The following is a 144,179-nucleotide window of genomic DNA, read 5'->3' as shown; positions in this document are numbered from 1 at the left end:
CTAGTTCTAGACTCTCCAGCCAGGGGAAACAACCTCTCAGCATCTACCCTGTCAAGCCCTCTCAGAATTTTATATGTTTCAATGAGATCACCTCTCATTCTCCTAAACTCCAGAGAGTATCGGCCCATTCTACTCAATCTCTCCTCATAGGACAACCCTCTCATCCCATCAACTGCTGCACTGGTTAAGATCAGCAGTTTGAACCTGGGTCTTCTGCTCTCCGTGGCTCAGTCTCACACTGGGCCATGCATTTGCATACTCAACCAACAAGGGGAGATATTTTTTACAGGGTTTGTTTTAGCTCAGTGATTGTCCGCACTGATAATTGCTGCTCGGAGCTTTATCCGGGTTTCCCCAAAGTCTCCTCTTTTACAAAGGAGATGTGGGAGCTCCAGGCTCAGTCACCTGAGCTCGTCTTCCATGGCTCACGTCCAGCCTTAGACATTCCTTTCCTGACTGCACCCTGTCAACACTTGTCAGCGGGCACACCCAGCTATTAACCTGCAGCTAATTTGGTTTCCAATGTCCAAAACAGAGCTGAATTCTCCCCTCCCCCAGATTTCTCCCCCTTCTCTTCCCTGTGCCCTGTGGTGTCCGTGTTTTGGCCACTCTGGCCCCGAGCCCATCGCTTCCATTTCCCCTTTTCTCTTCTTTTCTCTTTACCCCCCCTCGGACCCTCTCTCTGGTCATCAAGCCTCCTTTCATTTCTCCCCTCTCGGGTACTCCGCACCCCCCCCACCCACCGAATCCCTACCCCAACCTGTCAGCACTGCTCGACCTCCCTACTCTCCTGCTGCCATCCCAGGCTTGACTCCCTCTTCGATAAGCCTACAGCTTCCCTCTGAACCTCCCTTTGCATCCTCTGAAGGGCCCATCGAGGCACTCGTCGCTGCCTCCTTACGAGCAGCAGCACCAACTGCTCCATCCTCCTCTCTCACCGACTTTCCTGCCCAGCGCCCCCGCTGGAGGCTAATGTTGCCAATCTCCTTCCCGCCCCACTCACCCCTCCCAGTGCTGACCCTGTGGCCTTATCAAAGTTACAAATAATATCCTATGTGACTGTGACGATGGTAAACTATCCCTCCTCATCCTTCTCGACCTGTCTGCACCCTTTACACGTTTAACCACACCGTCCTCTTCCAATGTCTCTCCTCCATCGTCCAGCTGGGTGGGACTGCACTCGCCTGGTCCCATTTTTATCCATCCAGTCGTAGCCAGAGAATCACCTGCAATGGCTTCTCCTCCCACTCCCGCACCGTTACCTCTGGAGTCCCCCAGGATCTATCCTTGGCCCCTCCTATTTCTCATCTACATGCTGCCCCTTGGCGACACCATATGAAAACACAACATCAGATTCCACAAGAATGCTGACGACACCCAGCTCCACCTCACAACCACTTCCCTCGACCCCTCCTCTGTCTCTCATTTGTCACACTGCTTGTCTGATGGATGAGCAAAAATTTCCTCCAACTGAATATTGGTTAGACCGTAGCCATTGTCTTTGGTTCCCGCCACAAACTCTGTTCCCTCGCCACCAAATCCCTCTCCCCGACCACTGTCCGAGGCTGAACCAGACCATTCGCAACCTTGGCCTCCTATTTGACCCTGAGATGAGCTTCTGACCCCATATCCCCTCCATCACCAAGACCACCTAATTCCACCTCCGTAACATCGCCCGTCTCCACCCCTGCCTCAGCTCATCTGCTGCTGAAACCCTCATCCATGCCTTTGTTACCTCCAGACTCCAATGTTCTCCTGGCCATCATCCCATCTTCCACCCTCTGTAAACTCCAGCTCAAAATTCTGCTGCCCTGTATTCTAACTCGCACCAAGTCCCCTTCACCCATCACCCCCTGTGCTCACTGACCTACATTGGTTCTGGGAACACCTCGATTTTAAAATTCTCATCCTTGTTTTCAAATCCCTCCATGGCCTCACCCCTCCCTATCTCTGTAACCTCCTCCAGCCCTACAACCCTCCGAGATCTCTGCGCTCCTCCAATTCTTGCCTCTTGCACATCCCCGATTTTAATCGCTCCACCATTGGCGGCTGTGCCTTCAGCTACCTGGGCCCTAAGCTCTGGAATTCCCTCCCTAAACCTCTCCGCCTCTCTCTCTCTCTCTCTCCTTTAAGACGCTCCTTAAAATCTACCTCTTTCTCCAAGCTTCTCGTCACCTGTCCTAATGTCTCCTTATGTGGCTCGGTGTCAAATTTTGTTTGAGAATCACTCACGTGAAGCACCTTGGGATGTTTTATATAGGCGCGATATAAATGCAAGTTGTTGTCATCTTAAAGCAAACACATGAACACGCTCAATAACTGAAGAACAATGGGAACAACAACACTGAGACAATCAAACACTTTCTGCTTTGTACTGTAGCCGAGGTCTTAGGGGCGATGTGTAAAATGTTGGTACACAGAGATTCTCTGAGCACTTCCATTGAACTTAGGCTGCAGGCAGGGTGAATAAGAGGGTTGTGAATCTTTGGAATTCTCTACGCCAGAGGGCTGTGGATGCTCACTCGTTGAGTATATTCAAGGCTGAGATCGATAGATTTTTGGGATCTAAAGGAATCAAGGGATATGAGGATCAGGCAGGAAAGTGGAGTTGAGGTTGAAGATCAGCCATGATCTGATTGAATGGCGGAGCAGGATCGAGGGGCCGAATGGCCTACTCCTGCTCCTATTTCTTATGTTCTTAAGAGGGTGCATACTCAAAGGGAGTGTACAGAAAAAATAACAGTGTATATAAAGTGTAACAGAGTGTATGGAATAACAAGAGTATATACGGACAGTAACAGAGTGTATACACAGACTAACAAGAGTATGTACACAGAGTAAAAGAAATGTATACAATAACAGTACCTGTCTATACACAGAGAATTTGCATCAGAGTACAGAGACTATAATAGTATCTCTGTTTTTCTGCCTCTGTCTCTCCCTCTGTCTTGGAAGGGTAGTGAACAGTGAGGAGGATAGTGATAGACTTCAAGAGGACATAGACAGGCTGGTGGAATGGGCGGACATGTGGCAGATGAAATTTAACGCAGAGAAGTGCAAAGTGATACATTTTGGTAGGAAGAATGAGGAGAGGCAATATAAACTAAAGGGTACAATTTTAAAGCGGGGGCAGAAACAGAGAGACCTGGGGGTATATGTGCCCGGGTCATTGAAGGTGGCAGGGCAGGTTGATAAAGAGGTTAAAAAAGCATCCGGGATCCTGGGCTTTATAGATAGAGGCATAGAGTACAAAAGCAAGGAAGTTATGATGAACCTTTATAAAACACTGGTTCGACCACAGCTGGAGGATTATGTCCAATTCTGGGCACCACACTTTAGGAAGGATGTGAAGGCTTTAGAGAGGGTGCAGAAAAGATTTACTAGAATGGTTCCAGAGATGAGGGACTTTAGTTACGAGGATGGACTGGAGAAGCTGGGGTTGTTCTCCTTACAGCAGAGAAGGTTGAGAGGAGAGGGAATCATGAAGGGTCTGGACAGAGTAGATAGAGAGAAACTGTTCCCATTGGCAGAAGGGTTGAGAACCAGAGGACACAGATTTATGGTGATTGGCAAAAGAACCAAAGGGGACATGAGGAAAAACATCTTTATGCAGTGAGTGGTTAGGATCTGGAATGCACTACCTGAAAGGGTCGTGGAGGCAGATTCAATCATGGCCTTCAAAAGGGAATTGGATAAGTACTTGAAAGGAAAAATTTGCAGGGCTACTGGGAAAGGGCGGGGGAGTGGGACTAACTGGATTGCTCTTGCAGAGAGCTGGCAGGACTCAATGGGCCGAAAGGCCTCCTTCCGTGCTGTAAGCACTCTTTGATTCTGTGTCTTTGTCCATCTACCTGTCTCTGTCATCCCTCTCTCTCAAATCCCAGCAGACTGTCACTGAAACTCTGCAACCAGCCACACTTCCTTATTTAACAATGTAATCACTGAGACAGAATGCTAGGCTAGGTGGCATGTGTCTGGAACAAAACACTGTGCCAACTTAGCTAACAATATTTACACACACCACAAAAAAGGAAATAAATGCCTGACAGTTGACTTGAGCATTGTGCTGAATATTTATGTCTCATTACTCACAATACAGCAGGCTGCAGCAAGGTTGTGGGGCACCGAGGCTGCAGAGGGTAGCAGGTCTCCCCTATGCCATTCTCCTTCTCTTCATTCCCTTTCATATAAGGGTGAAGCCCGATGACAGCCTTTAAATGGGAGAGATTCTGAGGAAGCAGGAATCATCCTGATGATTCTGTACTGTTTAGTCCCATTCCCCTGCTCTTTCCCCAAAGCCCTTCAAGTATTTATCCAATTCCCTTTTAAAAGCTATTATTGAATCTGCTTCCACCGCCCTTTCAGGCAGCGCGTTCCAGGTCATAACAACTCTCTGCGTAAAAAAATGTTTCCTCATCTACCATCTGGTTCTTTTGCCGATCACTTTAATTCTGTGTCCTTTGGTTACCAATCCTTAAGAACATAAGAAATAGGAGCAGGAGTAGGCCATACGGCCCCTCGAGCCTGCTCCGCCATTCAGTAAGATCATGGCTGATCTTCGACCTCAACTCCACTTTCTCGCCCGATCCCGATATCCCTTGATTCCCTTAGTGTCCAAAAATCTGTCGATCTCAGTCTTGAATATACTCTGATGTGGAGATGCCGGTGATGGACTGGGGTGGACAAATGTAAGGAATCTTACAACACCAGGTTATAGTCCAACAAATTTATTTTAAAATCACAAGCTTTCGGAGATTATCTCCTTCGTCAGATGAATGAATGAAAAGGTTCTCAAATCGCATATCTTATACTATGTTGGGACAGCATCACACCAATCAAAAGGTGTCGTTGTTATTCAAACAGGCCAGTCACGGAGAACAGCACGTCCCAGTACACTCGATATACATTGTGTCTATTACACAGGCAGGCAGAAAGAAACTCAAAATGGCAGAGAGAGAAAATTTTAAAAAACATATAAATTTTTTCCCCCTTTTTGCTGGTGGGGTTACGTGTAGCGTGACATGAACCCAAGATCCCGGTTGAGGCCGTCCTCATGGGTGCGGAACTTGGCTATCAACTTCTGCTCGACGATTTTGCGTTGTCGTGTGTCTCGAAGGCCGCCTTGGAGAACGCTTACCCGAAGATCGGTGGCTGAATGTCCTTGACTGCTAAAGTGTTCCCCGACTGGGAGGGAACCCTCCTGTTTGGCGATTGTTGCGCGGTGTCCGTTCATCCGTTGTCGCAGCGTCTGCATGGTCTCGCCAATGTACCATGCTCCGGGGCATCCTTTCCTGCAACGTATGAGGTAAACAACGTTGGCCGAGTCACAGGAGTATGAACCATGTACCTGGTGGGTGGTGTCCTCTCGTGTGATGGTGGTATCCGTGTCGATGATCTGGCAAGTCTTGCAGAGGTTGCCGTGGCAGGGTTGTGTGGTGTCGTGGACGCTGTTCTCCGAAAGCTTGTGATTTTAAAATAAATTTGTTGGACTATAACCTGGTGTTGTAAGATTCCTTACATTTGAATATACTCAATGACTGAGCATCCACAGCCCTCTGGGGTAGAGAATTCCAAAGATTCACAACCCTCTGAAATTTTTCCTCATCTTGGTCCTAAATGGCCGACCTCTTATCCTGAGACCATAACCGCTAGTTCTAGACTCTCCAGCCAAGGGAAACAGCCTCTCAGCCTCTACCCCGTCAAGCCCATGAAGAATTTTATACGTTTCAATGAGATCACCTCTCATTTTTCTAAACTCCAGAGATTATAGGCCCATTCTACACAATCTCATAGGACAACCCTCTTATCCCAGGAATCAATCTAGTGAACCTTCGTTGCACCCCCTCTAAAGAAAGTATTTCCTTCCTTAGGTAAGGAGACCAAAACTGTACACAGTACTCCAGGTGAGGTCTCACCAGAGCCCTGTATAATTGCAGCAAGACTTCCTTACTCTTGTACTCCAACCTCCTTGCAATAAAGGCCAACAGACCATTTGCTTTCCTAATTACTTGCTGTACATGCATGTTAACTTTTTGTGATTTGTGTACAAGGACACTCAAATCCCTCTATTAACATTTCTTAGTCTCTTACCGTTTAAAAAATATTCTGCCGTTGGAAATAGTTTCTCCTTATTTACTCTATCAAAACCGTTCATGATTTTGAACACCTCTATTAAATCTCCTCTTAACCTTCTCTGCTCTATGGAGTACAGTGCTTTGCATAGGAACCTGAGTGAGAGCATGGGTACAGGCCCAGCCGTTCTGCAGAACAGTGCTGCCGTCTCACATTGCTGCTGTTGCTCATTGGTGAAAGTGATGAGGTTGTTAACCCTGGTGTATAATGTACCTGTGCCTCCTTTGATACGTCTGTGAGCAGCACACAACTGGCCTGAGTGCCAGGACACTTTGGAACTGAGGCTCATGGTCACCTTGCCAACCGCACTGTTATTGTTGAGGTCTCTGTAGGTTTAGAGCAGATGGCACAGCTCTATAAATGCCTCACTGCTAAATCTGAAGCAGCATCCTCGGTCATTGCCAGATAGTAGATGCGATGGGTGGCATATTAATGAGTGCGGACAACAGACCTCTGATGCCATTTGAAATCTCCAGTAGTCCTTCTGTACTCCTGCTCATCACCCTTTACTAAACCAAGTGACAGAGGCACTGAAAGCAATGTCTGTTGGTGTGAGCTCTCTGACTGCAGTTGCTGTAACACACCACAGCCAGACAGTAACTTCATGACCGACGTTCAGCGGACGAGAATTGCAGGAATTTTGGGACCCCCAGAACTGCTGGCCAATACTGTAAAGTGTCAGCCATGGCTCAGTGGTAGCACCCTCACCTCTGAGTGAGAAGGTTGTGGGTTCAAAAACTTGAGCACAAAACCTAGACTGACATTCCCAGTGCAGTACTGAGGGAGTGCTGCACTGTCAGAGGGTCAGTACCAAGGGAGTGCTGCACTGTCGGAGGGTCAGTACCAAGGGAGTGCAGCACTGTCGGAGGGTCAGTACCAAGGGAGTGCTGCACTGTCGGAGGGTCAGTACCAAGGGAGTGCAGCACTGTCGGAGGGTCAGTACCAAGGGAGTGCTGCACTGTCGGAGGGTCAGTACTGAGGGAGTGCTGCACTGTCGGAGGGTCAGTACTGAGGGAGTGTCACAGATTTAACGATTGGGATCAGATCCCAGGCACTGAGATGAATTATAGAACCCCGACTGCCAATGTGGCTGAGGCCAGCTCAGCCAGCACACACCACAGATACAATCTGGGCTCTTCCTCGACTGCATGATTCAGTACCACACCAAGGTGGAGATTTACCCACTGAGGGACTCTTTAGAGCAAGACATTGGATTGTAAACTGGGTGAGGAAGCACCAAAGGAACTTCCTCCCATGACATCTGAACTTGTCCAAAAGTTGGCAAAATTATTATTGAGCAATTTCTATTAGTGTTTTTAAGTTTTTCAAACAGTGGTTCCATCAGACATTCAGGAACTGGACTGATTTCAGTCAAATGTTTGTCCAGGTTAAGATAACACTACAAAAATGGCTTTAAAGAAAGGCAGCTGTGTATTTTTACACCATTTCATTACATGTCTCAGAAACATCCCAAAACACTTCACAGTCAGTGAATTACTTTTAAATTAATCACTTTATGTATAAAAAGGCAGCAGCCATTTTTGGAACAGCAAGATTCCAAATAGATCAGTGTGGTTAATGACGAGTTAATCTATTTTTGGTGCTGTTGGCTGCGGAGCTAAGCAGATGCAAAGTGAATTCCTTGCTCTTTTATTTGAAAAGTGCTGTTTGTTGAGGGCTAAATAGTGACCAGGGCACCAGGGAGAACTCGTTCTGCTTTCTGGTTTTGGTACAGGAAGCCGTTCAAGTGGGGGGAGTAAAAAGGAAGGTGTTTGTAGTAGGCGACAGTATAGTTAGGGGGATAGACACTGTTCTCTGCAGCCAGGAGCATGAGTCCCGAAGGCTGTGTTGCCTACAGGATGCCAGGATAAAGGACATCTCCTCCGGGCTGGAGACGAACTTGGAGTGGGAGGGGGAGGATCCAGTTGTCGTGGTCCACGTAGGTACCAACGACATAGGTAGGACTAAGAAAAAGATTCTGTTGAGAGAGTTTGAGCAGCTAGGGACTAAATTAAAAGGCATAACCACAAAGGTAATAATCTCTGGACGATTACCTGAGCCACGAGCAAATTGGCACAGGGTAAATCAGATCAGAGAGATGGATGCATGGCTCAAAGATTGGTGTGGGAGAAGTGGGTTTCGATTCATGGGGCATTGGCACCAGAACTGGGGAAAGAGGGAGCTGTTCCGTCGGGACGGACTACACCTGAACCGTGCTGGGAGCAGAGTTCTAGCGAATCGAATAAACTAGGGAAGTGGATAGGGCTTTAAACTAAATAGAGGGGGGAGGGTCCCAGTGGAGAGAAATCTAGAATGCTAAAGAGAAAAGACAAGGAAGCAGTGCAGGAAAGTGATTGGGGTAAGGATAACTAGATTGTGTCAGGAAGGGACAGAGCGTACAAACAAAAGAGTGCACTAACAAATAGGGTCCGGGTAAGAAAAAATGGTAATAAGACAAATAGGACCATAGTAAAAAAAAAAGGGGAATATGTCGAAAAATGTTAAAAGGACAGATCTAAAGGCACTGTATCTGAATGCACGAAGCATTCGTAATAAGGTAGACAAATTAACAGCGCAAATAGATGTAAACAGCTATGGTATAATTGCGATTACGGAGTCATGGCTGCAGGGTGACCAAGGCTGGGAGCTGAATATCCAAGGGTATTCGATATTTAGGAAGGACAGGCAAAAAAGGAAAAGGAGGTGGAGTGGCTTTGTTAGTAAATGATGAAATCAGAGCAATAGTGAGAAAGAATATAGAACTACAGACATACTTGCTCTCGAGGCAGTACAAAGAAGGTTCACTCGGTTAATCCCGGGGATGAGGGGGTGGACATATGAGGAGAGGTTGAGTGATTGGGACTTTACTCATTGGAGTTCAGAAGAATGAGAGGCGATCTTATTGAAACATATAAGATTGTGAAGGGGCTTGATCGGGTGGATGCGGTGAGGATGTTCCCAAGGATGGGTGAAACTAGAACTAGGGGGCATAATCTTAGAATAAGGGGCTGCTCTTTCAAAACTGAGATGAGGAGAAACTTCTTCACTCAGAGGGTGGTAGGTCTGTGGAATTTGCTGCCCCAGGAAGCTGTGGAAGCGACATCATTAAATAAATTTAAAACAGAAATAGACAGTTTCCTAGAAGTAAAGGGAATTAGGGGTTAAGGGGAGCGGGCAGGAAATTGGACATGAATTTAAATTTGATGTTAGGATCAGATCAGCCATGATCTTATTGAATGGCGGAGCAGGCTCGAGGGGCCGATTGGCCTACTCCTGCTCCTATTTCTTATGTTCTTATGTATAGAACCATAGAAAAGATACAGCACAGAAAGGGGCCATTCGGCCCATCGTGTCCGCGCCGGCTCGAAGAACAACCAGGTGCCCATTCTAATCCCACCTTCCCGCACCCGGTCCGTAGCCCTGCAGCTTACAGCACTTTAGGTGCAGGTCCAGGTACTTTTTTAAAGAGTTGAGGGTCCCTGCCTCTACCACCAATTCGGGCAGTGAATTCCACACACCCACCACCCTCTGGGTAAAAAAAGTTTTTCCTCATGTCCCCTCTAATCCTTCCACCAATCAGCTTATTGGCTCAGAAAATCAAGATGTAGAATCAGTCTGGGTGAAGTTAAGAAGCACCAAGGGACAGAAAACACTGGTGTGAGTTGTCTATATGCCTCCAAACAGTAGTGGTAATGTAGGGGATGGTTAAACAGGAAATTAGAGACGCGTGTAACAAGGCTACTACAGTAATCATGGGTGATTTTAATCTGCATATAATCTACTGGCCAAACCAAGTTAGCAATAATACTGTGGAGGATGAATTCCTGGAGTGTTTACGAGAGGGTTTTTTAGATCAGTATGTTGAGGAGCCAACCAGGCAACAGGCTATCCTAGATTGGGTATTGTGCAATGAGAAGGGGTTAATTAATAATCTTGTTGTGCGGGGTCCTTTAGGGAAGAGTGACCATAACATGATAGAATTCTTCATTAAGATGGAAAGTGAAGTAGTCCAATCTGAAACTAGAGTCTTAAATCTAAACAAAGGTAACCACAAACGTATGAGGAGTGAGTTGGCCATGATAGATTGGGAAGCTTCATTAAAAGGCATGACAGTGGATAGGCAATGGCTAACATTTAAGGAACGAATGCATGAATTGCAACAATTATACATTCCTTTCTGGCGCAAAAACACAAAGGGAAAAGCGGCCCAACCATGGCTAACAAAAGAAATTAAGGATAGTATTAGATCCAAAGGGGAGTCATATAAAGCTGCCAGAAAAAGTAGCAAGTCTGAGGATTGGGAGCAGTTTAGAATTCAGCAAAAAAGGACCAAGAGATTGATGAAGAGGGGAAAAATAGAGTATGAGAGTAAACTTGCAAGGAACATAAAAGTGGACTGTAAAAGCTTCTACAAGTATGTAAAAAGAAAAAGATTAGTGAAGATTACAGTCAGAAACAGGAGAATTTTTAATGGGGAACAAGGAAATGGCAGAGCAATTAAACAAATACTTCGGTTCTGTCTTCACGGAAGAGGACACAAATAACTTCCCAGAAATGCTAGGGAACCAAGGGACTAGTGAAAAGGAAGAATTAAAGAAAATTAGTATTAGTAAAAAAAATTGTGCTGGAGAAATTAATGGGACTGAAAGCCGATAAATCCACAGGGCCTGATAATCTGCATCCCAGAGTACTAAAAGAGGTAGCCATGGAAATAGTGGATGCATTAGTTGTCATCTTCCAAAATTCTATAGATTATGGAACAGTTCCTGCAGATTGGAGGGTGGCAAATGTAACCCCAGTATTTTAAAAAGGAGGGAGAGAGAAAACAGGGAACTACACTAACATCGGTAGTGGGGAAAATGCTAGAGTCTTAGAGGACACTTAGAAAATATCAACGGGAATAGACAAAGTCAACATGGATTTATGAAAGGGAAATCGTGTTTGACAAACCTACTGGAGTTTTTTGAGGATGTAACTGGTAGAATAGATAGGGGAGAACCAGTGGATGTGGTTTATTTGGATTTTCGGAAGGCCTTTGATAAAGTTCCACATAAGAGGTTAGTGTGCAAAATTAAAGCACATGGGATTGGTGGTAATATACTGGCATGGATTGAGAATTGGTTAACAGACAGGAAACAGAGAGTAGGAATAAATGGGTCTTTTTCCGGGTGGCAGGCAGTGACTAGTTGGGTACCGCAGGGATCAGTGCTTGGGCCCCAGCTATTCACAATATATATCAATGATTTGGATGAGAGAACCAAATGTAGTATTTCCAAGTTTGCTGACGACACAAAACTAGGTGGGATTGTGAGTTGTGAGGAGGATGCAAAGAGGCTTCAAGGCGATTTAGACAAGTTGAGTGAGTTGGCAAATACATGGCAGATGCAGTATAATGTGGATAAATGTGAAGTTATCCACTTTGGAAGGAAAAAACAGAAAGGCAGAGTATTATTTAAATGGTGATAGATTGGGAAATGTTGATGTACAAAGGGACCTGGGTGTCCTTGTACAGTCACTGAGAGCACACATGCAGGTGCAGCAAGCAGTTAGGAAGGCAAATGGTATGTTGACCGTCATTGCAAAAGGATTTGAGTGCAGGAGAAAGGATGTCTCACTGCAGTTATACAGGGCCTTGGTGAGACCACACCTGGAGTATTGTGTGCAGTTTTGGTCTCCTTACCTAAGAAAGGATATACTTGCCATAGAGGGAGTGCAGCGAAGGTTTACCAGACTGATTCCTGGGATGGCAGGACTGTCGTATGAGGAGCGATTGAGTCGAGGAGAGAGTGATCTGTATTGACTCGAGTTTAGAAGAATGAGAGGGGATCTCATTGAAACATATAACATTCTGACAGGGCTAGACAGACTGGATGCAAGGAGGATGTTTCTCCTGGCTGGGGGGTCCAGAACGAGGGGTCACAATCTCAGGATATGGGGTAGGACATTTAGGACTGAGATGAGGAGAAATTTCTTCACTCAGAGGTTGGTGAACCTGTGGAATTCTCTACCACAGAAGGCAGTGGAGGCCAAGTCACTGAATATATTTAAGAAGGAGCTAGATAGATTTCTGGACACAAAAGGCATCAAGGGGTATGGGGAGAGAGCGGGAATATGGTATTGAGATAGAGGATCAGCCATGATCATATTGAATGGCAGAGCAGGCTCGAAGGGCCGAATGGCCTACTCCTGCTCCTAGTTTCTATTTTTCAATGTTTCTATGTTTCTTCAAAACAGTGCCGTGGGATCTTTTACGCCCACCTGAGAGGGTAGACGGGCCTCGGTTTAACGTCTCATCCAAAAGGTGGTAGAAAGTACTCCCTCAGTACTGCGCTGGAGTGTCAGCCGAGGTTGTTTGCTCAAGTTTGGAGTGGGACTTTGAACCCACAATCTTCTGACTCATTACAGAGTGCTACCCATTGAGTTAAGCCAACAGATGACCTGTGTCACATGTGTCTCAGACTGAAGTGTGATGGAATCTGGGAGGAGTTTTGGATCCAATTGACTCTTCCTCAATTTCACATTCTTTAAAGGATATTCACTCGATCAATTCTGTTTCTCAACAAGGAACACCAGCCCTTCCTGAAATCTGAAGGATGTGGCTATTTTTACAGGCAGCCACCCCTCAGTGAAAGTATTTGTGGAATAGGAATATGACTGAGCTAGCTATCAAGATAAACAGATAACTGGTTTACCAAAACCCCTTGAACTGGATTAATGCTGTTCCCTATGTTGAATGATGAGATTGGATCATTGACGAAGATTGTATCCCTAGAAGAGGAATTGTGTGCAATAAGAGTGAATGGAAAGGGGTTTGTTCCATTGAGATTCTGTAAAATGGGAGTGAATGGAAAGAGGGCTGGCCAATTCCCACAAGTGGAAAGAAAGGGCAACCAAAGCTCGAGCTCCCTGGATGACTAAAAACACAGAGTTTAAAATGAAACAGAAAAAGGAGGCTTATGATAAATGTCAGATTCATAAATTAGTAGAGAACCAGGCTGAATACAAAAAGTACAGGGGAGAACTGAAAAAGGAAATAAGAGGGGCAAAGAGAGAGTATGAGAATAGATTAGCAGGTAACATAAAAGTGAACCCAAACGTATTTTATTAACATATAAATAGTAAAAAGGTAATCAAATGAAGGGTGAGGCCGATTTATGGACCAAAAAGGAGATCTTCCTCTGGAGGCAGAGGGTTATGGCTGAGGTACTAAATGAATACTTTGCATCTGTCTTCACCAAAGAAGAGGGTGCTGCCAATGTCACAGGAAGGAGGAGGTAGGAGAGAAATTGGTTAGGATAAAAATAGATAAAAAGAAGGAAAGTGGTCAAAGTAGAAAAGTCACCCGGTCCGGATGGAATGTATCCGAGGTTACTGAGGGAAGTAAGGGTGGAAATAGAGGAGGCTCTGGCCACAATCTTCCAATCCTCGAGGACGAGAGGATTACAAATGTTACACCCCTGTTCAAAAAAGGAGGAAGGGATAAACCCGGCAATTCCAGGCCAGTCAGACTAACGTAGGTGGTGGGGAAACTTTAAGTGACAATAATCCGAGACATAATTAATTGGCATTTGGAAAAATATGGGTTAATAAATGAAAGTCAGCACGGATTTGTTAAAGGAAAATCGTGTCTGAATATCTTGATTGAATTCTTTGATGAAGTAACGGAGAGGGTTGATGAGGGCAGTGCGGTTGATGTTGTGTATGTGGACTTTCAAAAGGCATTTGATAAAGTGCCACGTTATTAGAAAAATTGAAGCCCACGGGATTAAAGGGGCAGTGGCAGAATGGATACAAAATTGGCTGAGTGACAGAAAGCAGAGAGTAGTGATGAACGGAGAGTAGTTTTTCAGAATGGAGGGAAGTATACAGTGGTGTTCCCCAGGGGTCAGTATTAGGACCACTGCTCTTTTTGATATATATTAATGACCTGCACTTGGATATAGAGGGTATAATTTAAAGTTTGCAGATGACACAAAACTCAGAAATGTAGCAAACAAAGTGGAGGATAGTAACAGACTTCAGGAGGACACAGACAGACCGGTGAAATGTCAGACACATGGCAGATGAAATTTAACACAGAGAAGTGTGAAGTGATTCATTTCACTAGGAAGAATGAGGAGAGGCAATAAAAACTAAATGGTACAATTTTAAAGGGGGTGCGGGAACAGAGAGATCTGGGGGTGTACATTCACAGGTCTTTAAAGGTGGAAGGAGAAGTTGAGAAGGCTGTTAAAAAAGCATATGTGATCTTTGACTTTATAAATAGAGACATAGGGGCCGATTTTCGGATGGCAGAGCGGGTGCGTTGGGGGCAAGGGGGCTCGTAAAATGGTGGAATCCCGGAGCGGGTTCGGAGCCCGGCTCCAACCCACTGAATTCCGGGTTCCCCAGTGACACGTTCGGGTGCGCGCGCAGCTCCCGAATGCGGGACTCCCACCGGCAATTAAAGCCGGCGGGATGCTGCTTTACATAGTTGGGTAGATAGTTGAGGTACTTGAGAGACTTCACTGAGTGGAGATTTTGGCAGGGGTGCAATTTTGAAGGATCCTCAGCGTGTTTCCCGTGCTGTGGGAAACACTCCCTGTTGGAGCAGACGTGTTTCAGCCAGCAGCCAGTGGGAGATGCAAAGGATTATTTGACAGGTGGGGGGAAAACCTCATTTATTGCAGCAGGGCACTTTGTCACTTCAGACAAAGTTTTGGCTGCAACACCTTTGTCTTTTCACTCAAAATTATTAATTTATACCCAAAACTCTGCTGTGCAAACACATTTGCCTACTTTGCGGACCCCCTCAAACTCACACCGTCAGGATGGGGGGGGCGCCATGGCTGCATTCATCACTTCATCCGAGGACGAGCAACATCACCGGCCTCGCCAGGCACGGCGTCCACCTCCGCCACCTGGAGCTCCACAACACAGTGCTCCGCCACACGCACCTGTACAACAGCACAGGGGGCAACAACAGAGAGAACGGCGTTGCAGGAGGCACTACCCTCGCCACGGGGTCTACAGACCGAGGCTCGGCTTCCTGGACCTCTCTGAGGAGCAGTGCATACGGAGGCTCAGAGTGAGTCACCAGGTAGTCGCAGACATCTGCAGCCTCCTTCATGCCGAGCTGCTCCCGGCTGGGCCCGAGCAGCATCTCCTTACCTGTCGCTGTCAAAGTCACCACTGCCCTCAACTTCTTCGCCTCCCGATCGTTCCAGGGTGTCACTGGGGACATCGCCGGGGTCTCTCAGTCGTCTGCACACAAGTGCATAAGGCAGGTCACCGACGGCTTGTTTCGCAGGGCCTCGCACTACGTCAGCTTCCCCGTGGATGACCTCAGCCAGACGGAGAGGGCAGTGGGATTCCACGCTGTGTCTGGCTTCCCACGGGTGCAGGGTGTAATCGATTGCACCCATACAGCAATACGAGCACCTCCACACGAGCCAGGACTGTTCATCAACAGGAAGGGCTATCACTCCATCAACACTCAGCTCATCTGTCTCCGTTCCAGTGCTGGATGGCATCGTTCTCTTTCTCTTTTTCTCGCCCCCCCCCCCCCCACCCACTCACATTGCAGCCAGCCCGTCAATCAGACGAGCTGCCGGGTGCGAAACCTGGAGAGGACGTTAACCACTTAATCAATGTGCGATCGCGTTGGAAACGGTAAGTTTGGTTCATGCGGGTTTGCCACGCGCCCAATCACCCCCGCTGCTGCCGTCCCGCCTCCCCGCTAATCAGCCAATATCGGGGCCCTAGTGTCCTCCTCACAGCTTACTTTCCCACCTAGCTTTGTATCGCCAGCAAACTTGGATACATTACACTCAGTCCCTTCATCTAAGTCATTAATATAGATTGTAAATAGCTGAGGCCCAAGCACTGATCCTTGAGGCACCCCACTAGTTACAGCCTGACAACCTGAGAATGACCCGTTTATCCCTACTCTCTGTTTTCTGTCCATTAACCAATCCTCTATCCATGCTAATATATTACCCCCAACCCCATGAGTTGTTACGCAAGGTGAGTTACACCTTATGTAACAATCTTTTATGAGGCACCTTATCAAATGCCTTTTGAAAATCCAAATATACGACATCCACTGGTTCCCTTTTATCTACCCTGCTAGTTACACCCTCAAAAAACTCTAATAAATTTGTCAAACACAATTTCCCTTCAATAAAACCATGTTGACTCTGCCTAATTTTGACAGAGTAACTAAGGAGTAGCCGTTTCCAGTGGCAGAAGGGTCTGCAACTTGAGGACACAGATTTAAGATAATTGGCAATAGAACCAGAGGGGACATGAGGGAAAAAAATTTACACAGCATGTTGTTATGATCTGGAATATATTGCCTGATAGGGTGAAGATATAATAACTCAATAATTACTTTCAAAAGGGAATTGGATAAATACTTGTTGGGGGAATAATTTGCAGGGCAATGGGGAAAGAAGTAGCGAGTGGGACTAATTGGACAGCTCTTTCAAAGAGCCGGCAAAGGCACAATGGGCAGAATTTCTGTGCAGTATCATTCTATGATTCTATGATAATGGGAGTGAACGGCAATGTTTGATGGGACAGTGTAGAGGGAGCTTTACTCTGTATCTAACCCTGTACCTGCCCTGGGAGTGTTTGATGGGACAGTGTAGAGGGAGCTTTACTCTGTATCTAACCCTGTACCTGCCCTGGGAGTGTTTGATGGGACAGTGTAGAGGGAGCTTTACTCTGTATCTAACCCTGTACCTGCCCTGGGAGTGTTTGATGGGACAGTGTAGAGGGAGCTTTACTCTGTATCTAACCCTGTACCTGCCCTGGGAGTGTTTGATGGGACAGTGTAGAGGGAGCTTTACTCTGTATCTAACCCGTGCTGTACCTGCCCTGGGAGTGTTTGATGGAACAGTGCAGAGGGAGCTTTACTTTGTATCTAACTCGTGCTGTACCTGCCCTGGGGGTGTTTGATTCTCTATATTCCGCTCTCTCTCTGTATTCCCGTCTCTCTCTGTATTCCCGTCTCTCTCTGTATTCCCCTCTCCCTGTATTCCCGTCTCACCCTGTAGCCCCCTCACCCTGTAGCCCCCTCACCCTGTAGCCCCCCCATCCTGTAGCCCCCTCAGCCTGTATTCCCGTCTCTTCCCGTATTCCCATCTCTCCCTGTAGTCCCATCTCTCCCTGTAGTCCCCTCCCTCTCGATTGCCCTCTCCCCGTATTCCTGCCCCTCTATTCCCCTCTCTCCCTGTATCCCCTTCTCTCCCTGTATCCCCCTCTCTCTCTGTGTACTCCTCTCTCTCTGTACTCCCCTCTCTCTCACTCTGTACTCCCCTCTCTCTCACTCTGTACTCCCCTCTCTCTCACTCTGTACTCCCCTCTCTCTCACTCTGTACTCCCCTCTCTCTCTGTACTCCCCTCTCTCTCTCTCTCCCTCCCTGTATTCCCCTCTCTCCCTATATTCCCCTCTCTCTCTCTTTCTGTATTCCTCTCTCTCTCTCTGTACTCCCCTCTCTCTCTCTCTCTGTACTCCCCCCCTCTCTCTCTGTACTCCCCCCTCTCTCTCTGTACTCCCCCCTCTCTCTCTCCCTGTATTCCCCTCTCTCTCCCTGTATTCCCCTCTCTCTCCCTGTATTCCCCTCTCTCCCTGTATTCCCCTCTCTCCCTGTATTCCCCCCTCTCTCTCTCTCTGTATTCCCCTCTCTCTCCCTGTATTCCCCTCTCTCTCCCTGTATTCCCCTCTCTCTCCCTGTATTCCCCTCTCTCTCTGTATTCCCCTCTCTCTCTCTCTGTATTCCCCTGTCTCTCTCTCCCTGTATTCCTCTCTCTCCCTGTATTCCCCTCTCTCCATGTATTCCCCTCTCTCCATGTATTCCCCTCTCTCTCCCTCTGTATTCCCCTCTCTCTCTGTCTGTACTCCCCTCTCTCTCTCTCTCTCTCTGTACTCCCCTCTCTCTCTCTCTCTGCACTCCCCTCTCTCTCTCTCCCTGTATTCCCCTCTCTCCCTGTATTCCTCTCTCTGTATTCCCCTCTCTCCCTGTATTCCTCTCTCTCTGTATTCCCCTCTCTCTCTCTCTGTATTCCCCTCTCTCTCTCTGTATTCCCCTCTCTCTCTCTCTCTCTGTATTCCCCTCTCTCTCTGTATTCCCCTCTCTCTCTCTCTCTCTCTCTCTGTATTCCCCTCTCTCTCTCTGTATTCCCCTCTCTCTCTCTCTCTCTCTGTATTCCCCTCTCTCTCTCTGTATTCCCCTCTCTCTCTCTCTGTATTTAAACTGTATTTATTCATTCACGGGATGTGGGTGTCGCTGGCGAGGCCAGCATTAATTGCCCATCCCTAATTGCCCTCGAGAAGGTGGTGGTGAGCCGCCTTCTTGAACCGCTGCAGTCCGTGTGGTGAAGGTTCTCCCACAGTGCTGTTTGGAAGGGAGTTCCAGGATTTTGACCCAGCGACAATGAAGGAACGGCGATATATTTCCAAGTCGGGATGGTGTGTGACTTGGAGGGGAACGTGCAGGTGGTGTTGTTTCCATGTGCCTGCTGCTCTTGTCCTTCTAGGTGGTAGAGGTCGCGGGTTTGGGAGGTGCTGTCGAAGAAGCCTTGGCGAGTTGCTGCAGTGCATCCTGTGGATGGTACACACTGCAGCCACAGTGCGCCGGTGGTGAAGGGAATGAATGTTTAGGGTGGTGGATGGGGTGCCAATCAAGCGGGCTGCTTTATCTTGGATGGTGTCGAGCTTCTTGAGTGTTGTTGGAGCTGCACTCATCCAAGCAAGTGGAGAGTATTCCATCACACTCCTGACTTCTGCCTTGTAGATGGTGGAAAGGCTTTGGTGAGTCAGGAGGTGAGTTACTCGCCGCAGAATACCCAGCCTCTGACCTGCTCTCGTAGCCAAAGTATTTATATGGCTGGTCCAGTTAAGTTTCTGGTCAATGGTGACCCCCAGGATGTTAATGTTGGGGGATTCGGCGATGGTAATGCCGTTGGATGTCAAGGGGTGGTGGTTAGACTCTCTCTTGTTGGAGATGGTCATTGCCTGGCACTTATGAGCCCAAGCCTGGATGTTCTCCAGGTCTTGCTGCATGCGGGCTCGGACTGCTTCATTATTTGAGGGGTTGCGAATGGAACTGAACACTGTGCAGTCATCAGCAAACATCCCCATTTCTGACCTTATGATGGAGGGAAGGTCATTGATGAAGCAGCTGAAGATGGTTGGGCCGAGGGCACTGCCCTGAGGAACTCCTGCAGCAATGTCCTGGGGCTGAGATGATTGGCCTCCAACAACCACTACCATCTTCCTTTGTGCTAGGCATGACTCCAGCCACTGGAGAGTTTTCCCCCTGATTCCCATTGACTTCAGTTTTACTAGGGCTCCTTGGTGCCACACTCGGTCAAATGCTGCCTTGATGTCAAGGGCAGTCACTCTCACCTCACCTCTGGAATTCAGCTCTTTTGTCCATGTTTGGACCAAGGCTGTAATGAGGTCTGGAGCCGAGTGGTCCTGGCGGAACCCAAACTGAGCATCGGTGAACAGGTTATTGGTGAGTAAGTGCTGCTTGATAGCACTGTCGACGACACCTTCCATCACTTTGCTGATGATGGAGAGTAGACTGGCCGGATTGGATTTGTCCTGCTTTTGTGGACAGGACATACCTGGGCAATTTTCCACATTATCGGGTAGATGCCAGTGTTGTAACTGTACTGGAACAGCTTGGCTCGAGGCGCAGCTAGTTCTGGAGCACAAGTCTTCAGCACTGCAGCTGGGATGTTGTCGGGGCCCATAGCCTTTGCTGTATCCAGTGCACTCAGCTGTTTCTTGATATCACGTGGATTGAATCGAATTGGCCGAAGACTGGCTTCCGTGATGGTGGGGATATCGGGAGGAGGCCGAGATGGATCATCCACTCAGCACTTCTGGCTGAAGATGGTTGCAAACGCTTCAGCCTTGACTTTTGCTCTCACGTGCGGACTCCGCCATCATTGAGGATGGGGATGTTTGCAGAGCCTCCTCCTCCCGTTAGTTGTTTAATTGTCCACCACCATTCACGACTGGATGTGGCAGGACTGCAGAGCTTTGATCTGATCCGTTGGTTGTGGAATCGCTTAGCTCTGTCTATAGCATGTTGCTTCCGCTGTTTAGCATGCACATAGTCCTGAGTTGTAGCTTACCAGGTTGGCACCTCATTTTTAGGTACGCCTGGTGCTGCTCCTGGCATGCTCTTCTGCACTCCTCATTGAACCAGGGTTGATCCCCTGGCTTGTTGGTAATGGTAGAGTGAGGAATATTCGGGCCATGAGGTTACAGATTGTGCTGGAATATAATTCTGCTGCTGATGGCCCACAGTGCCTCATGCATGCCCAGTTTTGAGCTGCTAGATCTGTTCTGAATCTATCCCATTTAGCACGGTGGTAGTGCCACACAACACGTTGGATGGTGTCCTCAGTGCGAAGACGGGACTTCATCTCCACGAGGACTGTGCGGTGGTCACTCCTACCAATACTGTCGTGGACAGATGCATTTGCGACAGGTAGATTGGTGAGGACGAGGTCAAGTAAGTTTTTCCCTCGTGTTGGTTCGCTCACCACCTGCCGCAGGCCCAGTCTAGCAGCTATGTCCTTCAGGACTCGGCCAGCTCGGTCAGTGGTGGTGCTACCGAGCCACTCTTGGTGATGCACATTGAAGTCCCCCACCCAGAGTACATTTTGTGCCCTTGCTACCCTCAGTGCTTCCTCCAAGTGGTGCTCAATATGGATGAGGACTGATTCATCAGCTGAGGGAGGACGGTAGGTGGTAATCAGCAGGAGGTTTCCTTGCCCATGTTTGACCTGATGCCATGAGATCTCATGGGGTCCAGAGTCAATGTTGAGGACTCCCACGGCCACTCCCTCCTGACTGTATATCACTGTACCGCCACCTCTGGCCGGTGGGACAGGACACACCCAGGGATGGTGATGGAAGAGTCTGGGACGTTGGCTGAAAGATATGATTCTGTGAGTATGGCTATGTCAGGCTGTTGCTTGACTAGTCTGTGGGACAGCTCTCCCAATTTTGGCACAAGTCCCCAGATGTTAGTAAGGAGGACCTTGCAGGGTCGACTGGGCTTGGTGTTTTGCCGTTGTCGTGTCCGGTGCCTAGTGATCAGATGCCGGGTGGTCCGTCCGGTTTTATTCTTATTATGACTTTTCGTAGCGAGATTTTACAACTGAGTGGCTTGCTCGGACATTTCAGAGGGTGATTAAGAATCAACCACATTGCTGTGGGTCTGGAGTCACATTTTGGCCAGACCGGGTAAGGGCGGCAGGTTTCCTTCCCTAAAGGACATTAGTGAACCAGATGGGTTTTTCCGACAATCCAGTAGTTTCATGGCCATCATTACTGATACCAGTATTTTAATTCCAGATTTTTAATTAATTAATTGAATGTAATTAATTAATTGAATTTCAATTCGCCAGCTGCCGTGGCGGGATTTGAACTCATGATTCTGGATTTTAGTCCAGGTCTCCAGATTACTAGTCCAGTAACATAACCACTATGCTACTGTACCCATACCCCTCTCTCTCTCTCTCTTTTTATATATATATTCCCCTCTCTCTCGCTCTCTCTCTCTCTGTGTTCCCCTCTCTCTCTCTCTCCCTCTGCGTTCCCCACCCTCTCCCTCTGCGTTCCCCACCCTCCCCCTCTGCGTTCCCCACCCTCCCCCTCTGCGTTCCCCACCCTCCCCCTCTGCGTTCCCCACCCTCCCCCTCTGCGTTCCCCACCCTCCCCCTCTGCGTTCCACACCCTCCCCCTCTGCGTTCCACACTCTCCCTCTCCCTGTCTGTATTCCCCACCCTCCCTCTCCCTGTCTGTATTCCCCACCCTCCCTCTCCCTGTCTGTATTCCCCACCCTCCCTCTCCCTGTCTGTATTCCCCACCCTCCCTCTCTGTGTTCCCCACCCTCCCTCTCTGTGTTCCCCACCCTCCCTCTCTGTGTTCCCCACTCTCCCTCTCTGTGTTCCCCACTCTCCCTCTCTGTGTTCCCCACTCTCCCTCTCTGTGTTCCCCACTCTCCCTCTCTGTGTTCCCCACTCTCTCTCCCTGTATTCCCCTCTCTCTCTCTCTCTCTCCCTGTATTCCCCTCTCTCTCTCTCCCTGTCTGTATTCCCCACTCTCTCTCTCTCTCCCTGTATTCCCCACTCTCTCCCTGTCTGTATTCCCCACTCTCTCCCTGTCTGTATTCCCCACTCTCTCTCTCTCTCTGTATTCCCCTCTCTCTCTGTATTCCCCTCTCTCTCTGTATTCCCCTCTCTCCATGTATTCCCCTCTCTCTCTGTACTCCCCTCTCTCTCTGTACTCCCCTCTCTCTCTGTACTCCCCCCTCTCTCTCTCCCTGTATTCCCCTCTCTCTCCCTGTATTCCCCTCTCTCTCTGTATTCCCCTCTCTCCCTGTATTCCCCCCTCTCTCTCTCTCTGTATTCCTCTCTCTCCCTGTATTCCTCTCTCTCCCTGTATTCCCCTCTCTCCATGTATTCCCCTTTCTCTCCCTCTGTATTCCCCTCTCTCTCTGTATTCCCCTCTCTCTCTCTCTGTATTCCCCTGTCTCTCTCTCCCTGTATTCCTCTCTCTCCCTGTATTCCCCTCTCTCCCTGTATTCCCCTCTCTCCATGTATTCCCCTCTCTCTCCCTCTGTATTCCCCTCTCTCTCTGTCTGTACTCCCCTCTCTCTCTCTCTCTGCACTCCCCTCTCTCTCTCTCCCTGTATTCCCCTCTCTACCTGTATTCCCCTCTCTCCCTGTATTCCTCTCTCTGTGTTCCCCTCTCTCCCTGTATTCCTCTCTCTCTGTATTCCCCTCTCTCTCTCTGTATTCCCCTCTCTCTCTCTCTGTATTCCCCTCTCTCTCTCTGTATTCCCCTCTCTCTCTCTCTCTGTATTCCCCTCTCTCTCTGTATTCCCCTCTCTCTCTCTCTCTCTCTCTGTATTCCCCTCTCTCTCTCTGTATTCCCCTCTCTCTCTCTCTCTGTATTCCCCTCTCTCTCTCTGTATTCCCCTCTCTCTCTCTCTGTATTTAAACTGTATTTATTCATTCACGGGATGTGGGTGTCGCTGGCGAGGCCAGCATTAATTGCCCATCCCTAATTGCCCTCGAGAAGGTGGTGGTGAGCCGCCTTCTTGAACCGCTGCAGTCCGTGTGGTGAAGGTTCTCCCACAGTGCTGTTTGGAAGGGAGTTCCAGGATTTTGACCCAGCGACAATGAAGGAACGGCGATATATTTCCAAGTCGGGATGGTGTGTGACTTGGAGGGGAACGTGCAGGTGGTGTTGTTTCCATGTGCCTGCTGCTCTTGTCCTTCTAGGTGGTAGAGGTCGCGGGTTTGGGAGGTGCTGTCGAAGAAGCCTTGGCGAGTTGCTGCAGTGCATCCTGTGGATGGTACACACTGCAGCCACAGTGCGCCGGTGGTGAAGGGAATGAATGTTTAGGGTGGTGGATGGGGTGCCAATCAAGCGGGCTGCTTTATCTTGGATGGTGTCGAGCTTCTTGAGTGTTGTTGGAGCTGCACTCATCCAAGCAAGTGGAGAGTATTCCATCACACTCCTGACTTCTGCCTTGTAGATGGTGGAAAGGCTTTGGTGAGTCAGGAGGTGAGTTACTCGCCGCAGAATACCCAGCCTCTGACCTGCTCTCGTAGCCAAAGTATTTATATGGCTGGTCCAGTTAAGTTTCTGGTCAATGGTGACCCCCAGGATGTTAATGTTGGGGGATTCGGCGATGGTAATGCCGTTGGATGTCAAGGGGTGGTGGTTAGACTCTCTCTTGTTGGAGATGGTCATTGCCTGGCACTTATGAGCCCAAGCCTGGATGTTCTCCAGGTCTTGCTGCATGCGGGCTCGGACTGCTTCATTATTTGAGGGGTTGCGAATGGAACTGAACACTGTGCAGTCATCAGCAAACATCCCCATTTCTGACCTTATGATGGAGGGAAGGTCATTGATGAAGCAGCTGAAGATGGTTGGGCCGAGGGCACTGCCCTGAGGAACTCCTGCAGCAATGTCCTGGGGCTGAGATGATTGGCCTCCAACAACCACTACCATCTTCCTTTGTGCTAGGCATGACTCCAGCCACTGGAGAGTTTTCCCCCTGATTCCCATTGACTTCAGTTTTACTAGGGCTCCTTGGTGCCACACTCGGTCAAATGCTGCCTTGATGTCAAGGGCAGTCACTCTCACCTCACCTCTGGAATTCAGCTCTTTTGTCCATGTTTGGACCAAGGCTGTAATGAGGTCTGGAGCCGAGTGGTCCTGGCGGAACCCAAACTGAGCATCGGTGAACAGGTTATTGGTGAGTAAGTGCTGCTTGATAGCACTGTCGACGACACCTTCCATCACTTTGCTGATGATGGAGAGTAGACTGGCCGGATTGGATTTGTCCTGCTTTTGTGGACAGGACATACCTGGGCAATTTTCCACATTATCGGGTAGATGCCAGTGTTGTAACTGTACTGGAACAGCTTGGCTCGAGGCGCAGCTAGTTCTGGAGCACAAGTCTTCAGCACTGCAGCTGGGATGTTGTCGGGGCCCATAGCCTTTGCTGTATCCAGTGCACTCAGCTGTTTCTTGATATCACGTGGATTGAATCGAATTGGCCGAAGACTGGCTTCCGTGATGGTGGGGATATCGGGAGGAGGCCGAGATGGATCATCCACTCAGCACTTCTGGCTGAAGATGGTTGCAAACGCTTCAGCCTTGACTTTTGCTCTCACGTGCGGACTCCGCCATCATTGAGGATGGGGATGTTTGCAGAGCCTCCTCCTCCCGTTAGTTGTTTAATTGTCCACCACCATTCACGACTGGATGTGGCAGGACTGCAGAGCTTTGATCTGATCCGTTGGTTGTGGAATCGCTTAGCTCTGTCTATAGCATGTTGCTTCCGCTGTTTAGCATGCACATAGTCCTGAGTTGTAGCTTACCAGGTTGGCACCTCATTTTTAGGTACGCCTGGTGCTGCTCCTGGCATGCTCTTCTGCACTCCTCATTGAACCAGGGTTGATCCCCTGGCTTGTTGGTAATGGTAGAGTGAGGAATATTCGGGCCATGAGGTTACAGATTGTGCTGGAATATAATTCTGCTGCTGATGGCCCACAGTGCCTCATGCATGCCCAGTTTTGAGCTGCTAGATCTGTTCTGAATCTATCCCATTTAGCACGGTGGTAGTGCCACACAACACGTTGGATGGTGTCCTCAGTGCGAAGACGGGACTTCATCTCCACGAGGACTGTGCGGTGGTCACTCCTACCAATACTGTCGTGGACAGATGCATTTGCGACAGGTAGATTGGTGAGGACGAGGTCAAGTAAGTTTTTCCCTCGTGTTGGTTCGCTCACCACCTGCCGCAGGCCCAGTCTAGCAGCTATGTCCTTCAGGACTCGGCCAGCTCGGTCAGTGGTGGTGCTACCGAGCCACTCTTGGTGATGCACATTGAAGTCCCCCACCCAGAGTACATTTTGTGCCCTTGCTACCCTCAGTGCTTCCTCCAAGTGGTGCTCAATATGGATGAGGACTGATTCATCAGCTGAGGGAGGACGGTAGGTGGTAATCAGCAGGAGGTTTCCTTGCCCATGTTTGACCTGATGCCATGAGATCTCATGGGGTCCAGAGTCAATGTTGAGGACTCCCACGGCCACTCCCTCCTGACTGTATATCACTGTACCGCCACCTCTGGCCGGTGGGACAGGACACACCCAGGGATGGTGATGGAAGAGTCTGGGACGTTGGCTGAAAGATATGATTCTGTGAGTATGGCTATGTCAGGCTGTTGCTTGACTAGTCTGTGGGACAGCTCTCCCAATTTTGGCACAAGTCCCCAGATGTTGGTAAGGAGGACCTTGCAGGGTCGACTGGGCTTGGTGTTTTGCTGTTGTCGTGTCCGGTGCCTAGTGATCAGATGCCGGGTGGTCCGTCCGGTTTTATTCTTATTATGACTTTTCGTAGCGAGATTTTACAACTGAGTGGCTTGCTCGGACATTTCAGAGGGTGATTAAGAATCAACCACATTGCTGTGGGTCTGGAGTCACATTTTGGCCAGACCGGGTAAGGGCGGCAGGTTTCCTTCCCTAAAGGACATTAGTGAACCAGATGGGTTTTTCCGACAATCCAGTAGTTTCATGGCCATCATTACTGATACCAGTATTTTAATTCCAGATTTTTAATTAATTAATTGAATGTAATTAATTAATTGAATTTCAATTCGCCAGCTGCCGTGGCGGGATTTGAACTCATGATTCTGGATTTTAGTCCAGGTCTCCAGATTACTAGTCCAGTAACATAACCACTATGCTACTGTACCCATACCCCTCTCTCTCTCTCTCTCTCTTTTTATATATATATTCCCCTCTCTCTCGCTCTCTCTCTCTCTCTGCGTTCCCCTCTCTCTCTCTCTCCCTCTGCCTTCCCCTCTCTCTCTCTCTCTCTCCCTCTGCCTTCCCCTCTCTCTCTCTCCCTCTGCCTTCCCCTCTCTCTCTCTCTCTCCCTCTGCCTTCCCCTCTCTCTCTCTCCCCCTCTGCCTTCCCCTCTCTCTCTCTCCCCCTCTGCCTTCCCCTCTCTCTCTCTCCCCCTCTGCCTTCCCCTCTCTCTCTCTCTCTCCCCCTCTGCCTTCCCCTCTCTCTCTCTCTCTCCCCCTCTGCCTTCCCCTCTCTCTCTCTCTCTCCCCCTCTGCCTTCCCCTCTCTCTCTCTCTCTCCCCCTCTGCCTTCCCCTCTCTCTCTCTCTCTCCCCCTCTGCCTTCCCCTCTCTCTCTCTCTCTCCCCCTATGCCTTCCCCTCTCTCTCTCTCTCTCCCCCTCTGCCTTCCCCTCTCTCTCTCTCTCTCCCCCTCTGCCTTCCCCTCTCTCTCTCTCTCTCCCCCTCTGCCTTCCCCTCTCTCTCTCTCTCTCCCCCTCTGCCTTCCCCTCTCTCTCTCTCTCTCCCCCCTCTGCCTTCCCCTCTCTCTCTCTCTCTCCCCCTCTGCCTTCCCCTCTCTCTCTCTCTCTCCCCCTCTGCCTTCCCCTCTCTCTCTCTCTCTCCCCCTCTGCCTTCCCCTCTCTCTCTCTCTCTCCCCCTCTGCCTTCCCCTCTCTCTCTCTCTCTCCCCCTCTGCCTTCCCCTCTCTCTCTCTCTCTCCCCCTCTGCCTTCCCCTCTCTCTCTCTCTCTCCCCCTCTGCCTTCCCCTCTCTCTCTCTCTCTCCCCCTCTGCCTTCCCCTCTCTCTCTCTCTCTCCCCCTCTGCCTTCCCCTCTCTCTCTCTCTCTCCCCCTCTGCCTTCCCCTCTCTCTCTCTCTCTCCCCCTCTGCCTTCCCCTCTCTCTCTCTCTCTCTCCCCTCTGCCTTCCCCTCTCTCTCTCTCTCTCTCCCCCTCTGCCTTCCCCTCTCTCTCTCTCTCTCCCCCTCTGCCTTCCCCTCTCTCTCTCTCTCTCCCCCTCTGCCTTCCCCTCTCTCTCTCTCTCTCTCCCCCTCTGCCTTCCCCTCTCTCTCTCTCTCTCCCCCTCTGCCTTCCCCTCTCTCTCTCTCTCTCCCCCTCTGCCTTCCCCTCTCTCTCTCTCTCTCCCCCTCTGCCTTCCCCTCTCTCTCTCTCTCTCCCCCTCTGCCTTCCCCTCTCTCTCTCTCTCTCTCCCCCTCTGCCTTCCCCTCTCTCTCTCTCTCTCTCCCTCTGCCTTCCCCTCTCTCTCTCTCTCTCCCCCTCTGCCTTCCCCTCTCTCTCTCTCTCTCTCTCCCCCTCTGCCTTCCCCTCTCTCTCTCTCTCCCCCTCTGCCTTCCCCTCTCTCTCTCTCTCCCCCTCTGCCTTCCCCTCTCTCTCTCTCCCCCTCTGCCTTCCCCTCTCTCTCTCTCCCCCTCTGCCTTCCCCTCTCTCTCTCTCCCCCTCTGCCTTCCCCTCTCTCTCTCTCCCCCTCTGCCTTCCCCTCTCTCTCTCTCCCCCTCTGCCTTCCCCTCTCTCTCTCTCCCCCTCTGCCTTCCCCGCCCTCCCCCTCCCCCTCGATTCCCCGCTCTCTCCCTCGATTCCCCGCTCTCTCCCTCGATTCCCCACTCTCTCTCTCTCTCTATTCCCCACTCTCTCTCTCTATTCCCCACTCTCTCTCTCTCTCTATTCCCCACTCTCTCTCTCTCTCTATTCCCCACTCTCTCTCTCTCTCTATTCCCCACTCTCTCTCTCTCTCTATTCCCCACTCTCTCTCTCTCTCTATTCCCCACTCTCTCTCTCTCTCTATTCCCCTCTCTCTCTCTCTATTCCCCTCTCTCTCTCTCTCTTTGTATCCCTCTCTCTCTCTCTCTGTATCCCCCTCTCTCTCTCTCTCTGTATCCCCCCCTCTCTCTCTCTCTCTGTATCCCCCTCTCTCTCTCTCTCTGTATCCCCCTCTCTCTCTCTCTCTCTGTATCCCCCTCTCTCTCTCTCTCTCTGTATCCCCCTCTCTCTCTCTCTCTGTATCCCCCTCTCTCTCTCTCTCTGTATCCCCCTCTCTCTCTCTCTCTCTGTATCCCCCTCTCTCTCTCTCTCTCTGTATCCCCCTCTCTCTCTCTCTCTGTATCCCCCTCTCTCTCTCTCTCTGTATCCCCCTCTCTCTCTCTCTCTCTGTATCCCCCTCTCTCTCTCTCTCTCTGTATCCCCCCCTCTCTCTCTCTGTATCCCCCTCTCTCTCTCTCTCTCTGTATCCCCCTCTCTCTCTCTCTCTGTATCCCCCTCTCTCTCTCTCTCTCTGTATCCCCCTCTCTCTCTCTCTCTCTGTATCCCCCTCTCTCTCTCTCTCTCTGTATCCCCCTCTCTCTCTCTCTGTATCCCCCTCTCTCTCTCTCTCTGTATCCCCCTCTCTCTCTCTCTGTATCCCCTCTCTCTCTCTCTCTCTCTCTTTATCCCCCTCTCTCTCTCTCTCTCTCTCTTTATCCCCCTCTCTCTCTCTATCCCCCTCTCTCTCTCTGTATCCCCCTCTCTCTCTCTCTGTATCCCCCTCTCTCTCTCTCTCTCTGTATCCCCCTCTCTCTCTCTCTCTCTCTGTATCCCCCTCTCTCTCTCTCTCTCTGTATCCCCCTCTCTCTCTCTCTCTGTATCCCCCTCTCTCTCTCTCTCTCTGTATCCCCCCTCTCTCTCTCTCTGTATTCCCTGCTCTCTCCCTGTATTCCCCTCTCTCCCTCCCTGTATTCCCCACTCTCTCTCCCTGTATTCCCCACTCTCTCTCCCTGTATTCCCCACTCTATTACCCAGTTCGTAATCTTTTTGAATTTGTATTTCCACCTCCTGGATTTCCCAGCCATTAGGACCTGCTGCTCTACTGGATTACATTAAGTGGAGATGCCGGTGATGGACTGGGGTTGACAATTGTAAACAATTTTACAACACCAAGTTATAGTCCAGCAATTTTATTTTAAATTCACAAGCTTTCGGAGGCTACCTCCTTCCTCAGGTGAACGATCCGCATCGTTCACCTGAGGAAGGAGGTAGCCTCCGAAAGCTTGTGAATTTAAAATAAAATTGCTGGACTATAACTTGGTGTTGTAAAATTGTTTACAAGGATTACATTAAGACTCGACTGCTGGGACTCTGCTCTGCTACTCAGTCACTTCAAATGTTTACAATAACTTTTTCTGGCCGACAGCCCATTCCCTCACCTGCTGTTGTAATCCGCTGATCGGCTGACTGTACATGAGCACACTGCGAGTTTCTCAGCTTTATTCTCTCCAGTCCCTTTCTCCACATTCCCCTCTCTATTCCCCTCTCCTCTGTGCACTACATGTCAATTACATTTCGCATCCAATGGGAGCTTAATGATTAACCAATTGCAGCTTTACACCTCTCATCACAAGCTCCCTCCATATCTGCAATCCCCTGTACTGACATTTTATAATCACTTCTTTATCAGCGAAGTGAGGCCACACCCCAGTTGCTATGGTAATGCAGCAATATTTGATAACGATTGGCCCTCCAGACTTTGGGATGAGTCCAAGAATCATCTCCTCCCCCTCCAGCCTATAAATTATCAGACTCTGCTTGTTTACTGAGGCTTGCTATGTTACATTCAGTGAATCAATGACCAACTACTCTGCACTGTTATCAATAATCTGTATTGCGTGTAATGCAATGAGGCACCCTAGAGTGTAATGAAGTGTAATTATGTCCAATGTGTTCATTGAACTGCTCTTGATGTAACCTGAAAATTGCATAATCTGTATTGTGTACATTTGGAATGTGATATGACAACTGTATTGTATGTATTCCTGCAAATTTTATGAATAAAGTATATTTTTTGAAAAAAAACTATTCTGCATTCTGCCTATTTCAGCCTGCTTTTTCTGGCGCTTCACCACATCATAGAATACAGTGCAGGGGGAGGCCATTCAGCCCATTTTGTGCCTGTGCTCGCTTTTTGAACGAACTATCCATTAATCCCACATCCGTGCTCTGTGCAAACAATGTGGACTTGGTTGGTATAGATTATCATCCAGTGCAATGAATGGGGGCTCGGTTCATAGTATCACAGTAGGTACAGCACAGGAGGAGATCATTCGGCCCACCGTACCTGTGCTGGCTCTTTGAAAGAGCTATCCAATTAGTCCCATTTCCCCATAGCCCTGTTAATGCTTCCCCTTCAAGAATTTATCCAATTCCCTTTTGAAAGTTACTACTGAATCTGCTCCCACCGCCCTTTCAGGCAGTGAATTCCAGATCATAACAACTCGCTGCGTAAAAAAATTTCCTCATCTCCCCTCTGGCTCTTTTGCCGATCACCTTAAATCTGTGTCCTCTGGTTACCGACCCTTCTGCCACTGGAAACAGTTTCTCCTTCTTTACTCTATCAAAACCCTTCATGATTTTGAACACCTCTATCAAATCTCCCCTTAACCTTCTCTGCTCTCAGGAGAACAATCCCAGCTTCTCCAGTCTCTCCACATAACTGAAGTCCCTCATCCCTGGCACCATTCTAGTAAATCTCTTCAGCACCCTCTCTAAGGCCTTGACATCCTTCCTAAAGTGCGGTGTCCAGAATTGAACACAATACTCCAGCTGAGGCCTAACCAGTGTTTGATAAAGGTTTAGCATAACTTCCTTGCTTTTGTACTCTATGCCTCTATCAATAAAGCCCAGGATCCCATATGGCAGAGTTCAGCACGTGAGTGCAAAAGACAAGGCTGAAGCGTTTGCAATCATCTTCAGCCAGAAGTGCCGAGTGGATGATCCATCTCGGCCTCCTCCTGATATCCCCACCATCACAGAAGCCAGTCTTCAGAAAATTCGATTCACTCCATGTGATATCAAGAAATGGCTGAGTGCACTGAAAATAACAAAGGCTATGGGCCCCGACAACATCCCGGCTGTAGTGCTGAAGACTTGTGCTCCAGAACTAGCCGCACCTCTAGCCAAACTGTTCCAGTACAGCTACAACACTGGCATCTACCCGACAATGTGGAAAATTGCCCAGGTATGTCCTGTCCACAAAAAGCAGGACAAATCCAATCCGGCCAATTACCGCCCCATCAGTCTACTCTCAATCAGCAGCAAAGTGATGCTCAGTTTGGGTTCCGCCAGGACCACTCAGCTCCAGACCTCATTACAGCCTTGGTCCAAACATGGACAAAAGAGCTGAATTCCAGAGGTGAGGTGAGAATGACTGCCCTTGACATCAAGGCAGCATTTGACCGAGTGTGGCACCAAGGAGCCCCAGTAAAATTGAAGTCAATGGGAATCAGGGGGAAAACTCTCCAGTGGCTGGAGTCATGCCTAGCACAAAGGAAGATGGTGGTGGTTGTTGGAGGCCAATCATCTCAGCCCCAGGTCATTGGTGCAGGAGTTCCTCAGGGCAGTGTCCTAGGCCCAACCATCTTCAGCTGTTTCATCAATGACCTACCCTCCATCATAAGGTCAGAAATGGGGATGTTCGCTGAAGATTGCACAGTGTTCAGTTCCATTCGCAACCCCTCAGATAATGAAGCAGTCCGTGCCCGCATGCAGCAAGACCGGGACAACATCCAGGCTTGGGCTCATAAGTGGCAAGTAACATTCGTGCCAGACAATTGCCAGGCAATGACCATCTCCAACAAGAGAGAGTCTAACCACCTCCCCTTGACATTCAACGGCATTACCATCACCGAATCCCCCACCATCAACATCCTGGGGGTCACCATTGACCAGAAACTTAACTGGACCAGCCATATAAATACTGTGGCTACAAGAGCAGGTCAGAGGCTGGGTATTCTGCGGCGAGTGACTCACCTCCTGACTCCCCAGAGCCTTTCCACTATCTACAAGGCACAAGTCGGGAGTGTGATGGAATACTCTCCACTTGCCTGGATGAGTGCAGCTCCAACAACACTCAAGAAGCTTGACACCATCCAGGTCAAAGTAGCCCGCTTGATTGGCACCCCATCCACCACCCTAAACATTCACTCCCTTCAGCACTGGCGCATCATGGCTGCAGTGTGTACCATCCACAGGATGCACTGCAGCAACTTGCCAAAGGTATTAAGGGATATGGGCCAAAGGCAGGTATATGGAGCTAGATCACAGATCAGCCATGATCTTATCAAATGGCGGAGCAGGCACGAGGGGCTGAATGGCCTACTCCTGTTCCTATGTTCCTATGACTTCTTCGACAGCACCTCCCAAACCCGCGACCTCCACCACCTAGAAGGACAAGATCAGCAGGCACATGGGAACAACACCACCTGCACGTTCCCCTCCAAGTCACACACCATCCCGACTTGGAAATATATCGCCATTCCTGCATCATCGCTGGGTCAAAATCCTGGAACTCCCTACCTAACAGCACTGTGGGAGAACCTTCACCACACGGACTGCAGCGGTTCAAGAAGGCGGCTCACCACCACCTTCTCAAGGGCAATTAGGGATGGGCAATAAATGCCGGCCTCGCCAGGGACGCCCACATCCCATGAACGAATAAAAAAATATATAATTTTTAAACAGCCTTTTCAACTTTTCCTGCCACCTTCAAAGATTTGTGTACATATACCCCCAGGTCTCTCTGTTCCTGCACCCCCTTTAAAATTGTACCATTTAGTTTATATTGCCTCTCCTCATTCTTCCCATCAAAATGTATCACTTCACGTTTCTCTGTATTAAATTCCATCTGCAATGTGTCTGCCCATTTCACCAGTCTGTCTATGTCCTCCTGATGTCTGTTACTATTCTCCACATTGTTTATATACCCAAGTCCAGGTCATTAATATATATCAAAAAGAGCAGTGGTCCTAATACTGACCCCTGGGGAACACCACTGTAAGCTTCCCTCCAGTCTGAAAAACAACCAGTCGCCACTACGCTCTGCTTTCTGTCCCCGAGCCAATTTTGTATCCACGCTGTCACTGTCCTTTAATCCCATGGGCTTCAATTTTGCTGACAAGTCTATTATGTGATACTTTATCAAATGCCTTTTCAAAGTCCATATACACATCAACCGCACTCCCCTCATCAACCCTCTCTGTTACCTCATCAAAGAACTCAATCAAGTTTGTTAAACACGATTTTCCTTTAACAAATCCGTGCTGACTTTCATTTATTAACCCAGATTTTTCCAAGTGTCAATTTATTTTATCCCAGATTATTGTCTCGAAAAGTTTCCCCACCACCTTGCTGTTTGTACCTTACATTCAGGCAATCGTTAAATTGATAATGGTTATATATGTAAATAATAAACTGAAGTGGAAGTAAACCAATGTGCAGATGGAGGAGTGATTCCAGTGACATCACCTGCCTCTGTGCTGACATTATCAGTGAGAACAGACAGCTCACAAAATTCAGAAAAGATATCAGGGATATGAGATACTATGTAAAACCTTTTAAATAGGGGTCACCTTCCCCAATAGGTACTGAGTCAAACAGATCAGTAGGTCCCAAGCTTGGTTCTAAACTGGCTGATCTGATCCAGGTACTGGTAAGTTTCAATCATCAGGTACTGGAGACCCCGCCTGGCTTTGGTCAGGAATCACCCACTCTGCGCACAGGGACGATTTGGCAGCAATCTCCTCAATCACCTCACCACCCATTTCTCAAGGTGGACTTAGTTTGTGACGTCTTCCACAGCCAAATAGCCTGCGCTCAACGTCTTGACTCATGAATGCAAAAAATCACCAATTGGGTGTTACCTTAAGGTGGCCGGTGCATGTAGCACCATTTCAGCACGACACAGCGTCTTCAGGAGAGAAACAGACAAAATTGTGTAATAGAAACAGAGCATGCTGGAGCTCAGTAAGTCAGGCAGCATCACTCGCTGTGCTTCTCCAGCATGTTCTGTTTTTATTTCAGATTTCCAGCATCTGCAGTATTTGGCTTTTCAGACACAAATTGTGTGTTGGGGGAAGGGGGGTTGGGGGGAGAGAAAAGAGAGGACTAATTCCAGAACATTTCTGCAGCAGGAAATGCATGGATTGGGACTGAATGGAAGTGACTGGCTGGATTGGAATCCTGTGCTGGCATTCTGTTTGCTGCAGGTACAGGACTGAGCAAGGATCCGGATAATTGAGAGCTGCATTCCCACCGGCTGTGAGGCAGGTACTGACAGGCACCTTTATATCATGGCTCGAGTGGCCCTGTACATCTGGCAAACTTCCTGTTCTCCATAACTGACTTACTGGAGGGTAGGGTTGCCAACTCTGGTTGGAAGTATTTCTGGAGGTTTCATCACGACCTCCCGTCTCCAACCGCCCTACCCAGTAAAACAGCCCCCTTCTCCTAATAACTAATACATCAAAGTGCGCAAAGAAAATGGGGAAAAACCCAATTTTTTTTCTGCACCTGTATTTTTTTCTCCCCAATTGCTCGCAGCAGTGTCCAGGAGATTAATCTTTTAATTCCTGGAGACTCCAGGACAATGCTGGAGGGTTGGTGACCCCACTGGAGAGGGACGGGGCTCCCCCTGCCCTTCCCTTCCCATCCCATCCCATACCTGTCCAAGAATTAACAGAACATGAAAGGGAACTTTATTCACACCAATGTAAACGCTGCTTCTCTTGCTCGTCCTCCCTGCGCTTATTTAATGAGCAGCTGCCTTTGAATTGTTTGCTGTGATGTATCAGCAGCCCTGACTGTGTAGTTTGGTGAAAGTTTGTTCTGCTGGCTGTGGGAGTTGCTGCCTCTCTGTCCCCACCACACCCTGCTGCCAGTGACGAGCTCTTTTCGCCGGATGTGGAGGTCCAGGTTCCTCCGGTGTACAACACTTTGTTTCCTGGATCCGAGCGGCGGCAGGTCGCGTCCCTCGGGTGGACCCCCTGCGCATTGAGATCGGGCTGGTTTGGGGCCAGAGCCGAGTGAAACCCCCACCCTCAGCCGACCAGCAGCTCAGGTGCAAACCAGCAGGTACAGGGATCGAGTGGCCCCGGGCAGGTACAGGGAGGTGGCCCCGGGCAGGTACAGGGATCGAGTGGCCCCGGGCAGGTACAGGGAGGTGGCCGTGCTCCACAGCCCGTGTGCGGTCAGCGAGCAGATTGTAAACTCCCAGCTTCACACACTCCGGGACTGCTCTCCAGATGCGTACGTGAATTACCCGTGTCCCTGTTAGTATTACTAACTCGGGTTTGTGTGCGGGTAGGTAGCTGTGTCACTAACTCAGGTGTGCGTGTACAGGTAGGTAGGTACTTGTGTCCCTCGGTGTCACTAACTCAGGTGTGCGTGTACAGGTAGGTCGGTACTTGTGTCTCTCGGTGTCACTAACTCAGGTGTGCGTGTACAGGTAGGTCAGTACTTGTGTCCCTCGGTGTCACTAACTCAGGTGTGCGTGTACAGGTAGGTCGGTACTTGTGTCTCTCGGTGTCACTAACTCAGGTGTGCGTGTACAGGTAGGTCGGTACTTGTGTCTCTTGGTGTCACTAACTCAGGTGTGCGTGTACAGGTAGGTCAGTACTTGTGTCCCTCGGTGTCACTAACTCAGGTGTGCGTGTACAGGTAGGTCGGTACTTGTGTCTCTCGGTGTCACTAACTCAGGTGTGCGTGTACAGGTAGGTCGGTACTTGTGTCTCTCGGTGTCACTAACTCAGGTGTGCGTGTACAGGTAGGTCAGTACTTGTGTCCCTCGGTGTCACTAACTCAGGTGTGCGTGTACAGGTAGGTAGGTACTTGTGTCTCTCGGTGTCACTAACTCAGGTGTGCGTGTACAGGTAGGTAGGTACTTGTGTCTCTCGGTGTCACTAACTCAGGTGTGCGTGTACAGGTAGGTAGGTACTTGTGTCTCTCGGTGTCACTAACTCAGGTGTGCGTGTACAGGTAGGTCGGTACTTGTGTCTCTCGGTGTCACTAACTCAGGTGTGCGTGTACAGGTAGGTAGGTACTTGTGTCTCTCGGTGTCACTAACTCAGGTGTGCGTGTACAGGTAGGTCGGTACTTGTGTCTCTCGGTGTCACTAACTCAGGTGTGCGTGTACAGGTAGGTCGGTACTTGTGTCTCTCGGTGTCACTAACTCAGGTGTGCGTGTACAGGTAGGTCGGTACTTGTGTCTCTCGGTGTCACTAACTCAGGTGTGCGTGTACAGGTAGGTTGGTACTTGTGTCCCTCGGTGTCACTAACTCAGGTGTGCGTGTACAGGTAGGTCAATACTTGTGTCTCTCGGTGTCACTAACTCAGGTGTGCGTGTACAGGTAGGTCGGTACTTGTGTCTCTCGGTGTCACTAACTCAGGTGTGCGTGTACAGGTAGGTCGGTACTTGTGTCTCTCGGTGTCACTAACTCAGGTGTGCGTGTACAGGTCGGTAGGTACTTGTGTCTCTCGGTGTCACTAACTCAGGTGTGCGTGTACAGGTAGGTAGGTACTTGTGTCTCTCGGTGTCACTAACTCAGGTGTGCGTGTACAGGTAGGTCGGTACTTGTGTCCCTCAGTGTCACTAACTCAGGTGTGCGTGTACAGGTAGGTCAGTACTTGTGTCTCTCGGTGTCACTAACTCAGGTGTGCGTGTACAGGTAGGTAGGTACTTGTGTCTCTCGGTGTCACTAACTCAGGTGTGCGTGTACAGGTAGGTTGGTACTTGTGTCCCTCGGTGTCACTAACTCAGGTGTGCGTGTACAGGTAGGTCAATACTTGTGTCTCTCGGTGTCACTAACTCAGGTGTGCGTGTACAGGTAGGTCGGTACTTGTGTCCCTCGGTGTCACTAACTCAGGTGTGCGTGTACAGGTAGGTTGGTACTTGTGTCCCTCGGTGTCACTAACTCAGGTGTGCGTGTACAGGTAGGTCAATACTTGTGTCTCTCGGTGTCACTAACTCAGGTGTGCGTGTACAGGTAGGTCGGTACTTGTGTCCCTCGGTGTCACTAACTCAGGTGTGCGTGTACAGGTATGTAGGTACTTGTGTCTCTCGGTGTCACTAACTCAGGTGTGCGTGTACAGGTAGGTCAGTACTTGTGTCTCTCGGTGTCACTAACTCAGGTGTGCGTGTACAGGTATGTAGGTACTTGTGTCTCTCGGTGTCACTAACTCAGGTGTGCGTGTACAGGTAGGTCAGTACTTGTGTCTCTCGGTGTCACTAACTCAGGTGTGCGTGTACAGGTAGGTAGGTACTTGTGTCTCTCGGTGTCACTAACTCAGGTGTGCGTGTACAGGTAGGTCGGTACTTGTGTCCCTCGGTGTCACTAACTCAGGTGTGCGTGTACAGGTAGGTACTTGTGTCCCTCGGTGTCACTAACTCAGGTGTGCGTGTACAGGTCGGTACTTGTGTCTCTCGGTGTCACTAACTCAGGTGTGCGTGTACAGGTAGGTCGGTACTTGTGTCTCTCGGTGTCACTAACTCAGGTGTGCGTGTACAGGTAGGTAGGTACTTGTGTCCCTCAGTGTCACTAACTCAGGTGTGTGTGTGCAGGTAGGTAGGTACTTGTGTCACTAACTCAGGTGTGCGTGTGCAGGTAGGTAGGTACTTGTGTCATTAACTCAGGTGTGCGTGTACAGGTAGGTACTTGTGTCCCTCGGTGTCACTAACTCAGGTGTGCGTGTACAGGTAGGTACTTGTGTCCCTCGGTGTCACTAACTCAGGTGTGCGTGTACAGGTAGGTCGGTACTTGTGTCTCTCGGTGTCACTAACTCAGGTGTGCGTGTACAGGTAGGTAGGTACTTGTGTCCCTCAGTGTCACTAACTCAGGTGTGCGTGTGCAGGTAGGTAGGTACTTGTGTCACTAACTCAGGTGTGCGTGTGCAGGTAGGTAGGTACTTGTGTCACTAACTCAGGTGTGCGTGTGCAGGTAGGTAGGTACTTGTGTCACTAACTCAGGTGTGCGTGTGCAGGTAGGTAGGTACTTGTGTCTCTCGGTGTCACTAACTCAGGTGTGTGTGTACAGGTAGGTAGGTACTTGTGTCCCTCGGTGTCACTAACTCAGGTGTGCGTGTACAGGTAGGTAGGTACTTGTGTCCCTCAGTGTCACTAACTCAGGTGTGTGTGCACAGGTAAGTACTTGTGTCCCTCAGTGTCACTAACTCAGTTGTGCTGGTAGGTCCCTGTCGGTGTCACTAAGTCGGGTGTGCGCACACAAGCACGTAGATCAGTGCCTGTGTCTCCATCAGTGTCACTACGACCGAAACAACAGCAACTTTTCATTCATATCATGCCTTTAACATAATTAGACAGAAATGGACATCAAGTCAAAGAAGAAGATATTAGGAGGCTGAAGCCAGAGTAGCCAAAGATGAGCAGAAGGGAAGGATGCTGAAAAGGCCAGAGTTGGTGGAATGGGCAGTTTCAGGGGATGGAAGGACTAGAGGAGGTTACACAGATAAGTTGGGCCAAGACCATGAAGGGATTCAAACATGAGGATGAAAATTTTAAATTGGAGATGCTGGGGGACCAGAAGTCAATGTACTTCAGCAAGGACAGATGCGATAGGTGAGCGGGGCTTTGGTGTGGAATAGGATACGGGCAGCAGAGTTTTTGATGAGCTGTAGTTTACAGAGCGTGAAGGATGGGAAGCCGGCCTGGAGAACATTGCAATGGGTGAGTCTGGAGGTGACAAGGGCACCTATGAGAGTTTCAGCAGCAAATAGGCTGAGGTGGGGGCAGGGGTGGGAGGTGTTACGGAGGTGGAGGTAGGCGATCTTTGTGATAGAGAGAGCATGGGGTTGGAAGCTCAGCTCGGGCTTGAATAGGATGGTAAAGTTGCGAACCATCTGGTTCGGCCTGAGACAGTGGATAAGGCTGCAGGAGTTCCTCAGGGCAGTGTCCTAGGCCCAACTATCATCAGTTGCTTCATCAATGACCTTCCCTCCATCATAAGGTCAGAAGTGGGAGTGTTCATTGATGATTGCACAGTGTCCAACTCCATTTGCAATCCTCGGATAATGAAGCAGTCCGTGCCTGCATGCAGTGATACCTGGACAACATCCAGGCTTGGGCTGATAAGTGGCAAGTAACATTCACGCCAGACAAGTGCCAGGCAATGACCATCTCCAACAAGAGACAGTCTAACCACCTCCCCTTGACATTCAACGGCATTACCATCGCCGAATCCCCCACCATCAACACCCTGGGGTCACCATTGACCAGAAACTTAACTGGACCAGCCACATAAATACTGTGGCTACAAGAGCAGGTCCGGGGCTGGGTATTCTGCGGCGAGTGACTAACCTCCTTACTCCCCAGAGCCTCTCTACCACCTACAAAGCACATTAGGAGTGTGATGGAATGCTCTCCACTTGCCTGGATGAATCCAGCTGTAACAACACACAAAAAACTTATCATCCAGGACAAAGCAGCCCGCTTGATCGGCACCTCATTCACCCCCTCTTCCTGCGGCGCACCGTGGTTGCAGTGTGTACTGTCTACAGGACGCACTGCAGTAATTTGCCAAGGATTCTTCAACAGCACCTCCCAAACCTGTGACTTCCACCACCTAGAAGGATAAAGGCAGCGAGCGCATGGGAACACCACCACCTCTGGGTTCCCCTCCAACTCACACGCCATCCTGACCTGGACATATATTACTGTCTGTTCTTCGTCACAGGGTCAAAATCCTGGAACTCTCTACTTAACAGCATTGTAAGAACACCTTCACGGCATGGGCTGCAGTGGTTTAACAAGGAGCCGGCAGACCACCATCTGCTCACGGCAAACAGAGATGGGGAATAAATGCCGGCCTTGTCAGCGAATTTTAAAAATGTCTGGATGACTGGAAGCGGAGAACACAGGAGAGAGGTCTTGAGGAAAAGAAAGGAAGATGGAAGAAATGGGCTCAGGTTCAGAGCAGCAGCCAAAATGCGCGTGCGAATGAACACTGCGGGAATTCAGGTCACATAGGCATAGCACAGATTAGGAGAGACACGTCCTTGTAACATGACAGGGAGGAGCCGACATGAGAGAGTCCAAAGTTGGCTGAAGTCCAGAGGTGGGATGAAGTTGATTTATAGACAGTGCGGAGTCAGTGCAGAGCATCGATGAGCCAAGTCCACGCGACAGTTGTGGAGAGGGAGTGAATCCAGGAGCTGTTTTAGGGTTAGCGTAACAGTGGGTGCGTTGCTGGACGTTGTCCAGTGGGAAACAAAGGGCCAAGAAGGAGTGGCGAATTGACCATGAGCCTGACTCGGGTGTGTGTGGTGTGTACAGGTAGGTGCCTGAGTCCCTATTAGTGTAACTATTTTGTGTGCGTTTGTGTCGGTGGCTACTTGTGTCTCTGACAATACCACTAACTCAGGTGTGCACGCAGCTTGGTAGCTGTGCCCCTGCCAGTGTCACTAACTTGGGTGTGTGTGTAGGTACTACATAGAACATCTTTCCTATAGTATGAAGCCCAAATCTGCACATAGTATTCCCAACTTAGTGGTATAAACTGGGCGACATGGACATGTTGGGCCGAAGGGCCTGTTTCCATGTTGTAAACTTCTATGATTCTATAGAGGTCAGAGGCTGGGTATTCTGCGGCGAGTGGCTCACCTCCTGACTCCCACAAGCTTCTCCACCATCTACAAGGCACAAGTCAGGAGTGTGATGGAATACTCTCCACCCGCCTGGATGAACCATGGCCGATTAAATTTAACGCAGAGAAGTGCGAAATGATATACTTTGGAAGGAAGACTGAAGAGAGGCAATATAAGCTAAAGGGTACAGTTCTAAAGTGGGTGCAGGAGCAGAGAGACCTGGGGGTATATGTGCACAAATCGTTGAGGGTGGCAGGATAGGTTGAAACAGCAGTTAAAAAAGCATACGGGATCCTGGGCTTTATAAATAGAGGCATAGAGTACAAAAGCAAGGAAGTTATGTTGAACCTTTATAAAACACTGGTTCAGCCACAATGGAGTATTGTGTCCAATTTTGGGCACCGCACTTTAAGAAGGATGTGAAGGTCTTTAGAGAGGGTGCAGAAAAGATTTACTAGAACAATTCCATGGATGAGGGACTTCAGTTACGTGGAGAGACTGGAGAAGCTGGGATTGTTCTCCTTAGAGCAGAGAAGGTTGAGAGGAGATTTGATAGAAGTGTTCAAAATCATGAAGGGTTTAGATAAAGTAAATAAAGAGAAACTGTTCCCATTGCAGAAGGGTTGGGAACCAGAGGACACAGATTTAAGGTGATTGGCAAAAGAACCAAAGCCGACATGGGGAAAAACTTTTTTACACAGCAAGTTTTAATGATCTGGAATGCACTGCCTGAAAGTGTGGTAGAAGCAGATTCAGTCGTGGCTTTCAAAAAAGATTTGGATAAATACTTGAAGGGAAAAATTTTGCAGGGCTACAGGAAAAGAGTGGGGGAATGGGACTAACTGGACTTCTCTTACAAAGAGCCGGCACGGGCTCGATGGGCTGAATGGTTACATGATTCTGTGTATGTGTAGGTATGTACCTGTGTCCCTCGGTGTCACTAACTCACGTGTTTGTGTGTGTGTGTGTGTGTGTGTGTGTGTGTGTGTGTGTGTGCGCGCGTGCAGATAAGTACCTGTGTCCCTCGGTGTCACTAACTCAGGTGTGTGTGCGCGTGCAGGTAGGTACCTGCATCCCTCGGTGTCACTAACTCAGGTGTGTGTGTGTGTGTGTGTGTGTGTGTGTGCAGGTAGGTACCTGTGTCCCATGGTGTGTGTATGTGCAGATAGGTACATGTATCCCTCGATGTCACTAACTCAGGTGTGTGTATGTGCAGATAGGTACCTGTGTCCCATGGTGTGTGTGTATGTGCAGATAGGTACCTGTGTCCCTCGGTGTCACTAACTCAGGTGTGTGTATGTGCAGGTGAGCTGGAGCAGTGGATGGGACATGGCGCACCGTTCTCAATCTTCGTCCTTCGGCAATGTAGACAATGATCCCAGCTACATCCCTCCTCACTACAAGGAGTATTACCGCATCGCCATCGATGTCCTGGCTGAGGAGGGAATCGATGCCTACTATCGCTTCCTGGCAGAAGAACAGGGGGTGGATTTCCTCAGCAGCACAGAGATTGAGCACATTAATAAGCACCTGACGAAACCCCCGATACCCTTGGATGAGCTTGAATTTGCGGGGGGTAGCTATGACTCTGATTCATCGGGCACCTACTGGCCCGTCAACACGGACATTGCTGCCCCAGCGCTGGATCTGGGTTGGCCCAACGCTCACATGTGCAGGGGACCTTCAGATGTCACCATCTTCGTCCACCCGCCAGCCCCTGACACTCTGAGCATCAAGGAGGAAGCCAGGAGACTGATCAGGTCAGCTACCCAGGTGAGGAGGTCAAAAACCTGGGCAATGAGAGTGTGGGAAGGTAATGGTTCAGGCCTCATTCACCTCTGACAATTCAATGCTGAGCCATCGGGAAAGAGGAATGTTCTTGCACACTGTCCCCAAACACATACTTAGTGTCACCATCTCCTTTAACACTCATACACTGAGCCTTAGCATCACCTTTAACACTCACTGTAGAATCATAGAAAGATACAGCACAGAAGGAGGCCATTCGGCCCATCGTGCCTGTGCCAGCTCTTTAAAAGAGCTATCCAATTAGTCCTACTCCCCTGCCCTTTTTCTCATAGCGCTGCAAATTTTTCCCATTCATGTATTTATCCAATTCCCTTTTTGAAAGTTATTATTGAATCTGCTTCCACCACCTTTTCGGGCAGTGAATTCAAGATCATTGGAACTCGTTGCGTAAAAAAAAATTTCTCTTCATCTCCGTTCTGGTTTTTTTGCCAATTAAATCTGTGTCTTCTGGTTACCGACCCTCCTGCCACTGCAAACAGTTTCTCCTTATTTACTCCTCTAAAACCCTTCATGATGTTAAACACCTCGATCAAATCTCCCCTTAACCTCCTCTGTTCTAACAGAACAACCTCAGCTTAACGTAACTGAAGTCTCGCATTGCAGGTACTATTCTAGGAAATCTCTTCTGCACCCTCTCTAAGGCCTTGACGTCCTTCCGAAAGTCTGGTTCCCAAAATTGGACATAATACTCCAGCTGGGGCCTAAGCAGTGATTAATAATGGTTTAGCATAACTTCCTTGCTTTTGTACTCTATGCCTCTATTTATAAAGCCCAGGATCCCATATGCTTTTTTAACAGCCTTCCGAACTTGTCCTGCCACCTAAAAAGATTTGTGTACATACACCCCCAGGTCTCTCTGTTCCTGTTCTCCCTTTAAAATTGTACCATTTAGTTTATATTGCCTCTCCTCATTCTTCCTACCAAAATGTATCACTTCACACTTCTCTGCGTTAAATTTTATCTGCCATGTGTCTGCCCATTTCACCGGTCTGACTACGTCCTCCTGAAGTCTGTTACTATCCTCCTCATTGTTTACTACATTTCTGAGTTTTGAGTCATCTGCAAACTTTGAAATTATACCAAGACCAGGTCATTAATATATATCAAAAACAGCAGTGGTCCTAATACTGACCCCTGGGGGTCACCAGCACTGTAAGCTTCCCTCCAGTCTGAAAAACAACCGTTCACCGTTGGTCTCTGTCCCCTAGCCAATTTCATATCCATGCTGCCACTGCCCCTTTAATCCCATGGGCTTAATTTTGCTAACAAGTCCATGATGTGATACTTTATCAACCGCACTACCCTCATCTACCCTCTCCGTTACTTCATCAAAGAACTCAATCAGGTTAGTCAAACACGATTTGCCTTTAACAAATCTGTACTGGTTGTCATTTATGAACCCATATTTTTCTAAATGACAATTAATTTTGTCTCTGATTATTGTTTCTAAAAGTTTCCCCACCACCGATGTTAGGCTGACTGGCCTGTCATTGCCAGATTTATCCCTCTCCCCTTTTTCAAACCGGTGTGTAACATTTGCGATCCTCCAATCTTCTGTCCTGACCCCTGGAATAACGGTCTGTTAACAGACAGGAAACAGACAGTTTCCTGTCTGTTAACCAATTTTCAATCCGTGCCAGTATATTACCACCAATCCCATGTGCTTTAATTTTGCACACTAATCTCTCATGTGGGACTTTATCAAAGGCCTTCTGAAAATCCAAATAAACCACATCCACTGGTTCTCCCTTATCTATTCTACCAGTTACATCCTCAAAAAACCTCCAGTAGTTTTGTCAAACATGATTTCCCTTTCATAAATCCATGTTAACTTTGTCTAATCCCGTTGATATTTTCTAAGTGTCCTGTTATCACATCCTTTATAATAGACTCTAGCATTTTCCCCACTACTGATGTTGGGCTAACCGGTCTGTAGTTCCCTGTTTTCTCTCTCCCTCCTTTTTTAAATAGTGGGGTTACATTTGCCGCCCTCCAATCTGCAGGAACTGTTCCATAATCTATAGAATTTTGGAAGATGACAACTAATGCATCCATTATTTCCATGGCTACCTCTTTTAGTACTCTGGGATGCAGAATATCAGGTCCTGGGGATTTATCGGCTTTCAGTCCCATTAATTTCACCAGCACTTTTTTTTACTAATAATTTTCTTTAATTCTTCCTTTTCACTAGTCCCTTGGTTCCCTAGCATTTCTGGGAAGTTATTTGTGTCCTCTTCCGTGAAGACAGAACCAAAGTATTTGTTTAATTGCTCTGCCATTTCCTTGCTCCCCATTATAAATTCTCCGGTTTCTGACTGTAAGGGACCTACATTTGTTCCCTGGTTGGCTCCTCAACGTGCTGGTCTAAAAAACCATTTTGTACACACTCCAGGAATTCATTCTCCACAGTATTATTGCTAATTTGGTTTGGCCAGTCTATATGTAGGTTAAAGTCACCCATGATTACTGTTGTACCCTTGTTGCATGCATCTCTTATTTCCTGTTTGATCCCATCCCCGACATCACTACTGTTTGGAGGCCTATAGACAACTCCCACCAGTGTTTTCTGCCCCTTGGTGCTTCTTAACTCCACCCAGACTGAATCTACATCTTGATTTTCTGAGCCAATATCCTTTCTCACTATTTCTGATTTCATCCTTTTCCTTTTTGCCTGTCCTTCCTAAATATTGAATACCCTTGGATATTCAGCTCCCAGCCTTGGTCACCCTGCAGCCATGACTCTGGAATTGCAATTATATCATATCCGTTTACATCTATTTGCGCTGTTAATTCATCTACCTTATTACGAATGCTTCGTGCATTCAGATACAGTGCCTTTAGATTTGTCTTTTCATAATTTTTAGACATCTTAACATTTTTAACATCTTACCCGGACCCTATTTGTTAGTGCACACTTTTGTTTGTACGCTCTGTCCCTTCCTGACACAATCTGGTTATCCTTACCCCAATCACTTTACTGCACTGCTTCTTTGTCTTTTCTCTTTAACATTCTAGATTTCTCTCCACTGGGACTCTCCCCCCTCCTCTATTTAGTTTAAAGCCCTATCCACCTCCCTAGTTATTCGATTTAGAATCATAGAAGTTGGCCCTTCGGCCCAACATGTCCATGTCGCTCAGTTTATACCACTAAGCTAGTCCCAATTGCCTGCACTTGGCCCATATCCCTCTATACCCATCTTACCCATGTAACTGTCCAAATGCTTTTTAAAAGACAAAATTGTACCCGCCTCTACTACTGCCTCTGGCAGCTCGTTTTGCTGGAATTCTGGTCCCAGCATGGTTCAGGTGTAGTCCGTCCCGACGGAACAGCTCCCTCTTTCCCCAGTACTGGTGCCAGTGCCCCATGAATCGAAACCCACTTCTCCCACACCAATCTTTGACCATGCATCCATCTCTCTGATCTGATTTACCCTGTGCCAATCTGCTCGTGGCACAGGTAATAATCCAGAGATTATTACCTTTGTGGTTCTGCTTTTTAATTTAGTCCCTAGCTGCTCAAACTCTCTCAGCAGAACCTTTTTCTTAGTCCTACCTATGTCGTTGGTACCTACGTGGACCACGACAACTGGATCCTCCCCCTCCCACTCCAAGTTTCTCTCCAGCCCGGGGGAGATGTCCTTTATCCCGGCACTGGGTAGGCAACACAGCCTTCGGGACTCATGCTCCTGGCTGCAGAGAACAGTGTCTATCCCCCTAACTATACTGTCGCCTACTACAACCACCTTCATTTTTACTCCCCCCACTTGAACGGCTTCCTGTACCATGGTGCTGTGGTCAGTTTGCTCGTCCTCCCCGCAGTCCCCGCACTCGTCCACAAGTGTTGCAAGAGCTTCAAATCTATCGGTCAAGCGCAGGGACTGAGGCTCCTGCAATACCACCTCCTGGATCCCCGTAGCTGCCTCACTCGCAGTCACACCCTCCTGTCCCTGACCACGTGTCATTTCTAAAGTACTTAATCTAAGGGGTGTGGCTGCCTCCTGGAGCAAAATGTCCAGGTAGCTTTCTCCCTGCCTGATGTCACGCAATGTCTGCAGCTCAGACTCCAGCTCCTCAACTCGGAGCCGAAGTTCCTCGAGTTGCAGACACTTACTGCAGATGTAGTCGCCCTGACAAAAATGTCAGCCCACAGTCACTACCAATCACTTACCTGCCTCACCTGTGACGTCACACTGCAGTTTTCTCTTGTTGCAGGTCCGCCGCCGCCTCGGTCCCCGCTCTCGGTCCGCCGCCGCCTCGGTCCCCGCTCTCGGTCCGCCGCCGCCTCGGTCCCCGCTCTCGGTCCGCCGCCGCCTCGGTCCCCGCTCTCGGTCCGCCGCCGCCTCGGTCCCCGCTCTCGGTCCCCGCTCTCGGTCCCCGCTCTCGGTCCGCCGCCGCCTCGGTCCCCGCTCTCGGTCCGCCGCCGCCTCGGTCCCCGCTCTCGGTCCGCCGCCGCCTCGGTCCCCGCTCTCGGTCCGCCGCCGCCTCGGTCCCCGCTCTCGGTCCGCCGCCGCCTCGGTCCCCGCTCTCGGTCCGCCGCCGCCTCGGTCCCCGCTCTCGGTCCGCCGCCGCCTCGGTCCCCGCTCTCGGTCCGCCGCCGCCTCGGTCCCCGCTCTCGGTCCGCCGCCGCCTCGGTCCCCGCTCTCGGTCCGCCGCCGCCTCGGTCCCCGCTCTCGGTCCGCCGCCGCCTCGGTCCCCGCTCTCGGTCCGCCGCCGCCTCGGTCCCCGCTCTCGGTCCGCCGCCGCCTCGGTCCCCGCTCTCGGTCCGCCGCCGCCTCGGTCCCCGCTCTCGGTCCGCCGCCGCCTCGGTCCCCGCTCTCGGTCCGCCGCCGCCTCGGTCCCCGCTCTCGGTCCGCCGCCGCCTCGGTCCCCGCTCTCGGTCCGCCGCCGCCTCGGTCCCCGCTCTCGGTCCGCCGCCACTCTGCGGAAAAAGTTGGGAAAAGCAAGGCAAAGCAGCACCTCCTTCACTGAACTCCCACACTCACCAAACTCTCAAGCTGCTCACTCTGTGCCCGCTGCACTCAGACCCCTACAGTCACTTTCTGACTCAGTGCGTCATGGTATATTCATGATTTAACCCTGCACCCTCCAGCACTGCCTGTTCTTGTTGCCTCACTGCTGAAGAATGATGAATTGATGGTTTGTTCTGGGTTTGTCTCTCCCTGCAGGTTATTGCGATTGTAATGGATATTTTCACTGATATAGATCTGTTTGATGAGGTGCTGGAGGCCGCCTGCCGTAGGATCCCTGTCTACCTTCTGTTGGATGAACTGTTCTCTCATCACTTTCTGGACATGGTCAAGAAATGCAAAGTTAATCTGAGCCACATACACGTAAGAACCGGTTACGTTTAATCTAGTTTAACACGGAGCTCTGGTGGGGCTCGTTTTTAAAGATCGGGGGATTGGGTAGTGTGCTGTTTTAGACATAGACCTTTCACCACTGGGATCAATGCTCAAATACAGCCCACGCTGATGGGACAATGTCTTATCTGTCTGCTGACCGTAAGGGTTGGTGTGAAATGAATGTGTGCAATCTGAGCACACATCCTAGTGAGTGTGCACAGGTGTGTCCTCGAGATTTGATGAAGCTCTGGGTGGATGTGATCAGCAGTGGGTTGGGTCAATTGTTGACACTCACTTCTTGAGTTAGAAGGTTGTGGGTTCAGTTATTGAATCATACAAAGATTACAGCATGGAAGGAGGCCATTTGGCCCATCGAGTCCGTGCGGCTCTATGCAAGGGCAATCCAGTTAGTCCCACTCCCCCGCTCTATCCCCGTAGCCCTGCAATTTTTTTCCTTTCAAGTACTTATCCAGTTCCCCTTTGAAGGCCATGATTGAATCTGCCTCCACCATCCCCTCGGGCAGCGCATTCCAGATCCTAACCACTCGCTGTGTAAAATAGTTTCTCCTCATGTCACCTTTGGCCCTTTTGCCAATCACCTTACAGCTATGCCCTCTGGTTCTTGACCCTTCCGCCAATGGGAACAGTTTCTCTCTATCTACTCTGTCAAGACCCTTAGTAATTTTGAATACCTCGATCAAATCTCCTCGTAACCTTCTCTGTTCCAAGGAGAACAACCCCAGCTTCTCCAGTCTATCCACGTAGTTCCCACTGCTCGATAAGCTTAGAATCTAGGCTGATACTCCAGTGCAGTACTAACGGAGTGCTAGCTTGGCAGAGTTACTGTCTTTGGAGTTTGAAGATTCCATTGCACCATTTTTGAAAGTGCATGGAGCTCACCCAATGTCCTGGCCAATGTTTCTCCCTCAACCAGAACCAGCAGCAACACAATAACTGCTCATTCATCTCAGCTCTGTTTGTGGGACCTTCCTGTGTGAAAACTAGTTGCAGCATTTGCCTCCATAACAACAGTGACTGATCTATAAACAATTCATTGTGCGTGGTGTGTTGGGGAATTGCTCCGAGCTGTGAGAAAGTACTATATAAATGCAGGTCATTCTTTAACGTTAATAGTAACTGAAAGGGGCTTTTCCCCACAAAGGTCCGTGTCCCTGAGCGCATTTCACTCCCCCTTACCTTTGCTTCCTTAGCACTGTAACATTTAAGTAGCACCTCCCCCTCCCAATTCCTAAATTAGTGCAGGCTCCTGTCAACTGATTAAAAGTCAGGAACCGCCCAATAGATTAGGTACAGAGCGAAGAGATTTAAAATTAGGGATACCTTGGCAGGGTAGATACAAGTCTACAAAGACTAGATGGGATAGTAAGGGTATGGAGAGCGGGATTAGACTAGGTAGAATATTAAAGGGTATGGGGAGTGAGCAGGAGAGTGGGATTAGACTGTGGGATAGTAAAGGATATGAGGGTGAACAGGAGAGTGGGATCAGAATAGATGCGATATTAAAGGATACAGAGAGTGAGCAAGGGAGTGGGATTAGACCAAATGGATTCGGGATGCGGAAGTACAATTTCAAAATTTGCGGATGACACTAAATTGGAGGGGTGTAGTTAATAAGAACATAGGAACAGGAGGAGGCCATTCAGCCCCTCGAGCCTGTTCCATGGCTGACCTGTGACCAAACTCCATATCTCCGCCTTAGCCCATATCCCTTAATACAAACATTTATTTGGTTCTCACCATTTAAAAAATATTCTGTTTTTCTATTCTTCCTACCAAAGTGAATAACCTCACATTTCCCCACATTATACTCCATCTGCCACCTTCCTGCCCACTCACTTAACCTGTCTCTATCCCTTTGCAGACTCTGTGTCCTCCTCACAGACCATAAGAGATAGGGATAGGAGTAGGCTGTTCGGTCCCTCGAGACTGCTCCGCCATTTAATGAGATCATGACTGATCTGATTTTTACCTCAACTCCACTTTCCTGCCCTTTCCCCATATCCTTTGATTCCCTTGCTGATCAAAAATTTGTCCAACTCAGCCTTGAATGTATTCAATGACTCGGCCTCCACAGCTTTTTGGGGTAAAGAATTCCAAAGATTCACGACCCTCTGGGAGAAAAAATTCCTCCTCATTTCCGTCTTAAACGGGCGACCCCTTATTCTGAGACTATGCCCCCTAGTTTTAGATTCCCCCATGACGGGTAACATCCTCTCAGCATCTACCCTATCGAGTCCCCTCAGAATCTCGAATGTTTCAATAAGATCTCCTCTCATTCTTCTAAACTCCAATGAGTATAGACCACAGCTTACTTTCCCACCTCACACCTTACTTTCCCACCTAGCTTTGTATTGTCAGCAAACTTGGATACATTACACTCTTATCTACCTGTACTGCCACCCCTGAAGGTGGCAGTGCAGGTAGATAAGGTTGTGAAGAAGGCACACTGAATGCTCTCCGTTATTAGCCGAGGTATAGAATATAAAAGCAGGGATGTAATGATGGAACTGTATAAAACGCTGGTAAGGCCACAGCTGGAGTATTGTGCGCAGTTCTGGTCACCACATTACAGGAAGGATGTAATTGCTCTGGAGAGAGTGCAGAGAAGATTTACAAGAATGTTGCCAGGGCTTGAAAATTGCAGCTACGAGGAGAGATTGGATAGGCTGGGGTTGTTTTCCTTGGAGCAGAGGAGGTTGAGGGGAGACTTGATTGAGGTGTACTAAATTATGAGGGACCCAGATAGAGTAGACAGGAAGTACTCCTAGAGAGTTTCCCCTAACAGAGAGTTCAAGAACTAGAGGACGTAAATTTAAGCTGATTGGCGGAAGGATTAGAGGGGATATGAGGAAAAACTTTTTTACCCAGAATTGGTGGTAGAGGCAGCGACGCTCAACTCTTTTTTAAAAAAAAAATGTACCTGGACCTGCACCTAAAACATTGCAGGGCTACAGACCGGGTGCTGGAAGGTGGGATTAGAATGGGCACCTGGTTGTTCTTCGAGCCGGCGCGGACACGATGGGCCGAATGGCCCCCTTCTATGCTGTATCTTTTCTATGGTTCTACACTCGGTCCCTTCATCTGTGTACAGTTCTGGTCACCCTATTATAGAAAGGATATTATTAAACTAGAAAGAGTGCAGAAAAGATTTACTAGGATGCTACCGGGACTTGATGGTTTGACTTACAGGGAGAGGTTAGACAGACTGGGACTTTATTCCCTGGAGAGTAGGAGGTTAAGGGGTGATCTTATAGAAGTCTATAAAATAATGAGGGGCATAGATAAGGTCGATAGTCAAAATCTTTTCCCAAAGGTAGGGGAGTCTATAACGAGGGGGCACAGATTTAAGGTGAGAGGGGAGAGATACAAAAGGATCCAGAGGGGCAATTTTTTCACTCAAAGGGTGGTGAGTGTCTGGAACGAGCTGCCAGAGGCAGTAGTAGAGGCGGGTACAATTTTGTCTTTTAAAAAGCATTTGGACAGTTACATGGGGAAGATGGGTATCGAGGGATATGGGCCAAGTGCAGGCAATTGGGACTAGCTTAGTGGTATAAACTGGGCGACATGGACATGTTGGGCCGAAGGGCCTGTTTCCATGTTGTAACTTCTATGATTCTATGATTCTATGATTCTATGATCTAACCCATTAATATAGATTGTAAATAGCTGAGGCCCAAGCACCAATCCTTGCGGCACCCCACTAGTTACAGCCTGACAACCTGAAAATGACCCGTTTATCCCTACTCTCTGTTTTCTGTCCATTAACCAATCCTCTATCCATGCTAATATATTACCCCCAACCCTATGAGCCCTTATCTTGCGCAACAACCTTTTTTGTGGCACCTTTTTTGAATGTCTTTTGAAAATCCACTGGTTCCCCTTTATCTACCCTGCTAGTTACATCCTCAAAAAAAAAGCAAATAAATTTGTCAAACTCGATTTCCCTTTCATAAAACCATATTGACTCTGCCTAATCATATTATTATGTTCTACATGCTCTGTTACCACATCCTTAATTATGGATTCCAGCATTTTCCTGATGACTGTTGTCAGGCTAACTGGCCTGTAGTTCCCTGTTTTCTCTCTCCCTTCTTTCTTGAATAGCGGGGTCACATTTGCTACCTTCCAATCTGCTGGGACTGTTCTAGAATCTCGAGAATTTTGGAAGATCACAACCAATGCATCCACTATCTCTGCAGCCACCTCTTTTAGAACCCTAGGATGTTGGCCATCAGGTCCAGGGGATTTATTAGCTTTTAGTCCCTGTAAACCTGTACTCTATTGTTCTGGCTATCTATCCCAGTGGAACTCCTGTTAACCTGTACTCTACTGTTCTGGCTATGTATCCCAGTAAAAGAAAGAAAAACTTGCATTTATATAGCATCTTTCACAACTTCAGGACATCCCAAAGCTCTTCACAGCCAATTAATTACTTTTTGAAGTGTAGTCACCGTTTGTAATATAGGAAACGCGGCAGCCAATTTGCACACAGCAAGATCCCACAAACAGCAACGTGATAATGACCAGAAAATTTGTTTTAGTGATGTTGGTTGAAGGATAAATATTGGCCCTGGACAGAACACCCCAGCTCTTCTTCGAAATAGTACCATGAGATCTTTTACGCCCACCTGAGAGAGCTCGGTTTAATGTGTCAGCCGAAAGACGGCACCTCCGATAGTGCAGCGCTCCCTCAATACTGCACTGGAGTGTCAGCCTAGATTTTGTGCTCCAGTCGACGGAGTGGGAATTGAACCCACGACCTTCTGACTCGGAGAAGAGAGTGCTACCAACTGAGCCTCTGTAAATCGGTAAATCTGTACCCTACTGTTCTGGTTATCTATCCCAGTAGAACCCCTGTAAACCTGTACCGTACTGTTCTGGTTATCTATCCCAGTAGAACCCCTGTAAACCTGTACCGTACTGTTCTGGTTATCTATCCCAGTAGAACCCCTGTAAACCTGTACTATACTGTTCTGGCTATCTATCCCAGTAGAAAAATGCTTGAAGAATGTGGATACCGAGTGAAAGGAAATATTGACAAGGGTGACCAAAAGTTTGGTCAAAGTGGTTGAATTTAAGGAGGGTCTCAAAGGAAGAGAGGGAGATGAAGGGGTTTAGGGAGAGAATTCTAGAGGGTGAGCTGAGGTGGCTGAAGGCACCGCTACCAATGGTGGACTGAAGGGAGAGGGCTGCACAAGAGGCCAGAGTCAGAGGAAGAGATTTGTTGTTGGAGGAGGTTACTGGGATGGAGAGTGATGAGATCATGGAGGGATTTAAACACAAGGTTGAGAATTTTTAAATTTGAGGTTTTAGGGGACCTTCCAGAGTTGGGGAACTTCTAGGCAATAGTAACCCAAAATGGTGGCGTTTAAGGTTAGGCTTATCATGAAAAAGAGAATCATACAGCACAGAAGAGGACATTCAGCCCATCGTGCCTGTGCCAGCTCTTTGAAAGAGCTATGCCTCTGGTCTTTTCCCATAGCCCTGCAAATCTTCTTTTCAAGTATATATCCAATCCCTTTTGAAAGTTATTATTGAACCTGCTTCCCCCACCCTATCAGGCAGTGCATTCCAAATCATAACTGTAAAAAATTTCTCCTCATTTCCCCTCTGGTTCTTTGCCAATTATCTGTGTCCTCTGGTTACCGAACCTTCTGCCACTGGAAACAGTTTCTCCCTATTTACTCTATCAAAGCCCCTCATAATTTTGAACACCTCTATTAAATCTCCCCTTAACCTTCTCTGCTCTAAGGAGAACAATCCCAGCTTCTTGAGTCTCCACATAACTGAAGTCCCTCATTCCTGGCACCATTCTAGTAAATCTCCTCTGCACCCTCTCGAAGGCCTTGATATCCCTCCTAAAGTGCGGTGCCCAGAATTGGACACAATCCTCTTGCTGAGGCCTTACCAGTGATTGATAAAGATTTAGCATAACTTCCTTGCTTTTGTATTCTGTCTCTGTTTATAAAGCAAAGGATCCCATATGCCTTTTTAACAGCCTTATCAACTTGTCCTGCCACCTTCCAAGATTTGTGTACGTAAGCTTGGTTCTCTACTGAATTATGAACCTGACATTTATTATAAGCCTCCTTTTTCTATGTCATTTAAATCTTTATATCTTTAATCATCCAGGAAGCTCTAGCTTTGGATGCCCTTCCTTTCCTTCTCGTTTGAATGTGTCTAGTCCGTACCCGAACTCTTTGAAGGTCTCCCTTTGCTCATTTACTCTATTACTTGCTAATCTTTGATTCTAATCCACCTGGTAATGAGGAAAAACTTTTTTTACCCAGAGGGTGGTGGGTGTATGGAATTTGCTGCCCGAATTGGTGGTAGAGGCAGGGACCCTCAACTCTTTTTAAAAAGTACCTGGACCTGCACCTAAAGTGCTGTAAGCTGCAGGGCTACGGACCGGGTACCGGAAGGTGGGATTAGAATGGGCACCTGGTTGTTCTTCGAGCCGGCGTGGACACCATGGGCCGAATGGCCCCCTTCTGTGCTGTATCTTTTCTATGGTTCTATGGTCCAAATCCCTTTTCAATTCACTGAAATTAGCTCGCCTCAGTTGAGTATTTTCACCTTTGATTTTTCCTTGTCCTTTTCCATAACTATTCTAAACCTAATGATATTATGATCACTGAAACATGCTCCACTTGCCCCACTTCATTCCACTAGAACTAGATCCAGCACTGCTTCCTTCCTTGTTGGGCTGGAAACATACTGCTCAAGAAAGTTCTCTGGTATACATTTCAGCAATTGCTTCCCCTCTTTGCCCTTTACATTGTTACTTTCCCAGTCTATATTGGGATAATTGAAGTTCTTGCATCTTTCTGCAATTTGCCTTCAAATTTGCTCCTCTATCCCCTTCCCACTATTTGGTGGCCTATAGTATACACACTATTTGGTGGCCTATGGTATACTCACTATTTGGTGGCCTATAGTATACAAGTAGCTCCTCTATTGTTCCTTAATTCTAACCAAATAGATTCTGTCTTTGAAACTTCAAGTACATCATCCCTTTCCAGTACTGCAATAATATCTTTGATCGATAATGCCACCTCCGCTCCTTTTTTTCCTTCCCTATCTTTCCTGAATACAATGTAGCAATGATTATTAAGTTCCCAATTCTTTCTCTTGTTTGAGCTGGGTCTCCATTATTGCCATATATCATAGTCCCATGTACCTACAGCTCACCAACTTTATTGACCACACTCCGTTCATTTACGCACATGCACTCCAAACCCGCCTTAGTCTTCATTGCATTTTCCACCTCTCTGATTCCTCCTGTTTCTGAACCACTCTTTATTCCAATGCGGTTTGTCTCTCCCAGTTCTCTGTGCACCTTGCACCTCCTCTCTAATGCTTCATCCTGATGCCCCACCCCTGCCAAATTAGAATGATTCCCTTAAGATAATAGCAAGCGTGTTACCGATTTTTGCCACTTCTTCATCATTTCACCTTGTCTGAAGATCACGCGGGCCTGGTGCCTTGTCACTGACTCTTGCTTACTGTGCAGGGGAGGCTGCCATGGTCTGCTTCACGTATAGGGGAGAGGAACCCATTTACTAGATTCACTAGCACTTCATCACTTGATATCCTATCAGCTTAGGGATCGTTCAATGGCCCCATAACCTTCTTATGGTTGCTATTTTCACTGAAATGTTTGTCATTTCTTTTCCTATTCCCTGTTGTCCTAACTTCATTTTGTACTTTAGCTCTTGATTAGTTTCTCAACCTCTTTTATCTTGTTATTATAATAGTTACAGCCCACCGAGCTGACTAGCTCATCGCTTGAAAATCTCTCTCGCCCTTATTCCCACAGTAGTTCCATTGTTGCTCACAACATTTTTTTCCCTCAGCGACACACCTTCCCTGGTAGTGTGTATCTGTTCTGTACTCCGTGTATAGTCTGTCTAAATACCATTCACTTTTCTTTCACACTGTTTCCCTCTCGCATCACTGTCCAGTCCAGTTTCGTGAGCTCACGCTATCATGTCTTTCTAATGTTTCTATTGTATTCATGTAGAAATGTGATGTGATGCATTTTGGTAGGATGAATGAGGAGAGGCAATATAAACTAAATGGTACAGTTTTAAAGGGGGTGCAGGAACAGAGAGACCTGGGGGTGTAGAAATGAAAAAGGAAATAAGGGCAAAGAGAATGTATGAGAATGGATTAGCCGGTAACATAAAAGGGAACCCAAAAGTCTTTTAAAATCAGATAAATAGTAAAGGGGTGGTTAAAGGCAGGGTGGGGCCGATTTAGGGACCAAAAAGATCATCTTGTGGAGGCAGAGGGTATACTGAGGTACTAAATGAGTACTTCATATCGGTCTTCACTAGAGAAGAAGAGGCTGCCATTGTAACAGTAAAGGAGGAGGTAGTAGCGATATTGGATAGGATAAAAATAGATAAAGAGGAGGTACTTAAAAGATTGGCAGCACTCAAAATAGAAAAGTCACCCAGTCCGGATGGGATGCATCCTAGGTCACTGAGGGTGGAAATTGCAGAGACTCTGGCCACAATCTTCCAATCCTCCTTAGATATGGGGATGGTCCAGAGGACTGGAGGATTAAAAAATGTTACACCCCTGTTTTAAAAAAGGGGAGAGGGATAAAGCTGGTAACTACAGGCCAGTCAGCCTAATGTTGGTGGTGGGGAAACTTTTGGAGACGACAATCCAGGACAAAATGAATTGGCACTTGGAAAACTTTGGGTTAATAAATGAAAGCCAGCACAGATTTGTTACATGCAAATTGATGAAGTAACGGAGAGGGTTGATGAGTGTGGTATGGTTGATGTTGTATATATGCACTTTGAAAAGGCATTTGATAAAGTACCACATAGTAGGCTTGTGAGCAAAATTGAAGCCCATGGGATTAAAGGGGCAGTGGCGGCATGGATACAAAATTAGCTAAGGGACAGAAAGCAGAGAGTAGTGGTGAATATTAACTTGATATTCATTGCTACAATGTATTCAGGAAAGATAGTGGAGAGTAGTATTTCAGACTGGAGGGAAGTATACAGTGGTGTTCCCCAGGGGTCAGTATTAGGACCACTGCTCTTTTTGAGATATATATTAATGACCTGGACTTTGGAGTACAGGGCATAATTTCAAAGTTTGCAGATGATACAAAACTCGGAAATGTAGTAAAGAGTGAGGAGGATAGTAACCGATTTCAGGAGAACATAGACAGACTGGTGAAATGGGCAGACACGTGGCAGATGAAATTTAACGCAGAGAAGTGTGAAGTGATACATTTGGTAGGAAGACTGAGGAGAGGCAATATAAACTAAATGGTACAATTTTAAAGGGGGTGCAGGAACAGAGACCCCTGGGGGTGTGTGTACACAAATCTTTGAAGGTGGCAGGAAAAGTTGAGAAGGCTGTTAAAAAAGCATACGAGATCCTGGGCTTTATTAATAGAGGCATAGAGTACAAACGCAAGGAAGTTATGTTGAAATTTATAAAACACTGGTTAGGTCCTAGCTGGAGTATTGTGTTCATTTCTGGGCACCACACTTTAGGAAGGATGTCAAGGCCTTAGAGAGGGTGCAGAAGAGATTTACTGGAATGGTGCCGGGGATGAGGGACTTCAGTTATGTGGAGAGACGGGAAAAGCTGGTGCAACTGAAGAGCCTTGACCTGCAGGGCTACGGACCAAATGCGGGAAAGTGGGATTAGGCTGGATGGCTCGTTTCTCAGCCGGTGCTGGGATTGTTCATCTTAGAGCAGAGAAGGTTAAGGGGAGATTTGATGGAGGTGTTCAAAATCATGAACTGTTTTGATGAGAGTAAATAAGTGGCAGAAGGGTCGGTAACCAGAGGACACAGATTTAAGGGAATTGGCAAAAGAACCAGAGGCGTCATGAGAAAATAAAAATTTATGCAGAGAGTTGTAATGATCTGGACTGCACTGCCCGAAAGAGTGGAGGAAGCAGATTCATTATCCAATTCCCTTTTGAAAGTTGTTAAATATTTTTGAAGGGGGAAAAGTTGCAGGGCTAAGGGGAAAGAGCAGGCGAGTGAGACTAATTGGATAGCTCTTTCAAAGAGCTGTCACAGGCATGCTGGGCCGAATGGCCTCCTTCTGAGCTGTATCATTCTGTGATTCGAAACAGTACCCGAGGATTGGACTAATATAACACCAATCTTTTTTTAAAAAAAAGGCATATGGAGGTAATGAGACCAACAATGCAGTGTGCAGCAGCAGTAAGGAAAGCTAACTGAATCTTGGGATGCACAGCTAGAGGAATAGAGCACAAATCCCAGGAAGGGATATTGAATCTGTACAAGGCACTGGCGTGGAGTAGTGTGTACTACAGAAAGGATATCTAGATATTGGAAGCAGCACACAAAAGAACAATCAAACGGGAGAATTTATACTGGGGAACAAGGAAATGGCAGAGCAATTAAACAAATACTTTGGTTCTGTCTTCACGGAAGAGGACACAAATAACTTCCCAGAAATGCTAGGGAACCAAGGGATTAGTGAGAAGGAGGAATTAAAGGAAATTAATATTAGTAAAAAAAATAGTGCCGGAGAAATTAATGGGACTGAAAGCTGATAAATCCACAGGGCCTGATAATCTGCATCCCAGAGTACTAAAAGAGGTAGCCATGGAAATAGTGGATGCATTAGTTGTCATCTTCCAAATTCTATAGATTATGGAACAGTTCCTGCAGATTGGAGGGTGGCAAATGTAACCCCAGTATTTTAAAAAGGAGGGAGAGAGAAAACAGGGAACTACAGACCGGTTAGCCTAACATCGGTAGTGGGGAAAATGCTAGAGTCTTAGAGGACACTTAGAAAATATCAACGGGATTAGACAAAGTCAACATGGATTTATGAAAGGGAAATCATGTTTGACAAACCTACTGGAGTTTTTTGAGGATGTAACTGGTGGAATAGATAAGGGAGAACCAGTGGATGTGGTTTATTTGGATTTTCAGAAGGCCTTTGATAAAGCTCCACATAAGAGGTTAGTGTGCAAAATTAAAGCACATGGGATTGGTGGTAATATACTGGCATGGATTGAGAATTGGTTAACAGACAGGAAACAGAGAGTAGGAATAAATGGGTCTTTTTCCGGGTGACAGGCAGTGACTAGTGGGGTACCGCAGGGATCAGTGCTTGGGCCCCAGCTATTCACAATATATATCAATGATTTGGATGAGGGAACCAAATGTAATATTTCCAAGTTTGCTGACGACACAAAACTAGGTGGGATTGTGAGTTGTGAGGAGGATGCAAAGAGGCTTCAAGGCGATTTAGACAAGTTGAGTGAGTGGGCAAATACATGGCAGATGCAGAATAATTTTTTTTATTAGTTCATCGCTGAATGGATGGGCATCGCTGGCGAGGCCGGCATTTATTGCCCATCCCTAATTGCCCTCGAGAAGGTGGTGGTGAGCCGCCTTGAACCGCTGCAGTCCGTGTGGTGACGGTTCTCCCACAGTGCTGTTAGGAAGGGAGTTCCAGGATTTTGACCCAGCGACGATGAAGGAACGGCGATATATTTCCAAGTCGGGATGGTGTGTGACTTGGAGGGGAACGTGCAGGTGGTGTTGTTCCCATGTGCCTGCTGCTCTTGTCCTTCTAGGTGGTAGAGGTCGCGGGTTTGGGAGGTGCTGTCGAAGAAGCCTTGGCGAGTTGCTGCAGTGCATCCTGTGGATGGTACACACTGCAGCCACAGTGCGCCGGTGGTGAAGGGAGTGAATGTTTAGGGTGGTGGATGGGGTGTCAATCAAGCGGGCTGCTTTGTCCTGCATGGTGTCGAGCTTCTTGAGTGTTGGAGCTGCACTCATCCAGGCAAGTGGAGAGTATTCCATCACACTCCTGACCTGTGCCTTGTTGATGATGGAAAGCCTTTAGGGAGTCAGGAGGTGAGTTACTCGCCGCAGAGTACCCAGCCTCTGACCTGCTCTTGGAGCCACAGTATTTATATGGCTGGTCCAGTTAAGTTTCTGGTCAATGGTGACCCTCAGGATGTTGATGGTGGGGGGATGCAGCGATGGTAATGCCGTTGAATGTCAAGGGGAGGTGGTTAGACTCTCTCTTGTTGGAGATGGTCATTGCCTGGCACTTGTCTGGCGCGAATGTTATTTGCCATTTTTGCGCCCAAGCCTGGATGTTGTCCAGGTTTTGCTGCACGCGGGCTCGGACTGCTTCATTATCTGAGGGGTTGCGAGTGGAACTGAACACTGTGCAATCATCAGCGAACATCCCCATTTCTGACCTTATGATGGAGGGAAGGTCATTGATGAAGCAGTTGAAGATGGTTGGGCCTAGGACACTGACCTCAGGAACTCCTGCAGCAATGTCCTGGGGCTGAGATGATTGGCCTCCAACAACCACTATCATCTTCCTTTGTGCTAGGTATGACTCGAGCCACTGGAGAGTTTTCCCCGATTCCCAGTGACTTCAATTTTACTAGGGCTCCTTGGTGCCACAGTCAGTCAAATGCTGCCTTGATGTCAAGGGCAGTCACTCTCACCTCACCTCTGGAATTCAGCTCTTTTGTCCACGTTTGTACCAAGGCTGTAATGAGGTCTGGAGCCGAGTGGTCCTGGCGGAACCCAAACTGAGCATCGGTGAGCAGATTATTGGTGAGTAAGTGCCGCTTGATAGCACTGTCGACGACACCTTCCATCACTTTGCTGATGATTGAGAGTAGACACCCCTGTAAGCACTGACTCACTCCTGGACACTCTTGTAAGCACTGACTCACTCCCGGACACCCCTGTAAGCACTGACTCACTCCCGGACACCCCTGTAAGCACTGACTCACTCCCGGACACCCCTGTAAGCACTGACTCACTCCTGGACACCCCTGTAAGCACTGACTCACTCCCGGACACCCCTGTAAGCACTGACTCACTCCCGGACACCCCTGTAAGCACTGACTCACTCCCGGACACCCCTGTAAGCACTGACTCACTCCCGGACACCCCTGTAAGCACTGACTCACTCCCGGACACCCCTGTAAGCACTGACTCACTCCCGGACACCCCTGTAAGCACTGACTCACTCCCGGACACCCCTGTAAGCACTGACTCACTCCCGGACACCCCTGTAAGCACTGACTCACTCCCGGACACCCCTGTAAGCACTGACTCACTCCCGGACTCCTTGGGAACACCTCTCACAAACCCTCATGCCTATGGACCTGGTTTGAAATCAGATCAGCCATGATCTTATCGAATGGCAGAGGAGGCTTGCGGGGCTGAATGGCCTACTCCTGCTCTTAATTCGTATGTTTGTATGAAAACATGGGGCAGAGCGATTTAAGGTGTTGTTTGCAAATGGAGGCACTATGTTATTATAAATGTCTTTGTCAGTGGAAATTCGGCCAACTGATCGCTTGCTCAGCATGATGACTCACCTCCGTATTGCTGCTGAGTAATTGTGCTCGTACAGCTCTTCTCTCCACCCAAGGCGTGTTTCCTGTCAGGATAAGTAACTTTCAGGTGCAGCTGCTCTCCGAGGAAGGAGCAGTGTTGGCACAGATCCGGCTTGGATCGTCGTGGGATATTGGCGTGTCTTTCTTGATGGATGCCTAGTCCCATATAGCCCAGGACTGACTGAGCAGTCCTGGGCTGTCCTGGTGTGTGAGCATCAGCAGCATTTTATTTGCCCCACCTAGTGAGCATGCCAGGTGATTGGTACCTTCTCAAAGGGTTGGCTCCTTAAAGGGACAGGATTTAGCAACAAATGAGAATGCATGATGATTTTGTCAGCAAAAGTGCAGTTCCGATACAGTCTTTCCCTTTTAGTTTAATACTTTTAGTTTGATTTTTCTCTTTGTTAAAGGCACATTGCTTCCAGATTTTCATGTTTAAATAAATGGTGGGATATTCAACCAAAAGTACACCATAGATTTTTTTTATTCGTTCATGGGATGTGGGCGTCGCTGGCAATGCTGGCATTTATTGCCCATCCCTAATTGCCCTTGAGAAGGTGGTGGTGAGCCGCCTTCTTGAACCGCTGCAGTCCGTGTGGTGACGGTTCTCCCACAGTGCTGTTAGGAAGGGAGTTCCAGGATTTTCACCCAGCAATGGTGAAGGAATGGCGATATATTTCCAAGTCGGGATGGTGTGTGACTTGGAGGGGAACATGTAGGTGGTGGTGTTCCCATGTGCCTGCTGTCCTTGTCCTTCCAGGTGGTAGAGGTCATGGGTCTGGGAGGTGCTGTTGAAGAAGCCTTTGCGCGTTGCTGCAGTGCATCCTGTGGATGGTACACACGGCAGCCACGGTGCGCCGGTAGTGAAGGGAGTGAATGTTTAGGGTGATGGATGGGGTGCCAATCAAGCGGGCTGCTTTGTCCTGGACGGTGTCGAGCTTCTTGAGTGTTGTTGGAGCTGCACTCATCTAGGCAAGTGGAGAGTATTCCATCACACTCCTGACTTGTGCCTTGTAGATGGTGGAAAGGCTTTGGGGAGTCAGAAGGTGAGTCACTCGCCGCAGAATACCCAGCCTCTGACCTGCTCTTGTAGCCACAGTATAGGGCTGGTCCAGTTAAGTCAATGGTGACCCCCAGGATGTTGATGGTGGGGATTCGGTGATGGTAATGCCGTTGAATGTCATGGGGAGGTGGTTAGACTCTCTCTTGTTGGTCATTGCCTGTCACTTGTCTGGCGCGAATGTTACTTGCCACTTATCAGCCCAAGCCTGGATGTTGTCCAAGTCGTGCTGCATATGGGCATGGACTACTTCATTATCTGAGGGGTTGCGAATGGACCGGAACACTGTGCAATCATCAGTGAACATTCCCACTTCTGACCTTATAATGGAGGGAAGGCCATTGATGAAGCTGTGCTTGGCCCTGTCCACATCCACACATACAAGCTCTTTCCACATGCTGTTTATCCCCTTTGCCTACCTCTTTAGCTAATGGATGTTAAGGCCAATTGGAGCTCCTCCAGCACTGCTCTGGCTGAGGGAGGCTGACTCGGTACAGACTGGGTAGTGAATCGGGAACTTGCCTGCATGGTTTGGAACCACAGCATAGAAATACATAGTACAGCAAAGAAACAGACCATTCGGCCCAACTGGTCTATCCCGATGTTTATGCTCCACACGTGCTTCGTTCCAGCCTACTTCATCCCACCCTATCAGCTCATCCTTCTATTCCTTTCCCCTCGTGTTTATCGAGCTTTCACTTAAATGCATCTATGCTAGTCGCCTCAACTACTCCTTGTGGTAGTGAGTTCCACATTCTCACCACTCTCTGGGTAAAGAAGTTTCACCTGAATTCCTTTATAGGGAGAGAGTAGGGCCTCTTAAGGATCAACAAGGTCATCTATGTGCGGAACCACAAGAGATGGGTGAGATCCTGAATGAATATTTCACATCGGTATTTACGGTTGAGAAAGGCATGGATGTTAGGGAACTTGGGGAAATAAATAGTGATGTCTTGAGGAGTGTACATATTACAGAGAGGGATGTGCTGGAAGTCATAACGCGCATCAAGGTAGATAAATCTCCGGGACCTGGTGAAATGTATCCCAGGACGTTATGGGAGGTTAGGAAGGAAATTGCAGGTCCCCTAGCAGAGATATTTGAATCATCGACAGCTACAGGTGAGGTGCCTGAAGATTGGAGGGTAGCAAATGTTGTGCCTTTGTTTAAGAAGGGCGGCAGGGAAAAGCCTGGGAACTACAGACCGGTGAGCCTGACATCTGTAGTGGGTAAGTTGTTAGAGGGTATTCTGAGAGACAGGATCTACAGGCATTTGGAGAGGCAGGGACTGATTAGGAACAGTCAGCATGGTTTTGTGAGAGGAAAATCATGTCTGACTAATTTGATTGAATTTTTTGAGGGGGTGACTAGGCGTGTGGATGAGGGTAACGCAGTGGATGTGGTATACATGGATTTCAGTAAGGCCTTCGATAAAGTCCCCCACAGGAGACTGGTCAAGAAGGTACGAGCCCATGGAATCCAGGGTGCCTTGTCACTTTGGATACAAAACTGGCTTAGTGGCAGAAGGCAGAGGGTGATGGTCGAAGGTTGTTTTTGTGACTGGAAGCCTGTGGCCAGTGGGGTACCACAGGGATCGGTGCTGGGTCCCTTGCTGTTTGTGGTCTACATTAATGACTTGGATATGAATGTAAAAGGTATGATCAGTAAGTTCGCTGATGATACAAAGATTGGTAGGGTGGTAAATAGTGAGGAGGATAGCCTCAGTCTGCAGGACGATATAGATGGGTTGGTCAGATGGGCGGAACAGTGGCAAATGGAATTTAACCCGGAAAAGTGCGAGGTGATGGACTTTGGAGGGACTAACAAGGCAAGGGAATACACAATGAATGGGAGGACCCTAGGCAAGACAGAGGGTCAGAGGGATCTTGGTGTGCAAGTTCACAGATCCCTGAAGGCGGCGGAACAGGTAGATAAGGTGGTAAAGAAGGCATATGGGATACTTGCCTTTATTAGCTGAGGCATAGAATATAAGAGCAAGGAGGTTATGATGGAGCTGTATAAAACACTGGTTAGGCCACAGCTGGAGTACTGTGTGCAGTTCTGGTCGCCACACTACAGGAAGGATGTGATCGCTTTGGAGAGGGTGCAGAGGAGATTCACCAGGATGTTACCAGGGCTGGAGCGCTTCAGCTATGAAGAGAGACTGGGAAGATTGGGTTTGTTTTCCTTGAAGCAGAGGAGGCTGAGGGGGGACATGATTGAGGTGTACAAAATTATGAGGGGCACAGATAGGATGGATACTAAGGAGCTTTTTCCCTTCGTTGAGGGTTCTATAACAAGGGGACATAGATTCAAGGTAAAAGGCGGGAGGTTTAGAGGGGATTTGAGAAAGAACTTTTTCACCCAGAGGGTGGTTGGAGTCTGGAACTCACTGCCTGAGAGGGTTGTGGAGGCAGGAACCCTCACAACATTCAAGAAGCATTTGGATGAGCACTTGAAATGCCATAGCATACAAGGCTACGGACCAAATGCTGGAATATGGGATTAGAGTAGACAGGGCTGATGGCCGGCGCGGACACGATGGGCCGAAGGGCCTCTATCCGTGCTGTATGACTCTATGACTCTATGGCTGTGCAGTAGACGTGGTCTACATGGACTTTAGCAAAGCCTTTGACAAGGTACCGCATGGTAGGTTGTTACATAAGGTTAAATCTCACGGGATCCAAGGTGAGGTAGCCAATTGGATACAAAATTGGATTGACGACAGAAGACAGAGGGTGGTTGTAGAGGGTTGTTTTTCAAACTGGAGACCTGTGACCAGCGGTGTGCCTCAGGGATCGGTGCTGGGTTCGCTGTTATTTGTTATTTATATTAATGATTTGGATGAGAATTTAGGAGGCATGGTTAGTAAGTTTGCAGATGATACCAGGATTGGTGGCATTGTGGACAGTGAAGAAGGTTATCTAGGATTGCAACGGGATCTTGATAAAATGGGCCAGTGGGCCGATGAATGGCAGATGGAGTTTAATTTAGATAAATGTGAGGTGATGCATTTTGGTAGATCAAATCGGGCCAGGACCTACTCCGTTAATGGTAGGGCGTTGGGGAGAGTTATAGGACAAAGAGATCGAGGAGTACAGATTCATAGCTCCTTGAAAGTGGAGTCACAGGTGGATAGGGTGGTGAAGAAGGCATTCGGCATGCTTGGTTTCATTGGTCAGAACATTGAATACAGGAGTTGGGATGTCTTGTTGAAGTTGTGCAAGACATTAGTAAGGCCACACTTGGAATACTGTGTACAGTTCTGGTCACCCTATTATAGAAAGGATATTATTAAACTAGAAAGAGTGCAGAAAAGATTTACTAGGATGCCACCGGGACTTGATGGTTTGACTTATAGGGAGAGGTTAGACAGACTGGGACTTTTTTCCCTGGAGAGTAGGAGGTTAAGGGGTGATCTTATAGAAGTCTATAAAATAATGAGGGGCATAGATAAGGTAGATAGTCAAAATCTTTTCCCAAAGGTAGGGGAGTCTATAACGAGGGGACATAGATTTAAGGTGAGAGGGGAGATATACAAAAGGGTCCAGGGGGCAATTTTTTCACTCAAAGGGTGGTGAGTGTCTGGAACAAGCTGCCAGAGGCAGTAGTAGAGGCGGGTACAATTTTGTCTTTTAAAAAGCATTTGGACAGTTACATGGGTAAGATGGGTATAGAGGGATATGGGCCAAATGCAGGCAACTGGGACTAGCTTAGTGGTATAAACTGGGCGACATGGACATGTTGGGCCGAAGGGCCTGTTTCCATGTTGTAAACTTCTATGATTCTATTCTCGGATTAATTAGTGACTATCTTATATTTATGACCTGTAGTGGAGGCACATTTATTGACTAAGCCACAAAAGGACATTTATTATGGGTTCAATAATAATTAGAAGTTACTGAAGGTTTACTGATTATGGGTGCAGTAAAAAGCCCAGTGCTGCTGGAGGAAGCCCAGTGCCGACATACAGTGCTGCTGGAGGAAGCCCAGTGCCAATTATACAGTGCTGCTGGAGGAAGCCCAGTGCCAATTATACAGTGCTGCCGGAGGTAGCCCAGTGCCGACATACAGTGCTGCTGGAGGAAGCCCAGTGCCGACATACAGTGCTGCTGGAGGAAGCCCAGTGCCGACATACAGTGCTGCTGGAGGAAGCCCAGTGCCGACATACAGTGCTGCTGGAGGAAGCCCAGTGCCGACATACAGTGCTGCTGGAGGAAGCCCAGTGCCGACATACAGTGCTGCTGGAGGAAGCCCAGTGCCGACATACAGTGCTGCTGGAGGAAGCCCAGTGCCGACATACAGTGCTGCTGGAGGAAGCCCAGTGCCGACATACAGTGCTGCTGGAGGAAGCCCAGTGCCGACATACAGTGCTGCTGGAGGAAGCCCAGTGCCGACATACAGTGCTGCTGGAGGAAGCCCAGTGCCGACATACAGTGCTGCTGGAGGAAGCCCAGTGCCGACATACAGTGCTGCTGGAGGAAGCCCAGTGCCGACATACAGTGCTGCTGGAGGAAGCCCAGTGCCGACATACAGTGCTGCTGGAGGAAGCCCAGTGCCGACATACAGTGCTGCTGGAGGAAGCCCAGTGCCGACATACAGTGCTGCTGGAGGAAGCCCAGTGCCGACATACAGTGCTGCTGGAGGAAGCCCAGTGCCGACATACAGTGCTGCTGGAGGAAGCCCAGTGCCGACATACAGTGCTGCTGGAGGAAGCCCAGTGCCGACATACAGTGCTGCTGGAGGAAGCCCAGTGCATGAGTGAAAGCTGGGGATTGTATTTTTGTTGTTGTACAGCAGGAAGCGAATTGAGACTGACTGATTTCCCTTACTGCTGTCAGAGATGGGACTTTAAATCCAATCAGACCAGGATTTGTAGGATCAGCTCCAGAGTGAAAAACCATAAGAGATAGGAGCAGGAGTAGGCCATTCGGCCCCTCGAGCCTGCTCCACCATTTAATGAGATCATGGCTGATCTGATTTTTACCTCCACTCCACTTTCCCGCCTTTTCCCCATATCCTTTGACTCCTTTGCTGATCAAAAATTTGTCTAACTCAGCCTTGAATGTATTCAATGACTCGGCCTCCGCAGCTTTTTGGGGTAAAGAATTCCAAAGGTTCACGACCCTTTGGGAGAAGAAATTCCTCCTCATTTCCATCTTAAACGGGTGACCCCTTATTCTGAGACTATGCCCCTTAGTTTTAGATTCCCCCATGAGGGGTAACATCCTCTCAGCATCTACCCGATCGAGTCCCCTCAGAATCTTTGTATGTTTCAATAAGATCTCCTCTCATTCTTCTAAACTCCAGTGAGTATAGACCCAACCTATTCAATCTTTCCTCATAAGACAACCCTTCCATACCCGGAATCAACCTAGTGAACCTTCTCTGAACTGCCTCCAATGCAAGTATATCCTCCCTTAAATAAGGGCACCAGAACTGTACGCAGTACTCCAGGTGTGGTCTTACCCGCACCCCGTACAGTTGTAGCATGACTTCCCTGCTTTTATACTCCATCCCCCAGAAATAAAGGCCAATATTCCATTTGCCTTCCGGATTACCTGCTGCACCTGTATGTTGACTTTTTGTATTTCATGTACGAGGATGATCCAGATCCCTCTGTACCGCAGCATTTTGTAGTATTTCTCCATTCAAATAATATTTTGTTTTTTTATTTTTCTGCCCAAAGTGGATGACTTCACATTTTCCCACATTATATTCCACCTGCCAAATTTTTGCCCATTTGCTTAATCTGTCAATATCCCTTTGCAGACACTTTGTGTCCTCATCGCAACTTGCTTTTCCACCTATCTTTGTATCATCAGCAAATTTGGCCACAAGACACTCTGTTCCTTCATCCAAGTCATTGATATATATTGTAAATAGTTGAGGCCCCAGTACTGATCCCTACGGCACCCACTAGTTACAGATTGCCATTTTGAAAATGACCCTTTTATCCCGACTCTTTGTTTTCTGTTAGTTAGCCAATCCTCTATCCATGCCAGTATATCACCCCCAACACCATGAGCTCTTATCTTGTGCAGTAATCTTTTATGTGGCACCTTATCGAATGCCTTTTGGAAATCCAAATATACTGCATTCATTGGTTCCCCTTTTCCCACCCTGCCCGTTACTTCCTCAAAGAACTCTAATAAATTTGTCAGACACGATTTCCCCTTCATAAAACCATGTTGACTCTCCTTGATTGTATTATAAGTCTCCAAATGTCCTGCTGCTATTTCCTTAATAATGGATTCTAGCATTTTCCCAATGACAGATGTTAGGCTAACTGGTCTATAGTTACCTGCTTTCTGTCTCACTCTCTTCTTGAATACGGGTGTTACGTTTGCGGTTTTCCAATCCGCTGGGACCTTTCCAGAATCTAGTGAATTCTGGAAGAATACAACCAATGCATCCACTATCTCTGTAGCCACTTCCTTTAAGACCCTCAGATGCAAGCCATCAGGTCCAGGGGACTTGTCAACCTTTAGACCCATCAGTTTAGCTAGTACTTTTTCTCTAGTGATAGTGATTGTTTTTAGTTCCTCCCTCCCCTTTGCCCCTTGATTTTCTACTATTATTGGTATATTATTAGTGTCTTCTACTGTGAAGACAGATACAAAATATTTTTTCAATTCCTTGTTTTCCATTATTATTTCCCCAGTCTCATCCTCTAAGGGACCAATGTTTACGTTAGCTACCCTCTTCCTTTTTATATACTTGTAGAAGCTTTTACTGTCAGTTTTAATATTTCTTGCTAGTTTACTCTCCTAATTTATTTTCTCCCTCTTTATTATTCTTTTAGTCATCCTTTGCTGGTTTTTAAAGTTTTCCCAATCTTCGGACTTACCAGTAATCTTTGCCATTTTGTATGCTTTTTCTTTTAACCTGATACCATCCTTGACTTCCTTAGTCAGCCATGGTTAGTTCACCCTTTTTGAGGAGTCTTTCCTCCTCACGGATATATTTTTGTTGCGAGTCATAAAATATCTTTTTAAATGTTTGCCACTGCTTATCCACCATCATACCATCTAATCTGTTTACCCAGTCCACTTTAGCCAATTCCGCCCTCATTCCTCTATCATTGCCCTTATTTAAGTTTAATACAGTAGTTTCAGACCCAAGATCCTCGCTCTCAAACTGGATGTGAAATTCTATCATGTTATGATCACTGCTTCCCAAGGGATCCTTTACTTTGAGATCATTAATTAATCCTGTTTCGTTACCCATTACCAGATCCAAAATGGCCTGTTCCCTGGTTGGTTCCCCGACCTATTGGTCTAAGAAACAGTCCGTAATACACTCTATGAACTCCTCCTCAGGGCTATTTTTGCCAATTTGATTTGTCCAATCTATGTGAAAGTTAAAATCGCCCATGATTATTGCATTATCTTTTTTACAAGCCCCCCTTATTTCCTGATTAATATTTTGCCCTACAGTGTAGCTACTGTTAGGGGGCCTATATACTACTCCCATGATTTATTTCCCATGCTATTTCTTATCTCCACCCAAATTGATTCGACATCTTGATCATCTGAGCCAAGATCATTTCTCACTATTATACCAATTTCATCCTTTATTCCCAGAGCTACCCCACCACCTTTACCTTTTTTCCTATCCTTCCGAAATGTTAAATAACCCTGAATATTTAGCTCCCAACCTTGGTCACCTTGCAACCACATCTCTGTAATGGCCACGAGCTCATACCCATTTGTTTCTATTTGTGCCGTCAATTCACCTATCTTATTACGAATGCTGCGTGCATTCAGATAAAGAACCTTTAATTTTGTCTTGTTTACTGCAGTGTGGCACCTATTCTTCTCCCTTTCCAGTCCCATTCTTAACCAGATACTTCTCCAGCTCCTTTTAATTTATTTCATTAACAAACATCATCTGTTTCATGTTGGCAGTTGTCCGATACCCAAGGGGGCAAAATTCTCGTAATCTGGGTGCTCATTTCAGGCTATTTCCTATTTTCTATGTTTCTATAAAAGCGGGAACAGGGTACTGAGTTAGACGATCAACCATGATCATTTTGTATGGCGGAGCAGGGCCGAATGGCCTACTCTTGCTCCTTTTTTTTTCTATGTGTTAAAGGAATCCATCAGTGCGAGAATGCATTCGGCAAACTATTTTTATTTGGGAAAGGGAGGAGCCAGGACAACACTGTGTCATTTCCAGTCCTCTGATGCCATACAGTTTGCATCCTTGTATGGTGTGTTGGACTTTTAATTAAAAGCTTTTAAATATAAATTTTGTATCGGGTTTAATTTGTGTGATGTGTAAGAAGTTGTGAGGTTGTTGGTGCATTTTTAGTCCTGATTAAGTTATACACCTTGTGATGCCCCCCCCCCCCCCACCATTTTCTTTTATGCATTATTAAGGGGTGGGTAAGACCCAGAGTACAGAACACCACCAAAGGTGAGAAAAGTAAGATTCCAGTCCTCGTAAATCAAGAAGCTGTGGTTATGTGGCACCAAGTTTAGGAAGAAAGGGTGACCAGGTGAGGTAAGCAGTTCTATAGTTTTGAGCCTGTGGAAAGGAATGAGTTTGAGTAGGAGACAGAGCGACTATTCTTGATTTCAACATAGTGAGGCAATGGGGAGGTGAAAGTTCAGAGAGACACTGGCCACACTATGGTACAGTAGACAGAGGCTGGAGGGGAAGCGAGAGCTACCTATCAGATAATGGGTTTTTCCTTAGATCTCTCCTCCTTTCATACGGGTGCTGTCGGCAATCAGATGGTGCCAGTTGGGAGTCCTTTTTGGTGATGAATCCTGTAAAACCTGATCTTGGGGTTTGAGCCTTTCCTAACTGGATACAGATGTTAAGTAACGCTGGTTGGATGAGTCAAGTCTTGTTATTTTGATTTTTTTTTTGCGTATTTATGTTCAGTTTTTCAAGGTTAAAGATAAGGCAGCTCATCACAGTTTAAATGGTGAACGCTTGGCACAGTCCCAGGTGACATGAAGGGTTGGACTCCAGTGCTCTCCCACTCTGACCAAATGCCAACTACTTAAGAGCATCCCTTAAGTGATCAATGGACAGTCCACTTCCTACTTGTGCGTGATATCCTGGGTACTTTCTGGTCTGTATGACTCCATGCCAACCCGTGTGATGCATTTACCCAAGAATCGTTGGAGAGGGCTCAGACAAGGTAGAGGTTTGGCAGTTGCTTGGTTGACCCTGAGTTATTATTCACTTCACCAGCCTGTCTTCTATCTGAGTGCAGGTCTGTTCTGCTCCTGGTCTCAGACATTTAGAGATCATATAGTAACTATTCAGCGTATTAAGCTCGTCCCATCTTTAAGTGCACGTCCAAGTTACTATTTAGGTACCACTATTAACAGGGGACTCTGGCAGAGCATCAATATTTACAGAGTGCACAACAGTGGGGGGGTCACTATTTACGGAGGATTTTCGGGAGTGTGTCACCATTAGAGGGGATTCCTGGGAAGATGCTACTATTACGGGGTTCCTGAAAGTATGTTACTATTTATAGGGGGTCTCTGGGATTCTGCCACTATTTACAGACAGTCCCTGGGCGTTTGTTACTATTTACAGGGGTCCTGGGAGTGTGTCAATGGGCCGGATTTTGCTCTGAGTGGCAAACAAAAGGCACCGATCATTTGTTAGACTTGCATTGCCCATAGACTTTCCATGGGCTTTTGCACGGTAACTCCCTCTCATCAGGCCCTCAGTCCAACATGGCCCCTTCTGCAAGGCATCTGGGAACTGTGTGAACGGGGCAAGCAACTGTGTATCTCCTCAACCAACCAGATTGAAGCATCATTAATAAGCAGCACAGAGTCTGAACCAGGAAGTGGAAGTTAGGATAGTAAATTCAATGTCAAATCAGGTACAGAAAGTGAAATAGAGAGGGTAAGAAATATTGAATTCAGAGACAGAGACAAAGAAAAAGTAAAAAAAAAAATTTTAAAAAATATGTCCAACATAGGAACAGGAGTAGGCCATTCAGCCCCTCGAGCCCGCTCCGCCATTTGATAAGATCATGGCTGATCTGTGATCTAACCCCATATCCCTTAATACCTTTGGTTGGCTATCCATCTCAGATTTAAAATTAGCAATTGAGCTGGTATCTATTGCCATTTGCGGAAGAGAGTTCTACCACCCTTTGTGTGTAGAAATGTTTTCTAATCTCACTCCTGAAAGGTCTGGCTCTAATTTTTAGACTGTGCCCCCTCGTCCTAGAATCCCCAACCAGCGGAAATAGTTTCTCTCTATCCACCCTATCCGTTCCCCTTAATATCTGATAAACTTCGATCAGATCACCCCTTAACCTTCGAAACTCTAGAGAATACAACCCCAATTTGTGTAATCTCTCCTCGTAACTTAACCCTTGAAGAAGGTGCGGTGCCCAGAACTGCTCACAGTACTCCAGGTGCGGTCTAACCAGGGTTTTGTATAGCTGCAGCATAACTTCTGCCCCCTTGTACTCCAGTCCTCTAGATATCAAGGCCAGCATTCCATTAGCCTTCTTGATTATTTTCTGCACCTGTTCATGACACTTCAATGATCTATGTACCTGAACCCCTAAGTCCCTTTGGACATCCACTGTTTTTAACTTTTTACCATTTAGAAAGTACCCTGTTCTATCCTTTTTTGATCCAAAGTGGATGACCTCACATTTGTCTACATTGAATTCCATTTGCCACAGTTTTGTCCATTCACCTAATCTATCAATATCGCTTTGTAATTTTATGTTTTCATCTACATTGCTTACAATGCCACCAATCTTTGTGTCATCGGCAAACTTAGATATGAGACTTTCTATGCCTTCATCTAAGTCATTAATAAAAATTGTGAATAATTGAGGCCCCAAGACAGATCCCTGCAGGACTCCACTAGTCACATCCAACAACAATTAAAATCTAAAGAAATGAGAATCCATGCATGTAAAAGTTAATATTCAGTGCCAGAGAGGTTGTTTGGTAGTCATTAAGACTGACCAGTTTGTCAGTATTTACAGGGGGTCACCAGTATTGTGTTAATATTTACAGGGTGTTCTTCAAACAATTATTTGCAAACCATGGCGTCCTTTTACATTCCTGCGCAATAGCTTGTACCTTAAGAGCAATAGTGATAGGGGATTCCATAGTTAGGGGAGCAGGCAGGCGTTTCTGCAGCCGCAGACGTGATTCCAGGATGGTATGTTGCCTCCCTGGTGCCAGGGTCAAGGATTTCACTAAGCGGCTGCAGAACATTCTGGGGCAGGAGGGTGAACAGCCAGAGGTCGTGGTCCATATTGGTACCAACGACTTAGGTAGGAAGAGGGATGAGGTCCTGCGAGCAAATTTTAAGGAGTTAGGAAAGAGATTAAGAAGCAGGACCTCAAAGGTAGTAATCTCCGGATCGCTCCCAGTGTCATATGCTAATGAGCATAGAAATAGGAGGATAGAGCAGACGAATGCCTGGTTGGAGACATGATGCAGGAGGGAGGGCTTTAGATTCCTGGGGCATTGGATCTAGATCTGGGGAAGGTGGGACCTGTACAGGCCGGTCGGGTTGCACCTCAACGGAGCTGGGACTAATGTCCTCGCGGGGAGATTCGCTAGTGCTGTGGTGGAGGGTTTAAACTAATTTGGCAGGGGTATGGGTACCAGGATGTAGCATTGGAAAGAAGAAACAAGGGGCACAAAGGATCAGGGGAGAAAGATAGCACTAGAGCAAGTAATAGTACAGTATTAGGCGGGATCAGCCTAAGAGAGAGTACAAGAAAGTCTAAGACGGGTTTGCAGTGCATGTGTGTAAACGCATGAAGCGTGGTAAACAAGGTTGGTGAGCTGCAGGTGCAAATAGCCACATGGGAATATGATATCATGGTGGTAACAGAGACCTGGCTCAAAAAAGAGCAGGATTGGGTACTAAATATTCCTGGATACAAGGTGTTCAGGAAAGATAGGGAAGGAAAGAAAGGAGGTGGGGGGATGGCAGCATTGATGAAGGAGAATATTGCAGTGCTGGAGAGAGAGGATATCCTGGAGGGGTCAAGGACAGAATCTGTTTGGTTCGACTTAAGAAATAAAACAGGTGCCATTACACTACTGGGTGTATTCCATAGGCCACCAACTAGTGGGAAGGATATAGAGGAGCAAATTTGCAGGGAAATTACAGAGAGATGCAAAAGTTATAGAGCAATGATAACTGGGGACTTCAAATATCCTAATATAGACTGGGATAGTAATAATAATATAAGGGGTACACAGGAATTTTTGAAATGTGTTCAGGATAACTTTCTTGACCAGTACATTTCTGGCCCAACGAGGAAGGAGGCATTGCTGGACTTGGTTCCAGGGAATGAGGCGGGCCAAGTGGAGCAAGTGTCAGTGGGGGAGCATTTAGGGAGCAGCGATCATAGTACCATAAGGTTTAGAATAGCTATGGAAAAGGACATGGACCACTCTAAGGTAAAAATACTCAATTGGACAAGAGCCAATTTCAATGGGATGAGAACAGATCTGGCCCGGGTAAATTGGAATCAAAGATTGACAGGCAAAACTGTAATTGAACAATGGGTGGCCTTTAAGGAGGAGATGATTCGCGTTCATCCGAGGCACATTCCCATGAGGTAGAAAGGTAGGGCAACTAAAGCTAGAGCTCCCTGGATGACAAAAGAGATAGAGAGTAAAATGAAACGGAAAAAAGGGGGGTATGACAGATGTCAGGTTGATAACACAAGTGAGAACCAGGCAGAATTTAGAAAGTTCAGGGCGGAAGTGGAAAAAGGAAATAAGAGGGGCAAAAAGAGAGTATGAGAATAGACTGGCTGCCAACATAAAAGGGAATCCAATAGTTTTTTTTTATTCGTTCATGGGATGTGGGCATTGCTGGCAAGGCCAGCATTTATTGTCCATCCCTTATTGCCCTTGAGAAGGTGGTGGTGAGCCACCGTCGTGAACTGTTGCAGTCCGTGTGGTGACGCTTCTCCCACAGTGCTGTTAGGAAGGGAGTTCCAGGATTTTGACCCAGCGACGATGAAGGAACGCCGATAGATTATCAAGTCGGGATGGTGTGTGACTTGGAGGGGAACGTGCAAGTGGTGTTGTTCCCATGTGCCTGCTGCCCTCGTCCTTCTAGGTGGTAGAGGTCGCGGGTTTGGGAGGTGCTGTTGAAGAAGCCTTGGCGAGTTGCTGCAGTGCATCCTGTGGATGGTACACACTGCAGCCACAACGCACCGGTGGTGAAGGGAGTGAATGTTTAGGGTGGTGGATGGGGTGTCAGTCAAGCGGGCTGCATTGTCCTGGATGGTGTTCGAGCTTCTTGAGTGTAGTTGGAGCAGCACTCATCCAGGCAAGTGGAGAGTATTCCATCACACTCCTGACTTGTGACTTGGAGATGGTAGAAAGGCTTTGGAGAGTCAGCAGGTGAATCACTTGCTGCAGAATACCCAGTCTCTGCCCTGCTCTTATAACCTCAATGTTTATGTGGCTGGTTCAGTTAAGTTTCTGGTCAATGGTGACCCCCCCAGGATGTTGATGGTGGGGGATTCGGCAATGCTAATGCCGTTGAATGTCATGGGGAGGTGGTTAGACTCTTGTTGGGGATGGTCATTGCCTGGCAATTGTTTGGTGCGAATGTTACTTGCCACTTATCAGTCCAAGCTAGGATGTTGTCCAGGTCTTGCTGCATGTGGGCACGGACTGCTTCATTATCTGAGGGGTTGCAAATGGAACTGAACACTGTGCAATCATCAGCGAACATCCCCATTTCTGACCTTATGATGGAGGGAAGATAATTGATGAAGCAGCTGAAGATGGTTGGGCCTAGGACACTGCCCTGAGGAACTCCTGCAGCAATGTCTCATAGGTTCGTACCAACGACATAGGTGGGACTAAGAAAAAGGTTCTGCTGAGAGAGTTTGAGCAGCTCGGGATTAAATTAAAATGCAGAACCACAAAGGTAATAATCTCTGGATTATTAATTGAACCACAAGTAAATTCATAGAATCATAGAAAATAGGAGCAAGAGTAGGCCATTTGGCCCTTCGGGCCTGCTCCGCCATTCATAATGATCATGGCTGATCGTCTAACTCAGTACCCTGTTCCCGCTTTTTCCCCATATCCCTTGATCCCTTTAGCATTAAGAAATATATCTATCTCCTTCTTAAATATATTTAATGACTTGGCCTCCACTGCCTTCTGCGGTAGAGAATTCCACAGGTTCACCACCCTCTGAGTGAAGAAATTTCTCCTCATCTCGGTTCTAAATGGCATACCCCGTATCCTGAGACTGTGACCCCTGGTTATGGATTCCCCATCCATCGGGAACATCCTCCCTGCATCTAGTCTGTCTAGTCCTGTTAGAATTTTATATGTTTCGATGAGATCACCTCTCATTCTTCTAAACTCTAGTGAATATAGGCCGAGTCGACCCAATCTCTCCTCGTACATCAGTCCTGCCATCCCAGGAATCAGTCTGGTAAACCTTCGTTGCACTCCCTCCATGGCAAGGACATCCTTCCTCAGATAAGGAGACCAAAACTGCACACAATACTCCAGATGTGGTCTCACTAAGGCCTTGTACAACTGCATTAAGACATCCCTGTTCCTGTACTCAAATCCTCTTGCAATGAAGGCCAACATACCATTCGCCTTCCTAACTGCTTGCCGCACCCGAATGCTCGCTTTCAGCGACTGGTGTACAAGGACACCCAGGTCTCGTTGCACCTCCCCTTTTCCCAATCTATCACCATTCAGATAATAATCTGCCTTTCTGTTTTTACCACCGAAGTGGATAACCTCACATTTATCCACATTATACTGCATCTGCCATGTTCTTGCCCACTCACCCAACTTGTCTAAATCACATTGGAGCCTCTTTGCATCCTCCTCACAGCTCACATTCAACCCCAGCTTTGTGTCGTCTGCAAACTTGGAAATGTTACATTCAGTTCCCTCATCCAAATCATTGATATATATTGTGAATAGCTGGGGCCCAAGCACTGATCCCTGCGGTACCCCACTAGTCACTGCCTGCCACCTGGAAAAATGCCCGTTTATTGCTACTCTCTGTTTCCTGTCTGTCAACCAATTCTCAATCCATGCCAGTATATTCCCCCCAATCCCATGTGCTTTAATTTTGCACACTTGTGTGGGACCTTATCAAAAGCCTTCTGAAAATCCAAATACACCACATCCACTGTTTCTCCCCTATCTATTCTACTAGTTACATCCTCAAAAAACTCCAGTAGATTTGTTAAGCATGATTTCCCTTTCATAAACCCATGCTGACTTTGTCCAATCCCGTTAATGCCTTCTAAGTGTTCTGCTAGCACATCTTTTAGAATAGACTCTAGCATTTTCCCCACTACTGATGTTAGGCTAACTGGTCTGTAATTCCCTGTTTTTTCTCTCCCTTTTTTAAATAATGGGGTTACATTTGCCACCCTCCAATCTGTAGGAACTGTTCCAGAGTCTACAGAATTTTGGAAGATGATCACCAATGCATCCACTATTTCCAGGGCCACTTCCTTTCGTACTCTGGGATGTAGATTATCAGGCCCTGGGGATTTGTCAGCCTTTAGCCCCATTAATTTCCCAAGCACTTTTTTTTACTAATACTGGTTTCCTTCAGTTCCTCCCTCTCACTAGACCTTGGTTCCCTAATATTTCTGGCAGGTTATTTGTGTCCTCCTTTGTGAAGACAGAACCAAAGTATGTGTTTAATTGTTCTGCCATTTCTTTGTTCCCCATTATAATTACCCCCATTTCTGACTGTAAGGGACCTACATTTGTCTTCACTAATCTTTTTCTCTTGTCATATTTATAGAAGCTTTTACAGTCAGTTTTTATGTTCCCTGCTAGTTTACTCTATTTTTCCCCTCTTAATCAATCTCTTTGTTCTCCTTTGCTGAATTTTAAACTGCTCCCAATCCTCAGGCTTGCCGCTTTTTCTGGCAATTTTATATGTCTCCACTTTATACTATCCCTAATTTCTTTTGTAAGCCACGGTTGAGCCACCTTTCCTGTTTTATTTTTGCGCCAGACAGGAATGAATAATTGTTGTAATTCCTGCACACGTTCTTTAAATATTAGCCATTGCCTATCCACCGTCATCCCTTTTAGTAAAGTTCCCCAATCTATCATCGCCAACTCACACCTCATACTTTCATAATTTCCTTTATTTAGATTCAGGACCCTAGTTTTGGATTGAACTACTTCACTCTCCATCTTAATGAGGAATTCTATCATGTTATGGTTGCTCTTCCCTAAGGGACCCCGCACAACAAGATTGTTAATTAATCTTTCTCATTGCACAATACCCAGTCTAGGATCACCTGTTCTCTAGTTGATTCCTCAACATATTGGTCGAGAAATCCATCACGTACACACTCCAGGAATTCCTCCCCCACAGTATTATTGCGAATTTGCTTTGACCAATCCATATGTAAATTAAAGTCACCCATGATTTTCGCTGTACCTTTCTTGCATGCGTCTCTAATTTCCTGTTTAATGCCCTCCCCTACATCTCCACTACTGTTTGGGGGCCTATAGACAACCCCCACCAACGTTTTCTGCCCCTTAGTGTTTCTTAGCTCCACCCATGCAGATTCCACATTGTGATTTACCGAGCCAATATCCTTCCTCACTATTGCATTGATTTCCTCCTTTACTAACAACACTACCCCACCTCCTTTCCCTTTTTGCCTGTCCTTCCTAAATATTGATTACCCCTGGATGATCAGTTCCCATCCTTGGTCACCCTGCAGCCATGTCTCCGTAATCGCAACTATATCATGACCGTTAATATCTATCTGCGCTGTTAATTCATCTACCTTATTGCGAATGCTCCGCGCATTAAGACACAATGCCTTTAGACATGTGTTTTTAAGATTGCTAGTCATCTTAGTTTTATTTTGCACTATGGCCCTATTTGTTTTTTGCCCTTGTTTTCTCTGCTTTCCACTATTGCTTCTTCCCTTTCTGTCGTTTTTTTCTATCCTTGTTTCCCCCTCCTCTGTCTCCCTGCTCAGGTTCCCATCCCCCTGCCATTCTAGTTTAAACCTTCCCCAACAGCACTAGCAAACACCCCCGCGAGGACATTGGTCCCGGTCCTGCTCGGGTGTAACCTGTCCCGCTTGTACAGGTCCCACTTTCCCCAGAACCGGTCCCAATGTCCCAGGAATCTAAATCCCTCCCTCCTACACCATCTCTGCAGCCACGCATTCATCTGGTCTATTCTCCTGTTCCTATTCTCACTAGCACGTGGCACTGGGGTAGTAATCCTGAGATCACTACCTTTGAGGTCCTGCTTTTAAATTTATCTCCTAACTCCTTAAATTCACCTTGCAGGACATCATCCCTTTTTGTAAACTTATGTCGTTGGTACCGATACACGGACAGGTGCATCTGTGACAGATAGATTGGTGAGGACGAGGTCAAGTAGGTTTTTCCCTCGTGTTGGTTCGCTCACCACTTGCCGCAGGCCCAGTCTTGCAGCTATGTCCTTCAGGACTCGGCCAGCTTGGTCAATAGTGGTGCTACCGAGCCACTCTTGGTGATGGACATTGAAGTCCCCCACCCAGAGTACGTTTTGTGCTCTAGCTACCCTCAGTGCTTCCTCCAAGTGATACTCAACATGGAGGAGGACTGATTCATCATCTGAGGGAGGGCAGTAGGTGGTAATCAGCAGGAGGTTTCCTTGCCCATGTTTGATCTGATGCCAAGAGATTTCATGGGGTCCGGAGTCAATGTTGAGGACTCCCAGGGCCACTCCCTCCTGACAGATCTAGTCTTCTACGGCATGTAAACAGTAAACGGATAGTAAGAGGAGAGGTGGGGCCGATTAGGGACCATAAAGGAGATCTGCTCATGGAGGCAAAGGGATTGGCTGAGGTACTAAATGAGTACTTTGCATCTGTCTTTACCAAGGAACAAGATGCTGCCAGAGTCTCAGTAAAGGAAGATAGTTGAGATACTAGATGGGCTAAAAATTGATAAAGAAGAGATACTTGAAAGGCTAGCTGTACTTAAAGTAGATAAGTGACCCGGTCCGGATGGGATGCATCCTAGATTGCTGAAGGAAGTAAGGGTGGAAATTGTGGAGGTACTGGCCATAATCTTCCAAACATTCGTAGATACTGGGGTGGTGCCAGAGGACTGGAGAATTGCAAATGTTACACCCTTGTTCATAAAAGGGTGTAAGGATAAACCCAGCAACTACAGGCCAGTCAGTTTAACCTTGGTGATGGGGAAACTTTTAGAAATGGTAATCCGGGACAGAATTAACAGTCACTTGGACGAGGGTAGATTGATTAGGGAAAGCCAGCACAGATTTATTAAAGGCAAATTGTGTTTAACTAACCTGATAGTTTTTTGATGAGGTAACAGAGAGGGTAGATGAGGGCAATGCAGCTGATGTAGTGTATATGGACTTTGATAAAGTGCCGCACGGTAGGCTTAGCATCAAGATTGCAGCCCATGGAATAAAGGGGGCAGTAGCAATATGGATACAGAATTGGCTAAGGGACAGGAAACAGAGAGTGGTGGTGAACGGTTGTTTTTCGTACTGGAGGGAGGTGTACAGTGGTGTTCCCCAGAGGTCAGTGCTGGGACCACTGCTTTTCTGGATATATATTAATGACTTGGACATGGTGTACAGGGCACAATTTCAAAATTTGCAGATGAAACAAAACTTGGAAGAGTACTAAACAGTGAGGAGGATAGTGACAGACTTTAAGAGGATATAGACAGTCTGGTGGCATGGGCGGACACGTGGCAGATGAAATTTAATGCAGAAAAATGCGAAGTGATGCATTTCGGTAGGAAGAACGAGGAGAGGCAATATAAACTAGAGGGCACAACTCTAAAAGGAGTACAGGAACAGAGAGATCTGGGGGTATATGTGCACAAATCTTTGAAGGTGGCAGCGCAGGTTGAGAAAGCGGTTAAAAAAGCATACAGGATCCTGGGCGTTAGAAATAGAGGCATAGAGTACAAAAGTATGGAAGTCAAGATGAACCTTTATAAAACACTGGTTCGGCCACAACTGGAGTATTGTGTCCAGTTCTGGGCACCGCACTTCAGGAAAAATGTGAAGGCCTTAGAGAGGGTGCAGAAGAGGTTTACTAGAATGATTCCAGGGATGAGGGACTTTAGTTGGGTGGATAGACTGGAGAAGCTGGGGTTGTTCTTCTTGGAACAGAGACGGTTGTGAGGAGAATTGATAAAGGTATTCAAAATCATGAATGGTCTAGACAGAGTTGATAGAGAGAAATTGTTCCCATTGGCGGAAGGGTCAAGGACCGGAGGACATAGATTTGAGGTGATTGGCAAAAGAACCAAAGGTGACATGAGGAAAACCTTTTTTACACAGCGAGTGGTTAGGATCTGGAATTCATTCCCCGAGAGGGTGGTGGAGGCAGATTCAATCATGGCGCGGGAGTGGGACTAGCTGGATTGCTCTTGCATAAAGCCGACGCGGACTCGATGGGCCAAATGGCCTCCTTCCGTGCTGTAACCTTTCTATGATTCTATGATTCACACAAGCTGCATTCTTAGTTGCAGTTCCTGGTGATACTATGCAAACATTGCAACTAACGCTGGACAAACCCTAGGCATGTGACCTTGCAAATTGTCAGTAATCTGTCTCCCTGCAGGAAGTGTTGATTTGGTTTACAGTGTGCACAGTGCGTGTTTTGCAATTGTTTGATGACACTTAAACTGGGTGTGTTCATTTGAATGCCACAGGCTTTTGTTGCTTAGATTATTTACGATGAATATTTCATTGCTGCTCAGTTAGAATTCAAAGTCAGCTTCACACTGTTCGTACACTGGCATACCCGTGTCCTCCAGCACCTTCTCACTTTCTGTGAGTGCTTGAACTATTTAAGGACATGTGACATCCTTTTCTATGCGGTCATCTCCCCAAATGTCTCTCACAACTGGAGTATTGTGTCCAATTCTGGGCACCGCACTTTAGGAAGGATATGAAGGTGCAGAAAAGATTTACTAGAATGATTCCAGGGATGAGGGACTTCAGTTACGTGGATAGACTGGAGAAGCTGGGGTTGTTCTCTTAGAGCAAAGAAGGTTAAGAGGAAATTTGATAGAAGTGTTCAAAATCACGAAGGGTTTAGATAAGGGGAAACTGTTCCCATTGGCAGAAGTGTCGAGGACACAGATTTAAGGTGATTGACAAAAGAACCAAAGGTGACATGAGGAAACACTTTTTTACGCAGCAAGTAGTTATGATCTGGAACACGATGCCTAAAGGATGGTGGAAGCAGATTCAGTCGAGGCTTTCAAAAAGGAGTTGGGTAAATACTTGAAGGGAAAAAAATTGCAGGGCTACAGGGAAAGAGCGGGGGAATGGGACTAACTAGATTGCTCTTACGGCACGGGCTCGATGGGCCGAATGGACTCCTTCTGTGCTGAAACCATTCTATGATCCTATGATTCTGTTTCTCTGCTCAGTGCCCACACTGTAATGCACCTTAGGGCATTTTGTTATGACAAAGACCCTGTAGAAATGTAAGTTGCTTCAGGGAATTCCAATTATCTTACATTGCTCCAGGTGAGTTAGTAAGAGTATGTATCATAGTAGGTACAGCACAGGAGGAGGCCGTTCAGCCCATCATGCCTGTGCCGACTCTTTGAAAGAGCCATCCAATTAGTCCCACTTCCCCGCTCTTTCTCCATAGCCTTGTAATTTCTTTCCCTTCAAGTATTTATCCAATTCTCTTTTCAAAGTCACGACTGAATCTGCTTTCATCACCCTTTCAGACAGCGCATTCCAGCTCATTACAAATCGCTGCGTTAAAAAAAAAATGTTTCCTCAGCTTGAGTACTGAGTACAGTTCTGGTCACCACATTACAGGAAGGATGTGATTGCACTAGAGAGGGTACAGAGGAGATTTACGAGGATGCTGATTACCACCTACCGTCCTCCCTCAGCTGATGAATCAGTCCTGCTCCATGTTGAGCACCACTTGGAGGAAGCACTGAGGGTAGCAAGGGCACAAAATGTACTCTGGGTGGGGGACTTCAATGTCCATCACCAAGAGTGGCTCGGTAGCACCACCACTGACCGAGCTGGCCGAGTCCTGAAGGACATAGCTGCCAGACTGGGCCTGCGGCAGGTGGTGAGCGAACCAACACGAGGGAAAAACTTACTTGACCTCGTCCTCACCAATCTACCTGTCGCAAATGCATCTGTCCATGACAGTATTGGTAGGAGTGACCGCCGCACAGTCCTCGTGGAGATGAAGTCCCGTCTTCGCACTGAGGACACCATCCAACGTGTTGTGTGGCACTACCACCGTGCTAAATGGGCTAGATTCAGAACAGATCTAGCAGCTCAAAACTGGGCATCCATGAGGCGCTGTGGGCCATCAGCAGCAGCAGAATTGTATTCCAGCACAATCTGTAACCTCATGGCCCGGCATATTCCTCACTCTACCATTACCAACAAGCCAGGGGATCAACCCTGGTTCAATGAGGAGTGTAGAAGAGCATGCCAGGAGCAGCACCATGCGTACCTAAAAATGAGGTGCCAACCTGGTGAAGCTACAACTCAGGACTACGTGCATGCTAAACAGCGGAAGCAACATGCTATAGACAGAGCTAAGCGATTCCACAACCAACGGATCAGATCAAAGCTCTGCAGTCCTGCCACATCCAGTCGTGAATGGTGGTGGACAATTAAACAACTAACGGGAGGAGGAGGCTCTGCAAACATCCCCATCCTCAATGATGGCGGAGTCCAGCACGTGACTGCAAAAGACAAGGCTGAAGCGTTTGCAACCATCTTCAGCCAGAAGTGCCGAGTGGATGATCCATCTCAGCCTCCTCCCGATATCCCCATCACGGAAGCCAGTCTTTGGCCAATTCAATTCACTCCACGTGATATCAAGAAACGGCTGAGTGCACTGGATACAGCAAAGGCTATGGGCCCCGACAACATCCCAGCTGTAGTGCTGAAGACTTGTGCTCCAGAACTAGCTGCGCCTCTAGCCAAACTGTTCCAGTACAGCTACAACACTGGCATCTACCCGACAATGTGGAAAATTGCCCAGGTATGTCCTGTCCACAAAAAGCAGGACAAATCCAATCCGGCCAATTACCGCCCCATCAGTCTACTCTCAATCATCAGCAAAGTGATGGAACGTGTCGTCGACAGTGCTATCAAGCGGCACTTACTCACCAATAACCTGCTCACCGATGCTCAGTTTGGGTTCCGCCAGGACCACTCGGCTCCAGACCTCATTACAGCCTTGGTCCAAACATGGACAAAAGAGCTGAATTCCAGAGGTGAGGTGAGAGTGACTGCCCTTGACATCAAGGCAGCATTTGACCGAATGTGGCACCAAGGAGCCCTAGTAAAATTGAAGTCAATGGAATCAGGAGGAAAACTCTCCAGTGGCTGGAGTAATACCTAGCACAAAGGAAGATGGTAGTGGTTGTTGGAGGCCAATCATCTCAGCCCCAGGACATTGCTGCAGGAATTCCTCAGGGCAGTGTCCCAGGCCCAACCATCTTCAGCTGCTTCATCAATGACCTTCCCTCCATTATAAGGTCAGAAATGGGGATGTTCGCTGATGACTGCACAGTGTTCAGTTCCATTCGCAACCCCTCAAATAATGAAGCAGTCCGAGCCCGCATGCAGCAAGACCTGGACAACATCCAGGCTTGGGCTGATAAGTGGCAAGTAACGTTTGCACCAGATAAGTGCCAGGCAATGACCATCTCCAACAAGAGAGAGTCTAACCACCTTCCCTTGACATTCAATGGCATTACCATCGCCGAATCCACCACCATCAACATCCTTGGGGTCACCATTGACCAGAAACTTAACTGGACCAGCCATATAAATACTGTGGCTACGAGAGCAGGTCAGAGGCTGGGTATTCTGCGGCGAGCGACTCACCTCCTGACTCCCCAAAGCCTTTCCACCATCTACGACGCACAAGTCAGGAGTGTGATGGAATACTCTCCACTTGCCTGGATGAATGCAGCTCCAACAACACTCAAGAAGCTCGACACCATCCAAGATAAAGCAGCCCACTTGATTGGCACCCCATCCACCACCCTAAACATTCATTCCCTTCACCACCGGCGCACTGTGGCTGCAGTGTGTACCATCCACAGGATGCACTGCAGCAACTCGCCAAGGCTTCTTCGACAGCACCTCCCAAACCCGCGACCTCTACCACCTAGAAGGACAAGAGCAGCAGGCACATGGGAACAACACCACCTGCACGTTCCCCTCCAAGTCACACACCATCCCGACTTGGAAATATATCGCCGTTCCTTCATTGTCGCTGGGTCAAAATCATGGAACTCCCTTCCAAACAGCACTGTGGGAGAACCGTCACCACACGGACTGCAGCGGTTCAAGAAAGCGGCTCACCACCACCTTCTCAAGGGCAATTAGGGATGGGCAATAAATGCTGGCCTCGCCAGCGACACCCACATCCCGTGAACGAATAAAAAAAAATGTTGCCAGGACTGGAGAATTTTAGCTGTGAGGAAAGATTGGATAGGCTGGGGTTGTTCTCTTTGGAACAGAGGGGGCCGAGGGGTGATTTAATTGAAGTGTATAAAATTATGAGGGCCCTAGATAGAGTGGTTAGGAAGGACCTAATTCCCTTAGCAGAGAGGTAAATAACCAGGGGGCATAGAGTTAAAGTGATTGGTAGAAGGATTAGAGGGGAGCTGAAGAGAAATTTTTTAACCCAAAGGGTGGTGGGGGTCTGGAACTCACTGCCTGAGAGGGTGGTAGAGGCAGAAACCCTCAACTCATTTAAGAAGTACCTGGATGTGCACCTGAAGTGCCGTAACCTACAGGGCTACGGACCAAGTGCTGGAAAGTGGGATTAGGCTGTGTGACTAATTTTCGGCCGGTATGGACACGATGGGCCGAATGGCCTCCTTCTGTGCCATAAATTATCTGTGATTCTATGTCGCCTCTGGCTCTTTTGCTTGATCACCTTAATTCTGTGTCCTCTGGTTACAGACCCTACTGCCACTGGAAACAGTTTCTCCTTATTTACTCTATCAAAACTGTTCATGATTTTGAACCCCTCTATCAAATCTCCCCTTAACCTCCTAAGGAGAACAACTCCAATTTCTTCACCTAACTCAAGTCCCTCATCCCCGGCACCATTCTAGTAAATCTCTTCAGCACCCTCTCTAAGGCCTTGACATCCTTCCTAAAGTGCGGTGCCCAGAATTGAACACAATGCTCCAGCTGGGGTCTAACCAATGTTTTATAAAGGTTTAGCATAACTTCCTTGCTTTTATACTCTATGCCTCTGTTAATAAAGCCCAGGATCCCAAATGGTTTTTTAAGAGCCATCTCAACTTGTCCTGCCACCTTCAAAGATTTGTGTACATATCCCCAGGTCTCTCTGTTCCTGTGCTCCCTTTAAAATTGTACCATTTAGTTTATATTATCTCTCCTCATTCTTCCTACCAAAATGCATCACTTCACACTTCTCTGTGTTAAATTTCATCAGCCATGTGTCTGCCCATTTCACCAGTCTGTCTATGTCCTCCTGAAGTCTGTTACTATCCTCCACATTGTTTACTACATTTCTGAATTTCATGTCATCTGCAAACTTTGAAATTATACCTTCTATAGTCAAGTCCAGGTCAATAATATATATCTCAAAAAGAGCAGTGGTCCTAATACTGACCGCTAGGGAACACCACTGTATAGAGTCATAGAAGTTTACAACATGGAAACAGGCCCTTTGGCCCAACATGTCCATGTCACCCAGTTTATACCACTAAGCTAGTCCCAGTTGCCTGCATTTGGCCCATATCCCTCTATACCCATCTTACCCATGTAACTGTCCAAATGCTTTTTAAAAGACAAAATTGTACCCGCCTCTACTACTGCCTCTGGCAGCTCGTTCCAGACACTCACCACCCTTTGAGTGAAAAAATTGCCCCTCTGGACCCTTTTGTATCTCTCCCCTCTCACCTTAAATCTATGCCCCTCTCGTTATAGACTCCCCTACCTTTGGGAAAAGATTTTGACTATCTACCTTATCTATGCCCCTCATTATTTTATAGACTTCTATAAGATCACCCCTTAACCTCCTACTCTCCACGGAAAAAAGTCTCAGTCTATCCAACCTCTCCCTATAAGTCAAACCATCAAGTCCCGGTAGCATCCTAGTAAATCTTTTCTGCACTCTTTCTAGTTTAATAATATCCTTTCTATAGTAGGGTGACCAGAACTGTACACAGTATTCCAAGTGTGGCCTTACTAATGTTTTGTACAACTTCAACAAGACATCCCAACTCCTGTATTCAATGTTCTGACCAATGAAACCAAGCATGCTGAATGCCTTCTTCACCACCCTATCCACCTGTGACTCCACTTTCAAGGAGCTATGAACCTGTACTCCTAGATCTCTTTGTTCTATAACTCTCCCCAACGCCCTACCATTAACGGAGTAGGTCCTGGCCCGATTCGATCTGCCAAAATGCATCACCTCACATTTATCTAAATTAAACTCCATCTGCCATTCATCGGCCCACTGGCCCAATTTATCAAGATCCCGTTGCAATCCTAGATAACCTTCTTCACTGTCCACAATGCCACCAATCTTGGTGTCATCTGCAAACTTACTAACCATGCCTCCTAAATTCTCATCCAAATCATTAATATAAATAACAAATAACAGCGGACCCAGCACCGATCCCTGAGGCACACCGCTGGTCACGGGCCTCCAGTTTGAAAAACAACCCTCTACAACCACCCTCTGTCTTCTGCCGTCAATCCAATTTTGTATCCAATTGGCTACCTCACCTTGGATCCCGTGAGATTTAACCTTATGTAACAACCTACCATGCGGTACCTTGTCAAATGCTTTGCTGAAGTCCATGTAGACCACGTCTACTGCACAGCCCTCATCTATCTTTTTGGTTACCCCTTCAAAAAACTCAATCAAATTTGTGAGACATGATTTTCCTCTCACAAAACCATGCTGACTGTTCCTAATCAGTCCCCGTCTCTCCAAATGCCCGTATATCCTGTCTCTCAGAATACCCTCTAACAACTTACCCACTACAGATGTCAGGCTCACCGGTCTGTAGTTCCCAGGCTTTTCCCTGCCACCCTTCTTAAACAAAGGCACAACATTTGCTACCCTCCAATCTTCAGGCACCTCACCTGTAGCTGTCGATGATTCAAATATACTTCCCTCCAGTCTGAAAAACAACTGTTCACCACTACTCTGTCACTTTGCCATGTTTGTATCCACATTGGTGTTGTCCCTTTAATCCCATGGGCTTTCATTTTTTCCGTTACCTCATCAAAGAACTCAATCAAGTTTGTCAAACACGATTTTCCTTTAACAAATCCGTGCTGACTTTCATTTATTAGCCCAGACTTTTCCAAGTGCCAATTAATTTTGTCCCGGATTATTGTCTCAAGAAGTTTCCCCACATTAGGCTGACTGGTCTGTAATTGCCGGCTTTATCCCTCTCCCCCTTTTTGAACAGGGGTCTTAACATTTGCAATCCTCTAGTCCTCTTGCACTGCCCCCATATCTAAGGAGGATTGGAAGATTTGCCAGAGCCTCCATAATTTCCACTGTTATTTCCCTCGTAACCTAGGATGCATCCCATCTCGACCTTTGAGAACTGCCAATCTTTAAAGTACCTTCTCTTTATCTATTTTTAGCCTATCCAGTATCGCTACTACATCGAGTTACATCGAAACAGCAACACGCCTTTTGGCCCGCTGCTCTATGCCGTTTATGCTCCACATGAGCCTCCTCCCTCCCTCCTTCATCTAACCCTATCTGCATATCCTTCTATTCCTTTCTCCCTCATGTGTTTATCCAGCTTCCCCTTAAATGCATCTATACTATTTGCCTCAACTACTCCTTGTGGGAGCGTGTTCTACATTCTTACCACTCTGGGTAAAGAAGTTTCTCCTGAATTCCGTATTGGATTTATTAGTGACTATCTTATATTTAGTTTTGGACTTCCCTACAAGTGGAAACATTTTCTCTACGTCTACCCTATCATTATCTTGAAGACCTCTATCAGGTCACTCCTCAGCCTTCTCTTTTCTAGAGAAAAGAGCCCCAGCCTGTTCAGCCTTTCCTGATAAGTATATTCTCTCAGTTCTGGTACCATCCTTGTGAATCTTTTTTGCACCTTCTCTATTGCCTCTATATCCTTTTTATAATATGAAGACCAAAACTGTGCGCAATACTCCCAAGTGTGGTCTAACCAAAGTTCGATACAAGTTTAACATAACTTCTCTGCTTTACAATTCTGTCCCACTAGAAATGAACCCCAGTGCTTGGTTTGCCTTTTTTATGGCCTTATTAACCTGTGTTGCTACTTTTAGTGATCTCTATATCTGTACTCCAAATCCCCTTGGCTCCTCTATCTCATTTAGACTCTTATTATCCAAGCAGTACATGGCCTCCTTATTCTTCCTACCAAAATGCACCATCTCACACTTACCTATATTGAAATTTATTTGCCAATTACGCGCCCATTCTGCAAGTTTATTAACGTCCTCTTGCATTTTGACGTATTCTTCCTTTGTATTAACTGCACCCCTCCAATTTGGTGTCATCTGCAAATTTTAAAATTGTACTTCCAATTCCGGAATCCAAATCGTTAATGTAAATTGTGAACAGTGGTCCCAGCACCGATCCCTGTGGAACACTACTTCCCACCTTTTGTCAGTCTAAGTAGCTACCATGAGAACGTAAGAACATTTGAGATAGGAGCAGGAGTAGGCCATTTGGCCCTTCGAGCCTGCTCTGCCATTCAATCAGATCATGGCTGATCTGATTCTGGCCTCAACTCCACTTTCCCTCCTGTTCCCCATAACTTTTGATTCCCTTGCTGATCAAAAATTTGTCTAACTCAGCCTTGAATATATTCAAGGCTATGACTCGGCCTCCACCACTCTTTGGGGCAAAGAATTCCAAAGATTCACAACCCTCTGAGAAGAAATTCCTCCTCATCTCCGTGTTAAATGGGCGACCCCTTATTCTGAGACTATGCCCCCTAGTTCTAGATTCCCCTATGAGGGGAAACATCCTCTCTCGGCATTTACCCTGTCAAGCCCCCTCAGAATCTTGTATGTTTCAATAAGATCTCCTCTCATTCTTCTAAACTCCAGTGAGTATAGACCCAACCTGTTCAATCTTTCCTCATAAGACAACCCTTCCATACCCGGAATCAACCTAGTGAACCTTCTCTGAACTGCCTCCAATGCAAGTATATCCTTCCTTAAATAAGGGCACCAGAACTGTACGCAGTACTCCAGGTGCAGTCTCACCAGCACCCTGTACAGTTGTAGCATGACTTCCCTGCTTTTATACTCCATCCCCCTTGAAATAAAGGCCAATCCATTTGCCTTCCGGATTACCTGCTGCACCTGTATGCTAACTTTTTATGTTTGATGTACGAGGACACCCAAATCCCTCTGTACCGCAGCATTTTGTAGTCGTTCTCCGTTTACATAATATTTTGCTTTTTTATCTTTCCTCCCAAAGTGGATGACTTCTCATTTTCCCACATTATATTCCATCTGCCAAATTTTTGCCCACTCGATTAACCTGTCAATATCTCTTTGCAGACACTTTGGGGGTGATTTTAACCCCAGTTGTTTTTTGGATCGCGACCGCAACCCAGCTTTATTTCCAGGTTTAACGTTGGCACATAAAAGTACAGGCTTCTCAGTGGGAGTTCAAAGTCCGAAAATTTTGCAGTTGCAACCCAAAAAAATTATTTTCAACTCCCACCCGCCCGTTCTTGGGGTTTAAAATCACCCGCTTTGTGTCCTCCTCACAACTTACTTTTCCACCTATCTTTGTACCATCAGCAAATTAGGCCACAGTACACTCGCTTCCTTCATCCAAGTCATTGATATAGATTGTAAATAGTTGAGGCCCCAGCACTGATCTCTAATAGGGTAATAATAGTGGGGGATTTCAACTTCCCCAATATTAACTGGGATACTCAGAGTGTAAAAGGCTTAGAGGGTACAAAATTCTTAACGTGCATCCAGGAGAGCTTTTTGAGCCAGCATGTAGAAAGTCCGACAAGAGAGGGGGTGGTACTGGACCTAATTCTGGGGAATGTGGCCGGCCAAGTGGAAGAAGTGCTAGTAGGTGAGCACTTTGGTGACAGTGACCATAATTTGGTGAGATTTAAGGTGGTCATGGAAAAGGACAGGGAGGGGCCGGAAATAAAGGTTCTAAATTGGGGGAAGGCCGATTTTAATAGGATAAGGCAGGATCTGGCCAAAATGGACTGGGATCAGCTGCTTGTAGGAAAATCCGCATCGGAGCAATGGGAGTCTTTCAGAAGGGAGATTGAGACCATACAATGGCAACATGTTCCCGTAAAGGTCAAGGGTGGTTCCAAGAACTCCAGGGAACCTTGGATGTCAGGGGATATACGAGAATGGATTAGGAAAAAAAGGAGGGCTTTTGGCAGATACAAAAGGCTAAAGACGGAGGAAGCCCGAGAGGAGTACAAAAAGTGCAGGGGGATACTTAAAAAAGAAATTAGGAGATCAAGGAGGGGCCATGAAATAACACTGGCGAGCAAAATAAAGGAAAATCCTAAGATGTTTTATAAGTATATTAAGGGTAAGAGGATGACTAGGGAAAAAATAGGGCCCATTAGGGACAAAAATGGCAATCTGTGTGTGGAGCCGGCAGATGTAGGAGGGGTTCTAAATGAATTTTTTGCATCTGTTTTCACTATGGAGAAGGACGACGTCGACATAGAAATACGGCAGGGGGACTGTGATATACTCGAACATATTAACATCGAGCGGGAGGAGGTATTGGCGGTTTTAGCAGGCCTAAAAATGGATAAATCCCCAGGCCCGGACGAAATGTATCCCAGGCTACTGTGTGAGGCAAAGGAGGAGATTGCGGGGACTCTGACACATATATTCAGAACCTCTCTGGCCACAGGGGATGTGCCAGAGGACTGGAGAACCGCTAATGTAATACCATTATTCAAGAAGGGGAGTAGGGAAAAACCGGGGAACTACAGGCCAGTGAGCCTAACATCAGTGGTAGGAAAATTATTGGAAAAAATTCTGAAGGACAAAATTAGTCTCCACTTGGAGAAGCAAGGATTAATCAGGGATAGTCAACATGGCTTTGTCAAGGGAAGATCATGTCTGACTAATTTGATTGAATTTTTTGAGGGGGTGACTAGGAGTGTGGATGAGGGTAACGCAGTGGATGTGGTATACATGGATTTCAGTAAGGCCTTCGATAAAGTCCCGCACAGGAGACTGGTCAAGAAGGTACGAGCCCATGGAATCCAGGGTGCCTTGGCACTTTGGATACAAAACTGGCTTAGTGGCAGAAGGCAGAGGGTGATGGTCGAAGGTTGTTTTTGTGACTGGAAGCCTGTGGCCAGTGGGGTACCACAGGGATCGGTGCTGGGTCCCTTGCTGTTTGTGGTCTACATTAACGACTTGGATATGAATGTAAAAGGTATGATCAGTAAGTTCGCTGATGATACAAAAATTGGTAGGGTGGTAAATAGCGAGGAGGATAGCCTCAGTCTGCAGGACGATATAGATGGGTTGGTCAGATGGGCGGAACAGTGGCAAATGGAATTTAACCCGGAAAAGTGCGAAGTGATGCACTTTGGAGGGACTAACAAGGCAAGGGAATACACAATGAATGGGAGAACCCTAGGCAAGACAGAGGGTCAGAGGGATCTTGGTGTGCAAGTTCACAGATCCCTGAAGGCGGCGGAACAGGTAGATAAGGTGGTAAAGAAGGCATATGGGATACTTGCCTTTATTAGCCGAGGCATAGAATATAAGAGCAAGGAGGTTATGATGGAGCTGTATAAAACACTGGTTAGGCCACAGCTGGAGTACTGTGTGCAGTTCTGGTCGCCACACTACAGGAAGGATGTGATCGCTTTGGAGAGGGTGCAGAGGAGATTCACCAGGATGTTACCAGGGCTGGAGCGCTTCAGCTATGAAGAGAGACTGGGAAGATTGGGTTTGTTTTCCTTGGAGCAGAGGAGGCAGAGGGGGGACATGATTGAGGTGTACAAAATTATGAGGGGCACAGATAGGATGGATACTAAGGAGCTTTTTCCCTTCGTTGAGGGTACTATAACAAGGGGACATAGATTCAAGGTAAAAGGCGGGAGGTTTAGAGGGGATTTGAGAAAGAACTTTTTCACCCAGAAGGTGGTTGGAGTCTGGAACTCACTGCCTGAAAGGGTTGTGGAGGCAGGAACCCTCACAACATTCAAGAAGCATTTGGATGAGCACTTGAAATGCCATAGCCTACAAGGCTACGGACCAAATGCTGGAATATGGGATTAGAGTAGACAGGGCTGATGGCCGGCGCGGACACGATGGGCCGAATGGCCTCTATCCTTGCTGTATAACTCTATGACTCTATGACTCTACAGCACCCCACTAGTTACAGATTACCATCCTGAAAATTACCCCTTTATGCCGACTCTCTGTTTTCTGTTAGTTAGCCAATCCTCTATCCATGCCAGTATATCACCCCCAACGCCATGAGCTCTTACCTTGTACAGTAACCTTTTATGTGGCACCTTATCGAATGCCTTTGGGAAATCCAAATACACTACATCTACTGGTTCCCCTTTATCCACCCTGCCCGTTACTTCCTCAAAGAACTCTAATAAATTTGTCAAACACAATTTCCCTTTCATAAAACCATGTTGACTTTCCTTGATTGTATTACGAGTCTCTAAATGTCCTGCTGCTACTTCCTTAATAATCGATGCTAGCATTTTCCCAATGATAGATGTTAGGCTAATTGGTCTATAGTTACCTGCTTTCTGTCTCACTCCTTTCTTGAACAAGGACATTACATTTGCGGTTTTCCAATCCAGAATCTAGTGAATTTTGGAAGATTACAACTAATGCATCTACTATCTGGAAATCCGTTTCCAGTGGTGTGCCACAGGGCTTGGTGTTGGGTCCCTTGCTGTTTGTGGTATATATTAATGATTTGGACTTGAATGTTGGGGGCATGAAATTTGCAGATGACACAGAAATTGGCCGTGTAGTTGATAGTGAAGAGGATAGTTGTACACTCCAAGAAGATATCAATGGGTTGGTGGAGTGGGCGGAAAAGTGACAAATAGAGTTCAACCCGGAGAAGTGTGAGGTAATGCACTTAGGGAGGGCAAGCAGTAAAAGGGAATACGCAATAAACAGGAATATATTGAGAGGGGTAGAGGAAGTGAGGGACCTTGGAGTGCATGTGCACAGGTCCCTGAAGGTGGCAGTACAGGTAGATAAAGTTGTGAAGAAGGCATACGGAATGCTCTCTGTTATTAGCCGAGGTATAGAATACAAAAGCAGGGATGTAATGATGGAACTGTATAAAACGCTGGTAAGGCCACAGCTGGAGTATTGTGCGCAGCTCTGGTCACCACATTACAGGAAGGACGTAATTGCTCTGGAGAGAGTGCAGAGAAGATTTACAAGAATGTTGCCAGGGCTTGAAAATTGCAGCTACGAGGAGAGATTGGATAGGCTGGGGTTGTTTGCCTTGGAGCAGAGGAGGTTGAGGGGAGACTTGATTGAGGTGTACAAAATTATGAGAGGCCTCGAGTAGACAGGAATGAATCCAAAACTCGGGTCCTGAATCCGATGGCTGGGGAGTCCAGAACCAGGGGTCACAGTCTCAGGATATGGGGTATGCCATTTAGAACCGAGATGAGGAGAAATTTCTTCACTCGGAGGGTGGTGAACCTGTGGAATTCTCTACCACAGAAGGCAGCGTAAGCCAAGTCATTAGATGTATTGAAGAAGGAGATAGATATATTTCTTAATGCTAAAGGAATCGAGGGGTATGGGGAAAAAGCAGGAACAGGGTACTGAGTTAGATGATCAGCCATGATCATTTTGAATGGCGGAGCAGGCCCGAAGGGCCGAATGGCCTACTCTTGCTCCTATTTTCTATATTTCTATATGAAGCAAGGGTAAAAACCAAACCATCAATTTTAAACAAGTAAATAAACCCAATAGGATAAATTTACTAAGCTGAGAGGTAAAAGAAACTAAATTGATATTTATGGTGATTCAGTTAGCAATAAAGATAAATAAATAACTGCTATGTAAACATAAAAGTCAAGAGTCCAAAAATCTATCGATCTCAGCCTTGAATATACTCAACGGCTGAGCATCCACAACCCTCTGGGGTAAAGAATTCCAAAGATTTACGACCCTCTAGAGTGAAGAAATGCCTCCTCATCTCAGTCCTAAGTGGCTGGAAAGGAACCTGGAAAGGGAGGATGAACAACTAGTTGTCATGGTCCATGTTGGGACCAACAACATAGGAAAGAACAGGGACGAGGTCCTGCTAAGAGAAGATCAGGAACTAGGAGCTAAATTAAAGCATATATTGGCCTTTGAGGGGGTGCAGTATGACACCGAGGCTAAATGGATTAGATTATGACACCAGAATGACACCGAGGCTAAATGGATTAGATTATGAGGAAACGTTGCATAGACTAGGCTTGTACTCCCTTGAGCGTAGAAGGTTAAGGGGTGATCTAATTGATGTGTTTAAGATGAAAGGGGAGTCCAGAACAAGGGGGGGTGGGGGCATCACCTTAAAATTAGATCTAGGCCATTCAGGAGTGATGTCAGGAAGCACTTATTCACACAAAAGCTAGTGCAAATTTGCAACTCTCTCCTCCAAAACACTGTTGTGGCTGGGGGACAATTGAAAATTTCAAAACTGAGATTGATAGATTTTTGTTTGGTAAGGGTATTACGGGATATGGAGCAACAGCCGGTAAATGGAGTTGAGATACAGATCAGCCTGATCTAATTGAATGGCAGAATAGGCTCGAGGGGCTAAATGGCCTCCTCCTGTTCCTGTGTTCTACCTGGGGCTATTTACTAGTACCCATCTGTGATTGTTTAACAGGGAATGAAGAGTTTCCCCCAGAAATTATGTGGTTAATGGCGCTGCCTGGTGCCATACAGACCAGGAATGTCTAGGTTTCATTCTCGGCCCGTGCTGAGTCTGGTGATCTCAGCTAGGGGGAGTACTAAATTCACCTCATCATTCCTGGAGAAAATTGAGCAATGGTCCCCCTTCTGTTCACTTTCCAGTGGGCCCAGCTGGAAAGTACACAGGTGAGGAGAGAATGGTGAAATCCCGATGATTGATTAAACTACCAACACTTGCCACCCAGGCTCACACATTGCTGGTGAAGCCACATTTATTGCCCAGGAATAGGGTGGTGATTGTTTTGAAATCGAGTGACTTGCTAGGCCCCTCTTTGGAATCAACCATGAAGTGTTAGACTGGAGTCACGTGTAGGCTAGATCATGTTGGGCTGGAGGTTCCCTTCCTTGAAGGATATTAGTGAATCAACTGGGTTTTTATGAAAGTTTTTATCTGGTGCCAGCCCACTATTTAGTAGATATTTTTAATTTCAAATTGTCACGGTAGGTTTTGAACTCATGACCTCTGAGTTGCTCATCCCGTGCCATTAGCCATATCTATAAACAGAAAGGAATACTGAATGAGTTACTGGAGGGCTTAATGGTACCAGTGCTGCTATACCCCAACATGAGTAAGTGTAAATGAGGTGTAATAGTTGTTAAAATTGGATAGCCATGTGGTGAAGGATAGAATACTAGCGCCTGGTCTTTAGTTGCTTCCAACCTTTATTCACAGAGATTCCCCTTACACATGCACCATACTCTAGATTAAGATCCCATATGTTACCTTTAGCTCAATAATCCCTCCAGTGGCCCAGTGATTAGGTAGAAAATCTTCCCTATCATGGTGCTGTAGGAATTTGTGTGTTCTTGTTTATCTTGGGTAATTGACGCTTATTTTTCTTTTTCTTTCCCTTTCCAGTTCCTGAGAGTGAGGACAGTCGCGGGATCAACCTACTACTGCAAATCTGGGATGTCCTTCACTGGGAATTTGATCGAGCGATTCATGCTGGTGGATTGTAATGCTGTTCTCTGTGGCTCCTACAGGTAAGTAACATACTGTGATGATCCTTTTCCTGAATACTCAAGCTCTGAAGTATGCAGGGTGCTAACCGATACCCAGCTATCACATTCAATGCAAGTCAGCCAACTCTCACAGGAAAAACCTGTTTCCAATATGTGCAGCCTAACTGAAGAGTTTATACTCTGCCAATACCAATTTCCCTCTTCTAACAGTGTCAACTGTTGCTGGGTGTTGACTATTTATCCAGTGAGGGCCTCGCATTTGAGCCTCATAAGAACATAAGAAATAGGAGCAGGAGTAGGCCAATCGGCCCCTCAAGCCTGCTCCGCCATTCAATAAGATCATGGCTGATCTGATCCTAACCTCAAATCTAAATTCATGTCCAATTTCCTGCCCGCTCCCCGTAACCCCTAATTCCCTTTACTTCTAGGAAACTGTCTATTTTTGTTTTAAATTTATTTAATGATGTAGCTTCCACAGCTTCCTGGGGCAGCAAATTCCACAGACCTACTACCCTCTGAGTGAAGAAGTTTCTCCTCATCTCAGTTTTGAAAGAGCAGCCCCTTATTCTAAGATAATGCCCCCTAGTTCTAGTTTCACCCATCCTTGGGAACATCCTTACCGCATCCACCCGATCAAGCCCCTTCACAATCTTATATGTTTCAGTAAGATCGCCTCTCATTCTTCTGAACTCCAATGAGTGGAGTCCCAATCTACTCAACCTCTCCTCATATGTCCGCCCCCTCATCCCCGGGATTAACCGAGTGAACCTTCTTTGTACTGCCTCGAGAACAAGTATGTCTTTTCTTAAGTATGGACACCAAAACTGTATGCAGTATTCCAGGTGCGGTCTCACCAATACCTTATATAACTGCAGCAATACCTCCCTGTTTTTATATTCTATCCCCCTAGCAATAAAAGCCAACATTCCATTGGCCTTCTTGATCACCTGCTGCACCTGCATACTAACTTTTTGTTCTTCTTGCATTAGGACCCCCAGATCCCTTTGTACTGCAGTACTTTCCAGTTTCTCGCCTTTAAGATAATAACTTGCTCTCTGATTTTTCCTGCCAAAGTGCATAACCTCACATTCTCCAAAATTGTATTGCATCTGCCAAATCTCCGCCCACTCACCCAGCCTGTCTATATCCCCCTGTAGGTTTTTTATGTCCTCCTCACTCTCCACTTTCCCTCCCATCTCTGTATCATCTGCAAACTTTGATATGTTACACTTGGTCCCCTCCTCCAAATCGTTAATATAGATTGTAAAGAGTTGGGGACCCAGCACCGACCCCTGCGGAACACCACTGGCTACTGGTTGCCAGTCCGAGAATGAACCGTTTATCCCAACTCTCTGCTTCCTGTTAGATAACCAATCTTCCACCCATGCCAGAATATTACCCCCAATCCAGTGATTCTTTATCTTGAGCAATAATCTCTTATGTGGCACCTTGTCGAATGCCTTCTGGAAGTCTAAATACACTACGTCCACTGGTTCCCCTTTATCCACCCTGCACGTTATGTCCTCAAAGAACTAATCTTGTCTTCTCTCACACTTTACAGTGTGGATTGCTGTAATGTGATCAGCCATGATCTGATTGAATGGCGGAGCAGGCTCAAGGGACCATATGGCCTACTCCTGCTCCTATTTCTTATGTCCTTATGTAACATTGTCCTTTCAACTCCAGACTTAGTCAGTCCAGGCTGATGGGATGAGAGTTTCTCTGCTTAATTTAAGGGCCATGTATGAAATGAACTTGGGATGTGTGCCTGGGCCCGAGCCCTTAACACTTAATTGCACATTCTGGGCAACAAAGGGCACTAAATCTAAAACTACAAAGGGGCATACACAGATTAACTGAGTGGGCAAAACCATGGCAGATGGAGTTCACGGTGGAGAAGTGTGAGGTCATCCACTTTGGATCCAAGAAAGACAAATCAGAATATTTCCTAAATGGCGGAAGACAAGGAGCTGTGGAGGACCGAAGGGATTTAGGTGTCCATGTACGCAAATCACTAAAAGCTAGTGCACAGTTTCAAAAAGTAATGAAAAGGTCTAATGGAATTTTGTTTTATATTCATTCTTGGCAGGCATTGGTAAGTAGGGCTCACGCAATGGGAAGTGGCTAAGTACCATATTCGGTTGTGACCTCTTACCTGACGTGGTCAGTTCATAGGTTTGGTTTCGTAGGCAGCTGTGGTACTCATCCCCGTCCCCATCCCCATATCCAATAGGTTTAATAGAATGAGAATATTTTTTGTATAGTTCTGGAGAGTAGAACTGTAATCACTCTTCATTGATCTAGACGGAATGATGATTCATGTAAAGGCTGTTTTTAATTCCTCTTTCTTCACCCTGCAGTTTTATGTGGTCCTTTGAGAAGATTCATCGCAGTATTGTTCAACGGTTTCAGGGAGAACTTGTGGCAATCTTTGATGAAGAATTTCGGATTCTTTTTGCCCAGTCAAACCCTCTCCCTGGGGTAGAGAATTCAATGCCAGACATGGATAACTATTACACCGTGGCACCGTACCAGTCTTTTGATAGACAGCGACACAAACGAAACCTGGGATTCATGCATCAAGAGGACATGCTTTCACAGCACTCTGGCTATTCATGGGCAGAGTCGGATCCTGAACGCTTTCCCCACAGTTTTAGACAGGATAACATCCACAGGCATACCCAGGAGGGAGCTGGCATCAGAGGCTACATGAAGCAGTTTACACATTTTCAGCAGGAGAAAATCCAGTTTGATCCCACAGCTAGTGCTATTCTGAGGGCAAACCGGATGGAAATGAACTCGTACAAACGGAAAAGTTATGCAGAAGGGACTTTGGAAAGTTATGATACTAGGGAAAATCGATATGAACGAATAAGTGATCACTATGATCAATTAGATGCCAGATCTGAGCATTTATACAGGGAAAAGATGCATCCTTTAGAGCCTGGAATGGGAAGGGAGAGGTTCAACTCATTTGACAGTAAGCATCTAATAGGTGGTCAAGGAATACTTGAACGATTTAGGCAAAACAGAGCCGGTATGCATCAGTATGGTGAGTCAGTGGAACAACCAAGGCACAGATATGAGCCAAAGAATTATGAGGAGACTTACCTGTCTGGTTTACCACACTATGCACCTCTAGCAAACTATGAACCTTGCAACTCCTCCAAAGCAATCAGGCATGGTTCAAGTGATCTAGAGCTGGTGAGTGATGGAAGACTGGGTCAGAAAATACAGAAGCGACCCAACATTGGCCAGTCATATTCCTGTCAAAAGTCTCCAACTCAGAAACAAGTTGTGGATCCAAAAATGCTCTTCCAGGAGTCCAGTCTGGGCCGAAATTCCGATGATCAGCCCACCAAACATGGGCTGAGAAGATGGAGAATTGGCTCTTATCTTAGTACTTATCAGGATGAGCACCCAGATCTACTTGAAGAGGGCATTCCTGCACCAGATGAACTGCTTCAGGATTCAAAGAACCCAGCTCCTTTTGAGACACCCTTGTTCAGAGATCCTCCCCAGATTACAAGTTATAAACGCTTGGATCTGTACAACTCAAAGTTCCTAAAAACAGATTTGTTTGACAGCCAATCTCTGTTATCAGATAAAGGAAATGAGCGGGAAGTCAAGCTGGCGAAGCATGAGTCCATGCGTAGCAAGTTCAACCCAATGCTGCAAAGGGGCTCCAGGTTGCGTTCTTCACTGATCTTCAATTCTTCAAAAATAGAGCAGCATATCCTACAAAAAGGAAAAACAAATTTGAGCATCAGAGAGCAGATACAGAATGAAGGAAAGGAATCTGAAGAGATGCAGGAACCAACAGCAGCTGCAGATTTCCAGGAAAATAGTAGCAAGCAGGTGCTCAGTAATGACCAGACCAACCAAATCCAACATTTGGTGCCTGCCAATGCCTTGCCGAGTGAGACTGCCAAAACATCAGAATCAAATCCAAAAGAGGTTTTTGGTGTGAAGTCACCAGACTTGGACATGAGTAGGCAGCAGAGTGATTCTGGTTTGGGTAGTTGTGTCCCAGATGTGCATTCCAGCACCCTACATAGAGCAAGGCCAAAAGTAGATCTTCAACTGAGCAAGAAGGTTCAAGATGTCATTAACAAAATGACTCAACAAACATCATTATCAAGAGAAATTAAACCACCACCTGTTGTACAGTCTGAGAAAATTGAAAAACTGCCTCTGGAAAAATCTGGAAAGATCATCCATTCTCCACCTGTGCAGCAGAGCCTCCAACTCTCTCCACAGCCAAGGCCCCAACTCTCTCCACAGCCAAGGCCCCAACTCTCTCCACAGCCAAGGCCCCAACTCTCTCCACAGCCATGCCCCCAACTCTCTCCACAGCCATGCCCCCAACTCTCTCCACAGCCATGCCCCCAACTCTCTCCACAGCCATGCCCCCAACTCTCTCCACAGCCATGCCCCCAACTCTCTCCACAGCCATGCCCCCAACTCTCTCCACAGCCATGCCCCCAACTCTCTCCACAGCCATGCCCCCAACTCTCTCCACAGCCATGCCCCCAACTCTCTCCACAGCCATGCCCCCAACCTTCCTCTCAGCCAGGCTCCCAACCCTCTCCTCAACTAGGTCTCAAATGCTTGCTTCAGCAGGGCGTCAGGCCTTCTCCTCAGCCAGGTCCCCAACCTTCTCAACCAGCTGCTCAAAAGAATGCTACCAACCCCAGTGAGATTCTGAGCTCCTCAGGATCCACTGAAGTTCACAAAAGACCCTCTTCCACCTCTACATTGGGGGCGATCGATGACAGTTCACCAAAAGTTAAGCTGCATTCATCTGCTGTGTGTTTGGACACAAGAGAGAGTAAAGAGGATGAGGCAGGAGGGGAACCTGGAGTTTTGAATTTGATCCCAAAGGTCTCATCAAGATTGAAAGGTTTTCTCAACCTCCCTGGTGACAGAAAATCAAAAGAAATGCCCAGCAACATAGTGTCTGGGCAGCCTCCCACTTCCGCCACAGAGAATGAGAAGAATCTTGAAACAACACCAAAAAGCGACCATAGGGAGGCAGTGCCTTCCAGCTCCGAGAAGGAGGAGAAACCACGCAGGTCGCCAACCAACCCCACAGCAACCAAAGGTGCACAGACGTTCCAAGGGAGCAGGTATTCCACATCTACTTCCAACGTCCTGTACAGCAGTAACCTTCGAGATGACACCAAGGTCATCCTGGAGCAAATCTCGGCCAACAGTCAGAAGAACCGGGCCGAGAATGCCAAAGTGCAGCATCCCACCATCAACGAGGTTGATGGCCCTGGAGGCTCAACAGAGCACAAGGTTAGCCCAGAGTCAGATAAGACAGACTCTGATAAAACGCAGCAGAGTGAGGTATCATCGATGTTTGAAAGCCTGATTAAAAACAAAGTCAAAGCGCGGACCTCACCCGATCAGACAGACCCTCTAATTAAGAGGATGGAAAGTTTTCGAAAGGAGAGACGGGTATACAGTAGGTTCGAAGTCTTCTATAAGAAAGATGACTCTTTGAAAACAGAGGACACCTCTCCAAGGGAACAAAGTGATGGAACACGAGATTCCAAGGACATAGATGGTGGAGACAAGAAGAAAGCTGGAAAGTTTATTCCCAAGATTTTTGGGACATTCAGGAGGTTTTAATGCTGCCTGTGACTTACCAAATGGTGCAGCTAAACTACCAACACCTGGACTGCTTGATGCTGGGTGCTAATGGTGGTGATTTTAGAATATGGGGCACTGATCTAAACTGTAGGCAACAGCCAACCAAATAGAGATACTTAAAATATCAAATTTTAGATCAGTACGGCAAAACTAGGAACATAGCACTGAGACCTGGTCACTCCAGTGAAAGAATCTGGAGGGCTGGGTGTGAGTTTAAAGGCTATTTGATGGAGTCAAAAGGTCCCATGATATAAGCTGATTAATACACCAGGGCATAAAACGGCCACCTTTTACTCTACAATCTAACTTTTTTTTTAGTAATTCACGGTGTTGGCAGAATATAAACAATCCTAGAGAGAGGCAACAACCAAAATGAGGGGGAATGTCAATAGCACTGAGTAACTGACACATGCTTAAGAACATAAGAAATAGGAGCAGGAGTAGACAGTACGGCCCCTCGAGCTTGCTCCGCCATTCAGTAAGATCATGGCTGATCTTCAACCTCAACTCCACTTTCCTGCCCGATCCCCATATCCCTTAGAGTCCAAAAATCTATCAATCTCAGCCTTGAATATACTCAACAACTGAGCATCCACATTCCTCTGGGGTAGAGAATTCCAAAGATTCACAACCCTCTGAGTGAAGAAATTCCTCCTCATCTCAGTCTCAAATGGCCGGCCCCTTATCCTGAGAGTATGCTCTCTAATTCTAGACTCTCCAGCCAGGGGAAACATCCTCTACCCTGTCAACCCCCCTCAGAATCTGCATATCGCCATTAACATAGCTTCACAATGGAGGGGAGAGATTGGATACTGCGTAGGAACTGGAGGAAGAGTTGGAGGAGGAGATTGAAAGCTTGGTCAAAGAGGTTGGTTTTAAGGAGACTTTTGAAGGAGGTGAGAAGGGCCACGAGATGGAGGGACAGGAATAACTGCCTGAGTGTTATATTGGACAACAAGTGAGATGCTAATTTGCCCTAAGGTGCCAATGATGCCAAAGTTGTAGCCAGCCATATAAAAACGTACGTTTATAACGTGGGGTCATTTTCATTGGGAGGGGGCAGGGGTAAACTTGTTATTGTCCCAACTTTAAAAAGTAAAAATTGATACCAGACAATTAATATGTACATTTACAGTCAAACATATATAATACAACCATCTGTTTACTGTGTAGATGGGTTAGCGTTTTGGGCCGATAGTTTGTGATTCGTATGTGAAATAAAAAGCCAACAGTTTCAGTTACTAATTCCAGACTGATCAGTGTTAAAGCCTATTTTTTTTAATCTGTTGCACAAGCTAGTTCAGTTTAAATCTTTTTTCTTTCCATTTCCCCTATCCTCTCCTGAAAGTCAGGGGTCATATTTAGGATATGGCTTCACAGACACTGGCTGAACTCTCATACCGCACCAAAGTTGCCTCAATTGGGAGTGTCACCAGCCTATCTGACATCACCGTCTTGCTCAGTGTTCACGCACAGGCATTTTCCACCGAAGTGGGCACCCTGGCTGATTTTTCTCCTCCTGAGCCCAACAATACAGAGGCCAATTGTAGTGTCTCTGTTCTGCCCTGTCTGGTCTAACTCAGATCAAACCTGGTAGGGATTGAACTTGGGTCCTTCCTGGTGCGTGTGTGTATGCTTGCGCGCGTGTGTGTCCGTGCTCACTAGCCACAGGTGCTAATGAAAACAGTTTGAGTGGAATTATTAGGAGTAAAAAGGAATGAAAAGGTTGAAGGTTTGACTGAGAGAGGAAGGTGAAAGTATTTCATATTTACTGGCTGGGATTGGGGAGGGGAGGGGAGGTTACTTTCAATCAATTCTGATCTTATTTGTGATTAATTCAATATCTTTTTCATCTGCATGCCATTTACAATCGTCGCTTACCAAGGTTACCAATAATTGCCAAACCGGCAGTGGGCGCACTATACTGAGTTTTACTGCAGTCGGTAAGAGAAGGTTGGATGCAAACCAAGTTTGCTCTTAAATAGGAACAGCTATCCCATGAACAGACTGAGCTGGCGCTCGTTTATTGACCTGTATTCATACACAATATCTATACACTTTGATATGGTTTATGATATGCAAGGTTCAGATCATGTGCTGTTGGTTGGATTAACTTACTGGTTGTCTTCCCTACTTCCCTTACTTGGAAGTATTTTATATTTTACTGGCTGGGATTGGGAAGGGGAGGTTACTTGTCACTGTGAGTGTACTGATATAGGAAACCCCCTATTATAATATAGCAAATGGCTGCACTCTGCCTGTATGTCTGATTATAACTATATTTTGTCACAATGAATACTAAATGTAAATATTTTTGATATTGTGTAAGTCTGCTGCCTGTATACATTCACCAAAGGCTTTCATTGTGTATTAAATATGACGAGGGGAAGACTATCTGTAACAAATTCAAATCTTGCAGCTGTATTTTGATGCTAATATATTGAAGGTTAATTATCCAACATTATACAAAAAAACTCCTCCCACCCCACAGAGAAGTTGGAAAAGTTCAGAGATCTATCACAATGAAAAATCTATCTTCAACTCCAGTCCAGACAAATAGGTCTGTCTGTCCAAGAGTCCTGTGTGAAATGTGTTTGGGGCAGTTTTAACCCAGTGCACATTTACATGGGAGTGTTTGATGGGACAGTGTAGAGGGAGCTTTACTCTGTATCTAACCCGTGCTGTACCTGCCCTGGAAGTGTTTGATGGGACAGTGTAGAGGGAGCTTTACTCTGTATCTAACCCTGTACCTGCCCTGGGAGTGTTTGATGGGACAGTGTAGAGGGAGCTTTACTCTGTATCTAACCCGTGCTGTACCTGCCCTGGGAGTGTTTGATGGGACAGTGTAGAGGGAGCTTTACTCTGTATCTAACCCGTGCTGTACCTGCCCTGGAAGTGTTTGATGGGACAGTGTAGAGGGAGCTTTACTCTGTATCTAACCCGTGCTGTACCTGCCCTGGAAGTGTTTGATGGGACAGTGTAAAGGGAGCTTTACTCTGTATCTAACCCGTGTTGTATCTGCCCTGGGAGTGTTTGATGGGACAGTGTAAAGGGAGCTTTACTTTATGTAATCCATGCTGTACCTTCCCTGGGAATATTTGATATTGATACTGGATGCCTGAAATGCAAATCTCCTATTCTCCTGCACTGAGTGCCTTACATCAGCAAGCACAAAACTGACAGACAATAAAAGGGGGGAGGGGGCAGGTGGAGACAAAATCCACTTTCCCATAACTGGGAATATAAACTTGAAAAATGATGTAACAACTCAGGGAAAGAATGGTATAACATCAACCTCTAGTGTGAATTCACAGCAGACAGCAGCCTTAAGCTCAAGACACCAGTGTTCCCCACTTTCCTGGGCACCATGAGAGTCATGGGCTCAAGGAAGGATGTTTTGGTTTTTTTTAAATTTGTACTTTTATAACAGAAGAGGCAAAACAGAAAAAGATTTCAATTAAAATGGTTTTAGTATTTTGTATATATTTTTACATCTAAAAGGGGATTTATTACTCTGGAATTTATTACTTTTTATGTTAATGACATTCCACGTCTATTTGTCAAGGCTTTCTTAACCTCCTTCTCTGGCAAGAGCATTCTGTGTTCGCTCTTTTATTTAATTCCAGTTTTCTAGCTCGTGCTGGGTTCGGCTCAACGATTGCCGATTGCCAAGTGCCCTCCAGTATCTCGCCCAACTGGCCGTTCTTCCTGTGTGGACCCAAACAAGCTAATTCGCCATGCAAGACATTGCGGCCAAATCCAAGCATGTCCACACATGCTCACTTTTGCCCAGACTAGGGATGCTGTTAAACAATTGTAGTGCCCAAGTTGCTGAGACTGTTCTTTACCACGCCCCCCTGGGCTGCATTGAACTCTTGTTTCCTGCACAGAATTGTGGGTAATTGATGGTTGTGAAGACGCCTACTTCCTGTCTAAGGATGGCCAGTGATGATTGAGTATTGCCATGGGGCGTGGGCCTTTGGAGGTGGACTAGGGATGCAGAGCAGCAGCATTTACCCATAATCTTTAGCAAGAGCTTAGATGTGATGACAATCTGGATGAGTTAAATGAGAGATCACAGAGCAAATAAGCTAACAAAAAAACTGGATGTGTTTAAGGAGATCAATCCCCTCAAATTTACTGTGCCAAAATCTGCAATAGGTGGGCATTCCAACCTGGGGGAGTGGGCACAGCACAGACCAATGGAAACAAAGCAATAAGAATGCTTTAGCAAACATGTTAATATAACCAGAACAAGATTATTGCCATTTATAGATCTGCAATTTTCTGTATATCTCAGTACAATGTGTAATAAATCACATTCTCCTGTATTTCTGCACAATAAGAGCTAAATAAACAGTGTATGGTTTACATTGAGGCACTGCATGCATCTTTGAGTTTCCATTTCTATAAAACAAGTCGGGATTTTTGTGTGACAAACTTGCATCCATATTGCACCTTTACCATAGAAAAATATTCCACGGGGCTCACAGAAGAGCAAAAATGAACACCACGTATGAGTAGGGGAGGTAAGAGAGTTGACCAGAGATATGGGCTGGTGTTTAAAGGTGTGGAGAGAATGGGCAAGGTGGTGGGTGTTCCAGAGAGAAATTCTGAGACAGCTGAAGGCCCTGCTAATGTTGATGGAACAAAAAGAGGAAAATGGTCATGAGACCAGAGGAACAATGGCCTCAGAGATGGGCATAAGAGTGGAGGAGGTCATAGAGGTAGGCTGTATAATTTTTAATTTTGTTTTCAGAATGTGGGTGATATTGACAAGACCATAATTACTGTCCATCCCTAGTTGCCCTAAGAAGAATAAATGGGAAAGGTTAAGCCCAAGCACTATTTTAATTTAAAGCATACCTGCAGAACGAAGAAACATTTTTAAAAAATCAATGATCCATGGATAAATCGACCCCATCAACCTCTGCATCTCCTTGAAGAACAAAAGGTTTGATTTTAATGAGTTCTGGCTGTTTCACACACTAGCCACTGTGCGCACACACTGAGTAAAGAATGGGAGCCATAGAGGGAGTGGGAGCAGGAAACAGCTTGGAAGGGAGCAGGGAGAAGGAGACAGAGGTGTCGGGGAAGTCGGAGGAGGAATGTAGAAGATGAAGTGAGCGGAGAGGGGGAGTAGGAGATAAAGAGCCAACGAGAAGAGGTGCATGAGACAAAAAGCCAGAGAGAGGGTAACGCAGGAGACAAAGAGAGGGGGAACACAGGAGATAGAGTGAGGTAGCGGGAGATGAGAGAGGAGCTGGAGAATCCTAAGTTGGTAGAATATTGGAAGCAGTCCAATGAGAGGGTTATCCTATGAGTAGAATGGGCCTATACTCTCTGGAGTTTAGAAGAATGAGAGATGATCTCATTGAAACATATAAGATTCTGAGAGGGCTTGACAGAGTAGATACTGAGAGGTTGTTTCCCCTGGCTGGAGAGTCTAGAACTAGGGGACATAGTCTCAGGATAAGGGGTCGGCCATTTAGGACTGAGACGAGGAGAAATGTCTTCACTCAGAGGGTTGTGAATCTTTGGAATTCTCTACTCCAAAGGGCTGTGGTTGCTCAGTCGTTGAGTATATTCAAGGCTGAGATAGATTTTTGGACCCTAAGGGATATGGGGATCAGGCAGGAAAGTGGAGTTGAGGTCGAAGATCAGCCATGATCTTATTGAATGGCGGAGCAGGCTCGAGGGGCTGTATGACCTACTCCTGCTCCTATTTCTTATGTTCAGACCAGGAGAAGGTACCTGATCTACAGATGGGACTAACTGCTGTACTGATTTACAGATGGGGACTATTAAGACAATGAGAGGAATGCAGAATATGAAGAGAGAGGAGAGGGGTAGCAGGAAATAAAGTACCAATGAGAAAAGACAGCAGGAGATGACAGACCAACAACAGTACTGATCTGCAGGTGGGGATTAACGAGACAATGAGAGTGGGGTGCAGAAAATGAGAGAAATGGGGAGCAGGAGATAAAAAAGCCAACAACATTACTGACCTACAGATTGGAGCGCACCTATCTTCTTGCCATATCTTTCAATTCCTCCCCTCACCTGAAGCACATCCAATTGTCTTCTGACCCCATTTATACTGCCTGCTTCAATGTCCTTCCCTGCCAGCTTCTTCCATGGCTCAGTTACCTTTGAGTGAAAACATTCCCCTTGACTTCCCCTCTTACTCCTAAGTTCCTAATGTTTAACTTGTGCCCCAGGGATTTGGACCTTCAATGTTGAATTTTGTTAATCCTCTTGCTACTCATGAAAGTTCAGTTTAATCATCCAAAAAATGTCCTTTCTTTCAAAGTAAAGAAACTCAACATTCTTTTCTTTTGTACCATTTAATGTTCTCTCCTCCGCTGTGATAGCACTGACTGCTCAATGTGTTGTTGTCCTACCAGTACTAGTTGCTCTCTGGTATCTTGCTCATGTGTCAGGGGCATCACTGTTGAGCCTGATCATGTTCTCACCCAATGTAGGTATACAAACACCCACATACACTTCCACACACTCACACCCACACATACACACCTCTATACACACACACACACACCCCACTATACACACCCACTCACACACCTCTACACACACACACACACCCCACTATACACACCCACTCACACACCTCTACACACACCCCACTATACACACCCACTCACACACCTCTACACACACACACACACCCCACTATACACACCCACTCACACACCTCTACACACACCCCACTATACACACCCACTCACACACCTCTACACACACACACACACCCCACTATACACACCCACTCACACACCTCTACACACACACACACCCCACTATACACACCCACTCACACACCTCTACACACACACACACACCCCACTATACACACCCACTCACACACCTCTACACACACCCCACTATACACACCCACTCACACACCTCTACACACACACACACACCCCACTATACACACCCACTCACACACCTCTACACACACACACACCCCACTATACACACCCACTCACACACCTCTACACACACACACACCCCACTATACACACCCACTCACACACCTCCACACACACACACCCCACTATACACACCCACTCACACACACACACACACACACACACACACACAGAGACTTGCACACATCCACACACACCCCCACACTCACACACACACAACTCTACACACACACGCACACCCACGCACACTGCAAGAGCAATCCAGCTAGTCCCACTCCCCCGCCCTTTTCCCGTAGCACTGCAAATTTTTTCCCTTCAAGTCCTTATCCAATTCCCTTTTAAAAGCCCAGATTGAATCTGCCTCCACCACCCCCTCAGGCAGTGCATTCCAGATCACAACCACTTGCTGCGTAAAAAAGTTTTTCCTCCTGTCGCCTTTAGTTCTTTTGCCAATCACCTTAAAATACAGAGTAGATACAGAGAAATTATTTCCTCTGGTGGGGAAATCCAGATCAAGAGGGAATAAACTTAAAATATCAGGAAATACTTTTACACACAAAGGGTAGTGGAAATCTGGAACTCTCTCCCCAAAAAGGCTGTGGATGCTGGGATAATTGAAATGATCAAGACTGAGATTTTTGTTGGGTAAGGATATCAAGAGATATGGATTGAGGTACAGAATAGTGGAACGGGCTTAAGGGGCTGAATGGTCCATTTCTGTTCCTATGTTCTTAGGTTCCTGGAAAGTAATGTGCATCGTCTACCCCAACCAAGGAGAAGCAGTGGCATGCAAAAGGAAAGTCTCTCTTCCCATAACCCCTCTCCCCAAACTGGAAAGAAACTGGTGGAACATCTCTTTCACCGACCCTCCCATCAAGCCGGCTCAGAGGAAATTAATAGTCTCTGGAAGGATGTGATCGCTTTGGAGAGGGTGCAGAGGAGATTCACCAGGATGTTACCAGGGCTGGAGCGTTTCAGCTATGAAGAGAGACTGGGAAGATTGGGTTTGTTTTCCTTGGAGCAGAGGAGGCTGAGGGGGGACATGATTGAGGTGTACAAAATTATGAGGGGCACAGATAGGATGGATACTAAGGAGCTTTTTCCCTTCGTTGAGGGTTCTATAACAAGGGGGCATAGATTCAAGGTAAAAGGCGGGAGGTTTAGAGGGGATTTGAGAAAGAACTTTTTCACCCAGAGGGTGGTTGGAGTCTGGAACTCACTGCCTGAAAGGGTTGTGGAGGCAGGAACCCTCACAACATTCAAGAAGCATTTGGATGAGCACTTGAAAGGCCATAGCATACAAGGCTACGGACCAAATGCTGGAATATGGGATTAGATTAGACAGGGCTTGATGGCCGGCGCGGACACGATGGGCCGCAGGGCCTCTATCCGTGCTGTATAACTCTATGACTCTATGACATCCCAGCCACATCACTAAGAAGGAGCTTGGTGCTGAAAGAAGGAAAGCCTAATCTACCAAAACTCCATTTCCCCACCAAAATGAGAACAAATTCAGGGCCTAGAGAGGCAAGTTTCTTCTATAACTCCCACCACTGAGAAAAAGTTAGGGGGGGGGGGGAAGGCTGGCTGACCATAACCACCTCCTCTATTGAGAAGAAACTTGGGGCCTCAAAGAAAGAAGACTAACTGACTGGAACCCCCCTCACCCATTCCCCCATTCTCCTCTCCCACCTCCTCCTTCCCATTGTGGTCTCTCCCTGAAACCCTCCCCATCCTCCTCCTTCTTTCTTCCCTGTCAACATTTTTCAATGTAAATTACTATGACCTGCAACACCTTCACTGTGGGAAAGGTGTAATTCCAGCATGACAAATTTACATGAGCGGTCTCCATTATAAGTGCATGCAATCGTAAGACTTTTAATATATTATGGATAGATATTCTGTTTCTATAAAGTTAGGAAGTAAGTACATCAGAATCCCAACAAAATAAGTTAATGCTGTGCAGATAAACTTCTTTAAAAAGAGCTAGGTAATGGTCTCGTGAGGAGCAGGATTGAAGACTATTAGGGTATGTTTAGACAGAAATGATAGAAATATTTTATGAACAGGATTGATCCTAAGCTTTTGGGACCAGGTAAGAGCTGTGTTAAGCATCTGGTCAAAATTAAATAACATAAATTGTAAATTCAGGTAAGGTAGAGGTTTTCTCAACTGAAGAAGGGAAGAAACCTTGCAGAACCTTTATGAGATGAGTAAGTTGTATAGAGTCTACTATAAGGCAAAATGAACATGGCCCATGGACTAAATTAATTTGTTGGTCCAAATGGAACACAGGAACTTAGACCTTAAGAACCCAAGAATATATGAGTGGACTTTTCTTAATTAAGAAATTTAGTGAAAGGCAAAATATATGTATAGGACACCAGAAAGCTTGAACCAAAAGGAGAGAAGACAAGATGTGCCCAAATGTAATGGTAAGGTGATGCCAAGCTTCGTTCTAAAAGCCCATAGTTTGCAGGAGGAGAGGAGGACTTAGGGAGATAAGGAGTTCCACACTATGCCAGGAAATGAGCGTATCCCATACACAAAGTATTCATGATGTGGAGATGCCGGTGATGGACTGGGGTGGACAAATGTAAGGAATCTTACAACACCAGGTTATAGTCCAACAATTTTATTTTAAAATCAAATTGTTGGACTATAACCTGGTGTTGTAAGATTCCTTACAAAGTATTCAGGTAACTCTGCAAACATCCCCATCCTCAATGATGGCAGAGTCCAGAACGTGAGTAAAAAAGACAAGGCTGAAGCGTTTGCAACCATCTTCAGCCAGAAGTGCCGAGTGGATGATCCATCTCGGCCTCCTCCCGATATCCCCACCATCACAGAAGCCAGTCTTCAGCCAATTCGATTCACTCCACATGATATCAAGAAACGGCTGAGTGCATTGGATACAGCAAAGGCTATGGGCCCCGACAACATCCCAGATGTAGCGCTGAAGACTTGTGCTCCAGAACTAGCTGCGCCTCTAGCCAAGCTGTTCCAGTACAGCTACAACACTGGCATCTACCCGACAATGTGGAAAATTGCCCAGGTATGTCCTGTCCACAAAAAGCAGGACAAATCCAATCCGGCCAATTACCGCCCCATCAGTCTACTCTCAATCATCAGCAAAGTGATGGAAGGTGTCGTCGACAGTGCTATCAAGCGGCACTTACTCACCAATAACCTGCTCGCCGATGCTCAGTTTGGGTTCCACCAGGACCACTCGGCTCCAGACCTCATTACAGCCTTGATCGAAATATGGACAAAAGAGCTGAATTCCAAAGGTGAGGTGAGAGTGACTGCCCTTGACATCAAGGCAGCATTTGACCGAGTGTGGCACCAAGGAGCCCTGGTAAAATTGAAGTCAATGGGAATCAGGGGGAAAACTCTCCAGTGGCTGGAGTCATACCTAGCACAAAGGAACATGGTAGTGGTTGTTGGAGGCCGATCATCTCAGCCCCAGGACATTGCAGCAGGAGTTCCTAGGCCCAACCATCTTCAGCTGCTTCATCAATGACCTTCCCTCCACCATAAGGTCAGAAATGGGGACGTTCGCTGATGATTTGATTTGCAACCCCTCAAATAATGAAGCAGTCCGAGCCCGCATGCAGCAAGACCTGGACAACATCCAGGCTTGGGCTCAAAAGTGGCAAGTAATATTCGCACCAGACAACTGCCAGGCAATGACCATCTCCAACAAGAGAGAGTCTAACCACCTCCCCTTGACATGCAACGGCATTACCATCGCCGAATCCCCTACCATCAACATCCTGGGGGTCACCATTGACCAGAAACTTAACTGGACCAGCCATATAAATACTGTGGCTACAAGAGCAGGTCAGAGGCTGGGTATTCTGCGGCGAGTGACTCACCTCCTGACTCCCCAAAGCTTTTCCACCATCTACAAGGCACAAGTCAGGAGTGTGATGGAATACTCTCCGCTTGCTTGGATGAGTGCAGCTCCAACAACACTCAAGAAGCTCTACACCATCCAGGACAAAGCAGCCCACTTGACTGGCACCCCATCCACCACCCTAAACATTCACTCCCTTCACCACTGGCGCACAGTGGCTGCAGTGTGTACCATCCACAGGATGTACTGCAGCAACTCGTCAAGGCTTCTTCGACAGCACCTCCCAAACCCGCGACCTCTACCACCTAGAAAGACAAGAGCAGCAGGCACATGGGAACAACACCACCTGCACGTTCCCCTCCAAGTCACACACCATCCCGACTTGGAAATATATCGCCGTTCCTTCATTGTCGCTGGGTCAAAATCATGGAACTCCCTTCCTAACAGCACTGTGGGAGAACCATCACCACACGGACTGCAGCGGTTCAAGAAGGCGGCTCACCACCACCTTCTCAAGGGCAATTAGGGATGGACAATAAATGCCGGCCTCGCCAGCGACGCCCACATCCCATGAACGAATAAAAAAAAACTACAGATACATTCGTCGGATATAAAAAATTGGCAAAATAATTGAGTTAATAATTAGGAACAAGCTTGAGGAATACATATATGGAAATATACCAGTAGATGGCAGCAGACATGACTTTAATGGTAGCAGATCCTGTATCTCACGCCCCCTATCAGCATATCTCATCACTGCGGGTATAGGAGTTATGAATTAACTTTCTAACATTTCAATGTTGGGTCCAGTATAGTCGTTATGATATTGGACTAGCAATCCAAAGATTGTGAGGTCACATCTAGCCCATGGCAAGTTGTGCAATAGATTTCAATAAATGTTGTAATTTGTGTGCTGGTGCCAGAAGAATTACCATGAAAAGCTGCCAGATTGTTGTAGAAATCCAAATAGCTCATTATATCATTCAATCTGTTCTGGCCAACATGTGACTCCAATCCCACTTACTCAAAGCCCCTTATTGTTTTCCGAGTTCTTTACATTTCTGGTCACCTTCAGAATCTTCTTGCATACATCTCAATCCGCCCCTTAACCTTGCTCCGTGCAGCATTTATAGAGCTTGTTGCCCTTCTTTATTTCATTCTGATTGATTTGTTGATTCATTAAGGGTCACGTTCATCTTGTACACACTTGGTAATCCTGGGTGTACAGTTATCCTGTATGTTTAGCAGTATTCCTTTAAAGGTGCTCCACTTAATCTCTAACTATCTTCTCTCATCCCTGTCATCTTCCTAGTGAATTTGTGTTGTACTTTTCCATGCCAACAATCCCCTTCCTATAAGAATCAAAAGCTGTACAAGTATTCCAAATGTGGTCTAACCACTATCTTTCACAGATGGCTTAATGAATTATTCCATCTGCAATCCTGATTTTAAGGACTGTAAACATTTCAAACCAATATTATTCTGTAATATTTTCCCCTTCTGTGTAGTTGTGATACAGTTAAAATAAAAGCTTCTAAAAAATGTGAATCAGCTTGTCCAAAGCCTTGAGTTGAATGTGTCATTAAAATGTTTCCATAATTAATTATCTTCTCCCAAGTTCCCCACCATCACAGAAGCCAGTCTTCAGCCAATTCGATTCACTCCACGTGATATCAAGAAACGGCTGAGTGCACTGGATACAGCAAAGGCTATGGGCACTGAAAACATCCCAGTTGTAGTGCTGAAGATTTGTGCTCCAGAACTAGCCAAGCTTTTCCAGTACAGCTACAACACTGGCACCTAACCGACATGGAAAATTGCCCAGGTATGTCCTGTCCACAAAAAGCAGGACAAATCCAATCTGGCCAATTACCGCCCCATCAGTCTACTCTCAATCATCAGCAAAGTGATGGGAGGTGTTGTCGACAGTGCTATCAAGCGGCACTTACTCACCAATAACCTGCTCACCGATGCTCAGTTTGGGGTTCCGCCAGGACCACTCGGCTCCAAACCTCATTACAGTCTTGGTCCAAACATGGACAAAAGAGCTGAATTCAAGAGGTGAGGTGAGAGCGACTGCCCTTGACATCATAGAAACATAAAAATACGAGCAGGAGTAGGCCACTCAGCCCTTCGAGCCTGCTCCGCATTCAATATGATCATGGCTGATCCTCTATCTCAATACCATATTCCCGCTCTCTCCCCATACCCCTTGGTGCCTTTTGTGTCTAGAAATCTATCTAACTCCTTCTTAAATATCTTCAGTGACTTGGCCTCCACAGTCTTCTGTGGTAGAGAATTCCACAAGTTCATCACCCTCTGAGTGAAGAAATTTCTCCTCTCAGTCCTAAATGTCCTACCCCATATCCTGAGACTGTGAACCCTCGTTCTGGACCTGCCAGCCAGGGAAAACATCCTCCTTGCATCCGTCTGTCAAGCCCTGTCAGAATTTTATGTGTTTCAATGAGATCCCCTCTCATTCTTCTAAACTCTAGTGAATACAGGCCTAGTCGACCGAATCTCTCCCCGAGAGCAAGAAGAGAATCCGAGAGGTGAGCGCAGTGTAAAAGGAGAGTCTGGGAGAGAGAGGAGAGTCCAAGAGGTGACCGCAGTGTAAAAGGGGAGTCCGACAGCGGGAGGAAAGTCCGAGAGGTGAGCGCAGTGTAAAAGGAGAGTCCGAGAGCGGGAGGAGAGTCCGAGAGGTGAGTGCAATGTAAAAGGAGAGTCCGAAAGCAAGAGGAGAGTCCGAGAATGAGAAGAGAGTCGAGAGGTGAGCACAGTGTAGAAGGAGAGTCCGAGAGGTGTGCGCAGTGCAAAAGGAGAGTCAGAGGGCGAGAGGAGAATCCGAGAACGAGATGAGAGTCCGAGAGATGAGCACAGTGTAAAAGGAGAGTCCGAGAGCGAGAGGAGAATCCGAGAGTGAGAAGAGAGTCGGGAGGTGAGCACAGTGTAAAAAGAGAGTCCGAGAGGTGAGCGCAGTGCAAAACAAGAGTCCGAGAGGAGAGCGCAGTGTAAAAGGAGAGTCTAGAGAGCGAGAAGAGAGTCCGAGAGGTGAACGCAGTGTAAATCTAAGGCACGTCATGTCAGCAGAGCTCGCACCCATGATATGCTCCTCCTGCACTATGTGGGAAGTCATGGACACTACCGGTGTCCCTGGCGACCATGTGTGCAGGAAGTTTGTCCAGCTGCAGCTACTGGCTAACCGCATATCGGAGCTGGAGCTGCGGGTGGATTCACTGTGGAGCATCCGTGATGCTGAGATTATCGTGGATAGCACGTTCAGTGAGGTGGTCACACCGCAGGTAAAGATTACGCAGGCAGAAAGGAAATGGGTGATCGCCAGGCAGAGTAAAAGGACTAGGCAGGTAGAGCAGGAGTCCCCTGGGGCCATCTCCCTCTCAAACAGATATACCGCTTTGGATACTGTTGGGGGAGATGGCTTATCAGGGGAAAGCAGCAAGAGCCAAGTTTGGGGCACCACAGGTGGCTCTGCTGCACAGGAGGGGAGGAATAAGAGTGGCAGGGCTATATTGATAGGGGATTCAATTGTAAGGGGAACAGACAGGCGTTTCTGCGGCCGCAAACGTGATTCCAGGATGGTATGTTGCCTCCCTGGTGCTAGGGTCAAGGATGTCACGGTGCGGCTGCAGGGCATTCTGGAGGAGGAGGGTGAACAGCCAGTAGTCGTGGTCCATATCGGTACCAACGACATAGGCAAAAAAAGGGATGAGGTCCTGCAAGGTGAATTGAAGAAGTTAGGAGATAAATTAAAAAGCAGGACCTCAAAGGTAGTGATCTCAGGATTACTACCTGTGCCATGTGCTAGTGAGTATAGGAACAGGAGAATAGACCAGATGAATGCGTGGCTGCAGGGATGGTGTAGAAGGGAGGGATTTAGATTCCTGAGACATTGGGACCGGTTCTGGGGAAGGTGGGACCTGTACAAGCGGGACAGGTTACACCCGAGCAGGACCGGGACCGATGTCCTCGCGGGGGTGTTTGCTAGTGCTGTTGGGGAAGGTTTAAACTAGAGGTTAACAATTTTCAATCCATGTCAATATATTACCGCCAATCCCATGTGCTTTAATTTTGCACATTAACCTCTCATGTGGGACTAATTCAAAGGCCTTCTAAAAATCCAAATAAACCACATCCACTGGTTCTCCCTTATCTATTCTACCAGTTACATCCTCAAAAGCTCCAGTAGGTTTGTCAAACACGATTTCCCTTTCATAAATCCATGTTGACTTTGTCTAATCCCGTTGATATTTTCTAAGTGTCCTGTTATCACATCCTTTATAATAGACTCCAGCATTTTCCCTACTGATGTTAGGCTAACCAATCTGTATTTCCCTATTTTCTCTCTCCCTCCTTTTTTAAATAGTGGGGTTACATTTGCCACCCTCCAATCTGCAGGAACTGTTCCATAATCTATAGAATTTTGGAAGATGACAACTAATGCATCCACTATTTCTATGGCTACCTCTTTTAGTACTCTGGGATGCAGAATATCAGGCCTTGGGGATTTATCGGCTTTCAGTCCCATTGATTTCTCCAGCACTATTTTTTTACTGATACTAATTTCCTTCAATTCCTCCTCCTCACTCGTCCCTTGGTTCCCTACCATTTCTGGGAAGTTATTAGTGTCCACTTCCGTGAAGACAGAACCAAAGTATTTGTTTAATTGCTTTGCCATTTCCTTGTTCCCCATTAAAAATTCCCCCGTTTCTGACTGTAAGGGACCAATGTTTGTCTTCACTAATCTTTTTCTTTTTACATACTTATAGAAGCTTCTACAGTCCACTTTTATGTTCCTTGCAAGTTTACTCTCAATTCTAAAGTGCTCCCAGTATCCGAGGCCCAAGCATCTCCAGCTGCTTTGTCAATGATCTTCCCTCCATCATATGGTCAGAAGTGGGGATGTTCGCTGATGATTGCCGAGTGTTTAGTTCCATTCGCAATCCCTCAGATAATGAAGCAGTCCCTGCCTGCATGCAGCAAGATCTGGAAAACATGCAGGTGTGGGCTGATAAGTGGCAAGTAACATTCGCGCCAGACAAATGCCAGGAAATGACCATCTCCAACAAGAAAGAGTCTAACCACCTCCCCATGACATTCAATGGCATTACCATCGCCGAATTCCCCACCATCAAACATCCCGGGGGTCACAATTGACCAGAAACATAACTGGACCAGCCACATAAATACTGTGTCTACAAGAGCAGGTCAGAGGCTGGGTATTCTGTGGCGAGTGACTCACCTCCTGACTCCCCAAAGCCTTTCCACCATTTACAAGGCACAAGTCAGGAACGTGATGGAATACTCTCCTCTTGCCTGGATGAGTGCAGCTCCAACAACACTCAAGAAGCTCGACACCATTCAGCACAAAGCAGCCCGCTTGATTGGCACCCCATCCACCACCCTAAACATTCACTCCCTTCACCACCGGCGCCCCGTGGCTGCAGTGTGTACCATCCACAGGATGTACTGCAGCAACTCGCCAAGGCTTCTTCGACAGCATCTCCCAAACCCACAACCTCTACCACCTAGAAGGACAAGGGCAGCAGGCGCATGGGAGCTCCACCACCTGCATTTTGCCCTCCAAGTCACACACCATCCGGACTTGAAAATATATCGCCGTTCCTTCATCGTCGCTGGGTCAAAATCCTGGAACTCCCTACCTAACAGCACTGTGGGAGAACCTTCACCACACGGACTGCAGCGGTTCAAGGAGGCGGCTCACTACCACCTTCTCAAGGGCAATTAGGGATGGGCAATAAATGCCGACCTCGCCAGCGACGCCCACATCCATGAATGAATAATCAAAAAATAAAAATTTACCAACCAGCCTGCTTTCAATCATGAATTCCATGAATTCCACCCATTATCCAGGATACTCTTTTGTTATTTTATGATTCATCTCCAAGCTGCAATTATTAAAGAAAAAATAATGGTCAACGGTGAAAAGTCGAGCTCTACCCAGTGATGGGAAAAGGCTGCGATACATGGGGGCAGGTATCAGCAGATTTTGTCTCACTCTGGGCTCTGGAAAGGACATTAAGAAACAGGGAAGAGCAGCTGTCCAAATGAAGAGAGTGGCTTGCATAGAATTACATAGAATGTACAGAACAAAAACAGGCAGCTCAACAGGTCCATGCCGGTGTTTATGCTCCACACGAGCCTCCTCCCTCCCTACTTCATCTCACCCTATCAGCAAATCCTCTTCCTTTCTCCCTCATGTGTTTATCTAGCTTCCCCTTAATTGCATCAATGCTAGTCGCCTCGACTGCTCCTTGTGATAGCGAATTCCACATTCTAAGCACTCTCTGGGTAAAGAAGTTTCTCTTGAATTCCCTATTGGATTTATTAGTGACTATCTTATTTTTATGTCCCCTAGTTCTGGTCTCCCCTGCAACTGGAAACGTCTTCTCTATGTCTACCCTATCAAACCCTTTCATAATCTTAAAGACCTCTATCAGGTCACCCCTGAGTCTTAGACCCAGCCTGTTCAATCTTTCCTGATAGGTATAACCTCTCAGTTCTTATATCATCCTAGTAAATCTTTTTTGCACCTTCTCTAGTGCTTTTACATTTGTAAGACAGTGGTTAGGCCACATTTGGAATATTACGCAACATGTATGGGAGATCCAATGACATGACATGGATCAGGTGGTGGGATCAGGACTGTTACAGAAGGTTTGATAAAGGAAGAACCAATGTCCTGTGGAAAGTAAATTACTGGCCAATAACAAGGCAGTCTGACATACCAGGGGACAACACAGAACTGACTTTCAACAGAAGTCATCTGGAGAAGGAAGTGTTACCTCAGAGTCACTCTTGAATTGAAGAGAAAGCTGGAGTTTTCTTTCAAATGACATTATAGAACTGAGAATAGCCTATGAGAAGGTCACACCTGTTTACTAAGGCCACTTGAGAAGAGCCGTGCAATGATCTATCTTTGCAAATCTGTAATCTCTTTGCCCCATTAGTTTGACGTGTCTCTTGATCACAAAGACTTGAGCAATAGTTGGAATGGTCTTGGCCAAGAGGATTGGAGGCAACAACTGGAATCATTCAAGAGGCAGTCAGACACTGCAGGGAAGATTGTTGGTTTCTGTTGAAGGATGAGCTGGATAGGCCAAATGATACCCTGTCTCATCTGTTTTGTGGTAGTTTTCTTGCTAAATGTCGAGCTTTCCTGTTGGCTTGTCAAGTGCAATTGGTATCTGTCCCTGCGTGTATCACTGAAACCCGACAATGATGTTTTTTCACAGCATTTTCACTAATATTTTGGGGATAAATATTGCCAGCCTCTGCTGGGCTTCTCTCCATCTAATTTCTCACACTTCTTGTGAGAAAAGTGCTAAATTCTTCCATCTTCTATCTTCCCCCAAGTTCTCTGTTTAAGGATTATGTCGAGAGCTCCGACCCATTCTGTCCACTCTCCATGGGCCTGACACCTTCCAACTTGTCCCTTGTTTCAGGATGGTCTCTGACTGGTCCCTCTTCAGGTGGTGGGGACTGTCACCAAGGAGCCTGATTAATGACACTCAGGGATCTAGCCCAAACTTTCATAAGTTGATCCGAGATCTGCCATCCTTATACAGACAAGGCTGTGGGGAGCTACTCTGGACCTGTCTCCACCATCTTGTCCCACTCCATCCATCTCCGACACCCTTGGGGCGGTGCCGGGTCACGTGGTTCCATCCACTCCCGCCTTTATTTAAACTCGCGCTCGCGCTGCCCCGAGGGGCGGGGTTTTAACGGTCCCGGGGAGCGCGCTGGAGCTCGCGCGGCCGCCGCCCGCCCGCCCGCCCGCCCGCCATCACCTCACCGGCTCGGTCCACGGGAGGGTTCAGCTGTCACCCGCAAGCGGAGGCGATCCTGCTCCGAACATTTGGTGAGTCAGCGGCAAAGGAGTGGAGCCGAGAGATTTCTGGAGTGAGAATCAGCCTGAGGGTCTGGGGAGCGCAGCCTGACCGCACCCCCACCCCCCCCCCCCCCCCGCCAACACCCGGGATACCCAGGGGCACCCCCATACCCGGGATACCCAGGGGCACCCCCCATACCCGGGATACCCAGGGGCACCCCCATACCCAGGATACCCAGGGGCACCCCCATACCCGGGATACCCAGGGGCACCCCCATACCCGGGATACCCAGGGGCACCCCCCATACCCGGGATACCCAGGGGCACCCCCATACCCGGGATACCCAGGGGCACCCCCCATACCCGGGATACCCAGGGGCACCCCCATACCCGGGATACCCAGGGGCACCCCCCATACCAGGGATACCCAGGGGCACCCCCATACCCGGGATACCCAGGGGCACCCCCATACCCGGGACACCCAGGGCAACCCCATACCCGGGACACCCAGGGGCACCCCCATACCCGGGATACCCAGGGCACCCCCATACCCAGGACACCCCATACCCGGGATACCCAGGGGCACCCCCATACCCGGGATACCCAGGGGCACCCCCATACCCGGGATACCCAGGGGCGCCCCCATACCCGGGATACCCAGGGGCGCCCCCATACCCAGGATACCCAGGGGCGCCCCCGTACCCGGGATACCCAGGGACGCCCCCATACCCAGGACACCCCATACCCGGGATACCCAGGGGCACCCCCATACCCGGGATACCCAGGGTGCACTCATACTCGGGATACCCAGGGCACCCCCTTACCCGGGACACCCAGGGCACCCCCATACCCCGGACACCCAGGGCACCCCCATACCCGGGATACCCAGGGCACCCCCATACCCGGGATACCCAGGGCACCCCCTTACCCAGGATACCCAGGGCACCCCATACCAGGGATACCCAGGCCACCCCCATACCCGGGATACCCAGGGGTGCACTCATACTCGGGATACCCAGGGCACCCCCTTACCCGGGATACCCAGGGTACCCCCATACCCGGGATACCCAGGGTACCCCCATACCCAGGATACCCAGGGCACCCCCATACCCGGGATACCCAGGGCATCCCCACACCCAGTACACCCCATACCCGGGATACCCAGGGCACCCCCATACCCGGGATACCCAGGCCACCCCCATACCCGGGATACCCAGGGCACCCCCATACCCGGGATACCCAGGGCACCCCCATACCCGGGATACCCAGGGCACCCCCCTACCCGGGATACCCAGGGCACCCCCCTTACCCGGGATACCCAGGGCACCCCCTTACCCGGGATACCCAGGGCACCCCCATACCCGGGATACCCAGGGCACCCCCTTACCCGGGATACCCAGGGCACCCCCTTACCCAGGATACCCAGGGCACCCCATACCAGGGATACCCAGGGCATCCCCATACCCAGGGCACCCCATACCCGGGATACTCAGGGCATCCCCATACCCGGGATACTCAGGGCATCCCCATACCCGGGATACCCAGGGCACCCCATACCCGGGATACCCAAGGCACCCCCATACCCGGGATACCCAGGGCACCCCATACCCGGGATACCCAGGGCACCCTCATACCTGGGATACCCAGGGATGCACTCATACCCGGGATACTGAGGGATGCACTCATACCCGGGATACCCAGGGCACCCCCTTATTGGGATACCCAGGGCACCCCCTTATTGGGATACCCAGGGCATCCCCATACCCGGGATACCCAGCGCTGCACTCATACCAGGGGTGCCCCCATATCAGTGATACCCAGGGTACCTCCATATCGGGATACCCAGGTGTGCAGTCATACCAAGGATACCCAGGGCACCCCCATATCAGTGATACCCAGGGGTGCACCATACCAGTGATACCCAGGATGCCCCCATGTCAGGGGTGCACTCATACCAGGGGTGTCCCCATATCGGGATACCCAGGGGTGCCCCCATATCGGGATACCCAGGGGTGCCCCCATATCGGGATACTTAGGGTGCCCCCATAACGAATACTGAACGTCCAGGGGTATTCAATATTTAGGAAGGACAGGAAAAAAGGGAAAGGAGGTGGGGTAGTGTTGTTAGTAAAGGAGGAAATCAATGCAATAGTGAGGAAGGATATTGGCTCGGAAAATCACAATGTGGAATCTGTATGGGTGGAGCTAAGAAACACCAAGGGGCAGAAAACGTTGGTGGGGGTTGTCTATAGGCCCCCAAACACTACTGGAGATGTAGGGGAGGGCATTAAACAGGAAATTAGAGACACATGCAAGAAGAGTGCAACTATAATCATGGGTTATAGTCCAACAATAACTTGGTGTTGTAAAATTGTTTACAATTGTCAACCCCAGCCCATCACCGGCATCTCCACATCATAATCATGGGTGACTTTGGTCAAACCAAATTAGCAATAATACTGTGGGGGAGGAATTCCTGGAGTGTGTACGTGATGGTTTTCTAGACCAATACGTTGAGGAACCAACTAGAGAACAGGCGTTCCTGGACTGGGTATTGTGCAATGAGAAAGGGTTAATTAACAATCTTGTTGTGTGGGGTCCCTTAGGGAACAGCGGCCATAACATGATAGAATTCCTCATTAAGATGGAGAGTGAAGTAGTTGAATCCGAAACTAGAGTCCTGAATCTAAATAAAGGAAATTACGAAAGTATGAAGTGTGAGTTGGCTATGATAGATCGGGGAACTTTACTAAAAGGGATGATGGTGGATAGGCAATGGCTAATATTTAAAGAACATGTGCAGGAATTACAACAATTATTCATTCCTGTCTGGCACAAAAATAAAACAGGAAAGGTGGCTCAACCGTGGCTTACAAAAGAAATTAGGGATAGTATTGGATCTAAAGCGGAGATATATAAAATTATAGAAGTTAACAACATGGAAACAGGCCCTTCGGCCCAACATGTCCATGTCGCCCAGTTTATACCACTAAGCTAGTCCCAGTTGCCTGCACTTGGCCCATATCCCTCGATACCCATCTTACCCATGTAACTGTCCAAATGCTTTTTAAAAGACAAAATTGTACCCGCCTCTACTACTGCCTCTGGCAGCTCGTTCCAGACACTCACCACCCTTTGAGTGAAAAAATTGCCCCTCTGGACCCTTTTGTATCTCTCCCCTCTCACCTTAAATCTATGCCCCCTCGTTATAGACTCCCCTAAAATTGCCAGAAAAAGCGGCAAGCCTGAGGATTAGGAGCAGTTCAGAATTCAGCAAAGGAGGACAAAGAGATTGATTAAGAGGGGAAAAATAGAGGATGAGAGTAAACTAGCAGGGAACATAAAAACTGACTGTAAAAGCTTCTATAAATATGTCAAGAGAAAAAGATTAGTGAAGACAAATGTAGGTCTCTAACAGTCAGAAATGGGGGAAATTATAATGGGGAACAAAGAAATGGCAGAACAATTAAACACATACTTTGGTTCTGTCTCCACAAAGGCGGACACAAATAACCTCCCAGAAATATTAGGGAACCAAGGGTCTAGTGAGAGGGAGGAACTGTTGGAAACCAGTATTAGTAAAAAAAATAGTGCTAGGGAAATTAATGGGGCTAAAGGCTGACAAATCCCCAAGGCCTGATAATCTACATCCCAGAGTACTAAAGGAAGTGGCCCTGGAAATAGTGGATGCATTGGTGATCATCTTCCAAAATTCTATAGACTCTGGAACAGTTCCTACAGATTGGAGGTTGGCAAATGTAACCCCACTATTTAAAAAAGGAGGGAGAGGAAAAACAGGGAATTACAGACCAATTAGCCTAACATCAGTAGTGCGGAAAATGCTAGAGTCTATTCTAAAAGATGTGCTAGCAGAACACTTGGAAGGCATTAACGGGATTGGACAAAGTCAGCATGGGTTTATGAAAGGGAAATCATGCTTAACAAATCTACTGGAGTTTTTTGAGGATGTAACTAGTAGAATAGATAGGGGAGAACCAGTGGATGTGGTGTATTTGGATTTTCAGAAGGCTTTTGATAAGGTCCCACACAAGTGTGCAAAATTAAAGCACATGGGATTGGGGGGAATATACTGGCATGGATTGAGAATTGGTTGACAGACAGGAAACAGAGAGTAGGAATAAACAGGTCTTTTTTCGGGTGGCAGGTGATTTGGATGAGGGAACTAAATGTAACATTTCCAAGTTTGCAGACAACACAAAACTGGGGTGGAATGTGAGCTGTGAGGAGGATGCAAAGAGGCTCCAATGTGATTTAGACAAGTTGGGTGAGTGGGCAAGAACATGGCAGATGCAGTATAACGTGGATAAATGTGAGGTTATCCACTTTGGTTGTAAAAACAGAAAGGCACATTATTATCTGAATGGTGAAAGATTGGGAAAAGGGGAGTTGCAACGAGACCTGGGTGTCCTTGTACACCAGTCGCTGAAAGCGAGCATTCAGGTGCGGCAAGCAGTTAGGAAGGTGAATGGTATGTTGGCCTTTATTGCAAGAGGATTTGAGTACAGGAGCAGGGATGTCTTACTGCAGTTATACAGGGCCTTGGTGAGACCACATCTGGAGTATTGTGTACGGTTTTGGTCTCCTTATTTGAGGAAGGATGTCCTTGCCATGGAGGGAGTGCAACGAAGGTTTACCAGACTGATTCCTGGGATGGCAGGACTGACGTATGAGGAGAGATTGGGTCGACTGGGCCCATATTCACTTGAGTTTAGAAGAATGAGAGGAGATCTCATCGAAACATATAAGATTCTGACAGGACTAGACAGACTGGATGCAGGGAGGATGTTCCCGATGGCTGGGTAGTCCAGAACCAGAGGTCACAGTCTCAGGATACGGGGTAAGCCATTTAGAACCGAGATGAGGAGACATTTCTTCACTCAGAGGGTGGTGAACCTGTGGAATTCTCTACCACAGAAGGCAGTGGAGGCCAAGTCATTAGATGTATTCAAGAAGGAGATAGATATATTTCTTAATGCTAAAGGGATCAAGGGATATGGGGAAAAAGCGGGAACAGGGTACTGAGTTCGGCGATCAACCATGATCATTTTGAATGGTAGAGCAGGCCTGAAGGGCCGAATGGCCTACTTTTGCTCCTATTTTTAATGTTTCTATGATACCCAGGGGTGCCCCCATACCAGAGATACCCAGTGTACCCCCATACCCGGGAAATTCAGAGATGCCCCCATCCCAGAGAAACCCAGCGTATCCCCATATCAGGGGTATTTGGGGGCGACCCCCATACCGGGGATACCCAGGGCACCCCCATTCCAGTGATACCCAGAGTACCCCCATACCTGGAATATTCAGGGGTGCCCCCATACCAGGATATCCCCGTACAAGGGTACCCCCATACTGGGGATATTCAGGGTACCCCCATACTGGGGATATTCAGGGTGCCCCCATACCAGGGATATTCAGGGTGCCCCAATTCCTGGGATACCCAGCGGTGCCTCCATACCAGGGATACCCAGTGTACCCCCATACCCAGGAAATTCATGGGTGCCCCCATACCAGGGATACCCAGCATACCCCCATACCAGGGATATTTGGGGGTTCCCCCCATGCCGTGGATACCCAGGGCACCACCATACCAGGGATACCCAAGGTAACCCCATACCGGGAATATTCAGGGGTGCACCCCCATACCAGGGATGCCCAGGTTACCCCCTCAAACCAGGGATACCCAGTGTAGTCCCATACCAGGGATATTCAGGGGTACCCCCCCCCCATACTGGTGATACCCAGGGTACCTCCATACTGTTTTTTAAAAATTAATTCTCGGGATGTGAGCGTCGCTGGCGAGGCCTGCATTTATTGCCCATCCCTAATTGCCCTTGAGAAGGTGGTGGTGAGCCGCCTTCTGAACCGCTGCAGTCCGTGTGGTGAAGGTTCTCCCACAGTGCTGTTAGGAAGGGAGTTCCAGGATTTTGACCCAGCGACGATGAAAGAACGGCGATATATTTCCAAGTCAGGATGGTGTGTGACTTGGAGGGGGACGTGCAGGTGGTGTTGTTCCCATGTACCTGCTGCCCTTGTCCTTCTAGGTGGTAGAGGTCGCAGGTTTGGGAGGTGCTGTCGAAGAAGCCTTGGCGAGTTGCTGCAGTGCATCCTGTGGATTGTACACACTGCAGCCACAGTGCGCCAGTGGTGGAGGGAGTGAATGTTTAGGGTGGTGGATGGGGTGCCAATCAACTAAGCTGCTTTGTCCTGGATGGTGTTGAGTTTGTTGAATGTTGTTGGAGCTGCACTCATCCAGGCAAGTGGAGAGTATTCCATCACACTCCTGACTTGTAGGTGGTGGAGTGGCTTTGGGGAGTCAGGTGAGCCACTTGCCGAAGAATACCCAGCTTCTGACCTGCTCCAGTAGCCACAGCATTTATGTGGCTGGTCCAGTTCAGTTTCTGGTTAATAGTGACCCCCCAGGATGCTCATAAGAACATAAGAAGTAGGAGCAGGAGTAGGCCAATCGGCCCCTCAAGCCTGCTCCGCCATTCAATAAGATCATGGCTGATCTGATTCTAACCTCATGGCTTGGGATTGATGGTGCGGGATGCCATTGAACGTCAGGGGAGCTGGTTAGACTCTCCTTTGTTGGAGTTGGTCATTTCCTGGCATTTGTGTAGTGTGAACATTACTCGCCACTTATGGAGTGAATGATGTCCAGGTCTTGCTGCATGCGGCATGGACTGCTTCATTATCAGAGGAATTGCGGTTGGAGCTGAACACTGCAAATCATCAGCGAACATCCCCATTTCTGTCCTTATGATGGAGGGAAGGTCATTGATGAAGTAGTTGCTGATACTGACCTGAGGAACTCTCGCAGCGATGTCATGGGGCTGAGATGATTGGCCTCTAACGATCACAACCATCTTCCATTGTGCTTGGTATGACTCCAGCCACTGGAGAGCTTTACCCCTGAACCCCATTGACTGAAGTTTTACTCAGGTTCCTTGGTGCCAAACTCAGTCAAATGCTGCTTTGATGTCAAGGGCAGTCACTCACCTCACCTCTGGAATTCAGCTCTTGTATCCATGATTGGACCAAGGCTGTAATAAGGTCTGGAACCGAGTGGACCTGGCGGAACCCAAACTGAGCATCAGTGAGCAGGTTATTGTGAGTTAGTCCCGCTGGATATCATTGCTGATGACTTTGTCCATCACTTTGTTGATGATTGAGAGGAGGCTGATAGGGTAGTAATTGGCCAGGTTGGATTTGTCCAATTCTTTAGGGACATACACCTGAGCAATTTTCCATATTTTCGGGTACTGCAACAACTTAGCTGGAGGCGCAGTTAGTTCTGGAGCACAGGTCTTCAGCACTACTGCTGGGATGTTGTCGGGACCCATAGCATTTGCTGCTTCCGATGCCACATGGAGTGAATCGAATTTCCTGAAGACTGGCATCTGTGATGGTGGGGACTGCAGGATGAGGCCGAGAAGGACCATCCATTCGGCACTTCTGGCTTAAGAATATCCTATGAAATCAGAAAATTATCCCTTTAATGACTTCCTGAACTAACATACAGGATCTTGGTTTAACCTCCAAAGGACAGCACTGCTGATCATACAGTAACTCCTCAGCACTGCACCTGTCAGCCTTGGTTATGATTTCAAATACTGGTGTGGGGCTCAAACCTATGACATCTTGTCCCAGAGATAAGACTGATATAGGCCAAGCCAAGCTGACACTATCTGACTTATCTGTTCGCTTTTCAAATCTGCCCAGCTGCAAGATCTGCATGTTATTCTATATTAGAGACACAGACAGTGATTCTGTTATTCAACTAAAGCCAGTTATGACTAAGCTCATTTATTGCTTAAAGTGTGAACTTTAGGACATGACTGAGATAAGTTAATTACAGCTCAGCTGACTTTTAGATATAAGTTCTTTATTTTTGGGAACTATTTATTGCACATAAGTGACATGCCTGTATTTGACTCATTTTATCAGTAATGAGCTTGCGTGAGGTACTGAATCTGGTTTAGCTCCATTAAGGTACAAAAAACAGTTCCACCCCCCCTAGAATCTAATAATCACTTTTACTGATACCAGCTTTTTAAAACTGAGATTTGAACTCACATTTGGACTCTGGATTACTAGTCCAGTAACATAACCACTATGTTACCGTCTCCCTATTTAAGGTGATTGTCAAAAGAACCAAAGGCAACTTGAGGAAAAGCTGCCTGAAAGCGTGGTGGATGCAGATTCAGTCGTGGCTTTCAAAAAGGAATTGGATAAATATTTGAAGAGAAAAATTTTACAGGGCCACAGGGAAAAAGCGGATGAATGGACTAACTGGATTGTTCTTACAAAGAGCCGATGGAGGCTCGATGGGCCGAATGGTCTCCTGTGCTGTAACGATTCTATGATTCTACGTTCAGAGTTCTTCTTGATGTGACCAAGCCATTTCTTGACCCACTGCCAGATCCTTTAGATAGTGCATATGGCATTTACCTAGCTGGTTATGCCCTTCTAGTTGTGTATATTTATGTAGAATGCTTCTCGTTCCCAGTATCTACTGCACAATGAAATACCTGTAGTCTCTGTGAAAGAGGCCTTTATGTAATTTTGTAAACCATTGTTCTCAAACATCTAATAGCACATAAAGGGCTAAACTGGGATTATTGTGGCTGAGCTGTTATAGGATATGAAGTTCTTGAAGGACAGGTATGGTGGTGGTTTTGGCAGGAAACTGCTGTGTTTCGGCATGTTGGGAAAATGAGCAACTGATTGAAAGGACCCTAATAGAATGAACCCATTTAGGTTGGGATCAGCTTCCTCTAAAGACCTAAACCAAGCTTTGATCCCATGGCATCTGAGCAAGATGTCAAATTTCCTGACTGCAATTCTTCGGATGGGCTCATGGTTGCTATCCCATGGCAAGAGATTACATTTTCTTTGAAATTTTAAAGGCAATGAGTGATTTGAGTGTTTGCAATGGGATTCCAGGACATGATGTTAATGTTCAGGTTCTCTTCTGGCTGGCTCGCTCATCAGTTGTGGCATTTTCATCTGTGTTAGCAGTGTTCTGCAGGCAAGGCAAAATTCCTGATTAACAAGGGAGTCAAAGGTTATAGTAGGTAGACGGGAAAGTGGGGTTGAGGTCACAGTCAGATCAGCTATGATCTTATCAAATGGCAGAGCAGGCTTGAGGGGCCGAATGGCATACTCCTGCTCTTGATTCGTATGTTCATATGTCAGGAGTGTGATGGAATATTCTCCACTTTCCTGGATGGGTGCAGCTTCAAAAACATTCAAGAAGTTCGACACCATCCAGGACTTAGCAATCCACTTGATCAGCACCTCATGCACTCGTCTAAACATCTACCACCGGCGCACCATGGCTGCAGTGTGTACTATCTACAGAATGCGCTGCAGCAACTCACCAAGGTTTCTTCAGCAGCACCTCCCAAACCTGTGACCTCCACCACCTAGAAGGATAAAGGCAGCAGGTGCATGGGAACACCACCACCTCCAAGTTTCTCTCCAAGTCACAGAAATCCTAACTGGAAAATACATTGTCATTCCTTCATCGTCAAAATCATGGAAGTCCCTACCTAACAGCATTGTGGGAACACTTTTACTACAAGGATTGCAGCTTTCGAGGAGAAGGCCCACTAACACCTTCTCAAGGGCAACTAAGGAAGGGCAATAAATCCCAGTGACACCCACATCTCGAGAACAAAAAAAATATAAATTGTCATTTTCTATTCCAATTTCTTCTCATTTTCTATTCCAATTTCTTCTCCTTAAACTGCTGATTCTTTTTTCATTTGCTCTTAAGATGTGGCAACGGTAAAGCCTTCTTTCATTGCCCATCCCTAATTGTCCTGACAACTGAATCACTTGCTAGGCACCTCAAGAGAACATGAAGAATCAACCATCTTGGAGTGGCAGGTTCCCTTTCCTGATGGACATTAGTGAACCAGGTCTGTTTTGACTAGAAGTTCTTTTGAAAATCCAAATGTATTACATCTGCTGCATTACCCTTGTCCACTCTTTCTGTTACTTCAAATAATTCAATAAGGTTAGTCAAGCATGATTTTCCCTTCTGAAATCCTTGCTGACTATTCTTTATTATATTTTAATTCTCTAGATGTCTTTCTATTACATCTTTGAGTTGACTGCCGTGTAACTGAGGGTACATTGCCTTCCATGTGATTGTGTGTAGAGTGACTGCCATGTGACTGGTTACATTGACTGCCATGTGACTGGATTTGGAGCATCATCTGTTACACATTGTTGCTTACCCTCAGTGTATGACTGAAGAGATGACTGATGAAATGTGTATAATGGAGTTTAGTAATAATTCCACAGTAAGAACCTGTTATCTGACTGAGTTTATTCAGCACATTACAGTATACAGTCAGAACAAGCTTTATTTCAACAGTCCCAATCAATCACTTTAAGTAAAACCCAGTAATTACATCAATTAAACTGAAAGAGTACAAGATATCAGTGTAACTCAGTGAGTGGCCCTGTTACAGAGGGACCGTTAACATTACAGTCTGAGTAAATGACAGAGATCAGATTATTACAGGTACATTAATCAGAAATGAAACCACCAACATTGTATTCGTGAGTTATCGCAATAAATGCTCATTGCTTACACAAATGTAAGATAGTGTATCATATAATATTCAGTCTTCAGCTTATCTGCAGCTAGGACAATCTCCTTTGTTCATTTTTATATCCTCCTTCAGCCACACCACTCTTCATTAGTTGCAAGCAAAAGCAAGTTAGTGCAGGAATAATATGGGGTGACAATGTTCAGGTTTAGCTTCAATTTATAGATCAGCTGGCAAATCTTTGGAGATTTATGGCTTCTACAGTCAATATAATGTCCACCTCATTGCAATGAGTGTGAAATGGCCTTGATGAGAGGTACCTGTAGTGTACTTTGTCCTAACTGGTTGGGTTCCATTTGCAGAATAACAATTGGATTGGGAGCTATATGTGGTTCAGGGTGAACAGGTGGTGCTCGAAAACTGAGCCTCATCAATGGTTTATAATTGGACTATATTACTAGATTCCACATCAACAGATATTTAATTGTGTAGACACCATTCAGAGCCTTAGTGAAATATTCCTGATGAACTATTATTGTGTTAATATAACAGGTGATGGAGTTTTGGTGAACTCCAGGATTCTAAACCTGGAGTGTTACAATCTGTTAATCGAGTCCTTATTGCCTCAGACATTCACAATGAAGAGTCCACTGGACGAGCTGCCCTGTCAGATCTTAAACCTCAAAGATCAGGTTCAGAGTTGAAGTGCTGACCTCACATGCTCTAAAACACAAACAACAGCCGTGAGGCTCCGTGGAGAAGAATTCATTCTACACACACAGCCTGCCAGGCTAACACTGAAAGTCAATATCAGTAAGGTTGTCATTTCAGCACGCAATAGTGTCTTTAGCGCTTTGCATTGAAGCTACAGAGACAATTTAAGAAAATTAGGAAGAGGGAAAGCGCACTAGACCCAACAAGCACGTCCTTTTCCATCGACTAATCCCACTTACTATCATCAACTCCCTCAATCCCTTCTCTCTACAGATCCCACTTATGCTGTCTGCTTTAATCGCCTTAACCTGGTAATCTACTTGATGTTTGTAGAGATTTATACATACACGGATCCAGTTTCTTGTTTCCTAAGGGCACATCACAACACATTGAACCCACCTGTGCCTGAGATGATAGTTTCTGGTGCTGCTAGCAGGTGACTGATTTCTGATTGGATTTTGTAATTTGCTTAGTTTTAGCAATGTTATATCTGCCCATTTAACACCTCATTCAACGTGCAATATCAGCAAACAGATCTGTGGCTTCATTTAATAAATTGTAAATTCTATTCTGTTTCTAAACATTAACGAATTTCACCCAAAAAGCAACTGATACGTGTCACCTGAGCACCTCCTCATTGATATAGGGGAACAGGGACTGGGAAGGTCAGCAGGAATTTTATGTTGAGTGGACACACAGGGTGACTCCACTGTAGGTTTCCCAGAAATGACAATTGTTGGGAAAGTTCTTGTGATTCCACAGGTCTTTGTAGCGTCTCACAGTGTGTACAACATGCCCGGAGGGAAGGTTATTGGCCACATGTTTAGCAACTGCTCTTGCATCTTTCCAGTCATCCTTCCCCTCCATTAACTGCCGTATGTGCCCTTCGTCAAGTGGAATTTTTGGATCAATGGCGTATGAGACAACAACATTAACACCATTGAGTCTGAAAAAGTGAAACCGATTAGGACCAATTACACAGTGATTCTCAAACCCAGAGACAGGATCATAGACCCGTACAGACCACTTAACCCAGTCATATTTATCTGCTAAGGCCTCAATTATATAGGTTGCAGACCCCTTGTTATCTCTCTCACCCTTGTTCTTTATAAGACCCTCAACATCTATTTCTGCCTGTTCTGCAAACTCCTCTATGCACTGATCTATCATGGATTTCATTTTGCTCTCAACTTTGGCCATTTTCTCGTTCCATTCTCTCTTCAATGCTTCTACGTCAGTTCCGGTGATGGTGGCGTGACCCACCAGGGCAATCAGGCCGATACAGAGGAGCTCCTTCAGACGGGCACAGAGACCTTCCATGAGGCGCCGATTCCTCTGATCGTATCCCATGGCGGTTTCCAGGATGGGCTTGCCAAAGATGGCAGAATATCCCATCACAGCATCAAAGAGGGAGTGAAGGTTCTGGTCACCTTTAGTCACGTCGAAATGTGTTAGGAACTCTCGTTTCTCATTCTCCCGGTACTCTGGCGCAGCATTGAGGATGTCCATGTACTTCCTGAACTGGTTTTTCAGGTTCTCTTCGATGGGGAAATATTGATTATTAATCGTGCTTTTCTCTATCTCCCAAAGCACTTGCTTAATCTGATCTGAAATGACATCTAGCTGGTTCCTGACCATCTGGAACTGCTCCTTCATGTATTTCATCTCCTCACTCTCTCGCTTGCCTAAGGCAAGTTTAAGAATGATCCCTGCTACCTGAAAAATGGGTTTCAATACCCCGGCTACTACAGAAAACCTCTCTCTGTTCTGAAATACTTTCATTGCAATTTTTGCATCATTCATGTTTGCCTTGAGCTCGGCAGCAGCTTGATCAAGTTCTTCATTATTAGCCATTTTGTGTCTGGATGAGTATCTTGGGAACTAAAGTCAAGTTGGTTTTGTTGCTTACTCCACGAGTCACTGAAAAAGAAACATTGTCAGTTAGCTTGAGTAGGATTAAATTACATTTAATATTCTGTTCAAAAATCAACAGGTTTTATCACATCAGGATATTTTTAATTGACAAATTTAGGCCAAGGACCAAGGCCCACAGTGTGGAAGACCACCCAAGTTAACAAAAGAAAAAGAAAGATTTGTATTTATGCAGTACCTCATCATATATCAGAAACATTTTAAAGCACTTTACATGCAATGAATTACTTTCAAATGCGGTGACTGTTGTTATGAAGCAGCTTATTTTGTGCATAGCAGCATTCCATAAACAGCAATGAGATGGTGTTGGTTGAACGAGGAATGTTGGCCAAGACACTGAGATCTCCCTTCTCTTTGAATAGTGCCTCGGGATCTTTAACGCCCACTTCGTCATATCCGCCTAGTGAATCTATGCTGTATGCTCTCTATGCCTTAGTGTCCTTTCTATAATGGGGTGCCCAAAACTGCATAGAGGATCCAAACTGTGGGCTATCCAATGTTTTGTATACATTCAACATTATTTCTTTACTCTCAGTGACCACTCTCCGGTCCCATGTGCAATTTAGCAAAATTGAAGCCCATGGGATTAAAGGGGCAATGACAATGTGGGTAGAAAATTGGTTATGGGGCAGAAAGCAGAGAGTAATGCTGAACGGTTGTTTTACAGACTGGAGGGAAGTATACAGTGGTATCCCCCTGTGGTCAGTATTAGGACCACTGTTCTTTTTGATATATATTCATGACCTGAACTTGGGTATACAGGTCATAATTTCAAAGTTTGCAGATGACATGGAAATGTAGTTAACAGTGAGAAGGATAGTAACAGACTTCAGGAGGTCATAGACAGACTGGTGAAATGGATGGAAACATAGCAGATGAAATTTAATGCAGAGATGTGTGAAATGATACATTTTGGAAGGAACAATGAGGAGAGGCAATATAAACTAAATGGTACAATTTTAAAGGAGGTGCAGGAACAGAGAGACCTGGGGATTTGTGTACACAAATCTTTGAAGGTGGCAGTTAAAAAAGCATACAGCATACAGTTGATAAGGCTGTTAAAAAAGCATACAGCATACAGTCAGAAACAGGAGAATTTATAACAGAGAACAAAGAAATGGCAGAGCAATTAAACAAATACTTTGTTTCTGTCTTCACGGAAGAGTACACAAATAACTTCCCAGAAATGCTAGGGAACCAAGGGACTAGTGAGAAGGTGGAATTAAAGGAAATTTACGGTTGAGAAAGGCATGGATGTTAGGGAACTTGGGGAAATAAATAGTGATGTCTTGAGGAGTGTACATATTACAGAGAGGGAGGTGCTGGAAGTCTTAACGCGCATCAAGGTAGATAAATCTCCGGGACCTGATGAAATGTATCCCAGGACGTTATGGGAGGTTAGGGAGGAAATTGCGGGTCCCCTAGCAGAGATATTTGAATCATCCACCGCTACAGGTGAGGTGCCTGAAGATTGGAGGGTAGCAAATGTTGTGCCTTTGTTTAAGAAGGGCGGCAGGGAAAAGCCTGGGAACTACAGACCAGTGAGCCTGACATCTGTAGTGGGTAAGTTGTTGGAGGGTATTCTGAGGGACAGGATCTACAGGCATTTGGAGAGGCAGGGACTAATTAGGAACAGTCAGCATGGTTTTGTGAGAGGAAAATCATGTCTCACGAATTTGATTGAGTTTTTTGAAGGGGTAACCAAGAAGATAGATGAGGGCTGTGCAGTAGACGTGGTCTACATGGACTTCAGCAAAGCCTTTGACAAGGTACCGCATGGTAGGTTGTTACATAAGGTTAAATCTCATGGGATCCAAGGTGAGGTAGCCAATTGGATACAAAATTGGCTTGACGACAGAAGACAGAGGGTGGTTGTAGAGGGTTGTTTTTCAAACTGGATGCCTGTGTCCAGCGGTGTGCCTCAGGGATCGGTGCTGGGTCCGCTGTTATTTGTTATTTATATTAATGATTTGGATGAGAATTTAGGAGGCATGGTTAGTAAGTTTGCAGATGACACCAAGATTGGTGGCATTGTGGACAGTGAAGAAGGTTATCTAGGATTGCAACGGGATCTTGATAAATTGGGCCAGTGGGCCGATGAATGGCAGATGGAGTTTAATTTAGATAAATGTGAGGTGATGCATTTTGGCAGATCGAATCGGGCCAGGACCTACTCCGTTAATGGTAGGGCGTTGGGGAGAGTTATAGAACAAAGAGATCTGGGAGTACAGATTCATAGCTCCTTGAAAGTGGAGTCACAGGTGGATAGGGTGGTGAAGAAGGCATTCGGCATGCTTGGTTTCATTGGTCAGAACATTGAATGCAGGAGTTGGGATGTCTTGTTGAAGTTGTACAGGGCATTGGTGAGGCCACACTTGGAGTACTGTGTACAGTTCTGGTCACCCTATTATAGAAAGGATATTATTAAACTAGAAAGAGTGCAGAAAAGATTTACTAGGATGCTACCGGGACTTGATGGTTTGACTTACAGGGAGAGGTTAGACAGACTGGGACTTTTTTCCCTGGAGAGTAGGAGGTTAAGGGGTGATCTTATCGAAGTCTATAAAATAATGAGGGGCATAGATAAGGTAGATAGTCAAAATCTTTTCCCAAAGGTAGGGGAGTCTATAACGAGGGGGCATAGATTTAAGGTGAGAGGGGAGAGATACAAAAGGGTCCAGAGGGGCAATTTTTTCACTCAAAGGGTGGTGAGTGTCTGGAACGAGCTGCCAGAGGCAGTAGTAGAGGCGGGTACAATTTTGTCTTTTAAAAAGCATTTGGACAGTTACATGGGTAAGATGGGTATAGAGGGATATGGGCCAAGTGCAGGCAATTGGGACTAGCTTAGTGGTATAAACTGGGCGACATGGACATGTTGGGCCGAAGGGCCTGTTTCCATGTTGTAACTTCTATGATTCTATAATATTAGTAAAAAAAATAGTGCTGGTGAAATTAATGGGACTGAAAGCCGATAAATCCCCAGGGCCTGATAATCTGCATCCCAGAGTACTAAAAGAGGTATCCATGGAAATAGTGGATGCATTAGTTGTCATCTTCCAAATTCTATAGATTATGGAACAGTTCCTGCAGATTGGAGGGTGGCAAATGTAACCCCACTATTTAAAAAAGGAGAGAGAGAGAAAACAGGAAACTACAGACCGGTTAGCCCAACATCAGCAGTGGGGAAAATGCTATGATAAAGGATGTGATAACAGGACACTTAGAAAATATCAATGAGAGTAGACAAAGTCAAAATGGATTTATGAAAGGGAAATTGTGTTTGACAACCCTACTGGAGCTTTTTGAGGATGTAACTGGTAGAATAGATAAGGGAGAATCAGTGGATGTGGTGTATTTAGATTTTCGGAAGGCCTTTGATAAAGTCCCACAAAAGAGGTTAGTGTGCAAAATTGAAGTACAAGTGATTGGGGGTAAAATACTGGCATGGATTGAAAATTGGTTAACAGACAGGAAACAGAGAGTAGGAATAAATGGGTCTTTTTCAGGGTGGCAGGCGGTGACTAGTGGGGTACCGCAGGGATCAGTGCTTGGGCCCCAGATATTCACAATATATAGCAATGATTTGGATGAGGGAACTAAATGTAATATTTCCAAGTTTGCTGATGATACAAAACTAAGTGGGATCGTGAGTTGTGAGGAGGATGCAAAGAGACTTCAAGGCGATTTAGACAAGTTGAGTGAGTGGGCAAATACATGGCAGATGCAGTATAACGTGGATAAATGTGAAGTTATCCACTTCGGAAGGAAAAACAGAAAGGCACAGTATTATTTAAATGGTGAAAGATTGGGAAATGTTGATGTGTAAAGGGACCTGGGTGTTCTTGTACACCAGTCACTGAAAGCAAACTTGCATTTGCAGCAAGCAATTAGTAAGGCAAATGGTATGTTGGCCTTCATTACAAGAGGATTTGAGTACAGGAGCAAGGATGTCTTAACTGCAGTTATACAGGGCCTTGGTGAGACAACAACTGGAGTATTGTGTGCAGTTTTGGTCTCCTTACCTAAGAAAGGATATACTTGCCATGGAGGGATTGCAGCGAAGGTTCACCAGACTGATTCCTGGGATGGCAGGACTGTCTTGTGAGGAGAGATTGGGTCGACTAGGCCTTTATTCACTAGAGATTAGAAGAATGAGAAGGGATCTCATTGAAATGTATAAAATTCTGATTGGGCTAGACAGACCGGATGCAGGGAGGATGTTTCCCCTGGCTGGGGGGTCCAGAACGAGGGGCCACAATCTCAGGATACGGGGTAGGTCATTTAGGACTGAGATGAGGAGAAATTTCTTCACTCAGAGGGTGGTGAACCTGTGGAATTCTCTACCAAGTCACTGAATATATTTAAGAAGGAGATAGAGAGATATCTAGACACAGAAGGCACCAAGTGGTATGGGGAGAGAGCAGGAATATGGTTTTGAGATAGAGGATCAGACATGATCATATTGAATGGTGGAGGAGGCTCAAAGGGCCGAATGGCTCACTCCTGCCCCTATTTTCTATGTTTCATACAGGTAGCTGGGCTTTTTAAATATAGGCACAGAGTACAAAAGCAAGGAAGTTATGCTAAATCTTTATAAATCACTGGTTAGGCCTTAGCTGGAGTATTGTGTCCAATTCTGGGCACCGCACTTTAGGAAGGATGTCAAGGCCTTAGAGAGGGTGCAGAAGAGATTTACGAGAATGGCACCAGGGATGAGGGATTTCAGTTATCTGGGGAAGCTGGGATTGTTCTCCTTAGAGTAGAGAAGGTTAAGGGAAGATTTAATAGAGCTTTTCAAAATCATGAACAGTTTTGATAGAGTAAATAAGGAGAAACTGTTTCCAGTGACAGAAGGATCGGTAACCAGAGGATACAGATTTAAGGTGATTAGCAAAAGAACCAGAGGGGAGATGAAGGAGAAAAAAATTTACACAGCGAGTTGTTATGATCTGGAATGCGCTGCCTGAAAGGGCGGTGGAAGCAGATTCAATAGTAACTTTCAAAAAAAAATTGGATAAATACTTGAAGGGGAAAATTTTACAGGGCTATTGGGAAAGAGCGGGGGAATTGGACTAATGGGAAAGCTCTTTCAAAGAGCTGACACAGGCACGATCGGCCGAATGGCCTCCTCCTGTGCTATATGATTCTAACTTGCAGTTCTCGTTGAACTCCTTTCTACACATTTAGACCATACGTTGTGCCTAAGGCTCCAGGTGGCATCAATGACCCCTATACTTTGAAAAGTCCAGCATTGAAGTGAACTTGGCTAATCCTGCCATGCTGCTAGAACCACTGAATGTTCCAGCACAGAAATAGACCGTTCAAGCCACCAAGTGTCCCCCCAGCAATCTGTACTTTTCACCATATATATCAGTGACATGGATGAAGGAATAGAGAGTAGTATATCCAAATTTGCAGATGACAGTAAGTTAGGGACACAGAAGTCATGTAGGTGGGAGCAGGTAGTTACAAAGGGGCATACACACATTAACTGAGTGGGCAAAACCATGGCAGATGGAGTTCACTGTGGGGCAGTTTGAGGTCATTCACTTTGGATCCAAGAAAGACAAATCAGAATACTTTTGTAATGATGGGAGACTAGAAGCTGTGGAGGAGCAAAGGGGTTTGGGTGTCCATGTACGCAAATCACTAAAGGTTATTGCACAGGTTAACAAAAAGTAATCAAAATGGCTAATGGAATGTTGGCCTTTATCTCAAGGGGGCTGGAGTACAAAGAGGAAGAAGTTATACTTCAAATCTAAAGAGCCTTGGTCAGACCCCATCTGGAGTACTGCATTCAATTCTGGGCATTGCACCTCAGGAAGGATATATTGGCCTTGGAGGAGGTGCAGTGCAAATTCACCAAAATTATACCAGGGTTTAAAGGGTTAAATTATGAGGCCAAGTTGCAGAAATTTTGGTTTGTATTTCCTTGAGTTTATAAGGCTGAGTTTTGATCTAATCGAGGTGTCTAAAATGATAGTGATTCGATAGGGTAGATGCAGAGAAACTATTTTCTCTGGTGGGGGAATAAGGGGGCATAACCTTAAAATTAGAGCTAGTACATTTAGGAGTGAAATAAGGAAGCAGTGTTCACACAAAGGGTAGTGGAAATCTGGAACTCTCTCCCCCAAAGGGCTGTGGATACAGGATGTCAGTTTAACCTTTCAAGGCTGAGGTTGATAGATTTTTGTTGGGTAAGGATATCTAGTAAAGATGGGTAAATAGAGTTGACGTACACATCAACCATGATCTAATTTAGTGGCAGAACAGACTTGAAGGGCTGAATGGCCTATTGCTGTTCCTATGTTCCTAAGTTTACGCTGGCATTCTTCTCCACATGAGCAACCTAGTCTTGTTCTCTCTCTCTTCCCCTTTCTCTGTTTACTGACTCATTGCTGCTCTCCTCTCTGGGGGAGAAATTGGACCTGGCTGTGCTCTTTTTATGGGCCTAAAATGGGTGCAATGAGGGCCAATTTTAGGGACCATCGTTCTGTGCCCTGAGACGCCTGAAAGACATCCGACCCAATATTGGTGTCCCCTGGCAGCTGCCTAAAATAGGTGTTAGGCTCCTTACATATGTTAATAAGGGACCTTAAGCCTGTTTTATGCCCCCTCTACCGTATCTAATTGCAATAAACGGAGCAAGCGCCCGGCCTGGTCCGCTCAGGATTCTTAAACAGTCGCTGCGATCGAAGTAGCAATCACCACCAAAAGGTACATTGTTTAAAAAAAGTAATTTATAAAATATTCCTGTGGAGCCAGAAGGAGCAGGAGTGCTTCCCCGACTTCACAGGACTTGCAATTCTTCCATCTGTTGTCGGATGGAAGAATTGACGCCAGGTCTAATCCTAGGGCTGCTGTTAGAGATTAAGATTGGGAAACAGTAAGAGAATTCATTTTACGCGAAAGATTCACTAATGTTTCTTCCATTTCATATTAGTTCTGTAGTTAAAACCCTTAGAATTAAAAGACTGCAAAAGCAATTGACAGCATCTGTACAAAAATTAACTATAGCCCTCTTTGAGACCAGCTTGCACATGCTTACATTTAGATTCACTTTATCTGTCCAAACTGGAGATGCAATATCTATGTTATGGTACTAGGGCTCCTTTTATGCTTTGCTAACCCTAAACACCGGTGTTTTCTGTGCAACTTCGGGATTGTAAAATGTCAGAATGGAGACAAATATTTAGCATGTCTGGAACATCTCAATAGAGACTTAGTCCTGGAAATATGTGTGAAGAGTTATGGATTAGTGCAGCTAGAAACAATATAAATGGGGTGAGATCGTAGCCATGTGTTAGAAGAATGAACAGAAGGAGGAGAGAGAGAAACAGAGGAGAGAAGGTTGAGTTCAATCGGCTGTGACGTGCGTTCTTCTGTGGCAAAACATCACCGTGTGTTCTGGGGTGTTGTCTGTGAGTATATTAATAAATGAGCAAAGTGTTTGACTCTGCGCCTCAAACTCATCCTTGGTATATCAACACAGGACTTCAGCCATTGTGTATATTGTTACAAAAATACACATCCCAACACTGCAGTGAGGCAAGCAGCTGCAATTCAACAGTGTAAAATGGGGCAGGCGCTGGCAACTTCTCCAAATAATGTAAATGAGGCCCACGGCCTCGGTCCTCCCGATTGGGGCGCGCGCTGTTTGCGTGCCACTGGTTATGCTCCCGAAAATGGGCCATGACCAATTATTAGACACCTCTCTTTCCCTCTCTTGTTTAGCACTGATTGCTGGTGCTTTCTCTGCCTGTCGCTCTGTCTAATTTTTTAAAAATTATTTATTCATGGGATGTGGGCGAGGCTCACAAGGCCATGACTCACTGCTAGCTTCTCTATGTTTACTAATTCTGACTGCTGCCCTCTCTCTCTGTCTCTCCAGTTTCTTTCTGTCTCTTTGTCTATCTCTGTCTCTCCTGTTTCTCTCTGAGTCTCTCTCTGTCGGTCTCTCTACTGACTCACTACCAGCTTCTCTCTATTTACTTCACAGGAGCATTATCGAACAAAATTTGACACCGAGCCACATAAGGAGATATTAGGACAGGTGACCAAAAGCTTGGTCAAAGAGGTAGGTTTTAAGGAGCGTCTTAAAGGAGGAGAGAGAGGCGGAGAGGTTTAGGGAGGGAATTCCAGAGTTTAGGGCGTGGACAGCTGAAGGCACGGCCGCCAATGGTGGAGCGATTAAAATCGGGGGTGCGCAAGATGGAAGAATTGGAGGAGCGCAGAGATCTCGGAGGATTGTAGGGCTGGTGGAGGTTACAGAGATAGGGAGGGGCGAGGGCCATGGAGGGATTTGAAAACGAGGATGAGAATTTTAAAATCGAGGCGTTCCCAGACTGGGAGCCAATGTAGGATCCCGAGCACAGAAGTGATGGGAGAACGGGATGTGGTGTGAGTTAGGAAACGAGCAGCAGAGTTTTGGATAAGCTCAAGTTTAAGGAGGGTGGAAGTTGGGAGGCCGGTCAGGAGAGCATTGGAATAGTCGAGTCCGGAGGTAACAAAGGCATGGATGAGGGTTTCAGCAGTAGATGAGCTGAGGCAGGGTCGGAGACGGACGATGTTACGGAGGTGGAATGAACCATTTAGAAGCAGGGACAGTGAATGCAAAATATTCTTACCTTTAAGTATTCTTTCCTCAGGTCCAGCCTTTCCTCTTTGGTACTCTGATTTGCAGATGGGATGCAGAACTTGTGTGTGTCCGAGCGAGTAAGTCACTGTTAACCCGATTCTCTGCAAGTTTTCTTCTCTTCAGCTTTCCCAGTTTCAAACAGATACCGGTGTAAGATGTTCAAAGTCTGAAAAGCTCTACATTTACAGCAGGAGTTCTTCAAACTTTTAAATACCTGCCATCTGACTCCACCCTTTTACCAAAGTTGGTCCAGGGGCAGGTGAAGTAAAGCCCCTCCCTCTTGGGTAATGATCTGTGTCACAGTGGAGGCAATCAGAAAATATCACAACAGGCAAACTATGGAAACTGAGTGAAGCACATTCAGCTCCACCATCATTTATTGCAGCAATATAGATTTTTAAAAATTCATTCATGGGATGTGGACGTCGCTGGCAAGGACAGCATTTATT

The 144,179-nt window shown here is 46.8% G+C and overlaps 2 protein-coding genes across 3 annotated transcripts; one reads left to right on the top strand and one right to left on the bottom strand.

Moving 5' to 3' along the window:
* Positions 1 to 35,271: 35,271 nt before the first annotated feature.
* fam83hb (family with sequence similarity 83 member Hb) lies at positions 35,272 to 107,543 on the top strand. Of its 2 annotated transcripts, none has more exons than XM_067969194.1 (5): positions 35,272 to 35,383; positions 42,226 to 42,693; positions 47,895 to 48,059; positions 97,411 to 97,535; positions 99,875 to 107,543. In XM_067969194.1, exons 2-5 carry the CDS (start codon positions 42,250 to 42,252, stop codon positions 103,149 to 103,151), a joined length of 4,011 nt encoding a protein of 1,336 aa, XP_067825295.1. In that variant the 5' UTR covers positions 35,272 to 35,383; positions 42,226 to 42,249; the 3' UTR covers positions 103,152 to 107,543. The 2 variants fall into 2 exon arrangements, with proteins under 2 accessions (XP_067825295.1, XP_067825287.1); XM_067969186.1 differs by having other exon boundaries at positions 35,272 to 35,397.
* Positions 107,544 to 133,838: 26,295 nt separating this feature from the next.
* LOC137332643 (protein rapunzel-like) lies at positions 133,839 to 135,014 on the bottom strand. The gene has a single exon (XM_067996604.1). The coding sequence runs from the start codon at positions 135,012 to 135,014 to the stop codon at positions 133,839 to 133,841; it is 1,176 nt and encodes a 391-aa protein (XP_067852705.1).
* Between the last annotated feature and the right edge of the window lie 9,165 nt (positions 135,015 to 144,179).

The sequence above is a fragment of the Heptranchias perlo genome, chromosome 2 (genome assembly GCF_035084215.1).
Source record: "Heptranchias perlo isolate sHepPer1 chromosome 2, sHepPer1.hap1, whole genome shotgun sequence".
In the NCBI taxonomy this organism is placed as follows: Eukaryota; Metazoa; Chordata; class Chondrichthyes; order Hexanchiformes; family Hexanchidae; genus Heptranchias; species Heptranchias perlo.
The sequence above is the reverse complement of the archived record's forward strand: the minus strand, read 5'-3'. Positions and strand labels throughout refer to the sequence as shown.

Excerpts from the sequence above, each read along its gene's own strand:
- fam83hb (XM_067969194.1), top strand. The coding sequence starts at position 42,250 with ATGGCGCACCGTTCTCAATCTTCGTCCTTCGGCAATGTAGACAATGAT. Across the intron at positions 42,694-47,894 it reads TGATCAGGTCAGCTACCCAG|GTTATTGCGATTGTAATGGA; the intron begins GTGAGGAGGTCA and ends CTCTCCCTGCAG. Across the intron at positions 48,060-97,410 it reads TTAATCTGAGCCACATACAC|TTCCTGAGAGTGAGGACAGT; the intron begins GTAAGAACCGGT and ends TTCCCTTTCCAG.
- LOC137332643 (XM_067996604.1), bottom strand. The coding sequence starts at position 135,014 with ATGGCTAATAATGAAGAACTTGATCAAGCTGCTGCCGAGCTCAAGGCA.